The sequence below is a fragment of the Sus scrofa genome, chromosome 15 (genome assembly GCF_000003025.6).
Source record: "Sus scrofa isolate TJ Tabasco breed Duroc chromosome 15, Sscrofa11.1, whole genome shotgun sequence".
In the NCBI taxonomy this organism is placed as follows: Eukaryota; Metazoa; Chordata; class Mammalia; order Artiodactyla; family Suidae; genus Sus; species Sus scrofa.
The window spans coordinates 59300413-59414566 of NC_010457.5; the positions used below are offsets into that span (position 1 = coordinate 59300413).

The 114154-nt window shown below is 42.1% G+C and overlaps 1 protein-coding gene across 11 annotated transcripts; it reads left to right on the plus strand.

Annotated features, from left to right (window-relative positions):
* SAP130 (Sin3A associated protein 130) lies at positions 11989 to 108401 on the plus strand. 11 transcript variants are annotated; one of them, XM_021076320.1, is made up of 22 exons: positions 11989 to 12165; positions 13821 to 13938; positions 22067 to 22302; positions 23017 to 23175; positions 24812 to 24923; positions 26218 to 26342; positions 27807 to 27931; positions 36199 to 36346; positions 36509 to 36599; positions 36804 to 36908; positions 41219 to 41360; positions 53324 to 53445; positions 59789 to 60091; positions 60942 to 61119; positions 71083 to 71187; positions 73005 to 73076; positions 86946 to 87304; positions 92092 to 92340; positions 92523 to 92648; positions 105750 to 105853; positions 106897 to 107010; positions 107454 to 108401. In XM_021076320.1, exons 2-22 carry the CDS (start codon positions 13827 to 13829, stop codon positions 107610 to 107612), a joined length of 3246 nt encoding a protein of 1081 aa, XP_020931979.1. In that variant the 5' UTR covers positions 11989 to 12165; positions 13821 to 13826; the 3' UTR covers positions 107613 to 108401. The 11 variants fall into 11 exon arrangements, with proteins under 11 accessions (XP_020931979.1, XP_020931981.1, XP_020931982.1 ...); XM_021076322.1 differs by having other exon boundaries at positions 60945 to 61119; XM_021076321.1 differs by lacking the exon at positions 11989 to 12165 and adding an exon at positions 12763 to 12843.

Consider the following 114154-nt stretch of genomic DNA (forward strand, 5'->3'; position numbering starts at 1 on the left):
TTATTTTATTTTATTTTATTTTATTTTATTTTATTTTATTTATTTATTTTTAGGGCCACACCCGTAGCATATGGAGGTTCCCAGGCTAGGGGTCTAATCAGGGTTGTTGCTGCTGGCTTACGCCAGAGCCACAACAACGCCAGATCCTTAACCCACTGAGCGAGGCCAGGGATCAATTCCGCAACCTCATGGCTCCTAGTCTGATTCGTTTCCGCTGCGGCACAACAGAACTCCTTCCTTCACTTATTTATGATAATCTCTGGGTCCATCCATGTTGTTGCAAATGGCATTATTTCATTCTTTTTATGGCTGAGTAATATTCCGTTTTGTATATGTACCACATCTTTATTCATCTGTTGATGGACATTTAGGTTGCTTCCATGTCTCAGCTATTGTGAATAGTGCTGCAGTGAACATAGAGGTGCATTTATCTTTTTGGATTAGAGTTTTCTCTGGATCAATGCCAGTAGTGAGATTGCTAGAGCATATGGTAACTTCATTTTTAGTTTTTTAAGGAAATTTCATACTGTTTTCCATACTGGTTGTACAGATTTACCTTCCCACTAACAATGTAGGAGGGTTTGTTTTTCTCCACACATTCTTCACCATTATATTATTTTTAGACTTTTTTTTTTTTTGCTTTTTAGGTCCATGGGTGTGGCACATGGAAGTTCCCAGGCTAGGGGTCAAATCAGAGCTACAGCTGCTGGCCTCCGCCACAGCCACAGCAACATGGGATCTGAGCTGAGTCAGATTCGTTTCCACTGTGCCATGATGGGAACTCCCTATTTGTAGACTTTTTAATGATGGCCATTCTGACTGGTGTAAGGCAACACCTCATTCTAGTTTCGATCTGCATTTCTCTAATAACTAGTGATATTGAGCATGTTTTCATGTCTCTATTGTCCATCTGTATGTCTTCTTTGGAGAAATGTCTATTAAGGTATTCTGAGAGGGGGGAAAAAAGGGAAGTCTTCTGCCCATTTTTTGGACTGGGTTGTTTATTTATTTATTTATTTTTTGATAGTCAGCTATATGAACAGATTGTATATTTTGGAAATGAATCCCTTGTCAGTTGCATCGCTTGCAAATATTTTCTCCCAGTCCATAAGTTGTCTTCTCGTTTTGTTTATGGTTTCCTTTACTGTGCAAAAGTTTTTAAGTTTAATTAGGTCCCATTTGTTTATATTTTCTTTTATTTCCATTACTCTAGGAGACAGATTCAAAGAAATATTGCTGCAATTTATGTCAAACAGTGTCCTGCCTATGTTTTCTTCTAGGAGTTTTAAAGTACACGGGCTTACCTTTAGGTTTTCAATCCATTTTGAGTTTATTTTTATATATGGTGTTACGGAATGTTCAAGCATCATTCTTTTACATGTAGCTGTCTCATTTTCCCAGTACCACTTATTGAAGAGACTGTTTTTTTCTCCATTGTATATTCTTTCTTCCTTTGTCATGTATTAATTTGTCATGTTGTGTAAGTTTATTTCTGATCTTTATATCCCGTTCCATTGATCTATGTGTCTGCTTTTTTTTTTTTCCTTTTAATGTATTTAAAGGGCTTATCTATACATTCAACATGAGTTAATTTTTATCTATACTTTGAAGCAGGAATCAAAGTTCATTTTTCTCACCATATGAATATCCAATTGTCCCAGAAATAGGGATTTGGGGGGGTGTTTGTTTGCTTGTTTTTTGTTGTTTTTATGACTGCATATGGACATTCCCAGGCCAGGGACTGAATCCGAGCTGCAGCTGTGACCTACTCTGCAGCTGTAGCCTCTCCAGATCTTTTAACCCACTGTACTGGGCTGGGTATCAAACCAGCCCCTCCACAGTGACCTGAGCCACTATAGTCAGATTTTTTACACACTGTGCCATGGCAGGAACCCCAGCAATAGTTATTGAAAAAATTATTATATCCCCACTGAATTACACTTGCACCATTTTGAAATGCCATTAATTGTATATGGGGGGGTACTTCTAAACTTTCTATTCTGCTCCATTGAACAACATATCTATCCTTACCATACCATATGGTCCTGATTATGGTATCTTTATAGTAGGTCTTGAAAAACTTGATACCAGGTAGAGTAGGCCCTCAGCCTTTATTCTTTTTCAAGATTGTTTGGGCTCTTTTAGGTCATTTGCATCTCCTAATTCTAAAATGAATATTTCCAAACATATTTTAGAAACAGCCTATCAATTTCTGCAAAAAAAAAAAAAAAAAAAAAAAATGAGCTTGCTGGGGAGTTCCCATTGTGGTGCAGTGGAAACGAATCCACTAGGAACCATGAGGTTGCAGGTTCGATCCATGGCCTAGCTCAGTGGGTCAAGGATCTGGTGTTGCCGTGAGCTGTGGTGTAGTTCACACATGCAGCTTGGGTCCTGCATTGCTGTGGCTGTGGCATAGGCCAGAAGCTGCAGCTCAGATTCCAACCCTAGCCTGGGTCTGAAAACCTCCATATGCTGCAAGTGCAACCCTAAAAAGCAGGGGGAAAAAAAAAGCTTGCTGGGATTATGAGAGGGATTGTGTTGAATCTACTGATCAATTTGGGAGAAACTGTCACCATAACATTTAGCCTGCTAATCTAAGCTTTTTCCCTTAGACTCACTCTACCCTCATGCCTTCAGGGAACTGACCTGTTCCACCCACCCTGAGTCAACTTATATGACAGGTTCTGCCAATGTGGCTTACCAGGACATGAACTCTGGTGTGGCCTGCTAGCTCAAAGATAGGAGTTATCTGGCCCAGGGTCAGACAGCTGACTGGAGAAGAGCTGGGATAGAAATCAAATCCCCTGACCCCAGCGATTAATCAGTAGTGTGGTAGGTAGAATAATGGCCTACCAAAGATGCCCACATGCTAATCCCTGAAACTTTACATGGCAAAGGGAATTTGCAGGAGTTCCCATTGTGGCTCAATGGAAATGAACCTGACTAGAATCCATGAGGATGCAGGTTTGATTCCTGGTCCCGTTCAGTGGGTTAAGGATCCAGCGTTGCTGCGAGCTTCGGTGTAGGTCATAGACATGGCTTAGATCTGGCATTATTGTGGCGTAGGCCAGCAGCTATAGTTCCCTAACTTGGGAATTTCTATATGCTGCACATGTGACACTTAAAAATTTTTTTAATTTTTTAAAAATTTTACCAAAAAGGACAGGAGTTCCTGTAGTGGCTCAGCGGAAATGAATCCGACTAGTAACCATGAGGTTGAGGTTGAGGGTTTGATCCCTGGCCTTGCTCAGTGGGTTAAGGATCTGCATTGTTCTGAGCTGTGGCATAGTTTGCAGATACAGCTTGGATCTTATGTTGCTGTGGCTGTGATGTAGGCAGGCAGCTACAGCTCAAATTTGACCTCTAGCCTGGGAACTTCCATATGCCTTGGGTGTGGCCCTAAAAAGCAAAAGGCGGGGGGGAATGCACAGATGCAATGAAGGGTATAAACTTTGAAATGGGGCAATTATCCTGGATTATCCAGGTGGGCCCAGTTTAATCACGAGTCCTTAAAAGCAGAGAATCTTTCCTGACTTGATAATAGAAATGAGATAAAAGAAGAGGAAATTCAAAGCCTGAGATGGACTTAACCCGCATTTTGCTGGCTTCAGAGATGGAAAAAGGGACCAAGACCCAAGGGATGTGGGTAGTCTCTAGAAGCTGGGAACGGCCCTCAGCTGATAGCAGAGGGGAAAAGGATCTCAGTCCTACAACCATAAGGAACTGAATCCTGCCAATATTCCAAATGATTGAAGACATGGACTCTCGTCTAGATGCTGCAGAAGAGAAAGCAGCCTGAATTGTACCTGGTGAGATTCTCATTGGTAGGACAGTAAGACAACAAATGTGGGGTCTTTCGGCTTGTGGTATTTTGTTATAATAGCAAGAGAAAACTAGACACATACTGGAGAGCACACAGAATCAAAGAAAGAATTAAAGGAATAACCAAAACGAGAGGTGGCAAGTTGGGGTGAAGGCGTCCAGGCAGCACTGATTTTCTGTGCATCAGCACCTGGAGGGGCTGCCGTTGGTAACTGCGCTCCATGTATTTCAGTCTGCATGGCTCCACGAAGTTGCCAGTTCATGACAAAGGAGTCACTCCTACAGTGAATCCACATTCATCCCTGTGATCAGAGGACAGGGCCATGCAATGGTCAAAATTACACTCCAGGTTATGAAAATGACAAGTTTATAACAAGAAGGCCTATGGATCAGCCAAAATCCTAGTTGCTCACAGCAACATTCAGTCATGGTTCTTCTACAAAAAACATTTGAGCAGTGGTTCTTAACTGAGATTTCCATGCCCACATAAGCCTGGGAGTAAAGGGACTGTCATAGTGATGGTCACAAATGATTCATTCTGGAGTTCCCATTGTGGCTCAGCAGGTTATGGACCCAACTAATATGTATGAGGATGCAGGTTCAATCCCTGGACTTGCTCAGTGGGTTAAGGATCTGGCGTTGCCATGAGCTGTGATGTAGGCCATAGATGCAGCTTGGATCTGATGTTGCTGTGGCTGTGTTATAGAACAGTAGCTGCAGCTCCGATTCGACCCTAGCCTGGGAACTTCCATATGCTGCAAATGCAGCCCTAAAAGAAAAAAGAAAAGAAAAGAAAGAAAGATAGGAAGAAAAAAAATTATTAGTTCTTTGACTTATGCTCTCAGGGAGTTTTATTGAATGTATGTAATGCTCCCTGAGGGTGGTGATGAATCTGTTTTGTGGGCCTTTGCACTCCTAGCCTCTGTGGAGTGCCCCTTACTCCATCTGTAGGGCCCACTCTTCCTGTCTGCTCAGTGGGGCATGTGCCATTGTGTTCTCCTCTGGCTGCTCGGGTAATCTCTCCTGTGCCTGCTGATACCACAGATAGTAACCTAGCACACTCAACTCTGATCTGGCAGCCACTCTTGAGCCTGGGGTCCAAAACACCGGCAATTTTTACCATGGAAATTGCTCACAGCCACATTTAGTGGTTCCTTGACATCTCAACTTCCCACAAAGTGAAAGAACTTCCTTTCTACATTTGTGTTTATCTCTATCCCTTGGATAAGTTCTATGCAAATAGCACATGTTGCCTACCAAATAGCCTATCTTTCATTCTTTCTTAAAAATAGTATCATAAATTTGTTGGTTAGACATATTGTTGCCCAGGTAAAAATCACATTCCTCAGCCTCCCTTGCAGCACATAGTCTGTGTTCTGGCCATTGAGATATGTGTGGAATAGTCCTGTGCAACTTCCAGGAAGTATCTTTAATTATTATTATTATTTTTTTTTAGCTGCACCCATAGCAAGTAGAAGTTCCCAGGCCAGGGATCAAACCCATGCCACAGCAGTGACAATGCCAGATCTTTAACACAAGAAAACTCACAGTAAGTATCTTTGAAGGGAAGGTATGGAGTTGTTATCAGGAGGGGGGAATCCCTTCTAGGGCTGGAGCCTGGGCCCTCATTTATCACTCAGAAATGAATTTTCTGAAGAGACACACATGCTGACAAGGCAAAGGACTTTATTGGGAAGGGGCGCTAGGGCAGAGAGCAGCAGGGTGAGGGAACCCAGGAGAACTGCTCTGCCATGTGGCTTATAGTCTCAGGGTATATGGTTGTGGGGTTAGCCTTCCAGCTTGTCTCTGGCCAATGACATTACCTGTGCCTGTATTTAGTTTGACTCAAGGCCCTTTCAGGTGATGCAGGCGTCTCTCAGTCAAGATGGTTTCCAGGAGTTCCTGCTGTGGTGCAGTGGGTGGGGATCCAGTGTTGTCACTGCAGTGGCTCAGGTCACTGCTATGGGCGCAGGTTCGATCCCTGGCCTGGGAACTCCACAGGCTGCAAGCATGGCCAGTTTGGAAAAAAAAAAAAAAAAAAAGATTTCTAGTGCAAGGATTTCTGGGAGATTAATGGGACATATTATGGGCTGGCCCACCTCTTGGCCCCTCCCAAATTCTTCCTGTCATCAGTTCCATGCTCTTTATCAGGACCTCTTGTTGTGAGATAACTCATGCAAGTGGTTGTTACCAAGTCTTACCAGGGCAGGCAGTTTTGGTCAATGGGTCCCTAACAGATCCCCCTGAGAAAATTCATACTCAGGATACTTCTTGGTAATTGAGGCAGAAGTCTCTTTTCTTCTGCAACTACCTCCTGCTGGGAGTGGGCACCATCCTGCCTAGTAGAGGAGAAGTCTCTCTCTACCTGATCTAAGTAGAGGTATTTCATGTCCGGAATCACCTTCCATCCTTGTAGTAACAACAATTTAGTCTGAAACTGTTGGAGCTGGTTAGAGATAAACTCTGTGAGCAGCTGAGACAGCCAGGGACCAAACAGGAGGCCTAACATGATGGTCACTGCTGGTCCCAGAGAAGGAAGGAAATATTTGGGGTGAGGGCTACAGGGTATGTGACTTTTTTCTGACTAGTTGATGGTGAGGTAACAGGGCAGTGCTCTAAAAATCTTGTGCTTAGCCTGTAGTTGCCATCTTCAACCTGAGTGAGGCCCTAGTTCTGCAGAAGAGCTCAAAGATATTGCTTGTATATTGTTTGAGGAGAAACCTGCCACAAGGCAGCACTATTGTTTCTTGATTTCTCCTCCTTTATTTCTTCATCTCCTCCCTTCCCTGATTAGCACCCGTTTGAATCTGCCCTTTGCAACTCAAGGAAAATCATAGAGGCTGAATGATCCCTATTTCCTACAAAAAAGAAACAGTGGACACAGAATTTGAACCCAGGAGCTCCACAGGGTCCTGCCTGGTTTCAGAGGCATTTTTGCTTCTTACTCCTGGCTAGAAAGCAGATGTGATAGTATGGTTTAATAAGCAACTTGTGTGGCCTTTGTGCTGGCATCAAGCTTCAAAAACCCTTGGGATTTCCCTGGTGATAGGAGTATCTTTGTTATGCTAATGAGGTGACACCTGGTGAGTCTCTAGATACCTTTAGAATGGGGGTAGGGACCTTCAGTTGCCCAACTTCCAGAGTTGAAAGAAGAGCTAAAGATTGAATTCAGTCACATGGCCAATAATTTAATTCACCATGCCTAAAGAGTGAAACCCCGATAAAGACTCTGGACAATGAAGTTCAGAGGAGCTTCCTGCTTGGTGAACATGGTGATGTGTTGGAAGGCTGATGTGCCTAGTTGTGTGAGGAGAGGGCATGGAAGCTCTGTGTTCCCTCTCAGAACTCACCCCACGCATATCCTCTATAATAAAACCGTAATTGTAATTGTAATGTTTTACTGAGTTCTGTGAGTCATTCTACTGGCCTATTGAACAACTGCATGGGAACTCTCAAATTTGTAGCCAGGCAGCCAGAAGTGTGGGTGCTGTGGGGACACCTGAGACTCAAGGCTGACACCTGAAGTGAGGGCAGCACTGTGGTGGACCCTGTCCTCCACCTGTGGGCCTGGGCTAAGCCTGGGTGGTGAGTGTCAGGACTGAACTGCAGTCCACTAAGCATTAGACCATTTGGGGTGGAAACAGCATGGATGGCCAGAGCTGGAGCTGCCAACTAGGACCATGAGGTGAGATTTTGCAGAGGGGAAGATACTTATCTGGATCCTTCTAGATTGAGCAGCTACCAAATCAACTCTGTACTGTTGAATATGATTTTAAACTTTAACTTGACAGCTTTTGACTGCTGCTCTAAAACTCACTCAAGCTAACGAGAATTTATCAAAAAAAAAGTGTGCATGGCTAGACTTTTTCTACTAAAGAAGATGACTGGAGTTCCCATTGCAGCTCAGTGGTAATGAACCTGATGAGTATCCACGAGGAGGAGGGTTCAATCCCTGACCTTGTTCAGCAGATAAAGAACATGGATCCAGCATTGCCGTGAGTGCAGTGTAGATCACAGACACAGCTTGGATCTGGCATTGTTGTGGCTATGGCGTAGGCCAGCAGGTGCAGCTCTGATTCAACACCTAGCCTGGGAACTTAAGGGTTTTCTTAAGGTTTTCATGGGGCTCAGGCTCTTCAGGCTTCTCTTCCTTCTAACTTTATATCATTTTCTAATTCTGGAGAGACTTGAGAAGTTTGGTAAATTGCATTCCTTCTAGGTTTTCCTTCCGGACAGCCTATAGAATAGCTGCCCTAGGATCAGATGCCATCCTGCTCTGGATGTATTGGTTAGCTCTTGCTGTATAAAAAACCACCACAAACTTAGCAGCTTAGAACAACACACACTGATTATCTCACGGTGTCGGTGGAACAGGAATCCAGGTATGTCTTAGCTCAGTCCTCTGCTCAGGGTCTCACAGGCTGCAATTAAGGTATCAAGTGGACTAGGTTCTCATCTAGAAGCTCGACTAAGGAAGGCTCAGTTTCCAAGCTCACTCAGGTTGTTGGCAGAACTCACTTCCTTGATGTGTAGGACCTCTTGCAGGGGTCTGGCTAGAGGCCACCCTCAACTCCTAGAGGTTGCTTGCAGGTCCTACAGACCATCCACACTTCCTTGCCATGCAAGCCACATGGCTGCTTCCTCAGGCCATATACCAGAGTCTCTAGACTGAGTCTTGCAGTCTGACAGTCGTCTAGAATGTAACATGGTCAGGGAAGTGACATCTCATCACCTTTGCCATATTAATTTTTTTTCTTCTATGGTTGCACCTGTGGCATAGGGAAACTCCTAAGCTAGAGGTTGAATTGAAGCTGCAGCTGCTGGCCTATGCCACAGCCACAGCAATGCCAGATCCAAGCTGCATGTGCAACCTTCACCACAAATCCTTACCCTACTGAGTGAGGCCAGGGATTGAACCGGCATCCTCATGGACACTATGTTGGGTTCTTAATCCAGTGAGGAATTCCCACAATGGGAATCCAATAGTCTATTGATTAGAAGAAAGTCACAGGTCCTGCTACATTCAACAAACCCCAGGAGGGGGACCATGAGGGGTCATTCTAGAGTCTGTTAACCATATGGAACACAGGTACATTTGGGGGAGGGACAATGGTATAGAACATGGTACCTGGAGGAGACAGACCCTGAGTTTGGTCTGGGTAATAAACCAGATAAAGGTCTTTTTTTTAATTTTCTTTTTAGGGCTGTGCCCAAGGCACATGGAGGCTCCCAGGCTAGGGGTCAAATCAGAGCTACAGCTGCCAGCCTACACCACAGCCACAGCAATGCAGGGCCCAAGCCACATCTGTGACCTACACCACAGCTTACGGCAATGCTGAATACTTAACCAACTGAGTGAGGCCAGGGATCAAACCCACATCCTCATGGATACTGATCGGGTTCATTACCACTGAGCCACAGTGGGGACTCCCTGAAACATGTATTTTCCTTCAAGTATCCACCATGTGAGGGACTAGAGACAGAAGTGGATAAAGCAGAGACTGTCCCTGGTAACTAAGGAGAATTCAGGTTTCATTCCTGTACTATGGATGTGTTTGTGATTATACTCTGCAAATATTTGTTGAATCCTTCCTGTTGACAGGAGATATAAAGAGTAATTTTCCCTCAACCTAATCCAGGAAGAATACAGGGGATATGAGTAGTGCTATAACAGGGATACTGAAAATGCTCCATGGACATATTCTGTAGGTGGGGCAAGGCGAGGGATTCAAGGCAGGCTTCCTGGAGAAGATAAATCATTTTCCCCCAGTACAACATTGTATTATTGGCAGCATTTTGCCACATGATTGCTGAGGGGTAAAGCCTCTGGCATTCTGGCTTGAGCAAAACACTGGAAGCCAAGCTGTGTGTGGAGAATTGGTGGAAACTATTGTCGCTAGAGTACCCAGTGTTTGGAGAGGTAGGAGGGACAAAATTATTAAGGCCTTTGAACTGGGCTTAGAGGTTTGAAATATATTCTGAAGTTATGGGAACATTATGGCCGGGAAGAACAGATTCAGATAAATGCTTTAGGAAAAGAACTCTGTGGGAGTTCCCATTGTGGCTCAGTGGGTAACAAACCTGACTAGTATCCCTGAGGATGAGAGTTCGATCCTTGGCCTTATTCAGTAGGTTAAAGGATCCTGCATAGGTCACAGATGTGGCCCAGATCCCGTGTTGCTGTGGCTGTGGCGCAGGCCAGCAGCTGCAGGTCCGATTTGACCCCTAGCCTGGATACGTCCATATGATGCAGGTGCAGCCCTAAAAAGCAAAAAGGAAGGAAAGAGGGAAGGGAGAGAGGGAGGAAAGAAAGAGAATTCTGTGCAGGGTAGGTTGGGGTAGGAATGACTTGAGTGGGGTAAGGACTACTATAATCCAGACAGGAATTAATGAAAGGTTGAGCCAAGGCTATGGAAGTGGCTGGAAAGGAAGTACAGAGTACATATGGTGACTCTGGGAGATGGAAGCACAGAAACCAAAAAGAGTAAAACCAAAGGCAGAGAGAATGGTGACACCATTAATCCAACCCAGAAATCAGGAGGTGAGGCTAATCAATACAAGTGTTCAACATGTTAAATCTCAGGGGCTTGTAAGACATATGTTTGGAACTGTAGGTGTACAACTCAAGACAGAGGTCACTATGCAGATAAAACTGAGTCATTTTCAAGAATGATGCTGTAGGAGTTCCTGCCGTGGCGCAGTGGGAACGAATCCAACTAGGAACCATGAGGTTGTGGGTTGGATCCTTGGCCTCCATCAGTGGGTTAAGGATCTGGCGTTTCCACGAGCTGTGGTGTAGGTCGCAGACGTGGCTCAGATCTGACGTTGCTGTGGCTGTGGCATAGTCCGGCAGCTATAGCTCTGATTAGACCCCAAGCCTGGGAACCTCTATGTGCCACAGGTGCGGCCCTAAAAAGATAAAAGACAGAAAAAAATGCAGAAGAATGATGCTGTAAATTGTGAGAGTGTATTAAGCTACTTAGGAAGATAGTGTAGCATTAAGAGAGGGTCGGAGCCTTGGAGAAAAGAGAAGTATAAAACAGCTGAATAGGGGCAGAAGAAGAATCAGGAGAGAGTGTGGTTCTGGAGGCCAAGGGAAGACCATTTTAAGGAGGAATTCCTGCTCTTAAACTAAGCAAGGACCACTGAGTGAAGGTGAGTAGGTTAGTGGAGGGAGCAGTGTAAGAAGAGGCAGGAGCAGGCAGAGTCTAGGAGAGAGATGGCTAAAGTATATCACGTCAGTTACTTATAGAAGAAATGTGAGAAGGGAAGAGTGTTAGAAAGGAAGATGTCTTGAGAAAGGAGAGGGGGCATAGCCTTGAGCTGCCCTTTTTGTACTAAGAATGTAGCTGTGCACGAAAGGAAGAAGGGATTTGAGCCCCATTTATTTCCTATCGCAAAACTCCAGACTAATTTACCGTCTAGGAAGATTGGCGGAGGGACATAATCTCTAGTATCAGACTCATTCTGCTTTCGCAGCTTTGGCTAAGACTTCCACAGCCGTATAACTCCAACACTCTACCCCAAACAAAACAAATCACCACCACCTCCCTCCGCTTCTCCGTAATCCGGAAAGTCTGAGCAGGTGCACCGCGCCTGAGTCCTGCGCCAAAGGCACCTCTCCGAGCCCGCTTTAACCCGAGTGTGCTCGGCTCCCGGCCAAGTTCCCCACGCAGCGAGGCCAGTGCAAACCCGACTGAGTCCCTTCGTTTCCGTGCACCCGAGCCTCCCATGACGCTCAAGCTTCGCGGGTCATGGCCTCAATGGGGACATCAAGTCCCACACGCAGCGCGGAGAATCCAGTACAGTCCGGAAAACCCTCAGCCCTGCCTGCGGCCCCTTCGGTACGCTGCAGTCGGCCTCCATTACCCTATTCCCGCGCCGCAACTCCCTCGGAAAAATGAAACCTGGTGCCATCACATGAGGCAAAAGGGTAGCAGCTTTTCACTAGGCAAAGAAAAACGGCAGAACCGTCGCTAAATAGCTAAGGGGTGTGTTGCTTCGGCCGGGTCGCCAGGACGCCCCGCCCAGGCCCGCCTTCTCAGCACCAGAACTACCTTTCCCAGAGGCCTCTGCAGCCCCGAGGGGCAGGCCCGTCCGCTCTCCACTCATATTGAACGGTGATTGGCTTTCCCGGATGAGGGCGGGGCCTACCCCAGCCAGTGGGTGAGAGGCTCGTTACGGCGGCGGAAGCAGCGGCGCTGGGCAGAGGGGTGGGGGACCGAGTGCTAGCGCCTCGGCGGCGGCGGCGGGTCCTGGAGCCCGAGGACGTCGGCTCCGCAGGCGGAGAGCGCACGGGAACCAGCTCGAGGCGGCAAGGCGGCCACTCGGCGCAGCACTCAGGTAATGGCGGGACGTGCGCCCAGGAGGGGAGGGAAAGGGGAGGGGAGGAGACGAGGGGGCGGGGCGGCCGAGCCGGGCTGCAGCGTCCGTCCCGCTGCGCGTCCCCAGAGAAGGGCAGCGGTGCCTCGTTTTCTGCGGCGCGGACCTGTACTCTTTCGTGAACTGAGCACGGCAGTTGGGCCGGCTGCAGGGGCCGGGTGTCCTGCGACAAGGAATGGAAAGCCGTCGGGAAGGCTGGGCTGAGTTGGGCTTGGGGGCGTGGCGGGCGTGGGCCTTGGCGGGGAAGCTGAGAGGCCGGGGGAGCGCGGGCGGGCGGGCGGCCCAGGGAGTTTGGCTCCTGGAGCAGTTTAAAGTGACTCTCCACATCCGGGCCCTGCGCCCGCCGCTTTCAGACCCCGACCGAGGCGGGGCCTCCCAGCTCCCCGCCCCTCTCGCCGGCAGCTCTTGTCTTCCTCTGCCATTGGCTCTTCCTCGGGGGTTTGGGCTGCCCTGGCGAGGCTCGCGCCTGATTGGCTGGCAGTCGGCGGGAGGGTGGGGCGGGATCACAGCGCGCAGGCCGCGGTGGATTGGTGCAGGCCCTGGAGTGACGCACCCGGCGTGGGGCCAATGGGCGGGCGGGGGAGGTAGGAGCAGGTTCGGGGAAGAGGACTGGAGCAGAGCGGCGGCCGGGGGGCCGGGGTGAGTGGGGTCGGCGGGACTGGACAGCGACGGGCCCGAGGGGCGCTGCGGCACGAGCGGTCCTCGCGATCTCGGAGCCCAGCGCTGCCACCGCATTGGGTCCTCCGCAGCACCCCCGGCCCGGCGAGGTTGAATTAGGAGGGGCGGGCGGCGGCTGCAGGTAAAGAGGCACACTGGTCCTGGGGCTCCTCAGAACGCCTGCCCCCCTCTCCAGAGGATTCAGAGACCCGAAGTATCAGGAGACCTGTGTTCTCTGATCTCGGCGGTGGGCTTCACGGTGGGGGGTAGGATTGCGGGCTAATCAGGGATATCGGCAGAGCTTGGCTCCTGAGCGAAAAGTGGGGGTAGATTTTAGAGAAGGTGGTGAAGGTCTCAGTTCCTTTTGGCTGAGCTGGGGTCTGTGAAAGGGGCGGGAGATGGGGGGGTCGGAGAGAAATCTGTAAATGGAGCCTGTGCAGGATAGCATTGAAAATCCCTTTTGCGTCAGGTCTTGATGTAAGGTTTCTGATCCCGTCTTAGGACAGGGCTCTGCCTTCAATTTCTCCTGTGACACACTGATGACAATTCAATTCACCTTGGTATGAAGCTTAAGTCTTTCAAAGGCACATGCCACTTGTCAGGAAACTTTACATGTTTACATAAATGTTGCGTTAATACCTGTCGTGTGACTGTTGTACAGGATGCAATGTGGACTTTTTAGTGTGGCAGTCCACAAGTATTTTTGGGGGAGGTGTCACAATATCTCTCAGAACCATGTAAACGATTTTACGATTTTGCCATTAACTGAACCTATGTACATCAGAAACTTAAAGAAGTTAGACCATTTATGCACTGAATGTTGAACACAAGTGCTGTTTTAGATGAATGATGCTGCATTTGCTCCTCTAAGGGAAGATATAGGCACTAAAGATGATTTAATTTTCATTATTGGTTACAATCTCAGAATCCAGTAATAACCATATGACTATGCACTGCAGGTGGAAATGAGTTCTCAACAGTTTCCTCGGTTAGGAACCCCTTCCACCGGGCTAAGCCAGGCTCCTTCACAGATAGCCAACAGTGGTTCTGCAGGATTGATAAACCCAGCTGCCACAGGTGAGACGTGTGATATTCTATATTGCTTCCTGCTTTAAAGATATTGACAGTTTTCTACTTTAAAAATTAGCAAATTCCTTGTGGGATCTGAGTGAATACTAGGTTATTGAATTTGAAGAAAGAATATATTACAATTCTAACATAAATGAGACTTTTTTCCCCTTTTTTTAACTGCTTGATTCACATGTACCAGAGTGTACATAAAACGTATAGTAAACCACATCTACAAGAACTATTTTTAAAATATTTTAATGTGTTCATATTTAATTTAATTAAGGCTCAGGGGTATAATAGTAATGCCATGAGGGAGCACAGAAGTATATAATGCATAGGTCTTGCCTTTTAGGTGCTTACTATCTAGGAAAAAAAAAATCTTTATCTTTAAGATATTTATACATGTATATTTATCTTGGCTTTTAGTTGTACACTCTTTGAATTCTGTGGATCAGTGGTCCTCAGCTGGTGATAATTTTGCCCCCCTAGGGATTTGGCAGTGTCTGAATATATTTTTGGTTGTCACAAGTAGGGGGTGCTATTGGCGTCTGATATTTATAGGCCAGGGGTGCTGCTCAACATCCTACACTGCGCAGAGCAGCCCCCTACAACAAAGTATCCAGTCCAGTCAACAGTGCTGAAATCTAGCTACTCCTTCAAATAATCTGTTATATGTATCAAAAAGATGACATTACAAAATGAAATAAAAATACTCCTTTTTCTATTCCTTTTTTTACTGCCTAATTTCTTTGTTCCTTATCTTGGTAAATGGTACTACCATCTACTCATTGCTCAAACCAGAAACTCGGGCATCCTATTTAATTGGTCTGTCTTTGGAGTTCCCATCATGGTGCAGTGGTTAACTAATCCGACTAGGAACCATGAGATTGCGGGTTCGATCCCTGGCCTTGCTCAGTGGGTTAACGATCTGGCGTTGCTGTGAGCTGTGGTATAGGTTGCAGACGCGGCTCGGATCCCCAGTTGCTGTGGCTCTGGCATAGGCCTGTGGCTATGGCTCCGATTAGACCCCTAGCCTGGGAACTCCATATGCCACAGAAGCAGCCCTAGAAAAGGCAAAAAGACCAAAAAAAAAAAAAAATGTTCTGTCTTTGTCTCTTACCTGTGAACTGTGGCCCTTTGTTTAATGTTTCAGCCTCATTTTCTATTACTTTTTCTCCTTCCTGCCAGTTTCATTTTTGTTACAAATTTATTTTAGTTCTGTTTAGACTGAAAGTATGTGTAAGCTCCTTTATTCCTCCTGCTTAACAGTAGCTACTCATATTTTCTGAATGAATGATAAAAAGTTCCTAATTTTCTTGATCTGGGGACATCAAATATTCTGGTTTGGGGGTGTTTTATTTTGTTTTTTTTTTCTCCCCCGCAGTCTTCTTCCTTTCCACACTTACTTATCTGACTAATTCTTTGTTCTTCTTTGAGGTTTCATCTCAGATGTCACCTTCTTGAGAAGTCTTTGCGGACTTCATTAGCCACAACAATTCAGGGTGGGATCTCCTCCTAGAATGGTCAGGACGCATCTGTCCATGCTCCTATGTGTGGCTATACTTGCCACAGTGTAGAAGTCAACACATTCTCACAGAGTCACTGAAAGTTCTTTACTCCTTAGTAAATATTTTAGACAATATTTTGTCTTTGGTATAAAATCACAGTGGAATAATTTAAAGGAGCATCACTAAAGAGAATTTTTGAACATCTCTTTGCAAGGGATTAAACAGCTCATTTAAAAGAGTTACCAGTAATTGTTAGCAGTAATTGTCCTCAAATTTTGCTGAGAAGGAAATCATTGACTTAGACCAAAATTGTCTCTAATTTTACTTCTGAGATATGTAAGTATTTTTCTCCTTCAGTTGCTCTTAAGAAATAAAAGTTTTCCTCTGAGTTTCCTTGTGGCTCAGCAGGTTAAGGACCCAGTGTTGTCACTGTCATGGCTCTGGTTACAGCAGCCCCTCAGGTTTGATCCCTGGCCAAGGAACTTCTGACTCCTGCCAGTGCAGCCAAAAAAGAAAAAAAGTTTTCCTTAAGTAGTAGAGGTCTCATCATTTCCTCTTGCTCTCGTTGGAAGAAGTAATTTGGGATGCTAAGCATATCAGGATTTCAGTACATCCTTACAGTTCAAAAGTATAGATTACAACCAGTTCTCTTAGCTACTGCTTCAAGATTCTTTTCTGATAAAAATAAACTGAAAATAAAGAATTCAAAATGCTTAGAAACAAATTATTTCAAAAAAGAGCCTAACGGGCAATGATCATGCATTATATCTTAATGAAAGCATCAAAAATCAAGTCTTTCTGGACAGATAAGTTTGGGGAAAAGTTATAAAACTGTCCGCTTTCTTTAAAATTTTAATTATAAGAAAATCTGATAGTTCCCATTGTAGCGCAGCGGAAACAAGTCCAACTAGGAACCATGAGGTTGTGGGTTCGATCCTTGGCCTTGCTCAGTGGGTTAAGGATCCGGCATTGCTGTGAGCTGTGGTGTAGGTCGAATACACAGCTTGGATCTGGCGTTGCTGTGGCTGTGGTGTAGGCCAGCAGCTGTAGCTCTGATTAGACCCCTAGTCTGGGAACCTCCATATGCTGTCGGTGAGGCCCTAAAAAGACAAAAGGAAAAAAAAAGAAAAGAAAATCTGGACATTTGGGGAAGGTTAAAAATCAATAGATAATGGAAAGATGGAAGTAAAACTGTCTTTATTCACAAACATGATCATGTGTACAGAAAATACTAAAGAATGTTTTTAAAAAGCAGTTAGAACTATTAAGCAAAATTAGTAAAGATACAGAAATCAGTTATATTTCTAAATACTAGTAATGAACAGAGAAATTTTTTTTTTACTTTTTTTTTTGTCTTTTTCTAGGGCCGAATTTGCAGCATATGGATATTCTCAGGCTAGGGGTCTAATCCAAGCTGTAGCCGTCAGCCTACACCACAGCTCAACAGCACTAGATCCACACCACAGACATAACAACACTAGTTCCAAGCCACATCTGAGACCTGCACCACAGCTCACAGCAATGCTAGATCCTTAACCCACTAAGCAAGGCCAGGGATTGAACCCGAAACCTCATGGTTCCTAGTCGGATTTGCTAATCACTGAGCCACAACGGGAACTCCGAAAAAAATTTTTGGTTTTTTTTTGCCTTTTTTCCCCCCTTTTTTTAGCATCAAACCCAAAGCATATGGAAATTCCCAGGCTAGGGGTCAAATTGGAGCCGTAGCTGCTGGCCACACCCACAGCCTCGGCCACACCAGATGTGAGCCATATCTTCTACCTACACTACAGCTTGTGGAAATGCCAGATCCTTAACCCACTGAGCGAGGCAAGGGATTGTACCCATGTCCTCATGGATACTAGTCAAGTTAAACCGCTGAGCCACAACAGGAACACCATGAGCAGTGAAAATTTTAAAATGTCATTTGCAGTAGCATCAAAAAAACACCCCGAGAAAATACTTATGAATAAATTAACAAAATGTATGTAAGATCTGTGGTTAGAAAACTATGAGAAATTAAAGACCTAGATAAATGGAGAGATCTGTTATGTTCATGGATTATAAAACTCAGTATTTTCCTTTACCCAAAGAGATGTGTAGATTCAAATACATTCTAATCAAAATCACATCAGGTACTTTCCTAAAAATTGAGTGTCTGAATCTAAAATGTATGTGGAGGGAGTTCCCGTCGTGGCTCAGCAGTAACGAACCCAACTAGGATCCATAAGGATGTGGGTTTGATCCCTGGCCTCGTTCAGTGGGTTAAGGATCCAACATTGCCATGAGCTGTGGTGTTGGTCACAGACATGGCTCAGATCTGGCATTGCTGTGGCATAGGCCTGCAGCTCCAACTCAACCCCTAGCCTGGGAACTTCCATGTGCTGCAAATGTGGCCCAAAAAAGCAAAAAAAGAAAAAGAAAAAAAAAGATTGCTCTTCAAAAGATACCATTAACAAATAAAAAAGCAAGCCACAGAATGAGAGGAGGCATTTGTGATAAATATATCTGCAAAGGACTTATATCCCAAATACATTAAAAAACCTGTAACTCAATAGCAAAAAGATAGCCTAACTTTTTTTTTTAAGGGACAAAATGTTTGACTAGACACTTCATCAAAGATGCTATATAAAGGACAGATATGCACAGATAAAAGATATTCAACTGCATTTTTCCTCAGGGCATTGCAAATTAAAACCACAGTGAGAAACTTTGTCACATTCACTAGAATGACTAAAATTAAAAGACTAACAATACCTAGTTTTGATGTGTTTGTGGAGCAAGTAGAACCCATACATTGGTGGGAATGCAAAATAATCTTGCCATTTTAGAAAAGTTTTGCACAGTATCTTAAAAAATTAAACATAAACTTGCTGTACAACTCAGCAGTCTCATTCCTAGGTATTTACTCAAGATAAATGAAATGTATGTGTCATACATACAAAGGCTCCTACTTCATTATTCACAGATGCATTATTCATAACAGCCAAACACTGGAAAGAACCCAGATTTTATCACCTGAAGACTGGATAAGCTAAGTTTAGTCTAGCCATACAATGGAATACTACTCAACTATACAAAGAGCAGATTACCATAATATACAGTAACATGGATGAACGTCACAAGCGTTATACTGAGAATGAAGCCAGACACAGAGGACCACATATTGTGTGGTTCTATTCATACGAAATTCCAAAAAAGACAAATTGATAGTGATAGAAGGCAGATCAGCGGTTTCTAAGGCGTAGGGCTGGGATGGACTCAAAGGGGTATGAATCCACTTGTTAGAGTAAGGGAAATAGTCTATGTCATGATTTATGTTGTGCTTACAGTACTGAGTACATTTGTGAAGATTTAATTTTATACAAAAAACTAATAGATGTTACTTTTAAGTTGTACCTCAATCAGTAAAGCCGATTGATTAGAAAATGGACAAGGAAGTTCCCGCTGTAGCACAGGGGGTTAAGGATCTTGCATTGTCTCTGCAGCAGCATGGGTTTGATCCCTGTGGCGTAGGTCCCAGCTGTGGCTTGAATTTGATCCCTGGCTCAGGAAGCTTCCATTTGCCACAGGTGCAGACGAAAAAGGAAAAATAAAAATAGACAAGAGGTAGGAACATATACTTCACAAAGGAAGATATATATGAATAGCCTGTGGTCACATAAAAAGACTAGCTGTTATGGAAATATCAATGAAAACCACAGTGAGATACCCAATACACACCCACTAATGTCTGTGTATCAGGAGCAGTTGGAACGCTAAAACACTACTAGTGGGAACATAAGATGATATAACTACTTTGAAAGTACTTGGGCAGTTTCATATAAAGTTCACCGTTTGACCCAGTCATTCTGCTCCTAATTGTTGGTGAGAATGTTTGTAAAAAAGTTACTGAACTTTTTAACTATTGTAAATCTCAATAAAGTAGGTTTTTTAAAATAAAGCGGTTTTAAAAATCAAAATTAAGAAACATTCTGAGTGCCCTAGGAGAAATGTCAATATATAGCAAAATATAAAACATACAGCAGTGTTTTCTCCTAGTGTTTTTTCCTACAAGAAACTTTTTTCCTGAGGAGATGACTGAATAAGAACTGCAAGTACATATGGGTATTTACTCCAGAGTTGATAATAGCGAAAATTTGGAAATAACCTATAAGTCTGTTTATCAATGATAGGATATTTTATTTTATTTTTTTTGTCTTTTGTCCTTTGAGGGCCCCGCCCTCTGCATATGGAGGTTCCCAGGCTAGGGGTCTAATTGGAGCTGTTACTGCCGGCCTATGCCAGAGCCACAGCAACACCAGATCCGAGCCAAGTCTGCGACCTACACTACAGCCCTTGGCAACACCGGATCTTTAACCCACTTGGCAAGGCCAGGGATTGAACCTGCAACCTCATGGTTCCTAGTCAGATTTGTTTCCGCTGCGCCACGATGGGAACTCCCTATCAATGATATGATAGCTGAAAAGCTATAGTACATCCATGCAATAGAATTCCATTTAGTGGTTTTTAAACGGTGCAGTAATATATTCTGTGTTACTCAGCAATTCCACTTTTAAGTATATATCCAATAGAAATGCTGCATATGTTCACCAAAAGACACGTACATGAATATTACTGGCTCTAATCTTCATGAGTAAAAAGCTGAAAACTAACTGCCTACTGGCAAGAAAATGAATAACTTGTGATTTATTCAAGCAATGGCATACGCTACTGAGTGGAAGATCTATAGCTACGTGCAGTAACATGGACGAATCATATACCTGTAAGTGAAAGAGGCAAGATGCAACCAGGTACATTTGTTAAGAGTGCATTTATATAAAGTTCCAAGATAGCAGTGATCTATAATGTTTGAAGCTAGCATAGTGAGTATCATTGGGAAGGGATAGTGACTGGAATCAGGCTGAACAAAGAGTTTCTGGAACCCAGTAGCCTTCTGCTTCTTGAGCTGAGTGCTGGTAACTCAGGTGTATTCTGTTTGTGAAAGTTCATTGAACTATACAGTTAATACTTGTGCTCTTGTCTCTTTGAAGGTTATATTTCAATAAAAAAGTTAAATAAAAACTCTCCCCAAATTAGAGAAGTGAGAAGTATCTGAAGGCTAGTCTTTGGTCTTTTTTTTTTTGGTTTTGATTTAAAAAAATTTTTTTTATTACTCAGTGAATTTTATTGCATTTATAGTTGTACAGTGGTCATCACAACCCAGTTTTATAGCATTTCCATCCCAAACCCCCCTTGCATTCCCCCCACCCTGAAGGGTAGACTTTGGAAGCAGTTTTACTTTCTTGATAGTTTTCCAAATAATTAAAATTCTTTACATAAGTATAATCTGTATTTTCACAAAAATAGCATTAATATTGTTTTGGGAAAATTATAATGCAAATTAATATTGTCACAAACTCTTTCATTACATTAGTTCCTTGATTTTTTAAACTTAATTATTAAATATGTTACATGTTCCCATGACCCAAAATTCTAAAAGAAAAAGAGGATACAGTGAAAAGTATCTCTCCCATCCCTGTACCCTAGTCACCCACTTTTTTTCCCTTCAGGCAACCAGGATGGTCTGGAAATATGTTAGCCATATACACATACACATGCATTTATTTTGTGTGTGTTATCAACTTTTTCACTATTCTGTACCTTGCTATTTTCATATTTTTTTTCATAATGTATATTACACATTTTTCCATTAGAGTATCTAAAAAACTTTTCTTGTTTTATTTCTGTATGGTTGCATGGTAGCCTATTGTGAGTATACCATAATTTATATAGCCAGTCCCTTGTTGACAGACACACAGGTTTTTCAGTTCCTTTCCTAGTCTAGAAATGCTGAAACAAATAATCTTATATTAGGGTCATTTTACACATATGCTCTGTATCTATAGGATACATTTAAGTAAGTGGAATTGTTGAGTCTCAAAGGGTTACATGCATTATAATAACAATAGAGATTTATTTGTTTGCTCTGTAGAGTTTTTTTTTTTTTTTTTTTTCTTTTTACAGCTGTACCTGTGGCATATGGAAGGTCCCAGGCTAGGGGCTGAATCAGAGCTGCAGCTGAGGCCTACACCACAGCCACAGCAATGCCAGATCCAAGCCACATGTGTAACAATGCCATATCCTTAACTGAGCGAAGTCACGGATTGAATTTACCATCCTCATGGATACTAGTCATGTTCTTAACCCACTGAGACACAGTGGGAACTCCCACTCTGTAGAGATTTACACTCAGAAATTTGTTTTGAAATATACATTCTTAAACATTAAACTATGGTTAAATTATCTTTTTAATATTAGGTTTTTATAACTTTCTAAATAAATATTTTAAATGGGATTATCTTATATCTTACAGTCACAACCATTTGAGCTCATTTTAGATAGTTGTCAGGTCCTTTTTCATAGGAAAGCCATAATATCTAAAACAAGTCCCATGTTTCATAGGTATGACTTTTGGGTTTGATGTCCTTCAGGGGAATTTTATGCCTGGATTCTCCTTATCAAGAAAGTCTCACAATCAAACAGTTTAACAGTCCTGAAACTTCACTGCAAGTGCCACTCTTGTGTGTGCTGTTATGTTAATATTGGAAGGACATGACATGCTGTTTCACCCTTAATGTCTTCACTAGTCAACGATGAATCTAGTCGCGATGCTGAAGTCACTGCCAGGGAGCACATGGGTTCCAGCAGCTCCCTACAGTCCCGTGAAGAGAAGCAAGAGCCTGTTGTGGTAAGGCCTTATCCACAGGTGCAGATGTTGTCTACACACCATGCTGTTGCATCGGGCACACCTGTCACAGTGACAGCCCCACCAGCCCATCTGACGCCAGCAGTGCCACTCTCATTTTCGGAGGGACTTATGAAGGTAATGGAGAGGTTTAAAATTACACATTGATCCCTAGCTAAAGACTGGCTAGTCTTTCTGACCATGTTCACAAAGTCTTAGGCTGTATCCTAGGATGATAGTTTTCCTTTTCCACCCATCAGTTCAGCCCTTCTCTGTAACTCAGAGGCTGCTGTTCCGCAGTGCCTAGTCTCGTGCCGCTGGGCAGTTGGCATCACAGGATCTCTTCTAGTATCCATCCATTTTGACACCAATTTTATTCAAGTTATGGTCATGCCAGTATAGCTCTTGGCATAGCATCCTTCTCTGAGGTTTTGTTTTGAAAGCTTGCTAATTTGGGGGCATCTGAGAATACCTCCTTGTGTGTTACCTTGTGGATATGTTTCAGTTCCTGGGAGTTTTTGTTTACTTCCACCCAAACTTGGGAGGCAGCATTGTATAGATGAAAGAATGTGGGCTGTAAGCCATACAGATCTGGGCTTTATTCCCAGTTCTAGTTTTTACTGTCTGTGTGGCTTTGAACAAGTGACTTAGTCTTGCTTTGTCTATTTCCTCATCTGTAAAATGGAAATGCTAGTACTTCAGTGGAAAGGCTGTGATGCTAAGAGAGAAAATACGTAAGACTCCTGGCATCTTTCCTGGCCTTTTCCAGGTTTGATTTGTGAACATATATAGAATGAAATGCATCACTAGTAAAAAGCTATTGATATGTTTCGTGTGGTTTTCTGTTTGCAGCCGCCCCCGAAGCCCACCATGCCTAGCCGTCCCATTGCTCCTGCTCCACCTTCTACCTTGTCACTTCCCCCCAAGGTTCCAGGGCAGGTTACCGTTACCATGGAGAGTAGCATCCCTCAAGCTTCAGCCATTCCTGTGGCAACAATCAGTGGACAACAGGTTTTTTTCCTCTTAATTTGCTGATTTTCAAACTGAGATGCCAAACTGTTGATCATTATTTATTGAATGCCAGCAGTACATTAGGCACTGGAATAAATAAATAAAAAGTTAAATGGTCATTGGTATCTGCAAGGGGACATGAGTAGAGTTGACACAGAAGGGATGGCATAGGGGATAAGACCAGTAGGCACAGTGGTCTTGTCCTTTAGCCTGTGTGTACCGAGCATCTGCTGTGTGTGAGGCACCACCTGCAGCATGGGATACAAACCTGGATAAGACAGCCTATGACCTTGAGCTCAGGGTCCGGTTGTGCTTAGATATAGGTACAAAACTCTAGTGGGTAGAAAACAGCCCCACAGCAGTAGTGCTTCTCTAGGTTATTCTCTGAGAAGAGCAATGTGTATCTCTTGGGCAACTGGCAGGTCCCCTCAGCAGCGTGCCAGTCGTGAACATTTACTTTGAAGTCTCATGTTTTAACTTAATTTTTTTTGAAATTGCAGTCTTCCTCAATATGTATTTGATTTATTGAAATATTTTAGATTACTTACCAATGGAAACTGAATCTCAAAACTCTTTCCCTTCAAGTTTTCAAGAAAAAAAAATGGTATTGCAAAAAGCTGCAGTGTGATTTTGTTCATTTTGTCACATTGCTGGATACTCCCAGAAGGGCTGGAATGTCCAGCTGAGAAGGGGACAAGGGCTCCAGTGTCCATCAGGGGTGGGCAAGTTTGAGGAAGGGACACTCAAGGGCGAGCCTGTTGGGTGCTGACTGGATTTACTTAGAAATCCGGAATAGCGTAAAGAGTGGGTAAGCACAGTGGAGTGTAAAGGAAACAGTGAGAATAAGAAAAGATAAGCTTTTGGCCAAGACAGAAAACAAGGGCAAAAGACTAACGTTGAAGATGAGTGTCTGAATGTGGTCTGTCACATGTGTTACCAGTGACAGGGATCCAGCAACAAGCCAGACTCAAGGCGGTTGATGAGTCTTCCCAGTCACCTACCACATGCCTGCTGACAGGTCATTATGCAGTATGCTGGGTAAAAGAAAACTGAGTGTCCTTTCCCTTGGGTGCTCACTATCTAAAAGGAACAACCTGACCCACATTTGGAGGCAGCTGACTTTCTAGAAGCAATGGCTGGAGTTCCCGTCGTAGCGCAGTGGTTAACGAATCCGACTAGGAACCATGAGGTTGCGGGTTCGGTCCCTGCCCTTGCTCAGTGGGTTAACGATCCGGCGTTGCCGTGAGCTGTGGTGTAGGTTGCAGACGCGGCTCAGATCCTGAGTTGCTGTGGCTCTGGTGTAGGCCGGCGGCTACAGCTCCAATTAGACCCCTAGCCTGGGAACCTCCATATGCTGTGGGAGCAGCCCAAAGAAATAGCAAAAAGACAAAAAACAAACAAACAAAAACAACAACAACAAAAACTCCTAGGGTGCATCCAGTAGAAGATTCGGCAGAATTCACAGTACTTAAATTCTAAAGACTTGTTCACAGGAAACCCCTAGAAAGGAGTCAGATATATCTGAGAAATTATGAAGAGAACCTAAAAAAAAAAAAAACAACTCTAGAAGCAATGGCTAAGCACCAGTGGCTAAGACCAGGCACTTGGAAATAACATCACCTCCTGTTTCTTGCAGGGACATCCCAGTAACCTGCATCACATCATGACTACCAACGTACAGATGTCTATCATCCGCAGCAACGCTCCTGGGCCCCCTCTTCACATTGGAGCTTCTCATTTGCCTCGAGGTAAAGCCTGCTCATTCTGTTCAAACTCTTGAAGTGCAACAGTAGGTATATGTTGGGTAGAAGATAACTGTAACACAAAGCGTATCCAGAATCAGCTTATTAAAGATGCGGGACAACAGAAATACACTTAGAGTAATGCACATTTTTAGCATGATCTAACAGGTGCTAATTTTAGTTGTGTTACAAGTATGTACATATGTCTATAAACTTAAAGAGTTCAGATTTTTAGAATGGTTGAAAAATTGTCCTTGATAGTAAGGAACTCCTCAAAGCTATGGTAGTCTAAACATGGTCATCAGTTTTAATAGGTGTCACAAATATTAATGCTGCATATTTTTGAAGTCTAGTGAGGGTGGTTACTCAAATCTGTTTACTCATAGCAATAAGATGAATTTATTCTTACAACTAAATTCTAAGAAGTTGTTAAGGTACTTTTTTTTTTTTTTTTTTTTTTTTTGGTCTTTTCTAGGGCCGTACCCGAGGCATATGGAGATTCCCAGGCTAGGGGTCTAATCAGAGCTGTAGCTGCCGGCCTACGCCAGAGCCACAGCAACACTGGATCCGAACCATGTCTGCAACCTATACCACAGCTCATGGCAACGCTGGATCCTTACTTAACCCACTGAGCAAGGCCAGGGATCAAACCCTCAACCTCATGGTTCCTAGTCAGATTCGTTAACCACTGAGCCACGACGGAACTCCAAGAGGTTGTTAAGGTATTAAATTTAATGAGTTTTTTCAGTTACTTGATCAGAAATCATTACCTTCTACTGGAGAGTGTAAAGTTATTGTTGGCAAAATCTGTCTAACGAATGTTATGTTACAACCTAACTTCGTGGTTCTCAGAGTGCAGTTCATAGACTGCAAGAGGGTCTGTGTCAGCTCAAAACTAACCCATCACATGCCCTTTTCTCAGTGCTGACATTTGCACTGATGCTGCAAAGGCAGTGGTGGTTCAAATGAACTCTGTCTGATGGTTAAACTGCTGGAGCCTTGGCTTGAATCCAGGTAATGTCGCCGTGCTGTGCTTCACTGTCATGTACTTGCAGTTGAGGAAAAACAAAGAAGCCAGTTTCATTTAAGGACATCCTTGAAGAAGCAGCACAGATCATTGATCTTATGAAATCTCAACCCTTGAGTGCACATTTTCTTTATTTTCTCTGTGATGAAATGGGAAGTATACATAAAGTGTTGACGCTGAATAGGAACATAAAGAGTTTATAGGGAATGTAATCAGAGCTATTTAAATCATGAGCCCATTAGGCATACTAATGAAAAACTACTGTTTTTCCAGGTGCAGCCGCTGCTGCTGTGATGTCCAGTTCTAAAGTAACCACGGTCCTGAGGCCAACTTCCCAGTTGCCAAATGCCGCCACCGCTCAGCCAGCAGTACAGCACATCATTCACCAACCAATCCAGGCACGTCAGGGTGCAGGTGGTCAGCCAGCAAGTGTGAAGTGCCTCCTCTGAGTTACTCACTCTGTTGGGTCCTGTGAAAGCCCTTTGACCCTAAGTGCCTGTGGATCTAGTCGCCAAGATCTAGGGAAAGTTGAATTATATACAGTGTCATGTGCTCCGCTGTAGGGATGTAGGAGAGAGGCGGTAAGGGAGGCTTTCTGTAGGGGGGTAGCTGGCAGCAGGGAGTCAGAGAAGTGAAGGGGAGCAACGCTGAGCAAGGCAAGGAAGGTAGTGATGCTTGTACACAATGGAGAGTAAAGGCTAGTTAGATAGGATTAGAGTCCTAGTAAGGGATTCTAATTTGGATAGGGGTGTGTGAAACCCTGAACATATTATGCACATTTTTATACACATATGTAGGCTTGCTGAGGTCCATGCCTTTCAACTCCTTTTCAGGGAAATCTGTGGCCTTTGGCAAAAAAAAAAAAAAAAAAAAAAAAGAAAAGAAGAAGAAAGAAAAGCCCTTTGGAGGCCAGACTAGTAGTCTGTTTGAAACAGCTGGCTTTAAGATGCTAAGGAAGAAAGATGATAAGTTCTAGCCCAGAGCTTCCAAAAAATAAAATAAAAGACCTTGGTGGCTAATAAAACACATTTGGAGCCTGGCTGGGGCCCCGGACTTTAGTGATAAATGGGAAAGATTGGAGGAAGAAGGGAGCCAAGGTAAGGAGCTGACCAGAGCTCACACTGTGCAGCTTTACTAGTGTAAGATGAACCGTAGCAGCAGTGCACTGGGTACGGGGCCTGGCTGAGAGAAACAGCCCAAGAGTGGGTGGAGCTTGCTCAGTTACCCTTGCGTCAGGATCAGGAAAGAGGGACTATTTGGAAGAGCTCAGGTGACTGGAAGAAATGACAGTGGACAAGCAGGTGAAGCCCAGTGCAGAACTCCTCAGTCAGGTGAAGGTTTTACACGCAAATGTAGGGGTAAGGAAAGTATCTCCATGGGAAGACACCCAGAAGGCATCAAAGCACCCTGCGTCTCTCCCAGCAAAGAGTGCTGTTGCCAGATGTTTGCCCTTAGCAGCTTGAGAGCCGGCAACTCCATCCAGCCCTGAGGAGGCCCTCTGTGAAAGGCTCCTGCTTGTGTGGTCATGGAAACTGTCTACTCCAGAACCAGCTAGATCTGAAGGGTCAGATCCCAATTTGTGCCATAAAATAGGACAGAATTTTGAATCTCATTGCATTTGAGAGGAGGGACTTCTGTATTATCAACCAGAATTGAATTTTTTTTAGATAATTCTGATTCTCAGCTTTCTAACAGCCTATCTGAAAAGAGAACAGCTTAATCAGAATGGCCTGAGTTTACTTTCATTTGAACATGAACATGCTTGTTTATAGGCCCAGGTTTCAAATCATGCTTGTGCTGTTTTTGGCATACTGTTTTATTTTGCTTTTTGTTTTCAATGCAATATTCTCTTCTCTGGGTAGTCTCGTCCACCTGTGACCACCTCTAACACCATCCCTCCTGCTGTGGTAGCAACTGTGTCCGCCACCAGAGCCCAGTCTCCGGTCATTACTACAACAGCAGCCCATGCCACTGATTCCGCACTCAGGTATATTTGGAGGTCTGAAGACCAAGCCATCCTGCTGCCCTCCCTTCTCTCTTTCCCCTTTTCCTTTCCTTCCTTCATTCCTTTACTTAACTCAATACGTATATATTGAGTGCTTTTTTTTTTTTAATGAGCTATTTAGTGTTCTAGATACTGAGGGTAAAGCAGTGAGCAAATACAAAAGAAATTCCCGCCCTTCAGAGTTTCTTTTTTTTTTTTTTCCTTTGGTGTGTGTTCTTAGTTCTGGAAAATTATATACAGATCCATGTGCAAAGTTCTCTTTTGCCATTGGGTTTATTTTTATTCGTTTTTTTTTTTTTTTTTTGCTTTTTAGGGCCACACCTGCAGCATATGGAAATACCGAGGCTGGGGGTCAGATCAGAGCTGCAGCTGCCAGCTTACAGCACAACAATTCAGGATCCAAGCCACATCTGCAACTTACACCACAGCTTATGGCAAGCCAGATCCTTAACCCACTGAGCAAAGCCAGGGATTGAACCCACATACTCACGGATACTAGTTGGGTTTGTAACCTGCTGAGCCACAGTGGCAAGTCCCAGTGTTTCTATTTTTAGAAAATGACTGGAGACACATAATAAAAATACATAGTTTTTCTTGGGTGGTAAAAAGTGCTTTGGGGAAAAATTAGGTAGGGCAAATGGGCTTTGGACTGACACGGTTAGTACAGAGGGTTTGTTTCATATAAGGTGGTCAGGGAAGGCTTCATTGATAAGAATATATTTGAGCAGAAAATTGAAAGATGTCAGAGTTCCCGTTGTGACTCAGCAGTTAACGAACCCAACTAGCATCCTTGAGGACACGGGTTCTGTCAGTGGCCTCGCACAGCACGTTAAGGATCTGTCATTGCCGTGACCTGTGGTATAGGTCGAAGACATGGCTCGGATCCCGCATTGCTGTGGCTGTGGCCTCAGCTGGCAGTGACAGCTCAGATTGGAGCCCTAGCCTGGGAACTTCCATATGCCAAGGGTGCGGCCCTAAAAAAAATTATAAATAAATAAATAAAGATGTGAAATAAACCATATGATTGTCTGGGATAAGAATGTTCTAGGCATCGGAAATAGTAAATTCAAAGGCCTTGAGACAGAAGTATCTTTACCACATAAAGAGGCTGATGATAGGAGAGTGGCCAAAGGTTATTTTAGGAGGTAACAGGGGGTCCCCAGATCATGCAGGGCCTTATGAAGATGACTTGGACTGTGCTGGGCTGCAAGGGGAGGGAGGCTTTAGCAGAGTTTGGAGCAGAGCAGCACCGTGATCTAAAGTAGTTGGATCAGCTTGGTTGCTGGGGAGAGTGGCCTGTGGAGAGGCAAAACTGGAAACACTGTTCAGAAGGGTGTGGTGGGAATCCAGGAGAGAGGATTATTGGAGGTGGAAAGACTCAGTTAGATTCTGGATAGAATGTTGAAGATAATCGAGAGGACCTCTGAGGAGTTACATGTGGAGTTGGAGAGAATGAGAAAAGTCAGATTATGCCAGCACTGGTTGGCCGTGCATCTAGGAGAGTGGAGTGGCAGTAACTTGAGATAGGGAACAGGAGAAGGAGTAGGTTTGAGGGAGGAAGGTCAGACTTTGGTTTTGGGCATTTTAAAGTTGTACATGGAGATCTCCTGTGGTGTAGCAGGTTAATAAGGAGCTGGCATCATTGCAGCAGCTTGGGTCACTACTGTGGCAAGGGTTTGATCCCTGACCCAGAAACTTCCAAATGCCACCAGCATGGTGGAAAAAAAAAAAATTAAAGTCGTGCTGACTTCTGAGCACTCAGATGAGATGTTAAGAAAGATGATTAAAAAGATCAAAAGATGTGGAGAAAGATGGAGGTGTCCTGAGTGTGCAGTCTACAGAAGAGTTCTGGAGGTGGCAGAGCTGGTAAGAGGTTTATGAGAGAGGGCATGGCTCAAAGAGACAGCTCTCAGGGAAACCGTGTTCTCATGTGAGAACTGGATTTACTAGGGCAGCAAGGTAAAGGGTGCGTTCACAGAAGAGGTGGTGGAGAGAGGGGATTTTGCTGAAGATGGATTGTAAATTATCTGTAATGAAAAATTCCAAATCTCTAACTATCTTTGAATTAAGGAGATAGGTTTTTTGTTTGTTTGTTTGTTTTTGCTTTTTAGGGCTGTACTTGCAGCATATGGAGGTTCCCAGGCTAGGGGTTGAATCGGAGCTACAGCTTCCAGCCTACGCTGCAGCCACAGCAACGTAGTATCCGAGCCGTGTCCACAACCTACACCACTGTTCACGGCAACACCAGATCCTTAACCCACTGAATGAGGCCAGGGATCGAACCCACAACCTAATGGTTCCTAGTCAGATTCATTTCTGCTGAGCCACAATAGGCACTCCAAGGAGATAAAAATTTTAAACAGACCAATTTCCATAGAAAAAAAATTTCCAAGCACTAGCTCCAAGAAAAGCACTTGGCCCAGACAGTTTCATGGAATTCTGCCAAACTCTGAAAGTTTGATTGACTTGTACCAAACTCTAAAAGACCAAATAAACCAACAATAGGTTCAAGGCATAGAAAAAGGAAAGTTTCCCAAAAAATTTAAGTTGTGTATCTTACTCCTTTCGTCAAATAGGTTCACATAGGTTCATTCTTGTTTGCCAGTTCTTTGATCACTTATTGGTGGTAGTTGTATTATATCACTTGGCTGAATGAAATTTATTCTCTTACTTTCATCAAGGGCTTATAGAACCAATATTTTAAGTTTTCACATATTCTAAATTGTTTTCTAGATATCCTTATACTCAAGCAGTTGTTTGGCTAGTAAAGATTTTATTTTTTTGTCTTTTCGAGGGCTGCTCCTGCGACAGGTGGAGGTTCCCAGGCTAGGGGTCTAATTGGAGCTGTAGCCACCAGCCTACGCCAGAGCCATAGCAACATGGGATCCGAGCTGAGTCTGTGACCTACACCACAGCTCATGGCAACGCTGGATCCTTAACCCACTAAGCAAGGCCAAGGATTGAACCCACAACCTCATAGTTCCTAGTCGGATTCATTAACCACTGTGCCACAACGGGAACTCCAAGAATTTTTTTGGTTTCTATATTCTGTAAGTACTCTATAGGTATTTTTCTTCTGCTATCTAGATGTGGCTAATGCTGTACAGAAGTCTAAGTCTAGCCTAATTTTAACCCCTTAAAAAGACCTTGAGGAGTTCCCGTCGTGGCACAGTGGTTAACGAATCCGACTAGGAACCATGAGATTGCAGGTTCGATCCCTGCCCTTGCTCAGTGGGTTAATGATCCGGTGTTGCCATGAGCTGTGGTGTGGGTTGTAGACGCGGCTTGGATCCCACGTTGCTGTGGCTCTGGTGTAGGCCAGTGGCTACAGCTCCGATTGGACCCCTAGCCTGGGAACCTCCATATGCCACGGGAACGGCCCAAGAAATACCAAAAAAAAGACCTTGATATTTTTTCCTGATTGCATAAGATTCTTTATCTTTGAATTTCAGCAACTTCACTAGGATGTTTCATAGTGACCATTATCTGTCAGTTTGTTTTATTTATAAAAAGTTTTCTTGAATATTTATAAATGTTTATGTATTATTTATATGTTCTCCTCCGTTCTATTTGAGGGAGATGAGCATCCATTATGTGTTTGTTGCATCTCTGTGTGACTTCCTTATCTAAATCCCTTTAACTTTTTCCTTTGAATCTGCTTACTTTTTTCATGATCTTCTATGTCTCTTACTGAATTTTCAGCATTGGATCTCATGTTCTACTTTTAATTTTGCCTTCATTCCTATAGTAGCTGAATGGTTTTTTTCTGTTTTCCCGTTTATTTCGTCATCTTTTGTTGTCTTGTCATCACTCCCATTGAGCTCTTAGATCTTTGCTTTGTGTTTTCATTTCATGGAAGCAATATGTTATTAAGTTTCTTAATTCATGGCGTAATTTCCATCTGCTTGGTGAAAGCATTTGTAGTGAACATCCTCATTTCTGTCCACTTTTTTTCTCTTTTTCTTTTTTTGACTGCACCCACGGCATGCAGAAATTCCCGAACCAGGGATTGAACCCGTACCATAGCAGTGACAACACCACATCCTTAATTCCTGTCCACCTTTTTTCTTGTGGCTTTTTTTTTTTTTTGGTCTTTTTGCTTTTTCTAGGGGCGCCTCCCGCAGCATATGGAGGTTCCCAGGCTAGGGGTCTAATCAGAACTGTAGCCACCAGCCTATGCCAGAGCCACAGCAGCGTGGGATCCGAGTTGTGTCTGCAGCCTACACCACAGCTCACGGCAACGCCAGATCCTTAACCCACTGAGCAAGGCCAGGGATCGAATCTGCAACCTCATGGTTCCTAGTCAGATTCGTTAACCACTGAGCCACGACGGGAACTCCTCTTGTAGCATCTTTTTAAATTTTATTTTATTTTTCTGCCTTTTGTCCTTTTAGGGCCACACCCGCGGCATATGGAGGTTCTCAGGCTAGGGGTCGAATCAGAGCTGCAGCCACTGGCCTACGCCGCAGCCACAGGAGTGCAGGATCCAAGCCACGTCTGCGACCTACACCACAGCTCACAGCAATGCCAGATCCTTAACCCACTGAGCGAGGCCAGGGATCAAACCCATGTCTTCATGGATGTTAGTTGGGTTTGTTAACCACTGAGGCACGCACGATGCTTCTTGTAGCATCTTTAAATAGAACCTTTCTGAGTCAAGATCCTTCTTTTGAGGCTTTTGGGCTATTACTTCTCTCCTGCTGATGAAGATAACACTGCTCAGAATGAGAAAGTTTCTCTTCCTGGGTCTCACCCACACTGTTTCCCATGCAGGGATTATGTGAATCTGTGTAACTCTTCGTTCATGCCTTGCTCATTGGATCTTGGAACTGACTGGTCAGGGTCCAGGTACCACTCTACTGTCATCTCCCACTGTTATAAACTAAACATTTGAGTTTACCTAGAGTATGCTTATCATTTGGGAGAATTATACTTTACTGGGTTTTATCTCCTAAATTGTAGCTGCTGAAATCCTCTTTCCATTGGCTCCTGTATCCATGTTTGGTTATCACTGCCTTTGGCAGTTCTGCTACCTGTGCTGTGGTTCGAAGTTTCAGGTATCCTAGTTTTGCTAGAGATGAAGGATGCCTTCCCCTCTTCTCTTTTCCTTGTTACTGTTCCCTGAGAGGAGAAGGGGAAAATGCCAAACTGGCAGTATCTGCCTCAGTCCTTCTTGTCCTCACTCCAAAGAGGTCAAAGAAGGACCCAGCTGAATATTGAAGGGTGGTTATGAGTCCCCTTGTCAGTTAACCCCTATTTTCTCTATTTGTCAAGTCTCTAATAGAGTCGCTATCCTTAGAGTCACCCTTGAGACCATTAAAAGAAGCCGGTCATGGAGTTCCCTCTGTGGCACAGCGGGGTGAAGACCCTGACTGCAGTGGCTCCTGTCGCTTCACAGGCACGAGTTCAATACCTGGCCCTGCACAGTGGGTTAATGGATCTGCCATTGCCGCGGCTGTGGTGTAGGTCTTCCCTAAGGGAGAAAGCCATCCTTTATTCAATTTGTAAACTTTATTCACCAGTATATCACTAGTGTGATTTTAAAGCATTTTGAGACAGGATCCTTATGATGAAGCATTGCTAAGTTTGGACATATGAAATCCCAATCAGGTTTCACCCTATGGCTCAACTTTTCATGTTTTTTTCCTCCCAATTTATGTTCTCATGGTTCCAAAATACAAAAACCTGAAAAGATATAGAGTAAGGAGCATCACGCCTCTCCCCGACCTTCTAGGTTCCTTTGTTCCCTTTGCCTTTGTAAAGTAACATGTTAATAGCTTTGGGGTATCCTCCCACTGTTTCTTAAATATAGTTGAATTCAAATGCAGTTCTTAACTTTTACCCTTTTTACTCCAACGATTGTTTAATTCATGTATCATTATGTCAGTCTCATAATTCATATGTTCCTCTTTTGGTTTTTTTTCCGTATAACAATATATATCAAAAGCTTTCCATTTCAGTACCTGGAGTTTCATTGTTCTTTTGGTAGCACTACAAGGACCCATTGCGTTGTGTAAATGGATCTGAGGTCTTTTCCAGTACTTTACTATCATAAATAATATTGTAGTGAATAACTTTACATTTATGTCACCATGCGTGTGTGTAAGAATATCTATAGGATAGAGTTCCCTTCGTGGCTCAGCAGTTAATGAACCCAACTAGAATCCATGAGGATGCAGGTTCTATCCCTGGCCTCGCTCAGTGGGTTGGGGATCTGGTGTTCCCGTGAGCTGTGGTATAGGTCGAAGACATGGCTCGGATCCTGCATTGCTGTGACTATGGTGTGGGCAGGTGGCTACAGCTCTGATTCAACCCCTAGCCTGGAAACTTCCATATGCCACAGTGTGGTCCTAAAAACCACACACAAAAAAAGAAATATCTACAGGATAAATTCCCAGAAGTGATCAGAGGGTATATGTGATTGTGATTTTGCAGCCTGTGTCTTATTGCTTTCCATGGGATTTGTACCAGTTTATACCCCCTCCAGAATATTTAAAGTGCCTGTTCCCTTATAGCCTGAACAACAGGGTATACTGTCAGTTTTGCCAATTGATTATCTCAGTCTATTTTTTTTTTTATGTCACGCCCTCAGCAAATGGGAGTTCCTAGGCCAAGGATCAAACCTTTGACCACACCAGCTCCTTAACCTGCTGCACCACAAGAAAACTCCATCAGTGTATTTTAAATTATATTTCTCTTCCTATGAGTAAGACTCGGAATATTTTCCCTTTGTTAAGGGGCCATTTGTGTTTTCTTTTTAGCAAACTGGCTAGTCATATACTTGGCCTGTTTTTTTGTTGGGCTGTTATTTTTCTCGTGGATTTCTAGGAGCTCTTAGTACATTAAGATTACACCTTCACCTTTGAGTCTTTTAAATTTGGCTATGGGATGTTTAGTTATGTTAGGAGGTTTTCTTACTTATTCACAGAGTCAAATTTACTTATCTTTTATAGCTTTTGGATTTTGAGAACTTTTAATTTTTCTCTTCTACTTCAGGGTTATCAAAGAATTCCATCTTTTCTTCATGTGCTTTTTCATTTTCCATTATACCTTTCATCACTTGCATATTTGTCCTGGTGTACTGTGTGAAGCATGGATCCAATTTTATTTTTTCCAAATGGAGCCATAGTCTTACCAGCCTTATTTATTAAATAATCCACTCTTCCCCTTCTAATTTGAGAAGTCAACTTTGATATCTTGTCAAGTTTTCTTACTATTTTTGCAGTTTCAGTAGCTTGTTGCCAGTTCATTTGATATGCGTTCTGTGTTGATATCCCTTTCAATTACTAGGCAGTCATAACTGAAACTTTATCATCTGGTAAGCGATGGTATAAACTTGGGGAAGGAAGTCAGTGCTTCAAGGGTCACAGGTTAAATTTATGTTTCTCAAGTTTTTCTCTAATATTCCCACATGACATTTCGAATCTTAGTGTGTATCTTCAGCTTTGTTCACAGAGTGAAGTGTATTCATTACAATGATGCGTTCTTGTGATTGTCATAGTGTTGATTAATTGTGTCGAGGACACAAAGAATGACTTAAGGATTAATTTATTCCATTCATGGTACATCCTGATATCTTTTTTATTCTTTTTCCTTTTTTTCTTTTTAGGGCCATACCTACAGCATATGGAGGTTCCCAGGCTAGGGGTCGAATCAGAGCTACAGCTGCCGGCCTATACCACAGCCACAGCAATGCACGACTAACACCACAGCTCATGGCAATGCCCGATCCTTAACCCACTGAATGACGACAGGGACTGAACCTCATGGTTCCTAGTCAGGTTTGTTGCCCCTGTGCCACAACAGGAACTCCCTTGATACCTTTTAAAATGAGGCTTAATGGCAGTTTTCTCAGTGGCCAGTTTACTTTATTGATTCACCTGTGGACTCCACAGATCTTTGAAAAAATAAAACTCTTTGGAATTCCCGCCGTGGCACAACAGGATCGGAAGCGTCGTGGGAGCACTGGGACACAGGTTTGATCCCCGGCCTGGCACAGTGTGTTAAGGATCTGGCCCTGCCGCAGTTGTAGCTTAGGATGTGACTGCAGCTTGGATCTGATCCCTGCCCCAGGAACTCCATATGCTATAAGGCAGCCAAAAAAGAGAGAAAAATAATAAATAAGTAAATAAACAAATAAATAAATAAATGCTTTGATCCTGATCTAGCTCAAGACTATAAGTGCCTTGACTACCTGCATTGCATCTGGAGACAAGTTCGAGTCGTAACGTCTTTTTCTGTCTCCCCAGTCGGCCGACTCTGTCTCTCCAGCATCCACCATCTGCAGCAATTAGTATTCAGCGTCCTGCCCAATCACGGGATGTGACAACAAGAATCACTCTGCCCTCTCACCCTGCTCTGGGGACACCAAAACAGCAGCTCCATACCATGGCTCAGGTAAAACCAGAGGTGAAGAGCCATCTGTCTACTCTGTGGGTTAAAACCAGAATTGTGCAAAACTTGCTACAGGGCCAGCAGTGCTGAAGGCAGGGATTCCTTTGCAACAGGATCTAGTGGGAAATGTTCTTGTAATTCTCTTATGGGGTGTTCCCCCCACAGAAAACGATCTTCAGTACGGGCACACCAGTGGCTGCGGCAACAGTAGCACCAATTTTGGCAACGAACACCATTCCTTCAGCCACCACAGCCGGTGAGTCGGCAGCCCTTCCTGCCTGGGAAGGAGAAGGCACAGGTTATGGGTCCGTTTTTCATTGCTCAGCCTCTGTCAAAAGATGAGAATTAGGCTAGAAAAGCTCTCTTAACTTTCTCTAAGAGCTTTTCTTGAGTTCTTGAGAATCTGTTATGTGTGCAGAGAAGCCATTGTTGAAGAATTTCCCTTTTTCTCCTATTCCAGGATCTGTGTCACACACACAGGCACCCACGAGTACAATTGTTACCATGACAATGCCCTCCCATTCATCCCATGCTACGGCCGTGACCACCTCAAACATCCCGGTTGGTAAGTGTTGTGCAGCCTGCAGACAGAGGCTTAAAAGGAATTTTTCAGCACCTCTGACCAGGTCCTCATATAGACAGCTAGTGTTGATTTTTTTTATTGTTAATTTTCAAAGCAGCACTGACTTCGACTTAACATACAAATTTGGCATTTTGACGGTAGGGGGAGAAAAAGAAGATAACAGTAAATCATTGAGAGCTCAGTGTAAACAATTTTAACTCTTTTTTTGACTTAATCATCAAACTTCATCTCTTCTATGTGTATCTTTAAAAAAATAAATATTAACTTTACTGATGCAAGTTTGGCAAGAACAACAGGAAAAGCAAGAAAGAAAAAGATCTAGAACAAAAAGAACTTGTACACTGATAGATTGTTCAGGAAAAATCTCTGGGTGATGCAATAGTGGGAAGAATGCTGAACCTCAGATTATTCACCCAAGGGTTCTTACCTGAGTGTCACCAAGGTACTTAATGACCATCCAAAAATTTCTTCCAGGCATTCTTATTCCCCTTATAAATATGTGTATATTTTTGATATTAAAATTTTCTGGCAGCCAAACTTCAAAGATCAAGAGCAGGGGTGGCAAGCTTTTTCTGGAGGACCAGACCATGAATGCTTTAGGTTCTGCAGGCCTTACGTGTCTGTGCAGCCACTCCGCAATGGACCATGTGTAAATGTAGCATGGCTGTGTTTCAGTAAGACTGTTAACGGACACAGAAATTGAATTTCATATCATTTTCATGTGTCACACAATACTCTTTTGATTTTTTTTCCCCCCACAAATGGCTTAGTAGTGTGAACCTATTGTTAGCTCAAAGGCCAAAATAGGCCTTGTCAGGTTTTGGACACAGCTCATCGATGCCTGTCCTAGGAGCTGAGAGCTCACTGTTGGAGCTTCCAGAGCTGAGACCGTGTCCTGTGAGCCATAACACTTCCCTCTTTACCCTCTTTAACCCATAAGTCACAGGTTTTAGTTTCTGATGTTACCTGTGCCTTGTCTCTGAAACGGTAAGCGTGCCATCTTCTTTACTCCCAAAGATACAGGACAGCTGCCATGTTTTTAACATACTGTACTTTTAGAAGTAAGACTGCTTTTTGTGAGAGGATGAAGTGACACACTTAGTTGTCAGAAATCTGGTGACCAGACACAGAAGTGTGTCTCCCCTGCCTGCGGTGTCCCAGCACTGGAGTGGTCCCTCTCCCTCTGTTTCCTTCCTTCTTTTGCATGTGAGATAAGCTGCAGCTGCCACGGACCTCTTAGCAAACTTCGAAGGCACTGTTTTTTTTCTTTTTTTGGCCATGCCCACAGCATGTGAAAGTTCCTGGGCCAGGGATCAAATCCACACCACAGTAGTGACTCCACCAAATCCTTAACTGCTAGGCTACCAGGGAACTCTCAAGGGCCCTTTTGCAGAATAATGGCAGGATCCAGGAAACCCTTGCTCCTCTTTTGGATCGCTGGACCATTCCAGCCCTTACATGGATATTAAGCACCACCGAAGGCTTAGCAGGGAGGATACGGCAGGCTTTCCTACGTTACTGCTCCCTGAAACTTGCCATTGGAAAGACCAAATTTCTCCCATACTCCTCTGAATTTAATATCACTTCTGTGAACTTTGGTGTGTGGGTTGGGGGAGTTCAGCTTTAATGCACTTTTGTTGAAAAAGATGGTAGGTTTTTCCATATTGTCATTGCAGACCGTTTTCTGGCTCTACCTTGCAGCATCATTAGTCATCCCCAGTGCTGTTAAGTCAAAGTCAGGCCTATTCTTTTCAGTTTTGTAGTTGGAAATCTCACTGAGGAATGTGTAGTAGCTATGAAGAAAATTAGGCCAGTAAAGAGGGGAGGTGTACACTCTAGGGCTCTCTGGTTTCATCTTGAACCCTCTATGTGAAGAATTATTTACAGAGTTCTTGTCAATATCACTGTTAATATCTTGTTAATATCACTCTTAGAGGGTACTAAGACACTTCCAAAGTAAACTCACTAAAAAATACCTGGCAACAAGTAATTAATATTCATTGATTGGGCTAACACTTTCAATTTTTACCTGTTCTGAGTTACTATATTGCTGTATTCTTTATTTCCCCAGCTCATTTATCTTTGTATTTTAACCGTTGACTAAATTCTAGATATGAAAATCATTTGACAGAAGTGTCCCAACAGATTTAACATGTGCTACTTAATGTTATTGGTTTTGTCTAAGTTCTTTCAGGTTTATGCTCTAGTTTTGTTTTCCTCTTGTATAGTATCCCACATACTTGTTAAATCATAATAGGATCTCTGAACAGAAGTGCCTTGGTTGTGAAAGGAAACCTGATATTAACCCTAGAGCATTGATTTTCAAGCTGGGGGAATAAGAGATATATTAAAATCGCCTAAATGGCTTTTTCTAAATGTCACATGCTTTTTCCAGGTGAGATTAAATACTGAATTCAGCCATTGTTATTAAAAAGAATGTGTTCCGGGAGGAAAGCCTGATTAACCACAAACATAAGGTTTTCGCCTGCAGTGAATTCCCGTTTCCAACAGAATGCCATCCTTATTTTCTCCATGCATGACAGTGGTCTCAGAATTATAAAAAGCAGAATCAGATGATCACAGTGTTCAGAAAACAGGGATTATCTTTGGAAATAACCCCAACTTACATTTTTCCTGTGGTTTTTTTTTTTTTAATAATTGAAGGTAGTGGCTTTTTTAATTTAGGAAAATGTAAAGATATAATTTGTGTGTGGGTTACCAACCTCTGCTTAGTTACTCTACCAAATGACAGCTGCTTTCCTACTGGAAGCATGATTTTTTCCTACTTCTATGCACACAGTGAAAAAACAAGGCTTTGTTGCTTTTAACACCCTCTCTACTTACTACTGATGGAAAATACATCATGCCAGTTTCTCTTTCTGCATTAGCCAGTGGAGGCTGTCCTCACTGGTCAAACTGGGCATCCTACCCATCATCCTGCAGGAACTTCCCTAGCCGCCTCCCTCAGGAGACAGCTGTGCATTGGGGGTGGGGTGCTTATCTTTGTGCTGTTCATCTTTGGTGTTCAGTATGCTGCACTTTAGGTAATGTGATGACATCATCTCAATCTCTGGTGTTTCTGTGCCAGCCATTGGTGTTACTTGGGTCTTGAACCAAGTGGAGGCTGTCCCTCTATCTCTCTGAGGTGTTGTTTTTTTTGGGGTTTTTTTTTTTTTTTTTTTTTTTTTCGGATTCCCAGGCAGAGAGTTAACAGACAAGTCTGTAGGAATAGCTCAGCTGTACCTTTTAAACAAAATTTGACTGCAAATTGTAGAGGAGAGCAAACCTTGAGCTTCAGATTAAATTTGAAAACTATATGGGTTTTTGTTTTGTTTGGGGGTTTTTTTGGTTGTTGTTGTTGTTTGTTTTTTTGGCTTTTTAGGGCACCACCCGCAGCATATGGAAGTTCCCAGGCTGGGGGTCCAATCAGAGCTGCAGGTGTAAGCCAACAGCTTGGGATCTGAGCTGCATCTGTGACCTACACCACAGCTCACAGCACTGCCAGGGATGGAACCTGCATCTCATGGATGCTAGTTGGGTTTGTTACCACTGAGCCACAGCAAGAACTCCTGTATGATCATTTTGATTTTGCCGTAAAGTATTATGCAGACTCACAGGACATTCAGAAGACTTAGGTAATTAAGTGATTATCAAGAGAAGGCCTCGTCATAGATGAAGAAACTGCAACTTGGAAATTAAAGTGATCCTCTCATTACTATAACTAGCAGCATATTACTAATTAGTTATGGGCCCCAGAGTAGAATCTTAAGTGTTTGCTATTTCTGCATTCACATTTTTGTTGATTTTTTTTTTAACTTTCCTCCTTTGGAAAGAAGGTCTCCAAAAAAAATTTTTAATTAAGGAGTTCCCTGGGGGCTCAGCTGGTTAAGGATGTGATGTTGCTACTGCTGTGGCTCAAGTTGCTGCTGTGGTGTGGGTTCAGTCCCTGGCCCAGGAACTTCTGCATGCCAAGGGCATGGTGAAATAAATAAATACATACATTTACATTTAAATTTTTAAAAGTCTCCAAGAAGCCAAGTCAGGGGTAAAAGGGCCTGGTTGCTCATATTTTTGTTCAAGTATTAATATTGAACCCTGCTTTGACAAATAACAATATATCAGTGGATTATTAAAGTAATTCAGTTGAACCATATGTACTCATCTTTCATATTTTATTGTGATTAAAACTAGAAATCCAGGCGTCTTATTACTGTTTGCATTCTTAAGGTTGTTGCTGGCTAGGAATGCTTCAGCAGATGAGCAGTAATGTAATTGGATTATACTTTTTGTAGCTAAGGTGGTGCCTCAGCAAATCACACACACTTCTCCTCGGATCCAACCTGAGTACCCTGCAGAGAGGAGTAGCCTGATTCCCATTTCAGGACACCGAGCCTCTCCAAATCCTGTGGCCATGGAAACCCGAAGTGACAATAGGTAGGAGGGGATGTGCCCCATTGTGTCGTTAATTATTTTGATTTTTCGGTAAAACAAATTGACCCACAAATATGGCATATGTTTCATTATTTTCAAATTTTCCCCCAAAACAATCTTTTAGTCGTATGAAAATGTACTATACTTATTCAATCATTCTCCTTTTGATGAATGTTCTCCTAGTATCCATTTTTTTAAATTTGTGTATTTCTCTATTTAATTTATTTTGTGCCATTTTAAGAGTAACAGTGGCAGTATCATGCCCCTTTATCCCTAGCTATTTCCATTTTCATCTCCAGAGAACAAGCTTTTCTTATTTAACCACAGTAAATAAGAAAAGTATGGTATCTGCAGCAATCCTTTAGCCTTCCATTCTCTTTCATACATTGACATTTTTAAAGAGTGTATATAAATAGGCCAGTTGTTTTTGCAGACTATTCTTCAATTTGGGTTTGTTGGATTGTTCCTTGTAGATTCAGGCTGTGCATTTTTGGAGTGAATATCATTTAGGTGGTAAGTTCTAACCACTGTTAATACATCAGAGAGCTTATGCTCATGCTTTGTCCCATTATTAGTTATGTCAACATTAATTATTTAGAAAAGGTGATGTTTGCCAGATTTTTCTACTCTAAAGGTGTGTTTTTCTCCTTAGTAACTAATCTGTGTAGAATTCCCTTGAGACTGTAAATATCCAGATCCCCCAAAAACTGTCACTCAATAGTTTTTGCACCTGTTGATGATTCTTGGCTGAAGCTGTTGGTGCTTGCAATGTAATGGTTGCTAGATAGTGACTTTTTCAGTCATTTCTTACATCTTTATCAGATGTAAAGAATTTTTTTCTTATCTGGAGTTCCCATTGTAGCACAGTGGAAACAAATCCAACTAGGAACCATGAGGTTGCAGGTTCGATCCCTGGCCTTGCTTAGTGGATTAAGGATCTAGCATTGCAGTGAGGTGTGGTGTAGGTTGCAGACATGGCTCGGATCTGGCGTTGCTGTGGCTGTGGTGTAGGCCAGCAGCTGTAGCTCTGATTCGACCTCTAGCCTGGGAACCACCATATGCTGAGGGTATGGTCCTAAAAAAGCCAAAAAAAAAAAAGAATTTTTCTTTATCTGTCACACTTTATTTATTTTGTTGTGTATTTTATTTTTTAAAATCAACATGAGCTCATGGATTTGATTTTGTTTATTCATAATTGTAATCCATTACTGTCATCTGTTTGCATGCACAAATTGTCTCCGGGTTGGTCCTTGGGAGCCCCTTCAGACTAGTTCCTGTGGCTTTTGCTATGTCCTGGTGATTCTAGCCCTACCTTACTTCATACTGGAATGAGATACTTGAAGTTCCTCCTGAGCTTGGTCTGTCTGAGCCCTGGAATCTGCCATTTCTCCAAGGAGCACTTGGACCTTTTCATCATTTAGAATCCAAGATCTAGCATTAGCTCTGTTTGTTGTTACTGGATTATCATTTCTTCTAGGCCCTTTCAGCAGGTAGAGGTGGGAAGTAGGTAACATTTTAAAAACTAAAACACTAGTGTACTCTGGTACCTTGGGTTCAACCCCATTCCCTCCCCCATGTTTGTATCTTCTTTCTACTACCCCAGTATGTGCTGGAGTGCACATGAAGTAATTTGAGAATGGGATCATTTCTAAATATTCTTCTTTGATTTTTATGTATAGAAATACTTATTAGTTGGTTTTTTTTCTTTTAATTGAGGTAAAGTTGATTTACAATGTTAGTTTCTGGTGTACGGCAACGTGATTCAGTCTTACATGTATGTGTATATGTACATATATAGTTTTCCACTATGGTTTATTAAAGACTATTGAATATAGTTTCCTGTATCATATAGAGGGTCTTGTTATTTTTCTATTTATATATAGTGCATATCTGCTAATCCCATACTCCTAATTTATTTATCCTCCCCAATTCCATTTCCCCTTTGGTAACCAGAAGTTTGTGTTCTGTATCTTGTGAGACTATTTCTGGTTTGTAAATAAGTTCATTTGTATCATTTTTTGGCTTGTACCCATGGCATATGGAAGTTCCCAGGTCAGGGATTGAACCCATGCTGCAGTTGCAACCTGCAGCAGAGCTGCAATGACACTAGATCCTTAACCCACTGCGCCATGTGGGAACTTCCTGTATCATATTTTATATTCTACATATAAGTCATATCATACGATTTTTTCTTTCTCTTTCCGCCTTATTTCACTTAGTGTGATAATCTCTAGTTGCATCTGTGTTACTGCAGATGGCTTTATTTCTTTTTTTTTAATGGCTGAGTAGCATTCCATTGTGTGTATATATCTATATTATTATAGATGTATAGATATACACACACACCAGATCTTCATAATCCATTCATCAGTCAGTGAATATTTAAGTTATTTCCATGTTTTTGCTACTATAAATAGCACTGTTATGAACATAGGGGTGAGTGTATATTTTCAAATTAGAGTTTCCTCTGGATATATGCCCAGGAATAGGATTGCTGGATCATATGACAACTCTATTTTTAGTTTTTTGAGGAACCTCTATGTTGTTTTCCATATTGGCAACAGCAATGTACATTCCTACCAGCATTGTAGGGGGTTCATTTTTCTCTACACCCTCTCTAGTATTTGTTATTTGTAGTTTTTAATGATGGCTCTTCTCATTGGTGTGAAATGGTACCTCATTGTAGTTTGGGTATTTTTTTGTTTGTTTGTTGGCAGCACTCACAGCATGTGGAAGTTCCCAGTCCAGGGATCAAATCTATACCACAGCAGCAACCCCAGCCACAGCAATGACAAACCAGATCCTTAGCCCACTGACACCAGAGAACTCCACATTATAGTTTTGATTTGCATTAGAAATGCTTGTTAGAGATTGATTGGGATGGCAGGGTAGTAGGATGTGAAGCTTGCCTTCTTCCAAAAACATGTCAAAAATACATCTACATGTGCAACGGTTCACATAGAAAATCTACTGAATGCTGGCAGAAGACTTCAGACTTCTGAAAGAGCAAGAAAATCTCCATATAACTGGATAGGACAAAATAAAAGAGAAACTGAGAAGGAAATTGGGATGAGACCTGTGTCCCTGGGAGGGAACTGGTACAGAAGAAAAGTTCCTATACACTGGAAGTCCCTTCACCAGTGGGAAGATCAGCCATGACTGGGGTGGGGTGGAGGTGGCTTTAGAGCCTTTGAAGAGAACACAGCAACAGGTTTGCAGCAGCCACATAGGAGACAGACCCACACAGTCAGTGCCATCACCCTGCACTCTCCAGACCAAGATGTGCCTCCATGGGTGTGAGTGGGGCCTTGGTGCTGAAGTTTGGGCTTTGGAGATCAGACTTGGGGAGAATTGGGATTGGTTGTGCAGAGAGAACTGGGTTTGGTTGTGCCAAAACAGCCCGCAGGGCCTAAAGACTAGGGTAACCACATTTGAGAGTGTACGTGAAGGTACCCTGGGCTGCTTTAGAGACCAGGTGCCATTGTTGAGGGGTGCGGGAGGAAAGGGGCAGGACCCACCATTACAGCCTTGTTCCCTATGCAGGCTCTTAGGCAGCAGGAATCCTTATTCATGCTCCAGAAAGTCACATGAACCATCACCACCACCTGGTTCTAGGAGTGGTCACAAACTACCTCCACTCCCATCACATACTTTGGGTACATATAGAAGCTGGTACCACTGCTGAGAACTCCAAGACCAGGAACCAGCCACCACATCTCCACATCTACTATCAAGAGGATAATGGCCAGCACAAGCTGAGGAAAGGGATGATGGGCACCTGTACTAAAAACAGCCCTTACACCAAAAAATGTTAAGCTCAAACAAGCTACACAGGGGTGGTTTCACATATAAGGAGCCCTCCATGACCACAGTAGACAATTGTTTCTCCTAAACTCACAGAATAAAAGAGATATAAGTAAGGAGTTCCTGTCGTGGCACAGTGGTTAACGAATCCGACTAGGAACCATGAGGTTGCGGGTTCAGTCCCTGCCCTTGCTCAGTGGGTTAACGATCTGGCGTTGCCGTGAGCTGTGGTGTAGGTTGCAGACGCGGCTCGGATCCCGCGTTGCTATGGCTCTGGCGTAGGCCAGTGGCTGCAGCTCAGATTCAACCCCTAGCCTGGGAACCTCCATATGCCGCGGGAGTGGCCCAAGAAATAGCAAAAAAAAAAAAAAAAAAAAAAAGAGATATAAGTAAAATGAAGCAGAGGAACCATTCCCATTGAAAAGACCGAGAATTCTTCTGAAAGAACAATGAAACAGACCTGTTTAGTCTAGTAGACACTGATTTCAGAAAGGACATAATGAAAATACTTAAGGAACTAAGAAGGGCTATCAGCAGAAATGCAGAGTTGTCTAAAAGGAAACTAGAAACTATAAAGAGGAACCAAGAAAAATTCAAAAATTCATTTGCCAAGCCAAAAGCTAAGCTAATGGCAGTGAATAGCACAGTCAGTAATGCAGAAGAACTAGTAAGTGATCTGGAAAATGGAACAATGGAAATCACTCAGGACAACAGACAGAAAGCCAAATTGGGGAAAAAAAAGAAAAAATGAAAGCAAACCAAGAGACCTGTGGGATAATATAAAGCGTGCCAATCTACACATGATAGGTGTTCCAGAGGCAGAAGAAAGAAAAGGTGATTGAAAATATATTTGAGGAACTTATGGCTAAAAGCTTCCCAAACCAAAGGAAGGAAACAGACATTCACATGCAGGAAGCACAGAGGGTCCCAAGCAAGGTAAACCCAAACAGATCTACACCAAGATATAATAAAAATGGCAAAAGTTAAAGAGAAAATTCTAAATGGCAGCAAAAGAAAAAGAGTTAAATAAAAGGGAACCCCCCCCAACCCCCTGCAACGAGGCTATCAGCTGGTTTCTCTATAGAAAGGCATTGCAAGATATATTCAAAGTTCTGAAAGGGAAAAATCTTCAAGCTACAATGCCCAGCAATATTATCATTTAGAATGGGAGAGATAAAGAATTTCTTAGACAAACAAAAACAAAGAATACAGCAATACTAAACCTATCAAAAAGGAAATATTACAAGATTTTCTCTAACTAGAAAAGAAAAATCGATAGGAAAAAGAAGATCACAGTTGGAAAGTAAATCACTTAAATAAGCCAGTACACTGATTTAAAAAATAAACTGTTTAAAACTTTTCTTAGAGTTGGAGTGCCTGTTGTGGCACAGTGGGGTCAGCAGTGGTATCTTGGGAGTGCTAGGACACAGGTTCAATCCCTGTCCTGGCACAGTGGGTTAAGGATCCAGCATTGCCATAACTGCAACTTGGATCTGATACCTGGCCCAGAAACTCCATATGCTAGGGGGCAACCAAAAAAGAAAAAATAAGTTTTCTGTGAAAGTGATGGTATAAATCTATACCATCTATAATGGAAAAAATAAAAATCATTTAAGAAATAAAGTATATACATGAAATGAATGAATAAAATGAAAACACATGCAACCAAAAAATTAAAAAGAAATTGATGGTAACCACAATGAACAGGAAAATAATGCACTTGAAGATATAAAAGAGGACCTCAAAATTATAAAATGAGGGGGAGGAAAGTAAGAAAATGTAGATTTTTTTTTTTTTTCCCCAGAATGTGTTTGAGCCTACATGACTACCAGGCTAAGGCAAGTAGGTATGGTTAGGGGGTAACATACTTGAAAACAGAGTAACTCCAAATCAAAAACATACAATAGATTCATAAAAACCTAAAAGAAGAAAGCATAAATGTAATATAAAACAAAATCATCAAACCACAAAAGGAAAAAGAAAAAGGACAAAGAAGAAGTATAAAACTAGTAGGAAAACAAGGTTTAAATGGCAATAAATACATACCTATCAGTAATTACCTTAAATGACTGCATTAAATCCTAAAATCAAACACAGAGAGTGGCAGATTGGATTTAAAAAAAGAAAAAAACAGGCGCCTACAATATGCTATCCACAAGAGACCCATTTTAGGGTAAAGGACACAGGTTGAAAGAGGATGGAAAATGTATTTTATGGAAATGGCAAAGCGGAGGTCACAATACTCATATCAGAGAAAATAGATGTCAAAAGAAAAGCCATAAAGATGAAGAATACTATATAATGATAAAAGGATCAATAAAAGAAGAGGATTTTATACCTGTCAACATATATGCATCTAATATAGGAGCACCTATAATATATGAGTACTAACAAGCATAAAAGGAGAAACCATTGATGGAAACACAACAAGAGTAGGAGACTTTAACACCCTACTCAAGTCCTTTAACAGATCTTCTAGCGAGAAAATCAGTAAGGTAACAGAGACCCTAAATGATACAATAAAACAGAATTAATTGATATTTTTAGAACATTACTTCCCCAAAAAAAAGATATACATCTTTTTTTTTTTTTTTTTTTTTCACTTTATAGGGTTGTGCCTATGTCATATGGAAGTTCCCAGGCTAGGGGTCAAATCAGAGCTGCAGCTGCTAGCCTGTGCTACAGTCATAGCAATGCCAGATCCAAGCCACGTCTGTTACCTATACTGCAGCTCATCCACATGCTCATCTCATTAAATGCAAAAAAAAAGCATTTAACAGAATTCAGCATCCATCCATGGTAAAAAGTCTTATCAGTATAGGTATTTCAGTACTTTATTATGTTGAGGAACATGTCTCAAAATAGCAAAAACTATCTTTCACAAACCCATAACCAATATAATACTCAATGGTGAAAAGCTGAAAGCCTTCCCACTAAAATCTGGAACAACACAAGGATCCCCACTATCACCTCTTCTATTCAACATAGTATTGGAAGTCCTAGCCACAGCAGTCAGATAAGAAAAAGAAATAAGTTGTCCAAATTGGAGGGAAAGAGGTGTAATTGTCATTATATACTTGACATGATACTATATGTAGAAAACACTAAACACTACAGAGAAACAGTCAGCAAGTAGGAGAGTACAAGATTAACATACAGAAATCAGGATTTCCTGCCATGGCACAGTGGGTTAAGAATGCAACTACAGGAGTTCCCGTCGTGGCGCAGTGGTTAACGAATCCGACTAGGAATCATTAGGTTGCGGGTTCAATCCCTTCCCTTGCTCAGTGGGTTAACGATCTGGCGTTGCCGTGAGCTTGGCGTTGCCGTGAGCTGTGGTGAAGGTTGCAGACGCGGCTCGGATCCCGCGTTGCTGTGGCTCTGGCGTAGGCTGGTGGCTACAGCTCCGATTGGACCCCTAGCCTGGGAGCCTCCATATGCCGCGGGAGTGGCCCAAGAAATAGCAAAAAAGACCAAAAAAAAAAAAAAAACTGTTGTGGCACAGCAGAAACGAATCCAACTAGGAACCATGAGGTTGCGGGTTTGATCCCTGGCCTTGCTCAGTAGGTTAAGGATCCTGCATTGCCTTGAGCTGTGGTGTAGATCACCGATGCAGCTCAGATCTGGCATTGCTGTGGCTTTGTCATAGGTTGGCGGCTGCAGCTCCGATTAGACCCCTAGCGTGGGAACCTCCATATGCCATGGGTGCAGCCCTAAAAAGACTGAAGAAAAAAAAAAAAGAATGCGACTGCAGTGGCTTGGGTTACGGTATTAGGTGTGGGACCAATCCCTGGCCTGATACAGTGGGTTAAAGGATCTGGCATTGCTGCAGCTGCGGCTTAGGTCATGGCTGTGGCTCAGATTCAGTCCATGGCCCAAGAACTTCCATATGCTTTAAGTGAGGCTGTAAAAGCAAAAGCAAAGACAAAATTCATATAGAAATCAGTTACATTTCCTCATGCTAACAATGAAATATCAGAAAGGGAATTACAAAAACAATACCTTTTAAAATTGCACCCCAGGAGTTCCTGTCACGGCTCAGCGGAAACTAATCTAATAACCATGAGAATGCAGGGTTGATCCCTGGCCTTGCTCAGTGGGTTAAGGATCCAGCGTTGCCATGAGCTGAGGTGTAGGTCACACACACAGCTTGGATCTGGCATTGCTGTGGCTGTGGTATAGGCCAGCAGCTACAGCTCCAATTTGACCCCTGGCCTGGGAACCTCCATATGCTGTGGGTGCAGCCCTAAAAAAATAAATAAATAAAATTGCACCTCAAAGGTAAAATACTTAGGAGTAAAACTGACCAAGTGTTAAAGATATATATGCTAAGTATAAAACATTAATAAAGGAAATAGAAGGTGATTTAAATAAACAGAAAGATATTCTATGCTCTTGGATTGGAAGAATTCATATTGTTAAAATTGCCATACCTACCCAAATCAATCTACAGCTTTAATGTAATCCCTGTGAAATTACCCATGACATTTTTCATAGAACTAGAACAAGTGATCCTAAGATGTATATGGAACCATAAAAGACCCAGAATTGCCAAAGCAATCCTGAAGAAAAAGAACAAAGCAGGAGGCGTAATCCTCCCAGACTTCGGACATCACCGTAAAGCTACAGTGATCAAAACAATGTGGTATTGGCACAGAAACAGACATATGGATCAATGAATGGAATAGAATAGAGAGCCCAGAAATAAACCCACACACCTGCAGTCAACTAATCTTTGACATAGGAAGCAAAAATACACCATTGGAAAAAAAGACAATCTCTTCAGCAAGTCGTGTTGGGAAAGTTGGAAAACTGCATGTAAATCAATGAAGTTAGAACACACCTCTTTACCATACACAAAAATAAACTCAAAATAGCTTAAAAACTTAAACATAGAGTTCCCTTGGGTTCGATCCCTGACCTCACTCAGTGGGTTAAGGATCCGGTGTTGCCATAAGCTGTGATGTAGGTCGAAGATGCAGGCTCGGAACTGGTGTTGCGGTGGCTCTGGCATAGGCCAGAAACTGTACCTCTGATTTGACCCCTAGCCTGGGAACTTCTGTATGCCATGGGCGGGTGCAGACCTAAAAAGACAAAAGAAAACAAAAAAACATAAGACTTGATTCCATAAAATTAGGAGAGGTCGTAGGCAAAACATTCTCTGACATAAATGCCACCAGTGTTTTCTTAGGTCAAGAAAGGCAATAGGAATAAAACCAAAAATAAACAAATAGGATCTAATAAAACTTAAAAGCTTTTGTGCAGCAAAGCAAATCGTAAGCAAAATGAAGAAACAACTTACAGAATGGGAGAAAATAATTTGCAATTGAAGCAATCACCAAGGGCTTAATTTTCAATATATACAAACAGCTCATGTAACTCAACAGTAACAACAAAAATGGACAGAAGACCTAAATAGACATTTCTCCAAAGGAGAAATACAGATGGGTAGTAGGCACATGAAAAGATGTTCAACATTACTAATTATTAGAGAAATGCAAACCAAAACTACAAGGTGATATGATGAAGTTTCCATCGTGGCTCAGCAGAAATGAATCTGAATAGTATCCGTGAGGACTCAGGTTTGATCCCTGGCCTTACTCAGTGGGATAAGGATTCACTGTTGCCGTGAGCTGTGCCGTAGATCACAGATGCATCTTGGATTCCTCGTTGCTATGGCTGTGATGTAGGCCAGCGGCTACAGCTCCAATTTGACCCCTAACCTGGGAACCTCCATATGCCACGGGTGTGGCCCTAAAAAGACAAAGGCAAAAGAAACAAAAAAAAACTACAAGGGGCTATCACCTCATACCTGTTTGAATGGCCATCATTAAAAAGTCTACAATAACAAATCCTGGAGAGAATATGGATAAAAGGGAAGCCGTCTACACTCTTGGTGGGAATGTGTGTTGGCATGATCACTAGGGAAAACAGTACAGAGGTTCCTCAGAAAACTAAGGATGGAGTTACCGTATAATCCAGCAGTCCCACTCCTGGACATATACCCAGACAAAATTATAGTTTAAACAGATGCAGGCACCCCTGTTTTCATAACAGCACTATTCACAATAGCCAAAACATGGAAACAACCTACATGTCCATTGATGAATGGATTCAGATAATATGGTACATGTATACAAGAGAATACTACTCCACCATGAACAAAAAAGAAACAGTGCCAGTTTGCAGCAACACAAATGCAACTACAGATTATCATGTTAAGTGATATGAGAAAGAGAAGGACAGATACCATTTGATAACATTTATATGTGGAATCTAAAATATGACATGAATGAATCTTGTAGAATCTAAAATATGACACAAATGAACCTATCTACAAAACAAAAACAGATTCACAGACAAGGAGAACTGATTTGTGGTTGCCAAATGGGAGGGGTTTCGTAGAGGGATCATTGGAGGTTGGAGTTAACAGATGTAATCTGTCATACACAGAGGAAATAAACAACAAGGTCCTACTGTGTAGCACAGAGGACTGTATTCAGTGTCCTCTGATAAGCCATCATGGAAAACGAAAAAAAGAGTATGTATATATTTGTAACTGAGTCACTTTGCTCTACAGCAGAAATTAATGCAAAGTTGTACATGGACTATATACTTCAATAAAAATAAATTTAAAAGAAGAAATGCTTGTTAGCTTTTAGTATTATTGATCTTGTGCCCATCCACTTTGCCGAACATGCTTATTAGCTGTGAAGGTTTATAGATCCTCTTTATTTCCTATGTAGATGTCTGCAAATAAGGACAGTTTTTTGAGGAATGGAGTTTTTTTTTCTGTTCTGTATACCTATGTTTTTCTAATTGTTGGCTAGAGCTTCTTATATGGTGATAGTGAGCATCCTTGTCTTATTCCTGACCTGAATGGGAGTTCTGAAATTTCATTATAAGTTTTGATAAGATACTGTTTTCAGTTTGAGGGACAAAATTTCTTTCTGTTCCTGTGTTCTTAGGCATTATGTATCATGAATAAGTATTGTATGCTGCTAAATTTTTTTGTGTATCTTTTGTAAAGTTTCAAATGATTGTTCTCTTTTAATTTTTTAGTATCTGAAACATTAATAGAATTTTTTTTTTTTTTTTTTTTTTTTTTTTTTTTGTCTTTTTGCTATTTCTTTGGGCCGCTCCCACGGCATACGGAGGTTCCCAGGCTAGGGGTTGAATCGGAGCTGTAGCCCTTGGCCTACACCAGAGCCACAGCAACTTGGGATCTGAGCCACGTCTGCAACCTACACCACAGCTCACAGCAACACCGGATCGTTAACCCACTGAGCAAGGGCAAGGACCGAACCTGCAACCTCATGGTTCCTAGTCGGATTCATTAACCACTGCACCAAGATGGAAACTCCAGAATTTCTGATATTGAATCATTCCTGTCTAAGATAAACCTTATTTGATCATGATGCAATTATTTTGTATAGTTCTAAATTCAAGTTTATTAATTTTTCTTCAATGTAGAAAGTGAGATTTGTTTATAATCTTTTCTCATACTCTCTGTCCAACTTTAGTATTAAGGCTATATTTTGCTCAAAAAGTGTTAGATCTTTTTTTTTTTTGTGGTCTCTGAATCAGTTTCTGTAAGGTTGGGATTGTATGTTTTATGTATGTTTGATAAAATTTGCCAGTCAAAACAGTCTGAACCTAGAGTCTCTCAAATGGAGTTGAGCAGGAAAGATTTTTGATTACTGAGTTTTTTTGATCTGTTTTGTTAATTACTTTTCTATGTATGTGTTTTATTAATGTAGTTATTGATAGTATCCATTTCTTTTTTTGATTTTTGATTTTATTTTTTTCTATATAATGATTTAAAATTTTTTTCCATTATAGCTGGTTTACAGTGTTTTGTCAATTTTCTGCTGTACAGCATGGTTACACATACATGTATACATTCTTTTTTCTCACGTCGTCATGCTCCATCATAAGTGACCAGACATAGTTCCCAGTTCTACACAGCAGGATCTCATTGCTAATCCATTAGTATCCATTTCTTTTTTAAATATTCTTTCTGGGTCTGTGCCCTTTGATGTAATTAGGACATAATTCAAGAAATGTTGGTATGGCAGAAGAGTTTGTAGGGGATAGGATCATTTGAAGGGAAAGAGGAGAATTGACCATTTTGGTTCCTATTATCTATGTTCCATCTGTAGACCGTCTGTTCCTGTTCAGTTCCAGTACTTTCTGCCAACGTACCCACCTTCAGCATACCCGCTGGCTGCTCACACCTACACCCCCATCACCAGCTCTGTGTCCACCATTCGACAATATCCAGGTATGAGCCCCACTGTGAAGATGACTTTTAGCATTTTAATTTTTGCAAGCAATGAGACAGAAATTGATCAGTGAGTATGTCTAGTATGTATTTAATTACTCCAGTTTCTATTTTCAAATTCCAATAAAGCTGAAATCTGAAGCTTTAAGGTTGCAAATCCCCATCTCTGCAATCTTTGAAAGGTTGTTACTTACTAGTGGTATTAGCATGATTCTTTTCCCACCCTGAAGATAATTATGTTAACAGTTTTTAATATAATCCTTTCAAGTGGTGGTACAGTTAAAATGAGTAAAGTGGAGTTCCCATTGTGACTCAGCAGAAACAAATCTTACTGGTATCCATGAAGACGCAGGTTCGATCCCTGGCCTCATTCAGTGGGTTAAGGATCCGATGTTGCCATGGCTGTGGTGTAGGTCGAAGATGTGGCCCAGATCTGATGTTGCTGTGGCTGTGCTGTAGGCCAGCAGCTGCAGCTCCAATTTGACCCTAGCCTGGGAACCTCCATATGCTGTGGGAGCAGCCCTAAAAAAAAAATTAAAAATATAAAAAAATAAGTAAAGCTTTATAGAGTATCTATTATTTTGTGGGATATTTGTTGTGGCTTTTTTTTTTTTTTTAAACCTTTTTTTGCTGCTCCATGGCATGTAGAGTTCCCAGCCCAGGGATCAGATCTGAGCCACAGTTGTGACCCAAGCTGCAGCTGCCGCAGTGCCAGATTCTTAGCCTACTGTGCCAGGCTGAGGATTGAACTTGTGTTCCAGCACTCCCAATACACTGCTGATCCTACTGTGCCACAGCAGAAACTTCTGTTGGATTTTTAATGTTAGTCCAATTATGCTCAACATTCATCATCCAGTCTTGTTTTTTAAAAAAATAGTTATTTTTGCCAATCCAGGATAAACAGTACTTAAAATTCACGGTTTATAGGATGTTTTCTTGTGGGACCCTTGGCTCACTTGGGGCTGAAAAAAAGCTGTTTCATGAAATTGTGACAGTTGCCCTTCTGCAGTACAGTCAAGGACTGCAGCCAGGGCCACATGTGGCCATTGAGCATTTGAAGGGGGAGGATGTGGCCCAAATAAAGAACTGAATTTTTTTTTTACTTCATTAAAATGAGAGAAATTTCAAATGTGTTCAGAACAACTTAGTGATAGGAAACTACTTTTTTCAAAATTGTAGATTTTACGGGATTGAGATACAAAATGAAATATTTCTAATAAAAATTTATCATGTGAATTGAGAAGCATTTTAAGAGTTAAATGTACCCTGAATTTTGAAGACATAATATGAAAAAAAGAATGTAAATTGTCTTACTAATAATTCTTACAGTGATTACATTTTGAAATGATAATTTAGGGGGTATATTGAGTTAAACAAGATATATTATTAGGAGTTCCCATAGTAGCTCAGCAGTTAATGAACCTGACTAGCATCCATGAGGACACGGGTTCCATCCCTGACCTCGTTCAGTGGGTTAAGGATCTGGCGTTGCCTTGAGCTGTGGTTTAGGTCACAGACACAATTCGGATCTGGCATCGCCGTGGCTGTGGCATAGGCCAGCAGCTGTAGCTCTGATTGGACCCCATCCTGGGAACCTCCATATGCCACGGGTGTGAAAAGATGTATCATTAACGTTAATTTGGCTTGCTTTTTACTTTATTAATATGGCTACTGAAAAATACAAAGTTACATGTATGACATATTTTCATTGGACAGTGCTAGTTGAAACCTTTCAAACACTAAGGTTTAAATAACTTTATTTTTATTTTTTATTTTTTTGGTCTTTTGTTTTTTTTAGGGCCGCACCCTGTGGCATGTGGAGATTCCCAGACTAGGGGTTGAATTGGAGCTACAGCTGCCAACCTACACCACAGCCACAGCAATGCCAGATTAGAGCCACATCTGCAACCTACACCACAGCTCACGGCAACACCGGATCTTTAACCCACTGAGCAAGGCCAGGAATTGAACCCACAACCTCATGGTTCCTAGTTGGATTCGTTTCCACTGCACCATGATGGCAACTCCCCATAAAGATTTCTTTACTAACAATCCTATAAGGTAAAATCATGTTTGATTGATTATTGCCAGAAGTACAATACAAAAACTATCATAGAAACATATCGACAGTTAGGAAGTAAATTTCATGCCTCTTTGTGTGTGTGTGTTGGCACTGCTGAAAATTCTTAAGTTTCTGTATCAGTAACAGCACTTGCCTTCAGCTTCCTTCATCTACTGCCTTAGCCAACTGATATTTCTGTAACAGTGCAGTCATTTTGCCTGCACCAGAGGAGGTGATTCATTACCAGTATGTGTTTCTGAATGCTAGTCAACTGAAAAGGGCATGCCAAGCTGCTGCAGACACTGTCACTTTGTATAAACATTTATTGTGAAAGTCCATCATAAGAGCACAGTCCGAAATGTTGGGGGTCCTGCCAGTCATCTCTTTCTCTTCATGATTCCTTTTTCAAGGGTCTTTTTTCACCACCACAGTAGCCCTGCTGGTTACTAACACAGTAAAGTGAATAGTACAATCAATACATTATTTCATCCAGTACCTATATACTGTCACTGGTGCAGATGAGAGCTAATATATTATTTCTCAGACATGTGAATCTATACATGGATGGACATAAATGAAAAAATGATTTAGTAATTAGCTTACACTGTACTGTTTTCCAGCATTATGGACCCATTAGCTTATTTTAAGGGAGATGTTTTTGAATCATGAAGAAATGGGAGGAGTTCCCTAGTGACTCAGTGGATTAAGAATCTGTCATTGTCACTGCTATGGCTCGGGTTCTATCCCTGGCCTGTGAATGTCTGTGTGCTGTGGCCACGGCCAAAAAATTTTAAAAATTAAAAACAAAAGAGAACAGGAAAATTTGTATATATTAGGCTCTGGTGTTGACAAATATGGAATTACTCTAATACATAGTTTACGATACATTAAACCAATTGTTTGTGGTCTCTAGTTGCTTATAAAAATGGAATCTTGGAGTTCCCATCATGGCTCAGTGGCTAACGAACCCAACTAGCATCCATGAGGACACGGGTTCCATCCCTGACCTCGTTCAGTGAGTTGAAGATCTGGCACTGCTGTGATCTGTAGCGTAGGTCACAGATGTAGCTCAGATCCCAAGTTGCTGTGGCTCTGGAGTAGTCTAACCGCTACAGTTTCAATTCGATCCCTAGCCTGGGAACCTCAATGTGCAGCCTTAAAACACCAAAAAAAAAAAAAAAAAAAGGAACCTTGTTGGTCTATTAATTATAAGTTAAATGGAGAGGTGAATATGTAGTTATGAAAGTAGGTACATAGTCTCTATCATTTGCAAGGAATTGATCCCTGTCTTTGTTCCTGAAACTTCGCTTGTTTCAGAGATGTTTTCCACTTCATTTTTTCACTCATGCATTTATTGATTCCACAAATACTTATTGAAACTCTACTGTATGCAAGGTCCTATGCTAGGCTTTATTTATTTATTTGGTCACACCCACAGCATGGGGAAGTTCCTGGGCCAGGAATCAAACCTGCGCCACAGCAGTGACCAGAGCCACAAAAGTGACAAGGCAGGATCCTTAACCCACTGAGCCACCAGCAAACTGTTAGGCTTTATTTTTACAGTTGACTTTTAAACAGATGTCACTTTCAACAAGCCTAGCATCTAGTAGGGAGATAAGATGTGAAGAGATACTGTAGTGTGTGCCAAATCCCAAGAGAGGGGCTTGAGCAAAGCTGTGTGTATTCTGAGCTGAGGGTTATTTCCATTTGACTCCTCAAGTAGGGTTGTAGGGTTGGAGGTCAGGAATTATTTCCTAAATGAAGTGACGTTTGGAAAGCAAGTCTCAGAATGGACAGTCCAGAGCCATGATAGGACTAGATAAAAACACATTTCTGTCTGTAAATGAAGTATTAGCATAGAATATGTGCTTGAAAAAGAGTGGTTTGATTTTGGTAGGAGTGTAGTGTGAGTGAGAATGCAAAGCATGGAATAAGAATGAATCTTAAAAAGGCCTAGAGTAGTGACTAGACTGCAGGTTCTGCAACAGACGCATAACCAAAAACTGTTATTGAAATAACAAAGATACGCTTCTCAGGAAGAAACATTTCCAGTAATGCTCTGGAAATTGTCTATGTATGTATTTTACAAGGGAAGAATTGCAATACAGCAGTGACTATAAATTTACATGTACTATTCACTATACTTTTCTTATTCATGATAATTTTTATCTCTGTGGTTTATAAAACTTTTTCAAAAGTTAGATCTTTTTTAAAAATGGAGTTATCAGAGTTCTCTTCATGGCTCAGTAGTTAACGAATCCAACTGGGAACCCTGAGGTTGCGGTTCGACCCCTGGCCTCGCTCAGTGGGTTAAGGATCCGGTGTTGCTGTGAGCTGTGGTGTAGGTTGCAGATGCAGCTTGGATGCTGTATTGCTGTGGCTCTGGCATAGGCCGGCAGCTACAGCTCTGATTAAACCCCTAGCCTGGGAACCTCCAAATGCTGCAGGAGCAGCCCTAGAAAATGCAAAAAGACAAAGAAAATGAAAATTTAAAAAATTAAAAATTGAGTTATAATTGACATATATTAGTGTCCCATGTACAACGTGATTGAATGTTTATATGTATTGCAAGTCTAGTTAGCATCTGTCACCATAGTTATAGATTGTTTTTTTCTTGTGATGAGAACTACTCTCTCAGCAACTTTTAAATATGAAATATAGAAATTCCCATCGTGGCTCAATGGAGACTAATTTGACTAGCATCCATGAGGACGCAGGTTCAATCCCTGGCCTCGCTCAGCAGGTTAAGGATCCAGCATTGCAGTGAGCTATGGTGTAGGTCACAGACACTGCTCGGATCCCTCTGTGGCTGTGGCTGTGGCATAGGCCAATGGCTGCAGCTCCTATTTGACCCTTAGCCTGGGAACCTCCGTATGCTGCAGGTGTGCCCTAAAAAGACAAAAAAAATATTAAAAATACAGTATTAACTGTTGTCGCCATGTTGTACATTGTATCGCCATGACTTCTTTATCGTACAACTGGAAATTTGTACCTTTTGACCCCCATCACCTGTTTTGCCCACCCTCTACCGCTGCCTCTGGCACCCACCAATTTGTTCTCTGCATCTAACAGCTCAGTATGTTTTTGTTCTCTGCTTTTTAGATTCCATGTATAAGTGAGATCATACAGAATTTGTCATTCTTTGTGCGACTTACTTCACTATGTGTGATATTCTTTAGACCCATCCATGTTGTCACGAATGGCAAGATTTCAGGGTTTTTTTTTTAATGATTAACATACCATTGTGTGTGTATGTATGTGGATATATATATGTGTATACACATGCACACACACATACACATACCCTGTCTTCTTAATCCATTCATCCATTGGTGGACAGATTATTTCCATATCATGGCTGTTGTAAATAGTGTTGCAATAAACTTGGGAATACATATATCTTTTTCTGGATTGTTTTGATGACTGAGAAGAAAAGTCTTTTGTTTTCTTTACACAAATGGTGAGAAATCATTTTTGTTGCTTCCTGGGAATGTTTTTGTTTTCAGTTTTGCTGTTGTTGTGTTTGCTTTTAATATACACTGTAGGTGATATGTTTGCCTGATAGAAAAAAAGGAAAGCTGATTGTTCTCTGTCTTCAGTGGATATTATGGAACTTAAAATTCATAACTCCTGGGAGTTCCCATCGTGGCTCAGTGGAAACGATTCTGACTAGTATCCATGAGGATGCAGGTTCGATCCCTGGCCTTACTCAGTGATCTGGGGATCTAGTGTTGCCATGAGCTGTGGTGTAGGTCACAGACGCAGCTTGGATCCCATGTGGCTGTGGTGTAGGCTGGTATCTGCAGCTCCCACTCGACCCCTCATCTGGGAACCTCCATATGCCTTGGGTGCAGCCCTAAAAAGCAAAAACAGAAAAAAAACTACCGTATAAGGTAGGAGTTCAGAAATACCTGTGATAGTGGTTTTGTTAATAAAGCAGATTCTTAACCTAGAGGCATTGATGTAGCTCAGAAGTTTTACATTATTTGCATAGTTGCCTGCTCACATTTGGCATTTAATAAATGATTGCTTTTTTCTCATTTTAATGCTATTTCTAGTAATCTGCAGAGAGATCATATCAAATTGGTAGAAAGTAAGAAGAAAAAAAATCCTCGATATATAGAATTTTATTTAATCCCCTCTTTAGGAAAAAAAAAAAAAAACTAAGGGTTTAGATCTTAAACAGTAGAAAAATTCTGTTTTGATTTGAATGTTTTTCTCCTTGTATGGACTGTGTCTAATCAGATCTAACATTTTTGTCACTTTTTGCATCATTTTCAGTTTCAGCTCAGGCTCCCAACTCTGCCATCACAGCTCAGACTGGAGTTGGGGTGGCGTCCACAGTCCACCTGAACCCCATGCAGTTGATGACAGTGGATGCTTCTCATGCTCGACACATCCAAGGGATCCAGCCAGCCCCCATCAGTACACAGGGTATCCAACCAGCCCCCATCGGGACCCCAGGGATCCAGCCAGCCCCCATTGGCACACAGGGAATTCACCCCGCAACCCCAATCAGCACACAAGGACTTCAGCCTGCGCCAATAGGTACCCAGCAGCCCCAGCCTGAAGGAAAGACTTCAGGTAATTTTAATTTTTTCCGTGGATGGTGTGGAGGAAAAAGATAAAGGGATTTAAATCATGGTTCTGCCACTTGCTAGCTTTGTAGTCTCAGTTACCCTCCTGAGAAGCCATGTACATAAACAGCCTAGTATGCTTCTTTGTGTGGGCGGGAGCATTCTAAAAGAGCTTTTAGTTGAGAGAACACATTCACCTTATGGAGTAGTGTTTTCATTCTGTTTTAAGATCTTCTTTGAAGTTGTGTGTAACGCTGTGAAGTTGGAATGTTAATACCATTATTAGGGACTGAGAGGCAGTGGTATTGTACAAAAAGAAAAAGCTGTAGAAGAATGTCTTAAAGTGTATGTGTACTTTATGTGTCTTAAAGTAGTTAACAATTGTAGAGGAAGGAAAAATGGCCGTGGATCCTGTGTCATTAGACTTTGTCACCTCTTCCACTTTGCCATCTGCTTTCAGCAGGTGAACATTGTGCTTTATCCCTCATCTTCTTGAAATCGGACAGCCATAACATGGGTACCTTTTTTTAGGGCCACACCTTTGGCATATGGAGGTTCCCAGGCTAGGCATATAATCGGAGCTACAGTCATCGGCCTTTGCCACAGTCACAGCAACACCAGGTCCGAGCTGCGTCTGCAACCTACACTGCAACTCACGGCAACACCAGATCCTTAACTCACTGAACTAGGCCAGGGATTGAACCTGCAACCTCTTAGTTCCTAGTCAGATTCGTTTCTGCTGCACCACGATGGGAACTCATGGTGGTCGAATCATTGTCTTTTTTCTTATGTGACGTGTTAGTAACATTCCTCCCATTTCCTTCTCTTCATTGTTCCTCCCCTTCCATGTCCTCTAGCAGTGGTGTTGGCAGATGGAGCCACAATTGTAGCCAACCCCATTAGCAATCCATTCAGCGCTGCTCCAGCAGCAACAACTGTGGTACAGACTCATAGCCAGAGTGCAAGCACCAACGCTCCAGCCCAGGGCTCATCCCCACGGCCAAGTATACTCCGGAAGAAACCTGCCACTGATGGGTGAGTAGACCCAGGAGTACCAAATGGTACCTCTGGTTCTGGATATAATGGGTAGAAACGACAGGCACCAGTCCAGTGTTGGTGGCAAAATAAATTTCCGCCAAAATGGCTGGAATGCAGCATTATTCCTAGGCCCTTGCCAAGCTCAGACTATAGGATGGTAAGAATCCAGGATTCACTTGGTGTCAGTTGGTAAGCATCTCTTGTAGATTACTTTAGGAATTCTCTCTGGTTCTGAGACTTTAATATCAGAAGCCCTAAAGTAGCTTGTTAAGGAACGCTTCAGGCTTGTCTAGGTAGACACAGTGTGGAATGTGTCTAGTTGTGTAGTTTTCCTAGTTGTCCTAAATGAATTATTGCTCAGGGCACACAATTTCCCCAGTGTGGTAAGGGTCATATATAATGGCTGATAGTGTTCTGTGTTGTCCCATAAGCTTCTGAGTTGCCAGGCCATAGGCGGGAAGGTATGTGCTTTCCTATGAAACAGACTATAGAGTTTCTTTCAACTCTAAGTCAGTCCATGACACCATGACCTTATCAATGAAAACCCAAGGCAGAGCTTGTAGTTAAGATGGCAGATTGAACACACCCGTCCTCTCAAAACCCTACAGAACTTCTTCTCAAAATACTACAGAACTTTTAGTAAGTTTAAGTCTAAACTGTATTTAACTGTTTTAGCTTTTTAAAAAAAGGGGTATAAACACACAAGGATGGGAATAGAAGACCACAACAGCAACTAGACTTTGAAGCTGGGAAACAGGCACTTGATCACCCACTCCCTTAGCTCTGAGCAAGTTGAACATTAAATCTGCAGAAAAAAAAAGCTAAGAACCATCCTGATTTAAATTGTAAATTTTCAAAAGGACCAAGAACAGGAAGAACTGGAGGTAAGAGGAGGCTGGGCTGAAGTCTGTCTGAGAAGTGGTGAGAACTCTGCCTCTTCTTCCCTACCCACACTGTGGGGTGCACTGCCCCTCCGCCCCAGCCCAGTGAACTCTGCACATGGTCCACTGGGGTCAGCCAGCACAATGCATGACCAGGATTATACCAGATGTTAGGTGGCCAAGCGTATCCCAGTCCACTTCTCCCTTATGGCTGAAACAGCCCTGGCAGTTGAACTTAAATCTGTTGACAGAAAGTGGGAGGAGAACTCTAATCTCCTTCAAGGGTCCAAGGATAAGTTAGGCACATGGTTTTGATGAAAAGAATGAAGATATCCCTGGAAGTGATGCTGGCAAAAACTTCCTATTAAGGAACTCTTGGAGATAATTTACAATATTGTAAAGACAAAGGGTAAAATGTCAGGAGCAGATCCAAACTGAGAAAGGAGTACAATTTACCAGAGCACAGAAGTTGCTCTGTACCAGAAGTTATGCAGTGTGAACAAGGCAAGCACTGTTCCAATCACACTCGTCCCTTGGTACCCACCCTCCAGCAGATACCAAAAATCCATGGACCCCAAAACCTGTGGAAGCTCAGATATAGAACCCTTGAAGTTCCCTGGTACCTAGCAGTTAAGGATTCGGCCTTGTTACTTCTTCGGCTCGGGTTCAATTCCTGGTCTGGAAACTTTTGCACGCTGCAGGTGCAGGCAAAAAAAAAAAAAAAAAAGATGTGGAATACGTGGATACAGTACTCCTGATCAGCTTTTAGAAAGAAATAAAATACTTTAATTCTCAGCGTACTAGGTAAATTTTAGTTTTAGGTCTAAAGATAGGACCACTGGGGGCTTAAGGATGGGGAGCAAATCACCCTTACAGTAGACACAATTCAGAGCTTCCAGCCAGCTTCAGTCTTTGCTCCTCATCATGAGCAGGCAGCCAAGCATATCACATATCCGAGGGGGCTTTGGCCAGTGCAAGATAGATCTGTACAATCTGGAAGATGCAGAGGCTAGCCGAGAAGAATAAAACCAAAAACAAGAACACATGAACAAGACAGATACTGTCAATTCCATCTTCAGAGGACAAAAGCAAAACTGCATCCTTGAAATAGGAAGGCAGTCCTTCATAAAAGGAACATTTGGAGATCAAGAGTACATCCTGAAGTGTGATAGCAGAAATCAAAAACTCAGTGGAGTAACTGAAAGGTAAAATTGAAATCTCTCAAAAGTAGATCAAAAAAATAAGCAGAAAATAGGAGAGAAAAGACCAAAAAAGAAAAAGAAAAAAAAAAAATTAAAGAACTAGTTCATGAGATCCTATTTCCAGATACCGGGCTTTCAGCAAGACAGTTCAGAGAAAAGCTGGGGTGGGGGGGCGGTCACTTAAAAATAATTCATAGAGGGGAGTTCCCGTCATGGCAGAGCAGAAACAAATCTGAGTAGGAACCATGAGGTTGTGGGTTTGATCCCTGGCCTCGTTCAGTGGGTTAAGGATCTGGCATGGCCGTGAGCTATGGTGTAGGTCACAGACGAAGCTCAGATCTGGCGATGCTCTGGCTATGGTGTGAGCCAGTGGCTACAGCTGCAATTTGACTCCTAGCCTGGGAACTTCCATATGCCAAGGGTGTGGCCCTAAAAAAAACAAAAACAAAAAAAATTTAAAAAAGTAATTCATAGAAAGTTACCAAAACTCAAGGGTAGGAGTTTCCTGATTTCACAAACCATGAAATGCTCAGCACAGTAGACGAAGTGGACACAAACATCACCAAGAGAAAATACTTTAGAATTTCACAGCACTTTACACAAAAAGATCTGTCCTCTTCCCACACTTGGTCACCTCCAGAGGCCCTTCTGCTGCTGTGCCTTCTGTGATTGCCTGTTGTCATCTGAGTCCTCTGAAACCTGACCTCTTCTCCAAGTATGGCTTTTTGCTTTAATTCTAACTGGGCTCTTTCTCTTTTTCCCCAGGGTGGTGGCTGTCTCTCCCCCCACCCCACCCCCATCCCTTCCTGTCACTGGGCCTGGGGCTGGGTAGATCATTGCCACTTTCAGGCCATTCCTTCTCAAAAGCAGATGTTCTTTCTCATCTGTGTTTATAGTTCATAAAATCTGCAATTGAAAAAGCAGTTTCGCATAACCAGGTTAATCCAGACATGCTGAAAAGTTTTCCAGTTACTGAATCAAATACCAGTTTTTATATATTTATTTGTTTATTTATTTGCTTTTTAGGGCCACACCTGCGGCATAGGATGTTCAGCTAGGGGTCAAATCGGGGCTGTAGCTGCCGGCCTACACCACAGCCACAGCAATGCCAGATCCAAGCTGCATCTACGACCTTCACCACCACTTACAGCAGCGCTGGATCCTTAACCCACTGAATGAGGCCAGGGATCAAACCTGCATCCTCATGGATGCTAGTCAGATTCGTTTCCGCTGAGCCATGATGGGAACTCCAAATACCAGTGTTTAAATTCAAGTTAATTTAAATGCAATATTGTTAAATATTGCTCATCACTTGCACTTACCAGCTTTCAGGTGCTTCATGGTACCATATGGCTGGTGGTTACCTTCCAGGACAGGGAGGCTCTTGGGGCTTGATCAGATTCAGGTTTCATTTGGGGGCTGCGTTTGTCCTTAGAAAGTACCTAGGGTCTGGCTGTCACACTGTCTTTAATTTGAATGTTTTTTTTGGTTTTTTTTTTTTTTTTGGTTTTTTTTTTTGTCTTTTTGCTATTTCTTTGGGCCGCTCCTGCGGCATATGGAGGTTCCCAGGCTAGGGGTCGAATCGGAGCTGTAGCCGCCAGCCTACGCCAGAGCCACAGCAATGCAGGATCCGAGCCGCGTCTGTGACCTACACCACAGCTCACGGCAACACTGGATCGTTAACCCACTGAGCAAGGGCAGAGACTGAACCCGCAACCTCATGGTTCCTAGTCAGATTCGTTAACCACTGCGCCACGACGGGAACTCCTTTAATTTGAATGTTAACAAATGTTTTCTCAGCTCTGGCCTCCCAGTTGCTGGAATGCCCTCCCGCCTCTGCCCTCCCTCAGCAGTGCACACTCATTAGCGCTAGCAACTTCATCTGTGCTCCATATTCCATAGCCTGCCCCTCTTCCCACTCCAGCAAGACCCACCTGGGAGCCTTCAGACTGCTGGTCAATCTCACGCTTTGACTTGTCCTCACTGCCTTTCCTGGGTCAGACTCTATGGTCTGTTGCAGTCATTTCCTTGCATACAGCCTCGGCTCCTCACACTGTCAAACCAGGGTTAAGTCCAACTCATTTGTGTCATGCTTCTTGCATCTTTGCAGAAGACTGAGGCAGGGAGCACCACGTCGACTGACACTGAGACCTCACAGCAGACCAGTAGAGTATGCTTTCGCAGACCAGCCTTCTAGATACTGTGACCTCTGCTCCCCCCCAGGTGTCCACACCTCCTCCCCCACACTCACTTGTAGTTCATGAACAGAAACAACCAAAAGAGAACTTCACAAACTTTTTGTCATCTCTTACCTGTCAGCCCATCCCCTACTCCGCCTCCATCTCTCAGTACAAGTGAGCACTCAGGACGTCTCACTAAAGCTCCTGGTTGCAGCCCTTCTCACCTGCTTGAGAGCAGTGCTCCAGCTCTCCTCCCTCTCTTCTTCTTTATCAGTTTCTTGCTAGTGGATCATTCACATAAAAATTATAAACTCGCTGCCATTTCTTCCGTCTTAAAAAAAAAAAATCCTATTGAGCCACTTTGTTCCACTATCTACCCCACGTTTTTTTTGTCGGGCCTATTTAAAAAGAAAATAAAGGAGTTGTCTCTATTTGCTGGTTCCTCTTCTTCCAGCCCCTTTTTTTCAACATTTTCACTGCACAGACAATGTTTGTACAGTGTAAAGAGTTAGCACAAGACAAACACAACATACAACCACTGTATAGGTCAAGAAACAACATTACCAGCACCTTCTCCCAAAGGTGACTAGCCAGTTTGCTTTTTACCTTACCAAATTGTTTTGCCTCTTTTTGAGCTCCCATAGAATCCTGTGTTATACATTTTTTGTGTTAAGTCTGTCTTTCACGTGGTTTGGGGAGATTCATCCACATTACTGCATGCGATTGTAACTATTATATTATTATATAAAATGCCCTTGTATAAGAATACCATAGTTCATCCTTAGGTACTTGGTTTTTTTCCATTTTCGGTCCATCATGTTGTTTTGATGCATCGGTAAACACATTGCTGTTATGTACCTTGGAGGGGGTTTGCTAGGCTCTTGGCTGTGCTCATGTTCAGCTCCAGCAGAAAATGCCAGCAATCTGTCCGGGATTTTATAACCATTTACAGTTGCCAGCAGTGGGGTCGCTGCCTTTGTCAACATTTGTTAATCAGCACTCTTTTTAAATTTGGTCATTCTGTGGGTTCATAGTGACGTATCTCATTACGGGTTTTGGGGGGGGATTATTTTAGGGGGCTGGGGTAGAATTGGTCTTGCTTATTTAATTTTATTGTGGGAAATTTAAACATAATACAAATTTGAGCATATGAATTTATATCCATTGTCCAAGTTCAATTATTAATTTATTAACTCATGTTTTATCTGATGCCCATCTGCCCCCTTCCACCAAATTATTTTGACGCAAATCCCAGGGAACACATCACTTCATTTGTATGCATTTCAGTATGTGTTTATTGAGAGAGAAATTTTTTTTTAAAGTACTAACCCTTTAATGTTTTCCTTCTGCTCACGTTGGGTTTTCTCTGTTCTCTCTCTAGTTGCTTTAGGTGTAAAGTTAGGTTTTCTTGTTTCCTGAGGTAGGCTTATATTGCTATAAACTTTGCTGTTAGAACTGCTTTTGCTGCATCCAATAGGTTTTGGATTGTTACGTCTTTGTTGTCATTTGGTTCTAAGTATTTTTTAATTTCCTCTTTGATTTCTTCAGTGATCCATTGGTTGTAACATGTTCAGTCTCCACATGTTTGTGTTTTTTACAGTATTTTTCTTGTGCTTGATTTCCAGTTGTATAGCATTGTGGTTGGAAAAGATGCTTGATATGATTTCAGTTTTCTTAAATTCACTAAGGCTTGATTTGTGGCCCAGCATGTGATCTATCCTAGGGAATGTTCTATGTGCACTTAAGAAGAATGTGTATTCTGCTGCTTTTGGATGGAATGTTCAATAAATATCTTTTAAGTCCATCTGGTCTAATGCATCACTTAAGGCCTGTGTTTCCTTATTAATTTTCTTCTGGATGATCTGTTCATTGCTGTAAGTGGGGTGTTAAAGTCCCCCCACTGTTGTGTTATTGTCAATTTCTCATTTTAAGGTTGTAATAGCAGTTGCCATATACAGTAAAGTGATTATTTTAAGGTCTGTTTTGTCTGATATGAGTATTGCTCCTCCAGCTTTCTTTTGATTTCCATTTGCATGAAATATTTTCTTCCATCCTCTCACTTTCAATTTGTATGTGTCCCTAGAACTGAAGTTGTCTCTTGAAGACAGCATATATACAGGTCTTGCTTTTGTATCCATTCAGCCAGTCTATGTCTTTGGTTGGGGCATTTTGTCCATTTACATTTAAGGTAGTTATTGATATGTACGTTCTCATTACCATTTTATTAATTGTTTTGGATTTGGATTCGTTGGTCTTTTTTCTTCCCTTCTCTTGTTCTCTTCTCTTTTGCTTTGATGACTATTTTTAGTTTTGTATTTGAGTTGCTTTTTCTTATTAATATGTATGTCTATTGTAGATTTTTGGTTTGCAGTTACCCCAGAGTTTTGCTATAGTAGCATGTGTATACACACACACACACACACACAAGATTGTTTTAAGTTGTTGGTCTCTTAATTACAAGTGCATCTCCAGTATCCTGCATTTGTATCCTCCTCTTCTCATGATTTCTGGTTTTGGTAGCATATTTGTGTATGGATGACTTCCTACCTTTACTGTATTTATGCCTTTACTGGTGAGCCTTGTCATTTGTAATATTTTTATTTCTAGGTGTGACCTTTTCTTTTCCACCTAGAGAAGTTCCTTTAGTATTTGTTGTAGAGCTAGCTTAATGGTGCTGAATTCTCTTAGCTTTCACTTTCTGTGAAGCTTTTGACTTCTCCTTCAAATCTGAATAAGAGCCTTGCTGGGTGGATTATTCTTGGTTGTAGTTTTTTCCTTTCATCACTTGAAGTATATCATGCCACTCCCTTCTGGCCTGCAGAGTTTCTGCTGAAAAATCTGCCTATAGCCTTATCAGGGTTTTCTTGTATGTTATTTGTTTCTTTTCCCTAGCTGCTTTCAATATTTTCTGTCCTTAATTTTGGTCAGTTTGATTAATATGTGTCTCAGGGTGTTCCTCCTTGAGCTTATTTTATATGGTACTCATTGTGCTTCTTGGATATGAGTGAGTGATTCATTTCCCATGTTAGGGAAGTTTTCAGCTATTATCTCTTCTAATATTTCCTCTGCCCTTTCTCTCTCTTCTCCTTCTGGCACCCCTATAATATGGATGTTTGTGCATTTAGCATTGCCCCAGAGTTCTCTTAGATTGCCTTCATTTCTTTTCAATCTTTTTTCTCTTTTCTCTTCCATGTCAGCTATTTCCACTACTCTGTCTTCCAACTTGCTTCCTTGTTTTTCTTTCTCCTGTATTTTGCTGTCAGTTGCTTCTAGTGAATTTTTTATTTCAGTTACTGTATTTTGCACCTCAGCTTGCTTAGTCCTTTAAATCTATTTCTTTGCTAAATGTTTCTTGTAATTTATCAGTTTTTGCCTTTGGTTTATTTCCAAGGTCTCGAATCATCTTTGCTGTGATTAGTCTAAATTCTTTTTCATGAAGGTTAGTAATCTCCAGATCACTTAGCTGTTTTTCTGTGGGTTTTTTTTCTTATTCCTTTATCTGAGTCCTAATTCTCTGCCTTTTCATTTTGTATAGATTTTTGGTGTGGTCTCCTTTTTGCAGACAATAGAGTTGTAGCCTCTTTTGCTTCTGATGTCTGCCCACCCCCACCCCACCCCCTGACCCACCTTGAGGCTAAAGTTGGTACAGGGTCTTGCTGTAGGCTTCCTGACAGGAGGGACTGGTGCCTCGACTGATAGGTGGAGCTGATTCTTATCCCTCTGGTCTTTGCTCTTGGTGAGAGTAGAAGCAGCTGTGTGTCTGGGGGGGTCCTTAGGGCAGCTGATGCGGGGGGCTGTGTTCCCACCCAGTTTTTTGTTTGGCCTGGGGCTTCTCAGCCCTGGTGGGTGGGGCCAGATTCTTTCAGAATGGCCACATCCAGAGGAGTTCATGCTGATAATTATTCTGAGACCTTTGTTTCCAATGTCCTTCCCTCACAGTGAGTCACAGTCACCCCCTGTTTTCCCAGGAGATCCTCCAAGAAGTGCAGGCAGGTCTGACCCAGATGCCTTTGGAGTCACTGCTTTGCCCTGGGACCCAGTGCACATGAAAGCCTATGTGCGCTTTTCAAGAGTAGAGTCCCCCTGTCCCATGGAGCTCCTGTGCACAAGCCCTATTGGCCCTCAAAGCCAAACGCTCTAGTGGCTCCTCCTCCCAATGCCTGATCCCCAGGCCTGGTAACCTGACATGGCACTCAGAAATGTCACCCCCATGGGTGAGTCTCTGGGATATAGTTACTTTCCAGTTTGTGGACCCCCCAATCCTGGTGTTGCTTATAGCCCTTCCTACCGTCTTAATGTGGCCTCTTCTTTATCCTCTGGAGTAGGATATCTTTTCTGATAGTTTGCAGTCTATTTGGTTGAAGGTTGTTCAGCAGTTGGTTTTACTTTTGTTGCTTTTATGAGAGATAGTGAGCTCCAGTCCTTCCACTCCACCATTTAATCCCATCTCCCCGTCTCCTTTCTGCCATAAGGATACCAGTCATTGGATTAGGGCCACTCTGTGTCTAGAGTAATCTGTTTATAGGGGGCCACATTCATGGCATGTGGAAGTTCCCAGGCCAGGGATCGGACCCATGCCACAGCCACTGCAGTGACAACACCAGATCCTTAACCCACTGTGCCACAAGAGGACTTCTAGAATGATCTTATCTCAAGATCTTTAATTAAATTTGCAAAGTCTTATCTCTTTTACGTTGGTAAGTATGAGGGATAGGATCCAAATGTGTCATTTTAGGAAACGCAACTCAACCCACCACCCCCATTGTCTAGTTTCACTTGTTATTCTCTCCTCATTTTCTCTAAGTTGTTACTTGAATCTAAAGGCTTGGTTCGATTTACTTTATTTTTTCCCTTTTGGCAAGACTTTTAGTAGTCTTTTACCAGGAGGAATATGATGTCTGGTGGTCACCCTTTTGGAGATGTTGGCTATCCTGATGATCAGGGTCTGGACCCATGAGGAAGTTCCCTGGTCGTCTGGCAGTTAAGACTCAGCACTCTCACCACTGTGGCCTGGGTTCAGACCCTGGTGTCGGAATGGAGACTCCCATATCAAGCTGCCGCAGGCAAAAAACAGTACATGTGTGTATTTGGACCCGTGAATGATTAGACATTGCAAAATGGTGTATTCTGGCTGTAGCCATTTTCTCTCAAACCAGCTCTCTTTTAGCATTTGCTTCCACAGCTCTGATATTTCAGGATCACTGGTGACTTCCACATTGCTAAGCCCCAGTAGTTAGTTATCAGTCTGAGCCACACATGGCCTCTCTCCTGAGTGCCAGTTGCTCACCAGCTACTTTGATCAACTTTTTTCACTTGGCTTCCAGGTACTTGCTCAGGTCAATGTAAGTACATAGATGTAATAATGACTATAAATCTAAATGGACTTGAATATTAATGTTAAGTAGAAAGGAGCTGTGGTAGAAGAAGGAGCAGGTAAGAGTCACAATAGTTGCTTCCTAAAAAGAGATGGGCAGGAAGCGGGGAAGGGTGGCAAAAGGATCTGCTGTATTTTGTTAAAAGCTTTTTAGTACTGTTTGGCTTTTTAAGTAATATGCCTTTATTACTTTGATAAGATTTTTAAGTAACTCGCAAGGTAGTGCTTTAATTTTGCCATAGGTACACTTAACACATGTGTAGTTCTTATCCTTTAATGCCCTCAGACTGTTGTATTCTGGGTTTGTCTCTTGTCTCTTTCAGAATGGCAGTTCGGAAAACCCTTATTCCTCCTCAGCCTCCTGAAGTGGCGAGTCCTCGAGTGGAGAGTTCTATGCGGAGTACGTCTGGGTCACCTAGGCCTGCAGGGTGAGCACATAACTGGAGACAGGAAAGTCTGATCCATGTGACACATTTCACATAATTTGCCCCTGTGCATCTTTTAGAACTACTTTCTAGCTGTGTTATCTGAACACATTTCTCAAACTCTCTGATCCCTATTTATTACCTCATTTGTAAAATGGGCATACAATAACATCTACCTCATAGGATTCTTGTTATTTAAATGAAATGATGCATATAAAGCACTTAGAACAGGGCCTGCCTTATAGTAAGCACCAGTTATTTTTACTGTCAAAAATGGCATCATGAAAATAGTATATGCTTTTTTCTTTATTCTTTGTCTTCTTAATTCCAAAGGTATTATTTTGGAAAAGAAAATGAGGTAATATAAAAATAGTTAAAGTATGGTAGTTCCCTGGTATTCTAGTGGTTAAGATGTGGTGCTTTCATTGCTTTGGGCCAGGTTCAACCCCAGGTGGAGGAACTGAGATCCCTCTTCAACCCGCTTCATGCCATGGCCAAAAAAATATCTGTATATAAAGCATAAAGTGAAAATCATTGTCCTGTTCTCCACCCATTTCTCTAGTCCCACTCCCCAGAATAATACTGATTGGTTATAGTTGTGTTAAATATCTTTCAGTATCTTTTTCTATATACACATGTAGATAGGTTCATAGATTCTTAAAAACAAGATTTTGTTGGTTGCTTTATATATTCCATTTTTTTTTCTCTTTGCAACCACATTTGTGACATATGGAAGTTCCTGGCCAGGGATGGAATCCAAGCTGCAGCTGCGGCCTGCACCACAGCCATGGCAACATCAGATCCTTAATCCACTGGCAAGGCCAGGGATCAAATCCATATCCTCACAGAGATACCAGGTCCTTAACCTGCTAAGCGATGACAGGAACTCCTACATATTTCATTTTTTTTTTTTTTTTTTTTTTTTACTTGTATTAGTAATAGCTTTCCATGTTAATATATTTAGACCTACTTCTTCATAAAACTTCATTCAAAAAAAAATTGTGGGCCGTTCTCATTGTGCCTCAGCAGAAACAAACCTGACTAGTATCCATGAGGATGTAGGTTCAGTCCCTGGCCCTGCTCAGTGAGTTAAGGATCTGGCATTGCCGTGAGCTGTGGTATAGGTCACAGACACAGCTCAGATCCTGTGTTGCTGTGGCTGTGACGTAGGCTGACAGGTGTACCTGATTCAACCCCTAGCCTAGGCCCCTAGGTGCGGCCCTAAAAAACAAAAAAAAATTGTGACTGCCATGTGTGTGCCAAGTTTTGGAATCTAGGGATATTGGAATGACTGAAACAAAATGCCAATTCTCTTTAACTATCTAGTGAGTATAGAGTATGTGAAGAAAAAGAAAGCAATGTAAAGGGAATGTAAGTGATGGAGGGAAGGGTGATGACTTTTAGAAATTTGTCTGAGCAAAAGTTTAAAGAGCATAAAGGAGTAAGTCACATGCTCCCTGATGTTAGACTGTTTCAGGCAGAGGAAGGAGCCGGAACCAAGACTTTGATGTAGGAGAACCTGCAGTCACCACTTTGCACACTAGCACAGCAATGTAAAAATAACCATGCAGATGGAAACTGTGCATGCTTATTTATGGTTGTTCCATGACCTTAAAAACACTTGTGAAAATGATTTTAAAAGAACTCTCCTACTGTCAGTTTCATTATATAGGGAAATGAAAAAAAAAATAGTAAAACTAAAATTTACCTAGTACACTGAGAATTAAAGTGTTTTATTTCTTTCTAAAAGCTGATCAGGAGTACTGTATCCACGTATTCCACATCTTTTTTTTTTTTTTTTTTTTTGCCTGCACCTGCAGCATGCAAAAGTTTCCAGACCAGGAATTGAACCCGAGCCGAAGAAGTAACAAGGCCGAATCCTTAACTGCTAGGTACCAGGGAACTTCAAGGGTTCTATATCTGAGCTTCCACAGGTTTTGGGGTCCATGGATTTTTGGTATCTGCTGGAGGGTGGGTACCAAGGGACGAGTGTGATTGGAACAGTGCTTGCCTTGTTCACACTGCATAACTTCTGGTACAGAGCAACTTCTGTGCTCTGGTAAATTGTACTCCTTTCTCAGTTTGGATCTGCTCCTGACATTTTACCCTTTGTCTTTACAATATTGTAAATTATCTCCAAGAGTTCCTTAATAGGAAGTTTTTGCCAGCATCACTTCCAGGGATATCTTCATTCTTTTCATCAAAACCATGTGCCTTAACTTATCCTTGGGATCTGGGTGCACTTTTTATAGCAGCATCCTTATCTGTGCTAACACCAGATAGCTTAACATTAATCAGATTAATCCTGACTCTTGAAAAAAGTGAATCCAGCCTTTATTGGCTGTAAGAGGTTATTATTTAAAATTTTCCTTGTAATTTCCATCTTTTTTCATAGTGTCAGTTAATTCATCACTTCACTGTGGATGATTGGGTTGTTGATGTTTTTACTGTCTTCAGTCCAAAGTAGAAGTAAATGCTCCCATTTCACTATTGTTGCCTTTTGCTCCTACTGCAGTTTCAACTAAAACATTATATGAAATGACTTTACCGCCTTTTTTATATTGATTGGGCTTTCTCAATATGGTTCATATTACAGCTTCATACAAGCATAGGTCTCATCCTGTCTTCTCTTTGCTATTGCCATTTTCAGATCTTCCAGTCACATCCCATTTTACCTATAGAATTATCGCTTTTTTTTTTTTTCTTTGCTGCATTTTCATCTTTGTTGACCAGTTCTCTTTCTCTTCTGATCATTCATTTTGGTAAAATCTCGCCTGGGTTTATCTCTGAGAAATGAGACAGCACAACTACATGCTTTGCTGTCTACATGAACTGAGCTACAGATGTGCAGTGCCCAGTCACCAATGTACTTCAAAAGAAGTGGTTATGATGTGCACATCTGTAAGTTACAGAGCAATTTGTGGCCTGAAGAGCTAGCAACAGAGTTTGCAGTTAATATACTGTAGTACCTGAAATGTGAAGAGTGTTGGTGGGGACTGGTGGGATATAGTTACACGTGTAGATGTGAAGGACACACATACAAGTGTTGTGGGAATTGAGCGCTGCCTTTATATGAGAAACAAAGAAGGAACTGCAAAGGAGAATAGCCTGGAACAGGAAGGGAGTGGGGATGATTGTACAGAATAGTTCACAGACGTAATTGTGTGTGCTGGCCTTTGTGGGCCGTTCACAGTCCTTTGGATTTTATTCTGAATGAGACAGGGAGCCACCAGAGGGCTAAGGCGTAGGAGCGACATGATTTGAGTTATTTCTAAAAGGTTTGCTCTGACTGCTTTGCTGAGAATAAACTGCAAGAAGAGTAGAAGCAGTGAGACAAATGAGCAATGGTAACACCTTAGATTATTATCTTAGAGGCTTGGACCAGCATGGAGGTGATAAAAGTCTTAAGAGTTAAGATTCTGGATATGTATTGAAGCTACAGCTGTTGGAATTTTCTGAGTAGAGAGAAAGGAGAGGAGTCAAGGAGAGCCATCCATTTTTGCATGCGCAACTGCAGATAAGAGATTATCCTTTCTGGAGTTCCCATCATGAATGTTGCAGGTTCGATCCCTGGCCTCGCTCAGTGGGCTAAGGATCCGGCGTTGCCGTGGGCTGTGGTGTAGGTCGCAGACACGGCTCGTATCCCAAATTGCTGTGGCTGTGGTATAGGCTAGCGGCTACAGCTCTGACTAGACCCCTAGCCTGGGAACCTCCATATGCCACAGGTTCCGCCCTAGAAAAGACAAAAAGACAAAAAAAAAAAGAAAAAAAGAAAAAAGAAATTATCCTTTCTGAAGTGAGGAACCCTGTAGAATACCGAAGTTGGGGGTAGGGATCAAGAGTTTGGTATTAGCTTTTACATTTCAACTGTGGATGTCTGTGACTTCATCCTCAGTATACTCCCAAATCTGTGCTGGCATTGAATGGACAAAACACTATACTGGTGAGGTTTTCCTACTAAATATATTTTGAAGTGTTATTTTCCCAACACAAAAGAGCTTTTCTTCTCAGTGTAACAAAATCAAAATCCTATGTGTATCAGTAAATAGACAAATTTTATTTATTTCCACTTGATGAGTTACATTTTGTATAAAAGTATACAAATAATGGGTTTTGATTTTTTTTCAGTAGAAAAAATATTGCCTTGATGGCATATTGTGATATAACACTAATTGCTTGTAGCACAGTTAAATGTCAGTATTGAAACCTAATCAGTAGCTGCAGTCTTATAGATGCAAACAAATGTTTACCAAGAATGTATTTTGTATACAATACTGCAACAAATATGCCGAAGAATGAGCGTATATTAGGTGGATGTACTGTTTCTAGAAACCACAAACTAAGAATGATGGAATATCGGAGTTCCCGTCGTGGCGCAGTGGTTAACGAATCCGACTAGGAACCATGAGGTCGCGGGTTCGGTCCCTGCCCTTGCTCAGTGGGTTAACGATCCGGCGTTGCCGTGAGCTGTGGTGTAGGTTGCAGACGCGGCTCGGATCCCGCGTTGCTGTGCCTCTGGCGTAGGCCGGTGGCTACAGCTCCGATTCGACCCCTAGCCTGGGAACCTCCATATGCCGCGGAAGCGGCCCAAGAAATAGCAACAACAACAACAACAACAAAAGACAAAAAAAAAAAAAAAAAAGAAAGAAAAGAATGATAGAATATCAATGTAGTTTAGTATTTACTAATTTTCCTTTCCTCTTTATTTACATAGGGAAGTCATAGGAATTATAAATTCAACTTGAGTAAAGTTTAAAACTATATATTTTATGGGAGTTCCTATCGTGACTCAGTGGTTAACAAATCCGACTAGGAGCCATGAGGTTGCAGGTTCGTTCCCTGGCCTCGCTCAGTGGATTAAGGATCCGGCGTTGCCGTGAGCTATGGTTTAGGTTGCAGACACGGCTCGGATCCCGAGTTTCTGTGGCTGTGATATAGGCTGGCAGCTACAGCTCTGATTGGACCCCTAGTCTGGGAACCTTCATGTGCCGCGGGCGCAGCCCTAGAAAAGACAAAAAAGGGCAAAAAGAAAACCAAGAAACTAGGAGTTCCCGTCGTGGCGCAGTGGTTAACGAATCCGACTAGGAACCAGGAGGTTGCGGGTTCGGTCCCTGCCCTTGCTCAGTGGGTTAACGATCCGGCGTTGCCGTGAGCTGTGGTGCAGGTTGCAGACTCGGCTAGGATCCCACGTTGCTGTGGCTCAGGCGTAGGCCAGTGGCTACAGCTCCGACTCAACCCCTAGCCTGGGAACCTCCATATGCCGCAGGAGCGGCCCAAGAAATAGCAACAACAACAACAAAAAGACAAAAGACAAAAAAAAAAAAAAAAAAGAAAACCAAGAAACTATATATTTTATGATAAAGGGCCTTTAACCTAAGATGGCCAGAGGACTGACATTATATATTTACTGTAAAGAGAATTATAAAAGTTTTGTCTTTTTTTTTTTTTCCTTAGGGCCACATCTATGGCATAGGGAAGTTTCCAGGCTGGGGATCAAGTCCAGCCTGTGCCACAGCCACAGCAACACCAGATCTCAGCCTCGTCTGTGGCCTATACCACAGCTCATGGCAAGCCAGATCCTTAACCCATTGAGAGGGGCCATGGATTGAACCTGCGTCCTCATGGATACTAGTTAGGGTCATTACCACTGAGCCACATAGGGAAGTCCGAAAGTTTTCTTTTTCTGATATTAAAAATTGCTAAATACTTGTTTCCATTAACTTCAAAAAAAAAGTTTGGTTTTAAATATTTTATTTTGAGATACTTGGTTAGACACACCCAAATGGAGATGTCATTTGGTACATAGTTGGATATATAATCCTGAGGTTTGTACAATTCTAGAATTGATAGAGGTCTGTGCTGATAGTTAAGTTTTGGGAATTAAAGCAGGTGCTGGCATTCCTTGTTCTATTGTACTTTGCAGATATTGCGATTTTTGCAAATTGCAGGTTTGTGACAGCCCTGCATCAAGCAAGTCTGTCAGTCCATTGTTTTTTCAGCATTTGCTCACTTTGGTCTCTGTGTCACATCTTGGTAATTCTCACACTATTTCAAATTTTTCATTATTATTGTATCTGTTATGGTGATCTATAATTAGTAATCTTTAATGTCACTGCTATGATTCCCTGAAGACCCAGATAATGGTTAGGTTTTGTTTTGTTTTTTTCAGCAATAATGTATGTTTTCAATTAAGGCATGTATGTTGGAGGTTTTGTCTTTTTTTTTTTTTTTTTTTTTTTTTTTCTTAGGGCCGCTCCCGTAGCATATGAAGGTTCCCAGGCTAGGGGTCTCATCGGAGCTGTAGCCGCTGGCCTGCACCACAGCCACAGCAACACCAGATCCAAGCCATGTCTGCGACCTACACCACAGCTCACGGCAATGCTGGATCCTTAACCCACTGAGCAAGGCCAGGGATCGAACCCGCAACCTCATGGTTCCTAGTTGGATACGTTAACCACTGAGCCATGACAGGAACTCCTGTTGGGGGTTTTTTAGCTGTAATCCACACTTAATAGACTATAGTAGTGTAAACATAACTTTATGTGCACTGAGAAACCAAAAAATTTGTATGACTCGCTTTCTGGCAATATTCACTTTATTGCAGTGGTCTGGAACCACACCTACATTATCTCCAAGGTACATTGTATATATGCTTTAACATCATGAGAGTGGAAAAGATCCCATTGACAGTGATTATAAATAAAGAATAGAAGTGATACAAGGATCACATCTTAGGACACTCCCTCTTTAAAGGTCATAAAAATGCAAAGGCAGAAAAGGAGACTGTATTCCTTTGCTCTGTGATCTTCCCAGATGTGTTGGTGCCTTAAATTCCTCAATTAATGAATATTTGGGCTATTTCCATTTATCACAATGATCAACAGTACTGCAGTGAATCTCTTTATCTTTGAACCCTTTTGTAAACATTTCTCTGGGATGTATTTCTGGAAGTAGAATTGATGGGTCAAAGTAAACATGCAGTTTAAATTCTGACTTCCAATCACTCTGCCTTTTACATTCTCATAAAACATGTGTTTCCATTTTCTCCACATTCTTGCCAACACTAGCTATTAAATTTTATAAATGTAATACTTTATTTTCCATTGTTTTTTAAAAAAGTTTTGAACAAAGTAGCATATGGAGTTACTTTTTAAATGATAGGAAAAAAGTTAGTTCCTGAAGGTGAAGGACACACTGTAAAGTACAAGCATATTTCTTATGAGCAGTGTGTGCAGAAACTTGGGTGAGATGGGGCTCCTGTAGACTCTTGCCTGGGCTTAGTATGCTTTAGAGAAGCCAGGGGAAAGGGGCCCACACAGACATGCAGTCTGGCCTTTGTTGCAGTAGGCAGTCTGTTTCTGTGGCACTTGAAAAAAGAGAGCATTTGGATTGTCAAAAACAACCAGCTGAAAGAGCAGTCTCCCCACACTCCCTGCCCAAGGAAAAGGAATCAAGTAAATGACTGATTTTTGAAATAGCCCAGCTCTTTCACTGATGAGTAATAACAGAAGGATTGATGTGAAGATAATTAAAAGTAGGAAAGAAGCAACTAAATATACTAATGTGTTCACTAAGAACACTGACCAGAAAAAATTTACAGGGGATAGATGAAATTTATAACAAGATATTTGACTGTGAATATAAATTTCTTAATGAAATAACCATCACCTCTATGAAAGAAAACACAAAGGTGATATCCAAAAATTTCCAAGAATAAATAAACAAAACATAAAGAGATGACAGATGGATTGACAGAAGTCAGTAAAGCTCTAGAACAAACCATCAGAAAATGAAGACAAAACAGAAAAGTGTAGGCACAGAGGACAGAAATGAAAGAAGTGAACAAAAGGAAACAAAGGTAAAACAAAAACCTATACAAAACATACTATGATACACGTAAGATCAAACGTATGTTATCAGTGTCTCCGAACTCAGTCTTTAACTTTAAATTGATGGCATGTTAATATTCTATCATTAATATATTTTCTAAGTTGTACACAAAATATTGGTCTATTGTATGGTGTCAGCAACTTAGATTCAGTGAAATACTGAAATAGAGTGATGCTGTGTAGAGATGGTGATGGCTGGGTTAGAGCAAGAGGAAAGAGATGTCTCAGTACATCTTTTGAAACATGAATAGTAATTCAGACAAAACATTTAAAAAAAGTTGGAATATTATAAAACAGAAAACAGTGCACTTAGAAAGTAAATCCAAAATCTAGCAAAATAAATTTAAAGCTTGAATTTGAGAAGAAGTCACATAGTACTACAAGGCTACTTCCCATGTTTGCTTAGGATTTCTCTGCCAGTCACTAATCCATCCTCAAACTCTCCAGCAAACCTGTAGAAAAACTGAATAAAGGTAGACCCATCCAATTTCTGTCAGTTTCACTTGTTCTTGGTGGCATCCCTCCAGTCTGCATCGGTTTCTCTCTAGGCTTGATGCCCAGCTTTTGTCCCTGGTGCTGCTTTTTTTGAATTCCCTGCAGCTCATCACCTGGAGCCTGTACGCGTCCTCTTTCTTGGCTTACTCTCTGGATTTGTTAGAGCACCTCTTGTGTAACAGAGAAAGAGTACATATTTTTCAGTTCTATAATTTCCATTTGATTCTTTTTATAACTTTGATTTCTTAACTGAGCTTTTTAAATTTTTTTGTTTCACCGGAATTCGTGATTGCTTATTGAAACATTTAAAGATCTCTCTATTAAAGTCCTTGTTAGATAATTGCTGCATTATTCATCTCATACTCAATTTGTGATTTACCTGGCCCTTGATTAGGGGAATGGTTTCCTATTTTAGGCATTATGGACTCAGGAATTTTTGTGGGCCCTTGAACAGTAAAGGTTTGAACTGCACGGGTCCACTTATACACAGATTTTTAAAAATAATTACAGAGTAATATGAACACTATACGCCTATAGAGGTCTGCAGTTGGTTGTAGAACTTCAGGTATGGAAGGTCGCCTGTAAAGTTACATGTGGATTTTCAACTGCACAAGGGTTCTCACCCCTAGCTCCTGTGTTGTTCAAGGATCAAGTATATATGCAGCTTTATTTTTGCAGTCCTCCTCTCAAACTGCCCCATTTGGGGAAGGGAAAGCATTGCCTCGTTACCTCCAATATGGGGGTTGAAGCCCAGGTTCTCTTCTTGGCCCCTGTTGATACAGCTTTAGTAGTGAGGTGAGGGGGAGGGAATTAAGGTGTGTCATTACATCCTGACAAAGTGTGGAAGTCTAGGTTCTCCACAGCCTTTGCTGGAGTGAGTGGGGCCACAGTTGTTTCTGTGATGCTTCACTAGAGTAGAGCAATTATTGTATAAAAGTTTCCATCTTGCTAAGCTGCTCCTTTCTTGGTTCTTTGGCTAGAGGGAGACTTTTCTTGGGACTTCTGTCTGTTCCCTTTGACGTTCCCATGGGCCAGCTCCCCAGCACTCAGTCTGGGATCAGGGAGGCAAAAAAGAATGTCAGTGCTGGTCATTCCCAGTGTCCTGCGATTCCAGCCAGTCTGTCTTCTCATCATCTTCAGCAGCCTTTTATTTTATGTGTAATAATAGTGATTCTTAACTATACTTATTAGCAAGAGGAATAGGAAAGGTATGCCATCTTTCCATAAACAGAAGTCCTACCCATACTCTTAAATGATATAATGGCTGGGAGAATTTTAAATTGGAAATAATTCTTTTCTTTCTAGGTGATATCTTCAGTTTTACCTTACAGCATTTTCTCTTTAAGTTCTTAATATGAAAATCTATGAATGTAGAGAAAAATAGAGAAAATAATACTATTCAACCAGATTTAACTGTTTTACAATTTTGCTCATATATTACCCGTTTAGTGCAATTAAATTACAGAGTTTGACTTTTAAATACTTCCTTGTGCATTTTGATTATAATGTGTATTGGTATGTGTTTCTTTCAATTTATCCTGCTTGGGGAAATTGAACTTTTAGATATGTAGCTTTCCCCCACTATCCAAAAGTAGAGTGTTCTATAAAACCTTTTGCAAACTGAAATGGCACAAAGTGAAGAAGTTAGGACACATTTTGCTAAGGGATGCACAAAATACATCAAGATAAAACACAGATGCACCCACAGTCCAAGGCTGTGGCAGCTTCAATCTAGGATGCTGAGTGTAGTTCTCAGAAGGAGCTTGGCAGTGCCACTTTCACTGCTTGAGGTGCAGTGCCTCTAAAAACAGCACACTTCAAAACAAATACTGAACGCTTCTGTTAGCTTTTTTCATAAAAGCAAAAATCCTCTTGGGATTTCTTTTGGTTAGTGAAAACAGGTACTAATGTAGATCATTTGCAAAAACGAAGTGACATAAAACAAACTTGCAGCAAGCAGAGGATACCTGTATAGATGCTTTTCATCAAATTTGGGGAGATTTGGGACATTATTTCTTCACATATCTTTTCTGCCCCTCTCTCGCCTTCTTTTCTGGGATTCCCATTATGCATATATTAGATACGTTTATTACTGTTCAAAGATCCTTGAAGCTGTTTGTTTTCCCTGCTTCTTCCCCCACCCCCTCATTTCTCAGACTGGATAATCTCAGTTGACCTGTCTTCAAGTTTGTTGACTCCCTTATGCCTGCCAAAATGTGCTTTTGAAAACACTCTAGTATTTTTCCTTTAAGCTTTTATACTTTTCAACTGCAGAATTTCTGTTTGGAATTTTTTATAATTTCTATTTATATTCTGAATTTATAGAGATGTTTTCATGCCATTCTTTAACCATAATCTAATTTTTGGGATTTATTTAAAATAGCTAAGTTAAATTGACTAGCAAGTCTAACATCTGTGCTTCCTCAGTGATAGTTTTATTACTTTTTTTCCTCTGTGTTTGAACAGTCCTTTCTTGTCTCTTTACATACATACCTCAGAATTTGTTGTCGAAAACTGTTTAAACAGCATAATCTGGCAGCGCTGAAAACCTGATTCCCACCCCTCCCTGGCTTTACTTTTGCTCCTTGTTGTAGTTGTGGTGGTTTAGTAACTTTTCTGAACTAATTCTTTTAAACCTGTGTGTTTGTCTAGTACAACCACTGAAATCTCCACTTGGTTAACTGTATAGTCAGCTGATGAAAGAACAAATTTCTTTAATCCTTGGAACTAATAAGGCACTGTAGGTGTTTGCCTGTAGGTGTTGCACTGGGTATGTCTTGGGTACCCCAGAAACACTCAGGCACTTTACAGCTCTGCCCTAGCCCACTCTTCCTGTGTGCACAGTCTCACAGTCAGCCAGAGTTGAGTGCTTAGGGCCCTTGAGTTCTTCCCTAGGCCCTTTGAGTTCTTCCCTAGGCTGTTGGAGTGTGGAATTCCACAGCCCTGGATGGGTATGCAGACAGTCCTGTGTATTCGTGTTGATTCCTAGACTGCCAGAAGTGCTACGTCAGAGCTTTTCACAGCCCTGGTGGATATCACCTTTCAAGTATTTTAGCTAGCTCATTGTCTGCCCTGTTGTCAGCAGAGAACCTGACTGATTGCCTCTAATTTTTTCCAGAAACACCCCTCGGGAAAAGGATGTTTGTGCTGATAAGCTCCAAGTCAGGTCAAATAAGTCAGTCTTACATATGATAATGACCAAACAGGTCCTATGATGGTCATTCTTTGGCGAGGAAGGTTTGTAGTGGTTATGACCCCTCTGGTAGCTGTCAGGCTGCTGGTTTTCACTGGGATGTGGTGTTGGCTGATAAGAGGACTGTTGGAGTGTGGAATTGGAGATGAAAGAATGGAAATAGTGCAGGTTAAAACACCGCAAAATTTACTGTTCTTACCAAGATTCAGTCTGTTTTCTGGAATAATTTTGCCAGATTGTTGATAGCCTTTGATTAATTTCTGTGTTCAGAAAAAGTTGTTGTTTGACTTTTTTTTCATTCTTTTTTGGGGGGGCAATTTTTTTGTTGCTTTTATGAAAGGGAGTTTTCAGAGATCTTGTGTTTTTGCTGATGTCTCTGGTTACTTCATCTTTTGATTCTCTTTAATTCCAGGATAATTCTTACCTCTGGTAAGAATTTTTTATTTTTAAAATACTTATTTTGAAATAATTTAAGACTTGCAAGAAGCTGCAAAAATAATAAAGTTATCATGTACCCTTTATCCAGCTTCCCCAAATGATTACATTTTACATGTAAAACTAGTATATTTTCAAAATGAAAGAATTGGCATTGGTACAATACTGTTGACTTAACTACAGATGGTATTAAAATGTCACCAGTTTGTATAATGTACTTTTTTTTCTTTTGGTGTATACTACTTTGAAATTTTATCACATGAATAGATTTGTAGGGGTGTAGGTTGCAGGCACAGCTTGCATACCGTGTTGCTGCCACTTTGGTATAAGCAGGCAGCTACAGCTGTGATTTGACCTCTAGTCTGGTAACTTCCATATGCCACAGGTGTGGCCCTAAAAGGAAAAAAAATATGGATATACCAGAATTTATTTGTCTGTTTGCTCACTGAAGTACATTGGGGTTGTTTCTAGTTTGGGGCTATTACAAATAAAGCTGCTCTAAACATTCATCTGCAGAGTTCTGGATAAACACACATTTCATTTCTCTAGGATAAAAATCCCAAGAGTGTAGTCGCTGCATTATACTGTACATTGTATTTTTTAAATTTATTTATTTTGGGAGTTTCCATCGTGGCTCAGTGGTTAACGAATCCGACTAGGAACCATGAGGTTTCGGGTTCGATCCCTGGCCTTGCTTAGTGGGTTAAGGATCCAACATTGCCATGAGCTGTGGTGTAGGTCACAGACGTGGCTCGGATCCTGTGTTGCTGTGGCTCTGGTGTAGACCGGTGGCTACAGCTCCAACTCGACCCCTAGCCTGGGAACATCCATATGCCATGGGAGCGGCCCTAGAAAAGACCAAAAATATATATATTTATTTATTTTTTTTTTTTGAGGTGGGCACATCTTTAGCATGTGGGAGGTAGTTCCCTGGCCAGGGATCAAACCCCATGCCAGAGCAGCGACCCAGGCTGCTCCAGTGACAACACCTGATCCTTAACCCACCACACCACAAGAGAACTCCAATATTTTTTAAATTTTGTCAGAAACCACCAGACTATTTTCCAGAGTGACTGTACCATTTTAAATTCATAGCTGCAACACGTGAGATCTGTTTATTATATAACCTTGCTTAACTCATTTATTAGTTCTAAGAAGTTTTTTGTAGATACTCATATTCTTTCCTATGCTTGATATCATAGGATATATTTTTTTTTTACCATTCTAAAAAAACAAAGAAAGAAAAAGAAAAAAGGAGTTCCCTTCGTGGCTCATCAGTTAACAAACCCATCTAGGATCCATGAGGATATGGGTTCGATCCCTGGCCATTCTCAGTGGGTTAAGGGCCCAGTGTTGCTGTGAGCTTTGGTGTGGGTCGCAGACGCAGCTCAGATTCCACATTGCTGTGGCTGTGGCTGTGGTGTAGCAGCTCAAATTCAGGCCCTAGCCTGGGAACCTCCATATGCTGCAGGTGCAGCCCTAAAAAGCAAAAAAAGGATGTATATTTTCACCATTCTGATATGTGTGTGGTCGTATATCATCGAAGCTTTACTTTGCATATTTCTAATAGCTAATCGTGTTGAGCATCATTTTGTGTGGTTATTAGCCATCTGAATATTCTCTTTAGCAAAGAATATTTTCATCATGCATGTGTTGAGCCCATTTTCTAATGGGATTGTTTCCTTAGTGTTGAGTTTACAGAGGTGTTTACATAGTCTGAATATAATTCCTTAATTAGATACATGTTTTGGGTTTTTTAACCATCTTAACCATTTTTTAATTACGCATTTTAGTGGTATTAAGTACATCCATACGGTTGCACAACTGATCTCCGATTTTTCATCTTGCAAAATTGCAACTGTATACCCATTATACAACATTGTTCCTCACCTCAGCCCCTGGAAATCACTGTTTTGCTTGCTTTTTTAATGAATTGGACTATTCTAGGTACTTCATATAAGTGGAGTCCTACAGTAGTCATCCCTCAGTATCCGAAGGGCATTGGTTCCGTGACTAAGGTAGGCCACTGCAAATGTCAAAATCCATGAACGCTCAGGTCTCTTATATAAACTGGCTTCCTGGCCTCACTCAGTGGGTTAAGGAACTGGCGTTGCCATGGTGAGCTGTGGTGTAGATCGCAGACACAGCTCTGGTCCCAAGTTGCTGTGGCTGTGCCGTTGGCCAGCAGCTACAGCTCCAATTCTGCCACTAGCCTGGAAACTTCCATATGCCATAGGTATGGCCCTAAAAAGGCAGAAAAAAAAAGAATGTACTTTTATCTTTTCTTTTTTGGCTTTAGCCATAGCACGTAGGGCTATAATCTGAGCTGTTGCAGAAATAATGATGTGTAGTTATGCTTTGGTCACAGTGAAAGTCCAAAATAAGTATTTCAGAACACTGTAGTTACTTTAGATATCTGGAGTATCTTTGGTAAAACATGCTGGAAAGTTATAAGAATGGTGTCCTTGGGTAAAGGGCTGGACGTGTGAAGTAGATGAAGTTATAAAATAAGTTTACAAGAAACTACATATGAAGTAGGAGTACAATTGTTATTTTTTAAAAACGCCTCAGGCAACATGAATTAAGGAATTCTTGGAGGAAAAAAGTACACTGTAATGAAACTTGGTTGTCTTTCATTGATGTGGTTTGATTTATTCCTTTAAAATGTTCTTTGTGGAGTCCCGTCGTGGCGCAGTGGTTAACAAATCCGACTAGGAACCATGAGGTTGCGGGTTCGTCCCTGCCCTTGCTCAGTGGGTCATGTTCTGGCGTTGCCGTGAGCTGTGGTGTAGGTCACAGACGCAGGTCGGATCCTGCGTTGCTGTGGCTCTGGCGTAGGCTGGCAGCTACAGCTCCGATTCGACCCCTAGCCCGGGAACCTCCATATGCCGCAGGAGCGGCCCAAGAAATGGCAAAAAGACAAAAAAAATAATAATAATAATAAAATGTTCTTTGTTTTATAAGTTAAATCCATTACCACCTTATGAAAACTTGATTGGAATGGGTCACGGTGGAGATAATTTTTTTTTCTTTAATTTTTTTTTTCTTTTTAGGGCCACACCTTCGGTATGGGGGTTCCCAGGCTAGGGGTCAAATCAGAGCTATAGCTGCTGGCCTACACCACAGCCACAGCAAGGCATGATCCGAGCCACATCTGCAACCTACACCACAGCTCACGACAATGCCGGATCCTTAATCTACTGGGTGAGGCCAGGGATTGAACCCCCATCCTCATGGTTCCTGGTCAGATTTGTTTTCACTGCACCACAACAGGAACTCCAAGGTGGAGATAATTTTAAAACTTGAATTCCTTTTCAAAGTTACCTTTAAGTTCATTTTTAAAATCAAGGATTATGGAGTTCCCATTGTGGTGCAGCGGAAATGAAGCCAACTAGGAACCATGAGGTTGTGGGTTCGATCCCTGGCCTTGCTTAATGGGTTAAGGATCTGGCATTTCCATGAGCTGTGGTGTAGGTCACAGACGCGGCTCAGATCCCACATTGCTGTGGCTGTGGCATAGGCTGGCAGCTGCAGCTCCAAGTTCGACCCCTAACCTGGGAACCTCTGTATGCCACAGGTGTGGCCCTAAAAAGCAAAAAATAAATTAATTATTTAATTTAGTTAAATCAAGGAATAGAGTTTTAGTTGTGCTGTTTGTTGTACAAAAACAATTGCACAAATAACTAATTTTCTGTGATGCTCCAAAGTTTGTTCTTGCTTTCTACATCATCTTTGCTTTTGTATTTCAGTGCCAAACCCAAGTCAGAAATCCATGTATCTATGGCCACTCCAGTCACTGTGTCAATGGAGACCATATCCAATCAAAATACTGATCAGCCCACCATCGCAGTCCCACCCACCGCCCAGCAGCCTCCACCAACCATTCCAACCATGATTACAGCAGCTAGCCCCCCATCACAACCAGCCGTCGCCCTTCCAACCATTCCTGGAGCAGTTCCCATCACTCCACCCATCACTACCATTGCAGCTGCCCCTCCACCATCAGCAGCAGTAGGTGGCAGTCTCTCCTCCGTTTTGGGCCCTCCTGTTCCTGAAATAAAAGTTAAAGAAGAAGTGGAACCAATGGACATCATGAGACCGGTTTCCGGTAAGTTCATTATCAGAATACTCTTAATTGGCAATTGCTTCTTCCCCATTCTCTAAATCTCCTGAGTCCAAACTCTTGTGTGACCCTCAGGCAGGAAGCCTGACTCCTTGATGCCCATTTTATACTTGTATTTTATTAGTTTTTAATAAATAGAAGAAGCATAAAGTGCCTTTTGAAAACTAAAACCATTTTGCTGCCCTTTTATAATTAATTTTCTTACCAAAATCATGAAAAAGATTATTATTTCCCTAAGAATATCTTTACGCATAGCCTCTTGTACTCATTAAGAAAATGTTGCCATGTTGGAGTTCCCGTTGCGGCACAGCAGAAACGAATCTGACTAGGAACCATGAGGTTGTGGGTTTGATCCCTGGCCTCACTCAGTGGGTTAAGGATCCAGCATTGCCGTGAGCTGTGGTGTAGGTTGCAGACACAGCTCAGATCTGGCATTGCTATATGACTGTGGTGTAGGCCAGCAGCTGCAGCTCCGACTAGACCCCTAGCCTGGGAACCTTCATATGCCGCAGGCATGGCCCTAAAAAGACAAAAAAAAGAAAAAGGAAAAGAAAATACTGCCATGTAAAAAGGGATCACAATGTGATTATAGCAGAGGGGTAAGTAATTTACAATTTATCCCCTGACAATTTTTGTTGCCATGTATGTGCAATAAAGTAAAATTTGTATTGTTGAAAATAGTTCTAAACTTATTTGTGATTAGTTAAATCTTAAAACTAAGATTTAACTACCATTACCCCTTTTCTTTCTTCCTAGCTCTAAACTTTTAGTTTGTAAAAGGCAGGTCACTTTGGAGGTTTTCTTTTCATTTGTTTTGTTTTCTGTTTTTTTAACAATTTATTATGGAATCTTAATTTTTCCTGACTATGAATGTAACATTCAGTGTATGATACTGATGAAACACAGACAAAACCAAAGTGGAAAGTAAGTAACTTGGTGCTGTAGTTACCACATATCACCCTCTTACCATTTTGGCATGACGGCCCCCATCTCTTGCTGTCCTTTTAGTTAAGAGGTGTGGCCATGCTATGTCTACAGCTGTTAAACCTGCCACAGAAAAAAAGAAGAAAAAACGAGTTCCCATTGTGGCTCAGTGGGTTAAGAATCCAGCTAGTATCCACAAGGTTTCCCACGTTGCTTGGATCCCGTGTTGTTGTGGCTGTGGTGTAGACCGGCAGGTGCAGCTCCAGTTTGATCCCTAGCCTGGGAACTTCCATGTACCACAAGTGCAGCCCTGAAAAGGAAACCTGCTATGTATTTATTTCCTTATTTATTGTCATTAATCATACCATGAAGTACCCTTCCGTGGTACCCATGTTTAGCCTCAGCAATTCCGTTGAAAGACGTGCATAAACCCTGGAGGGGAAATAAAATAGTCTCGATCTTGCTGTCCATCTCTCTCATTGTTCTGGATAGTTCCTCTTACCCTTCTGTACCAGGAGGCTGGCAGTAGTCATTCCTCACACTGTGAAGGGCGTGGCACCAGACATGCACGATACAAGCTTGTTCAAAACAAGCACGTCGCCATCCTCTTAGAGCTTACATTATAGCAAGGACAATAGACAGTAAAATAAAGCAGGGACAAAGTATAAGGGAAAATTAGGGCTAGAGCTGTGATTTTTAAAAGTGTTTTAAAGGGAAGGCCTTACTTGAGGAAATGGTCTCTGAGTAGAGACATTAAAGAGATGAAATGCTGGCCACGAGGATATATAGATAAAAAGCAGTTCAGACCAAGAGAGCAGTAAATGTAAAAGCCAAAGATAGGAACATGCCTCGCGTGCTCAAAGAATAGCAAAGAGGCAGTGTTAGATGAGCTGAGTGAGTAAGGGCAGTGGGAGAAACAGGTCAGGATTGTGAGAGCCTTGGACCTCTGTAAGGACTTTGACTTTGCTAAGGGCGGTGGGGAGCTATTAGACGGGTTCTGAGCAGAGAAGGGAGTTGAGCTCAGTTATAACAGACCAGTCGCTGCCCTGTGGGGAAAGACTGTGGGAACAAGGGTCACCTTAGGGGGACATGTTCAGAGGCTGGTGCATTAATTTCAGGAGGCAGTGAAGGTTTCAACCAGGGTAGCAGTCACGTGGTATGAAGTGGTGACAGTCTAGATAGACTGTTGGTGTGGAACGGAGAGGACTTCTTCAAAGATTGGATGTTGTAAGTGAGAGACTGGCGTCAGAGGCAACGATAAAGGTTTTGGTCGTAGTAACTGGAAACATAGAGGTGCCGCTTGCTGAGACAGGAGAGGGTGCAGGGACTCTGTTGTATAGGGAGAGGTTAGGAGTTGGTTTTTGCTGTGGTGAGTGGGAGGCCTCTGTTAGACCTCAGATGGACACATCAGGTAGGCAGTTGGATCTGTGAGCCTAGCTTTTGGAAGAAAATTAAGTTGCAAATAGAAATTGGGAAGTTGTCCTTGTATTTATGAATTATGTTTAAATCCATGAGCCTGGATAAGCTCACCTGAGGAATGAGCGCTGATAAGAAACTAGCAGTTGTGAACTGAGCCCTGGGGCAGTGCACCATTTTGAGGAGGGAGAGGAGGCAGAGCCAGCAAAGGAGACTCAATGCAGGGGCCAGAGGAGAGGGATAAAATACCCTGGTATATGTGGTGTCCTGGAAAGCCAGGACAAGGGTCACGGCTGCTGAGAGATCAATTAAGGTAAGGACTGAGCAATACTAAGGTCATGGAGATCTTGAGCCGTTTCCATGTAATAATATTGGTCAGAACATGATGCGGAGTGGGCTCAAGAGAAAGCTAGAAGGGGGATGTTAGAGATGGTGAGTATAAACACCTTGAGGATCTTGTTATAAAGCACCCAAAAAAGGAAGGGCACTGTCTGAAGGGAAGTGATGCCAACAGGAAGTTACTTTTAAGATGGGACAAATGACTTGCGTATGTTAATGGGAATGATCCAGTAGAGGGGGGAAGGACTGATAATGCAGGGAAAGGAGATGAGAATTCCAGAAGCGATGTCTGAGGAGGTGAGAGTGAGTGGGACCTGTTGTTTCTGTGAAGGGATCTGTCTTTGTGGAGACCAAGAGAAAGAAGTGCCTGCTCACCATGCAGGTAAGTGGGCACATGGGATGGGAACTTAGGGATGTTTCCTTCTGATTATTTCTCTGTTTTTCGGTAAAATAGAAAGAAGGCTCATTGGCTGGGAGTAAGGTGGTGTGGAGGGTGAATGGATTTAGCAGATGCAGCTGAGTTGTCCAGCAGCAGCAAGGCCTGCCTGAGGTCAGTGAGCAGCTGATGGGAGACCTGTCTGAGTTGCTCTGTTTTTCTCTGGTTACATTCAGCTGCACAGGTGCAGATAGTTGAAGAGTTAGATTTAAGCTGTTGTGCTTTTGCTCAGTGAGTACAGTGAAGCAAGAGAAGGGACAGGAAATGAATAAATAAAGCAAATGATGATGGGAGAATTAAAACCCAGTGATAGGAGAGAGAGGATATTAGAGGCATGTGCGACAGCAAAAAAAGGGGGGGAGGGTCTGGATAATGGGTAACAGTTCCAAATGGCTCTAGAAATTGTTGGAGGTGAGTTACAAAGAGCTGTGATCTGTAAAGGTATTGCTTTGGGCTGGAAAGTCGGATGCTAGAAATTGAGATGTAATTACAGAGTTGAGGGTATGACTATTGGGAGTGGGTGGCTGAGGAAGATGGAGGGGAAGGATGGAGCCAAAGTCAGAAGAAAAATCAAGGTGAACTCTCATCATGGTTTGACCCATACAAGCCCAAGCAACAGTTGTTGAGTCCATACTAAGAATGAAGCTTATCTGGAGGCAGAGGACTAAAGTAGTTAAAGAGTCCAAGCTCTGAACTAAACCAGACTGTCTCACTCAGCTCCCACCTCTCCCATATCCTGCTTGTATGATTTGTGCCACATATTCTCATCTTTAAATCAGGACATGATAGAATGCCTGCTCACTCAGATTATTAAGATTGTCTGAGTTAATGAGTTACCTCCTAAAAATTTATGCTCAATGGCTTGAAAAATAGTGGCTTGAACATAGAAGGTTTTATTATCTTCCTCAAAGCAAATCCTGAAGCAGACAGTCCAGGCACGGTATGTGGACACCATAAAACCACTAGGGATCCAGGCGCCAGCCACCCCTAGCATTGACCCTCATGCTCTTGATGCAAGATAACTGCTGGAACTCCAGCTATCCCATCTGAGCTCCAGAGTCACAGGAGTGAGTCATGCCTTCCTTCTTTCATGGAAACTTCTTTAAAGTACTTCAGGAGTTCCCTGGTGGCCTAGCAGTTAAGGACTCAGCAACAAGGAGTGAGTCATTCCTTCTTTCTTTCATGGAAACTTCTTTACACCAGGAGTTCCCTGGTGGCCTAGCAGTTAAGGACTCATCAGCTGCTGTGATGCAGGTTGAATCCCTGGCCCAAGAACTTCCACATTACCCTAGCATGGCCAAAAAGGAAAAAAAAAAAAAAAAAAAAGATCTTCAGAGCACTAGCATTTTCATTTCAAGTGCCCACATTGAGCTCTGGGGGGAGACTGGTCCATATGGTCTTTCAGCTGAGTGGCAGTATGCCCATTTTAAAGTGAGGGGAGCTCGCTGAGGGAGGTGAAGTTGTGAGGAACTGGGAAGCAGTTGGCAGCGTCTGCCACAATTAGAGTGCTTAGCACAGTCCTGGGCACACAGAAGACTCCATAAATGTGAGCTCTCTTTCTTTTCTGTCTCTCCTCTTTCTCGTTGATGGAAATCAAGTAGCACTTGCCACTGTGTTTGGGTTCTCATAGACATGTGCGCTCTTTTTCCTATGATAGCAGTTCCTCCCCTGGCTACCAACACCGTGTCTCCATCACTGGCATTGCTGGCTAACAACCTGTCCATGCCGACAAGTGACCTACCACCCGGTGCCTCCCCAAGGAAAAAGCCTCGGAAGCAGCAGCACGTGATTTCAACAGAAGAAGGGGATATGATGGAGACCAACAGCACGGACGACGAGAAGTCCACTGCCAAGAGTCTTCTGGTGAAGGCCGAGAAGCGCAAGTCTCCTCCCAAGGAGTATATTGGTAATGCACACTTGAGCTAACTGTTGTCTCGGGAAGCATCCCACTTGAGTCCAGAGTCCCTCCTTGAAACTGTCTACCAGCCAGATTTCACTTACAGCTCACCTGCAGGAATTATACCAGGAGGATCATTGCAAATAGATCGTAAGCTATTTAATGTCTTCTTTTTCTTCTCTTTTGAATAGATGAAGAAGGTGTGAGGTATGTCCCAGTGCGTCCAAGACCTCCCATTACTTTGCTCCGACACTATCGGAACCCCTGGAAAGCTGCTTACCACCACTTTCAGCGGTACAGTGACGTCCGGGTCAAAGGTCAGTTTCTCCAGAAATGTCTGATGTGAATGCATGCAATTGACCTTTCACTCAGCTATATCGAAATAAACGGTAGAATAGAGGAGAGTTCCTGTCCTGCTGCAATGGAAACAAATCCCACTAGGAACCATGAGGTTGCAGGTTCCATCCCTGGCCTCACTCAGTGGGTTAAGGATCCAGTGTTGCCACCAGCTGTGGTGTGGGTTGCAGACACGGCTCAGATCTGTGGCTCTGGCGTAGGCCGGCATCTGTAGCTCCAGTTAGACCCCTATCCTGGGAACCTCCATATGCTGCACGTACAGCCCTAAAAAGCAAAAAAGTAGAATAGAAAGACAGAATCAATATTCTAGTTTCAAAAAGAACCATGTTTTTGTTATAAAGTCTCAAGACTTTATTAACTTAGGCAAAATAAACACTTGAGTTTAAAATTTGGAAAATTGGAGTTCCCGTCGTGGCGCAGTGGTTGGCAAATCCGACTGGGAACCATGAGGTTGCGGGTTCGGTCCCTGCCCCTGCTCAGTGGGTTGACGATCCGGCGTTGCCGTGAGCTGTGGTGTAGGTTGCAGATGCAGCTCGGATCCCGCATTGCTGTAGCTCTGGCGTAGGCCGGTGGCTACAGCTCCGATTCGACCCCTAGTCTGGGAACCTCCATGTGCTGCAGGAGCGGTCCAAAGAAATAGCAAAAAAAATAAAATAAAATTTGGAAAATTATCTTTTGCCTCAGAAAGCTACGGAAATCTTATTGTAATGAGTAAGTGATAGCATGTGTTGCCAGCTCCCCAAGTGGTAACAGATGACCCCTTTAGCCCACAGAGTAGTTGAGGAAGAGCTGTAATGGACCGTTATTGGACATGGTCTAACATAGTCCCAAGATGTGCAGGTGTGTGGACATCACAAGCCCTAAGAAGTGTATTTTCCAAAAGACTTTTTAGGAGTTCCTGTGGCTCAGTGGAAACAAATCTGACTAGCATCCATGAGGATGCAGGTTTGATCCCTGGCCTCATTCAGTGGGTTAAGGATCCAGCGTTGCCTTGAGCTGTGATGTAGGCCACAGACACGGCTCGGATCCCACGTTGCTTTGGCTGTGGTGTAGGCTGGCAGCTACAGCTCCCATTCCACCCCTAGCCTGGGAACCTCCACATGCCGCCAGTGCAGCCCTAAAAAGACCAAAAAAAAACAAAAGGGGACCTTTTATTTATCATATGTGAAGCCCTTGGAATGGGCCAGGGATAGCACTCAGTAAATGTTTTTGTGGTTATTGAACGTGAGAATAAAACCCACATGTAGTAAAAATGGCTGGAGTTCCTGTCATGGCTCAGTGTAAACGAATCTGACTGTATCCATGAGGATTCAGGAACCTCCGTATACCGTGAGGGTGGCCCTAGAAAGACCAAAAAACAATGGATGATAGTACTTTGCAAATATCTGCAAAATCTCTCTGGATAAATTTGAAGTGTCATTAGTCTCAAATATAATCATTGCACAGAGAAGTGTAAGTTTTCAAAGGAGTTGTCACATATCTCATTCCCTCAAATAAATTCTAGTGGGAAGCTTCTCTGAGAGTTTCCTTGAAGCCTCAGGATGAATCTGAATTGGGTGGCACTGACTGGTACCTGTTAGCAGGAGTGAAGGGCCTTGACAGTTCAGTTTCTGAATGGAAAAGCTGCACTGCCCAGCTTTTCGTCCTCACAGAGGGAAAGATTTCCAAAGTCAGAGAATGTGGGCTCTTGGTGGAAGCAGGATAAGAGCCACCAAACATTTCTTCATACCACAAGAATTCCATATCATAGCAATAAAATATTTACAGTTTTCCTTGGTAACATTATAATTCATATTAAAGGAGTCTTAGTGCTTTTTGAAACTCCCTCTGCAAAAGCCATCTCAAGAAAGGCAATTTAACAGCTGAATATATTGATTCCTAAATCTTCTATTGGAGTATGTATGTTCATGTTAATCACCTTGTGCCAAATCTTTTGACTGTTGCACTTAATTGAACTGTTTTGCCTAGCTTTAAAGTCATATTCATATAAAGAAATAAGGATGGAGGCGTTCCCACTATGGCACAACAGCATCAGTGGCATCTCTGGAGCACTGGGATACGAGTTCTATCCCTGGCTCAGCACAGTGGGTTAAGAATCTTAACATTGCCGAAGTTGCAGCGTAGGTCACATTTGCAGCTTGGATCTGATCCCTGGTCCAGGAACTCCATATGCCACAGGGCAGCCAAAAAAGATAAGGGGAAAAAAAAGAAGAAGAAATAAAGATGGAAAAAAGGAAAGAAAAGAGAAACAGGAACAAGAAGCACAGAGAACAAATAGAAAACAAATAATGGACTCAGCCTTATGTATCAGTAGTTAGCTTCAGTGTAAACAGTCTGAACATACCAATTAAAACAGATTGGCAGAGGGAGTTCCCGTCATGGCTCAGCAGTTAGTGAACCTAACTAGCATCCATGAGGACATGGGTTCAATCCCTGGCCTCTCTCAGTGGGTTAAGGATCCAGCATTGTTGTGAGCTGTGGTGTAGGTCACAGGCAAGGCTTGGATCCAATGTTGGCTATGGCTCTGGTGTCTGCTGGCAGTTGTAGTTCCAGTCAGACTCCTAGCCTGGGAACCTCCATGTGCCTCAGATTTGCCCCTAAAAAGACAAAAATACCCAAAAGAAAAAGAAAAAAGATTGGCAGAGAGAATAAAAAAAGGGATCCAACTTTATTCTTCCTATAAGAAACTTCAGATACAATGTGTCAGATTGACAGTAAAAGTATGAAAAAATATATCCAGTACAAAAATTAATCAAAAAACAAGAGCAGTTAATATCAAAGTAGACTTCACAAGAAAGAAAATTATTAGAGACAAAGAAAGACATTACACATTGATTAAAAATACATAGGCAGTATTGGGGAAATAACTACTAAAAAAATAATAATAAATTAAAAAAAAAAAAAATACATAGGCAGGAGTTCCATGGTGGCTCAGCAGGTTAAGGATATAGCATTGTCACTGCTGTGGTGTGGGTTTGAATCCCGGGCTCTGCAATTCCACATGCCATGGACGCAGCCAAAAAAATTAATTAAATAAATACACTGAATATGTATGTATGTATGTATTTATTTATTTATTTATTTATTTGCTTTTTAGGGCCTCACTCATGGCATATGGAGGTTCCCAGGCTAGGAGTTGAATCAGAGCTACAGCTACCGGCCTATGCCACAGCCACAACAACACAAGATCCAAGCTGCATCCGCAGCTTACACCACAGCTAATGGCAACACCTGATCCTTAACCCACTGAGCGAGGCCAGGGATCGAACCCTAAACCTCATGGTTCCTAGTCATATTCGTTTCTGCTGCACCACAACAGGAACTCCTTTCACTGAACATTAAATAAATATAAGTGGGCAACAGAAACCAAGAGCTTCAGAATACTTGAAACAAAAACAGAACTGAAGGAGTAATAGGCAAATGTGCGATTATAGTTAGAACATCGATGCCCTATTCTCAGCAGTTGATAGAAGTACTTGTCAGAGGGAGTTCCCGTCGTGGCACAGTGGAAACAATCCAACTAGGAACCATGAGGTTGCTGGTTCAATCCCTGGCCTTGCTCAGTGGGTTAAGGATCTGGCGTTGCCATGAGCTGTGGTGTAGATTGAAGACGTGGCTCCAATCTGGCGTTGCCGTGGCTCTGCTGTAGGCCAGAGGCTACAGTTCTGATTCGACCCCTAGCCTGGGAACCTCCATATGCCATGGGTGGGGCCCTAAAAAGACAAAAAAAAAAAGTACTTGACAGAATATCAGCAAGGATGTTCACAAACCAACATCTTGTAGACATTTATAGAACACTCCAACACCTGCAGAATACAAATTCTCTCAAGTGCACACAGAATATATCAAGATAGACCATATTTAGAATCATAAACCTCAACAAGTTTGGAAGAATTGAAATCCTACAGAGTATCTTCATTGACTATGGTGGACTAGAAACCAGTGACAGAGATAACTGAAAAGCCTCCAAGCCATGGCAATTATACAACACATGTCTAAATAATGGCTCAAAGAGCAAGTCTCAAGGGAAATTTAAAAAACTGAATGAAAATAACAACCAACATACCAAAGTATGTGAAAGGCAACTAAAGCATAAATGTATGCTTTAGTTGCATACATTTATAGGCAAATGTATAGCACTAAATGCCTATATCAGAAAAGAGGAATAGCTCAAAGTTTCTACATCAAAAAAACTAGAAAAGGGAGTTCCCATCGTGGCTCAGCAGAAATGAATCTGACTAGCATCCATGAGGATGTAGGTTCAATCCCTGACCTTGCTCAGTGGGTTAAGGATCTGGCGTTGCCTTGAGCTGTGGTGTGGGTCGCAGATGCAGCTCAGATCCCTTGTTCTGTGGCTGTGGCGTAGGCCTGCAGCTACAGCTCCAATTCGACCCCTAGCCTGGGAACCTCCATATGCCGTGGGTGCAGCCCTAAAAAGACCAAAAAAAAAAAACCTAGAAAAAGAAGAGCAGCATGAACTTATCAGCAGGATCATGCCCTTCCTGAAGGCTGTAGAAGAGAATCCTTCCTCACCTCTTTTTAGCTTCTGGTGGTTGCCAGCAACCCTAGGTATTCTTCAGCTTGGAACTGCATACTCCAATTTCTCCCTAGTATCTCCACCTAGCACTCTCCCTGTGTTTCTTGACTCTTTGGGTTCAGGGCCCACCCTATCTCATTATAACCTCTTCACTTGATTACATCTGCAAAGACCTTCTTCCAAAGGTCACATTCACAGGTACCAAGAGTTAGGACTTACACCTATCTTTTGGAAGGACACAGTTCAACCCACAACAAAAGCTAAAGCAAAGTCACATGATCGTATCAATTGCTGCAGAAAATTCAAAACTTATTCATGATAAAAACTAAAAAATACGAAAAGAGGAAGACTTCCTCAACTTGGTAAAAAAGTCTACCAAAAAAACTGGAGCTGACATTTGTACTTAATGGCGAAAGACCATAAGTCTTTCTACCTGAAATTAGCAAAAAGTCAAGGCCTTTTCTCTTACCTGTTAGTAAAAAGCTGGAAGTTCTAGCCACATTGTAAGAAAAGGATAAAATGCTATACAGGTTGGAAAGTAGTAAATAAAAGTGTCTCTATTTGCAAATGACATCATTTTCTTTTCTCTCTCTCTCTTTTTTTTTTTAGCTTTTTGCTTTTTAGGGCCACACCCAGGGCATATGGAAGTTCCCAGACTGGGGGTCCAATTGGAGTTGCAGCTGCCATCCACAGCCACAGCAACACCAGATCCTAGCCACATCTGCAACCTATACCACAGCTCTTGACAACACCAGATCCTTAACCCACTGAGCAAGGTCAGGGATCAAACCCTCATCTTCATGGATACTAGTCAGATTTGTCTCTGTTGCGCCACAATGGGAACTCCAACATCATTTTCTACATAGAAAATCTCAAGGAGTCTACAAAAAAAAAAAAAAAACCTCCTGTAACTAATAAATAAATTCAGCAAGTTCACAGAATACAGTATCAACATGAAAAATATCTATTTTAATTTTAGATACCTGGAATATTGAGGAAACATTGAAAACATAATGCTATGTATAGTTATTCCTCTCAAAATGATAGACTTAGGTACAAATTTTGCAAACGTATAGGACATGTTCGGTAAAATCTGCAAAATGCTCATAAAAGAAATAAAAGAAGATCTAAATAAATGAAAAGACAATATTCATGATTTAAAAAATTCAAGGATGTCAATTCTCCCTGGATTGACTACAATTCCTACCAAAATCTCAAAGGTTTTTATAGACATAGTGAAGCTTGTTCTAAACATTATGTGGAAAGACACAGAAACAAGAATAGCGAAAATTGGAGTTCCCGTCGTGGCGCAGTGGTTAACGAATCCGACTAGGAACCATGAGGTTGCGGGTTCGATCCCTGCCCTTGCTCAGTGGGTTAATGATCCAGCATTGCCATGAGCTGTGGTATAGGTTGCAGACGTGGCTTGGATCCCCCGTTGCTGTGGCTCTGGCGTAGGCCGGTGACTACAGCTCCGATTCGACCCCTAGCCTGGGAACCTCCATATGCCACGGGAGCGGCCCAAGAAATGGCAAAAAGGCAAAAAAAAAAAAATAGCGAAAATTATCTCAAAAAATAAGAGAAATCATTGTTACCAGTAATAAAACTGATTTAGCTGTAATACTCAAAACAGCTTGGTATTTGCAGAGGGATAGGTGTGTAGATGACTGGACTAGAGTAGAAAATGCAGAAATAGATCCACACATGCCCAACTGATTATTGATGAAAGTGCAGAAGCGGAGTTCCCGTCCTGGCGCAGTGGTTAACGAATTCGACTAGGAACCATGAGGTTGCAGGTTCGATCCCTAGCCTTGCTCAGTGGGTTAAGGATCCGGCATTGCTGTGAGCTGTGGTATAGGTCGCAGATCTGGCTCGGATCCTGTGTTGCTGTGGCTCTGGCGTAGGCCGGTGGCTACAACTCCGATTGGACGCCTAGCCTGGAAACCTCCATATGCCTCGGGAGCGGCCCTAGAAAAGGCAAAAAGACAAAAAAAAAAAAAAAAAAAAAAAAAGTGCAGAAGCAATTTAGTGGAGGAAGGAAAGCCATCTTAACAAATAGTGTTGAACATCTATATGTTTGGAGGGGAAAAAAAGAACCTCAACCTAATCCTCAACACTTTATACAAAAATTAACTGAAAATGGATAATAGATTTAAACATGAAATATAAAACTATGAAACTTTTAGAAGAAAACCTGGGAGCAGATCTTTAGAACCTAGGGCTTGGTGAACAATTCTTAGACATGACACCAAAAACACCATCTATAAAAGACAAACAATCAGTAAAATGGACTTCATAAGACCTTTTTTATCTGTGAAAGACTCTCTTAGGAAGATGAAAATACAAGCTATAGACTGGGAGGCAATATTGGCAAATCAGGTATCTCATAAAGGACTGATCTATAGGATATATACTTATAAGTAAATAAAAACAATGATCCAGTTAGAAAATGGACAAAGATGTGAGGAGACATTTCACCAAAGAAGATACATGGATGGCAATCACCTAAGATGTTCAAGAGGACCTAAATCCTAGTCCTTGAGGATTAGGTCCAAGAGGACATAAATCCTACCCTTGAATGTAGGCTCTGTAGACGTGCATCCAAAGCGTGCAGTATGGAAGAGGGAGGTGGGTGAAACACTAACATTATAGTGGAGACCCCTCATAAACATCACCTCAGCCAGGTGGTCAAAGTCAATTTCAACAGTGATGAATCACTTTGATAGTACATACCCTTGTGGCCTAATGGTTAAGGAACGCTTGTGTTGTCACTGCTGTAGTTCAGGTCCAATCCCTGGCCCAGGAACTTCCAGCCAAAAAAAAAAGTAGTATGTACCCTCACAAGCAGTGATGACAGTATTTCTCTGTGTGCTCTCAAAAACCCATAACCACAATCTAATCCTAAGAGAAACGTCAGACAAATTAAATAGAAGGGCATCCTACAAAATACTTAACCAGTACTCTTTAAAATTGTCAAGTTCATCAGAATCAAGGGAAGTATGAGAAACCCATCAAGCCAAAAGGAATGTCAGGAGACATGACAAACAAAAAAGAGTAAAAAATTTAATTTTTAGAAAGTGGGCACAATGGGTTAAGGATCTGGCATTGTCACTGCAGTGGCTCGGGTCACTGTGGTGGTGTGAGTTCAATCCCTGGCCCAGGAACTTCCACATGCTCTGGGCATGGCCAAGAAAAAATGTTTATCCCTAGCCATTAGAGGAATTTAAATTGAGATGCTTATCAAAGTAGCTGAAATTAAAAATACTGGTAATGCCAAATGCTGGTGAGGATGTGGAAAAACCAGATCTCTCATATTTTTCTTTGAGCATTTTGAATTCTAGCTTCCATTGCCTTCTAGCCTTCATTGTTAGCTGCTGGGCTTTGGGGGTTTATCTTGTAAGTGATGCATCATTTTTTGTCTTGCCTTTTTGAAGATTTTCTCAGCTTTGACTTCCAACATTTTTACTATGATATGTCTCTTTTTATCTTTGCATTTATCATACTTCAAGTTCCTTGAGCTTCCTGGATATATAGGTTATATCTGTTTTTCAATAGATGTGAGAAGTTTTCAGCCATTTTTTCTTTGAATACTTCTTCCTTTTGGTACTCCATGATACATACCTTGGTGCTCTTAATGGTGTTCCACATTCCTCTGGGGCCCTGTTCATTTTTCTTCATTTCTTTTTTCCCTCCGTTCTTCAGCTTGCATAACCTCTATCAAGCTGTCTTCAACTTTACTAATTCTCTTTTGTACCAATCCAGTTCTATTCTTGAGCCCCTCTAGTAGATTTTTAAATTTCCTTTATTGTACTCTTTAACTCCAGAATTTTCACTTGGTTCTTTTCTTAAAAAGTAATTTCTATGGAGTTCCTATCGTGGCTCAGTGGAAATGAATCTGACGAGTATCCATGAGGACGCAGGTTCGATCCCTGGCCTCGTTCAGTAGGTTAAGGATCCTGCATTTCTGTGGCTGGCAGCTGTAGCTCCTATTCCACCTCTAGCCTGGGAACCTCTATATGCCACAGGTGTGGCCCTAAAATGACCAAAAAAAAAAAGAAAGAAAGAAAAGGAAAAAGAAAGAAAGAAAATAAGTAATCCCTATGTTTTTATTGTTATTCTCTATTTAATGTGACATGGTCATCATACCTCCTTCACTCATGCTTTCTTTGCATTCTGAATTTATCCATAATGGCTGCTTTGAAATCTTTTTCTGATAAATCTGAAATCTAGTCACTCTTATCCTGCAGTTTCTGATGCCTGTCTCTTTTTCCCCATATGTGGGTCATACTGTCCTGTTTCTTTGCATGCTTCATAATTTTTGTTGGAAACTGGATGTTGTAAACTATCGTTAACTCTGGACACTAATCTCCCTGCCTCCTCCAAGACTTGCTATTGTCATTTGCTAGTTTGTTTAGTGACCAGCAAGATTTTTGTATGCAAGTCTAATCCTTCTGTCCAAGCAGCAGCATGGCATGTTCAGGCTCTGATGTAACTCCTTGGGGAGGCGTGGCTTTGGGTTGCCTCCACAGTCACCCTGGGATGACAGTGGTATTGATAGGGTTCTTTCCCACTGTTGCCCTGACCACATCCAGCTGATGATCCACTGAAACTTGCATGCCATCTGCTCTGCTAGCACACAGCACTGGAGTATGCCTTGAAACACAAACTCCTCTTCAGACTAACACAGTCACATTGTAGCTCTTGGGCAGGATGGTTCCTGAGGTCAGTGCATGGTATTCTTCCCTCAGGAGCACTCCTGCCAGCTGTCTTGTTCCATGTTCTCTCCTGCACAGTCTAAGCTGTGTGTCCATCGGGTCTGTGCATTTTGACCCACTTTCCTTCCCTACACCCTCCACTGTTCTTGGGAGCACCTTTAATTTTGAACTTCACACTATTGAAAGTAGAGCTTGTTCCTTTGGAAAGAGATTAGAAGTTTTCTATTTCATGGCCTCTTGCTCCCTGCAGGCAAAAGCTCTGAGCCTAAGGCTCTGGAGATGGTGGTGGTGGGGGGGTTGGCAGCCTTCTCTGAGTAGCACCTCACTCTACAAAGTGAGCACTCAGTGGAGGGAAGAGGAATGAGCAGCCTGGTGTTGACTTAACTTGCCTCTCCTGGCCTGAAGCCACTATGTCACAAGCCAAAAAAAGGCCTCCTGGGGCCCCAGTGTTCTCAGCACCCCTTGCCTAAGGCATAGCCTCCATTCTACAAGTGGGGGTTGAACAGAAGGGAGCCCCGGGAGCCCCCCACTTGTCGCTTAGACTCAACTGGGACTTAGCCTTAGCACTAGGGATCAGGATGAGAAATGACCTGCTACTCCTGGGAGGAAAGTCCTCTCCCTAGGAGTTGGAGGACAGGGGAGCCTGTGTTCTAGGCTGCAGCAATCTGGAATGGAGTCTCAGCCTCTCTGAGCTTGAGGAGAAGGAGAACGGGAACAGCCTTGGTTCAAACACTGCAGACTTACTGTTGTTACCACATTTTAGTAGACTTGCTTGAATAGATCTTCCTACATTGCCGTTTGCCCTTGGGGACCTTTCCCAAAGACTTTAAAGGATGGTTTAAAAATTTCCCAGGTTTCACTGGGGAAGTTGCTTAGCAGAACACTGTCAGAGCACAAGTCAGTTGTCTCATACATTGCTGAGCCGCTGTGGAAAGAGTTTGGCAGTTTCATTAAAACTAAACACAGACTTACTGTATGACCCAACAGCTACACTCGTGGGCATTTATCCCAGAAAAATGAAAACCTGTATCCACACAAAAACCTATACACAGGTGTTCATAGCAGCTTTTTAAGTAAGAGGCAAAAGCTGGAAACAACACAGATGACATCAAATGGTTAAGCAAACTGTAGTATCATTGAGTACTACTGAGGAATGGATAGGAAAGAACTACTAATGCAACAGCTTGGATGGGTCTCAAGGGCATTGTGCCTGTGCTTAGTGGAAAAAGCTAAACTTAGAAGGACATATACCACGTGATTCTATCTATATAACAATCTTGAATTGACAAAATTGCACAGAACAAATTGGTGATCTAGGGGTTAGTCATGGGGCAGGGGTGGTGTGATCATAAAAGTGTAGTACAGGAGAGATGAATGGTGATGCAGTAGTTCTGAATCTGCACAGGACACGATGTATCTTCCCTTTACGTCAGTGTCCATTTCCTGGGTATGATACTGTGCTGCACTTGTTAAGGTGTTCACAGTGGGAGGAACAAGGTAAGGGAGAAGAACTTGACCTCTCTTTACTTTTTTTTTTTTTTTTGCTTTTGAGGGTCACACCCGTGGCATATAGAGGTTCCCAGGCTAGGGGTCCAACTGGAACTGTAGCCACTGGCCTACACCAGAACCGCAGCAATGTGGGATCTGAGCTGTGTTTGCAACCTACACCACAGTTCACAGCAATGTCAGATCCTTAACCCACTGAGCAAGGCCAGGGATTGAACCCACAGCCTCATGATTCCTAGTCAGATTTGTTTCTGCTGCATCATGACAGGAACTCCTCTCTTTACTATTTTTTCCCCCAATAATAGCTTTATTAAGCCATATTTCACATAGCATACAACTTACCCATTAAAGTGTACAATTCATTGATTTGTCAGAGAGTTGCCCATCCATCACAGCAGTTAATTTTAAAATATTTTCATTACCCCAGTAAGAAACTTTACCACGCTTAGCCACCATCCCCACTCTTGCCACCTTCACCCCTCCACACCAAAGACATTCTGGGAGTTCCCATCGTGGCGCAGTGGTTAACAAATCCGACTAGGAACCATGAGGTTGCGGGTTCAGTCCCTGCCCTTGCTCAGTGGGTTAACGATCCAGCATTGCCATGAGCTGTGGTGTGGATTGCAGTCACGGCTCGGATCTCACGTTGCTGTGGGTCTGGCGTAGGCCAGTGGCTACAGCTCCGATTCGACCCCTAGCCTGGGAACCTCCATATGCCGAGGGAGTGGCCCAAAGAAATAGCAAAAAGACAAAAAATAAAATAAAACAAATACATTCTGTTTTATGGATATATACACCACATTTTATTTATCCTTACGTCACTTCATGGACATTTGGTTTGTTTCCATTTTTTTGATGATTATGAATAATGGTGCTGTGATCATTTTTGTCCAAATTTGTGTGGGAACATCTGTTTTCATTTCTCTTGGGCATATACCTAGGAATGGAATTTCTGGGTTGTGTGGTAACTATATTTAATACCTTAGGAACTCCCAGACTGGTTTCCCAAGTGAATACATTTTATTTTCCCAGCAGCAATGCCTGAGAGCTGTGATTTCTCCACATCCTCACCAACCCTTACTTGCTTTTTCTTTATAGCATCCTAATGGGTATGAAGTGGTACTTCACTGTGGTTCTGATGTGCACTTCCTAATGCCTAATGATGAGTTTATTAGCCATCGTATCTCTTTTTTGGAGAAATGTCTGTTCAGATCCTTTGCCCTTTTTAAATGGTTTATCTTTTTATTATTGAGTGGTAAGAATTCCTCACATATTCTAGATACCAGTCTCTTACCAAATCTCTGTACTGTCTTTGCAATGTCTATGAATCTATAATTTATTTCAAACGAAAAAGTTTCTTTTAATGCTCACAATGAAATATGCAAGTATCTTTTTTTAAACTCAGTAAATTTTATTATATTTATAGTTATACAACCATCATCACAGCCTAATTTCATAGCATTGCCATCTCAAACTCCCACCTCATCCCTCCCCACCTCCCATCCTGTCTCCTTTGGTAACTGAAATACAAGTACTTTCAGGTGCTCTAAGAAGTAACATTCATCCCTTTTAGGTTTAAAGCAAAATTGAATGGAAGATAAAGAGATTTCCCGTCCCCCCCCACCCCCACACACATGTAGCCTCCTCCATGATCAACACCCCTCACCACAGTGATATATCTGTTACATTTGATGAGCCTAAGCTGACATATAATTATCAGCCAAAGGTCATCATTGGAGTTCCTGTTGTGACTTAGTGGGCTAAGAATCCAAAATAGTATCCATGAGGATGCAGGTTCCATCCCTGGCCTCACTCAGTGTGTTAAGGATCCAGCGTTGCCGTGAGCTGTGGTGTACATCACAGGTGTGGCTCCATCCAGCATTGCCAGGGCTGTGGCATAGGCCGGCAGCTGCACCTCAATTCAGCCCCTAGCTCAGGAACCCCTGTTTTTAAAAAAGCACAAAGGTCATCATTTACATTAGAGTTCAGCCTTGGTGTTGTACATTGTACATTGTATCATTTTTGACAAATAGAGATTTGTCAAAATTATTTTTTTAATAAATAAGAGTGGGGTTTTTTAATGTTTCTGAATTACCTATGTAATGTGAAAAAATATTTTAAGTCTTAGTTAAAACAAACAGTAATGTTAAAACTTCACAGGGAGTTCCCTGGTAGCCTAGCAGGTTAAGGATGCGGCATTGCCACCCCTATGGTGCAGATTTGGTCCCTGGCCCAGGAATTTCTGCATGCTGTGGGCATGGCCAAGAAAAAATACTAAAATATGCTTTTTTTTATGCTTCCAGAGGAGAAGAAAGCTATGCTGCAGGAAATAGCTAATCAGAAAGGAGTATCCTGTCGTGCCCAAGGCTGGAAAGTCCACCTCTGTGCCGCCCAATTGCTGCAGCTGGTAGGTGGCTCTTTAGCGGTTGCTACGTCTTGCTGGAGACACCTCAGTTCATAGAGCATTTTCTTTTGAGTGATTGACTGAAGCATTTCCAGTTAACGTGGGTCATGGTGAAATTTTTATATGTGCCATGTAATATAATTACTGTGTCTATTCCATGGGATGTAATTGTAATCTCGATATATCTTAGTTTTGGTCTCCATAACCAAAATATACTGAACAACTATAATGTAAGACCTACAATGAAGGTTTAGTTTTATGTGCTGCTGTGACATCTGAAACAGAGGGAGCCTCAAATAGCTGAACTGTAAGCCCCTCCTCCTCAGTCTGCTCCTTATCGTGGGGACCAGGCACAGTTCCTACTTCTCCCTGAATAGTGGGCTTCAGTTCTCTGCCAGCTTATTCAAATAAATGCTCCCTCTTAATACTACAAAGCCTGCCTACTCCAGCGCCTGCTTGTGCACTGTATTCCCTGCCCGTTCATGGAGTGCATCCCGCATGTGGCCCTGTGGGGTGTGCGGTGTCTGCCCCTAGGCTGAGAGTATATTGACTAGTAAACTGCTGTTGATCCCAGCTGTCCAGTGTGTTATGTGTTCGGCCATTTCCATCACCCCAGGGTCGGAAGCCTTCCTTCAACAAGGTAAAGAGGAGGTGATGAAAATAATAATCTCACAGAGTCTTTCATCTAGAGTAGCAGTAATCTGAAAAACAATGTCTTTTATGAGTATTTTTTTAAGATGTGGTGCCATGACTGGTTTTTGTCTTTCATTAAAGCAGATTTCTATGAAACTTACAAGACTTGTTTTTCAGAGGAACTGTAATAAGGGCAGTATTTAAAAGTTATCTGGGAGGATGGACTCTGAATTATAACAAGTTGTTGATGAGTTTTCTTTATTGTACTGTACCTTACTCATTGGGGGAAAATTTTATCACCCAAACAGATCTTATACCAGTTTACACAGGTGATTCAATGTGGGTTGTTTGCCCAAGTTTGACAAAGAAAAGCATCCCCAAGGTCATGATGCCCTCCCTCTTGTTTGTTGCAGACGAATCTAGAACACGATGTTTATGAACGACTCACCAATCTACAGGAAGGGATTATCCCAAAGAAAAAAGCAGCAACTGATGATGATTTACACCGAATAAATGAACTAATACAGGTTTGAAAGGGCCCTTTTCTCTTCTTACTTCTCCCACTTCTGTCCACTAATACCTTTAGTAAAAACTTATTGGAGTTCCTGTCATGGCACAGTGGAAACAAATCTGACTAGGAAGCCTGAGGTTCCGGGTTTGATCCCTGGCCTCGCTCAGTGGGTTAAGGATCTGGCATTCCTGTAAGCTGTGGTGTAGGTCACAGACTCGGCTTGGATCTAGTATGGCTTTGGCATAGGCCGGCAGCTGTAGCTCCAATTTGACCCCTAGCCTGGGAACCTCCATATGCCGTGGGTGCGGCCCTAAGAAGACAAAAAATAAAGAAGAGGAGGAAATACTAAGGCCTTTTTTCTATGTGAAAGCCTCAAAATGGCTTCACCCAAAGATGAGAAGTTCTTTAAAAGCCAAATTGTCTTGAAGACACTGATTGACTACGTGTCTTTTGTTGCAGGGAAATATGCAGAGGTGTAAACTTGTGATGGATCAAATCAGTGAGGCCAGAGACTCCATGCTTAAGGTTTTAGATCATAAAGATCGGGTCCTGAAGCTTCTCAACAAGAATGGGACTGTCAAGAAGGTGTCAAAATTGAAGCGGAAGGAAAAAGTCTAGACCCCAAATCAGGTCTTTGGAAACAGAATTTATGAAGAATGACGTTGGGGGTGGGGGGAGGGCCGTGTTTATTTTCAAAGTGGAACATTGAAATAAAGGAAGCGTTCTTTAATTCACCCGTGCAAGCAGAGGGACCCATAGCATCCAGAGACACAGAAGGGTCAGAGCTGATCTGGCACAGTGGCCTCCAGTCTTTCCTCCAGGCGTCTCCTTCTCCATGTACTGTGTCATCCGTGACTCCTGATGCCTCAGTGTCTCCCACTTGGAATCAGTGACACAAATAACTGGCTGGCACTTTTCCGCCTTCCAGTTGCTAAACTGTATTTATCTGATGGATTCCCGCCGGACCCATACTGAGCCTGGACTGAAAGTATCTGCCCGGACCATCCATTCTCTCCCTACACTGAAAATCCAACCTCTTCCCCTCACCCCATTCGGTTCTCCCTCTGTCTGACCTTCAGATGCCCACGCTGGCCTTCTAAAGCAGTGCCATGGCACCAAGAGACCTGCCACATCTCGCTCTAAAGGGTTGGAACTATCAATTCTTAACCATTTTTTTTTTAACGAACCATTTCAAAGTGAACTTGTTATATTGTCTGTCCTGCGTGTGTCAGAGTTGGGTTTTTGTGGAGGTTCAGAGCAGGCAACAGCACCAAGATGCTCTGAGATCCTTGTTCTGAAGTACATTCTTGGTTACCTGTACTTCTGTAGCTGGTGTGATGCTGTTAATTGTCTGTACCGCACATCTCCAAACGTCAATAAAAGACTCAAAGAGGTTTTTGTACATAAGCAGTTTGCATCTTTTTATAAAGTTCATCACTATCTGAGCTTCACTCAGTTCTTTACCCTGCTGTAGTTTCTCATTCATTGTTGAGTCTTCTCTGTTGTGGTTGTGCTGTTCCATGTGGAGTTCCATTTGCCCTGGTATTTTGAAGATGTCACAATGGTGAAGTCTGTTGGCCTTTGGTTGTATTGTCTCCCATGGCAGATATAAATTGGTCATAGTATAGGACACTTAAGGCTGTGGTAATGGGAGTGAAACTTGAGGAGAGTAGGTTTTCTTTACAGGCCTGCTATTGCTCCCTGTGAACTAGCTTTAATGATAAGGTAGCCCAGGCTGGCTTTTTGCCTTAACCTGAACAGACTTGAGACAGGAATCTGTTCCGATTCTGATCCAGTCTCTGGGACCCGTGTTCTGGCTCTCCTGAACAGCCTTCCTCAAAGGGGAAAGATGAACTCTCACTGGTTGTAGGATTGGGGAAGAGGGAAGCAAAGCAAGCCCTCAGCCTTTGTCCTGTTAGGCTGTAGGGATGGCATAGCCCAAGCTAAACAAATCCTCGGCACCATCAATGCTGCTGCACTGGAATATTTGAACTTGAAGGTGCTCCTGATTGTGTACTAGATGCCAGTATAGTGTGACTGCGAGAACAGGGATGCTTTGCCTCCATTTCTCAGCTGTGCATATGACCCAATGGCACGTGGTGTGCTGGCACGTGAAGGACAGACCCAGACATTTGGGATCCTACACTACAGGCCTGTTCTCTCTAAAGGAGTTCTTCCCTCTGTTTAAACAAAACTTCAGTAACTCCGGTCAAAGGAAGTTTGTCAGTGCTAGTGTTGATGTCAGTGCAGGTTAGAACAGAAGTGTTTTCTGTCTTCCCTCACGTTGTGAGGATAGTATGATCAGAAATTGGGAAAGAATGGGAGTTTCTGTTGTGGCACAGTGGAAACGAATCCAACTAGTAACCGTGAGGTGGTGGGTTCAATCCCTGGTCTTGCTCAATGGTTAAGGATCTGGCATTGCCATGAGCTGTCGTATAGGTCGCAGAGACGGCTCAGATCTGGCATTGCTGTGGCTATGGCATGGGCCAGGGCTGTAGCTCCGACATGACCCCTAGCCTGGGAACCTCCATATGCTGTGGGTGCAGCCCTTAAAAAAAAAAAAAAGTTGGGAAAGGATGGATGGGGGAGGGGGAGATAAATCCTATCTACATATACAGCGTTATTTAAGAACAGCTTGTTGGAGGAGTTCCCGTTGTGGCGCAGTGGAAACGAATCCGACTAGGAACCACGAGGTTGCGGGTTTGATCCCTGGCCAGGCTCAGTGGGTTAAGGATCTGGTGTTGCCTTGAGCTGTGGTGTAGGTCACAGATGTGACTCGGATCTGGCGTTGCTGTGGCTCTGGTGCAGGACGGTGGCTAAAGCTAGATTAGACCCCTAGCCTGGGAATCTCCATATGCCACGGGAGCGGACCTAAAAAGATAAAAGACAAAAAAAAATAACAGCTTGTTGGCGTTCCCACTGAAGCTCAGTGGGTTAAGAACCCGACATAATGTTGGTGAGGATGTAAGTTCGATTTCTGACTTTAGTGGGTTAAGGATTGATTGTTGCCACAAGCTGCAGTGTAGGTCACAGATGCGGCTCAGTCTGGCATTGCTGCGGCTTTGATGTAGGCTGGAAGCTGCAGCTCCGTTTCAAACCTAGCTTAGGAACTGCCATGTGCTATATAGGTACAGCCCTTAAAAGAAATACAATTAAATTTAATTTAGTAAAAAAAAAAAAAAAAAGCTTGATTTCCCATTGTGGCTCAGCAGAAACAAACCAAACCCAACTAGTATCCATGAGGATGCATGTTGGATCCCTGGCCTCACTCAGTAGGTTCAAGATCCGGCATTGCTGTGAGCTGTGGTGTAGGTCGGCAGCTGTAGCTCTGATTGGACCCCTAGCCTGTGAATTTCCATGTGCCACAGGTGTGGCCCTAAAAAGTCACACACAAGAAAAAGACTTTAATTTGGATTCTGTTCTTTACAGTAGAAAACCAAAGATACATAAATCTGGGGGGTGGGGGAAATTGATCTGCTTGGTCTAGGAAATCTTTCATATAGTGGTTTAAAACCTGGATATTTCAAAAGATCATTAAATGTCTGAGAGTATTTTTTTCAGTGATTATCATAGTAATATAGAATCACACAATTTTTTTATATAGTCCATCCAACCCAACCTGTGGTAAAATGGATATCTTTAAAAGAATGTAAGTTTTTATACTTTTTTTCTTGTAAGATACAGCACAGATACAGAAGAGTACATGAAACAAAAATGCAACTTTGTAAGTTCTTAAGAACAATTTTTTTTTTTTTTTGGTCTTTTTAGGTCCACACCTGTGGCACATGGAGGTTCCCAGGCTAAGGGTCATATGGGAACTGTAGCCACCAACCTACGCCACAGCCACAGCAACACAGGGTCCAAGCCACATCTTTGACCTATACCACAGCTCACAGCAATGCTGGATCCTTAACCCACTGAGCGAGGCCAGGGATCAAACCTGCATCTTCATGAATACTAGTCAGATTCGTTTCCACTGAGCCATGATGGGAACTCCCTTAAGAACAATTTTGAAATGGCTCCCCAGGCTAAGAAATAGAACTTTGCCAGTCACCTCAGAAAACCCGTAACAGCTCCAATCTACTGACAACCTTCTACCTCCCCTAAAATAATCAACCGTCTTGACTCTCCCCCCACCCCGCCCCGTAGTCAATTTCATTGTGGTATAATTACAGAGAGTAAGATACCTAAATCTTAAATGTACAGTTTTATGGGGTTTGACATTGTGATTAACATGCATATAAAGATATAAAATGTTGCTGTAAACCAGGAAGAGTGCTCCTCTGTAGTCAATCCAGCTCTGCCCTCCCATCACCACCCCACCAAGGTAAACACTGATCTACTGTCCCTTATGGATTAGTTTTATTTTGTTTTTTGTTTTTTTAGGACCGCAGTTGAGGCATATGGAAGTTCCCAGGCTAGGGGTCAAACTGGAGCTGTAGCTACTGCCTACGCCACGGGCACAGCAACGCAGGATCCAAGCTGCACCTGCTCATGGCAACGCTGGATCCTTAACCCATTCAGCAGGGTCAGGGATCAAACCCTCGTCCGCATGGATGCTAGCTGGGTTTGTTAACCCCTGAGCCATGATGGGAACTCCCTATAGTCGTATCTAATTGTTTTCATTCGAAGTTCCCTAACGACATGATGTTAAACATTTTTTCAAATGTTCATTTGCCATCTTTATATCTTGTTTTTTTAATCACACTTTTAATCTTTTTTTTTTTTTTTTTTTTTGGCAATGTCTACGGCATGTGCAAGTTCCTGGGCCAAGAATCGAATCCACACCACACCAGCAACTGGAGCCACAGCAGTGACAACACCGGATTGTTAACTGTGCCACAAGGGAACTTCTTCATATGTTTTTCTGTTTTGTTTTTTGGGCTTTGTTTTTTTAGGGGGGTTGCTTTTTAGGGCTGCACCCACGACATATGAAAGTTCCCAGGCTAGGGGTCAAATCAGAGCTGCAGCTACTGGCCTACGCCACAGCCACAGCAACACCAGATCCTTGGCCCACTGAGTGAGGCCAGGGATCAGACCCACATCCTCATGGATACTGGTAGGGTTCGTTACCACTGAGCCACAACAGGAAGTCCTTTATATGGTTTTGATGAGGTATTTGTTCAGATCTTTGCCCATATTTTATTTAATTTGTTTGTTTTCTGATTGAGTTTTAAGAGTTCTTTGTATATTTTGGATATCCGCTCTTCTTCAGATATGTGTTTTGCAAACATTTTCTCCCTGTCTGTGGCCTGTCTTTTCATTTACTTAATAAATAGTGTCTTTTTGAGAGAAGCTTTTAATTTTAGTAAAGTACAACATCAGTTTTTTTCTTTAATAATTGTGCTTTTGGATTATATTTAAAGATATTATCAAATCCAAGGTCACCTAGATTTTCTCCTGTGTTTTGTTATAGTAGTTTCATGGTTTTGTGTTTTACATTTAGGCTTTAATGATCCAGTTTGAGATAATTTTTGTGAAAGTTGTAAGAGCCATGTAAACGTTTCGGTTTTTATTTGTTTTTTGGGGGGGGGCATGGATATCCAATTGTTCAGCAGTATTTATTGAAAAGACTATTCTTAATTAAATTGCCTTTGCCCCCTTGTCGGAGATCAGCTGAATGTTTATGTGGAAGCATATTTCTGGGCTCTGTGTTCTGTCCCCATTGACGTAATTTTCTGTTCTTTTGCCAATATCACTCTGGGTTTTTTTTTTTTTCCCCTAAATATTAAATTGTCTAGGAGTTCCCATCGTGGCGCAAGGGAAATGAATCTGACTAGGAACCATGAAGTTGCAGGTTCGATCCTTGGCCTTGCTCAGTGGGTTAAGGATCTGGCATTGCCATGAGCTATGGTGCAAGTTGCAGATGCTGCTTGGATTTGGTGTTGCTGCAGCTGTGGTGTAGGCCGGCAGCTACAGCTCTGATTTGACCCCTAGCCTGGGAACCTCCATGTGCCACAGGTGCAGCCCTAAAAAGCAAAAAAAATTAAATTGTCTATATATTTTAATATATAGTTGATTTACAGTATTGTACTAATTTCTGCTATACAGCACAGTGATTCAGTTATACATATATATGTATATATTTTTTTAATTTTTATATTCTTTTCCATTATAGTTTATCATAGGATATAGAATATAAAATTGCCTGTGCTATACATTAGGACCTTGTTATTTATCCATTCTGTATATAAATAGCTTACATCTGCTAACCTCAGCCTCCCACTTCACCTCTCCATGAGCCTTCTCTCCCTTGGCAATGCCAAGTCTGTCTCTATGTCCAGTATCCCTCTGTTTCGATCTCTAGCTTTATGTAAATTTTGAAGTTGAGCAGTATCAGTTCTCTAACTTTGTTCTTCAGTGTTGTGTTGGTTATTCTAGGTCTTTCATCTTTTCATCTAAAGCTTAGAATCTGTTAATATCTACAAAACAGCCTCCTGAAATTTTGATTGGGATTACTTAAATCTATAGATCAAGTTGGGAAGGAATTGACGTCTTAGTAACATTTCATGTTCTAGTCTGTGAACAGGGACTGTCTCTTCATTTATTTAGATCTTCATTTTCTTTCATCAGTTTTGTAGTTTTCCTCATATACAGCCTATACATATTTCATTAGATTTATACCTAAATATTTCATATTTATGTATTTGCTATTATAAGTGGTACTGTGTTTTTTATTTCAAATTCTAATTGTTCCCTGGTGGTCTATGGGAAATCAGTCCACATTTATATACTACTAACCTATGTGCTGTGATGTTGCTACATTCACAAGAGTTTTTTAGTCGATTCTTCATGACTTTTTACATAAGCAGTAATTCCATCTGAACAAATACAGTTTTATTTCTTCTTTTTTTTCTGTCTTTTTTTTTTTTTTTGTCTTTTTGCCTTTTCTAGGGCCACTCCTGCAGCATTTGGAGATTCCCAGACTAAGGGTCTAATCAGAGCTGTAGCCACTGGCCACAGCCACAGCCACAGCAACACCAGATTCAAGCTGCGTCTGTGACCTACACCACAGCTCATGGCAATGCCAAATCCTTAATCCACTGAGCAAGGCCAGGGATCGAACCCCCAACCTCATGGTTCCTGATCGGATTTGTTAACCACTGAGCCACAAGGGAACTCCTATTTCTTCTTCCTTAATCTGTATTCATTTTATTTCC

What these genes read in the sequence shown, in the direction of transcription:
- SAP130 (XM_021076330.1), top strand. Translation starts at nt 13,401, where the DNA reads ATGACAATTCAATTCACCTTG. An exon ending in TTTCGGAGGGACTTATGAAG is followed by an intron (nt 22,303 to 23,016) that starts GTAATGGAGAGG and finishes TTCTGTTTGCAG; the next exon opens with CCGCCCCCGAAGCCCACCAT. An exon ending in GAATAAATGAACTAATACAG is followed by an intron (nt 107,011 to 107,453) that starts GTTTGAAAGGGC and finishes CTTTTGTTGCAG; the next exon opens with GGAAATATGCAGAGGTGTAA.